Source organism: Megalobrama amblycephala, linkage group LG3 (genome assembly GCF_018812025.1).
Source record: "Megalobrama amblycephala isolate DHTTF-2021 linkage group LG3, ASM1881202v1, whole genome shotgun sequence".
NCBI classification, from domain to species: Eukaryota; Metazoa; Chordata; class Actinopteri; order Cypriniformes; family Xenocyprididae; genus Megalobrama; species Megalobrama amblycephala.
In genome coordinates this window covers 18739689-18883867 of record NC_063046.1, presented here as the reverse complement: position 1 = coordinate 18883867, position 144179 = coordinate 18739689, and the positions used below count along the sequence as shown (strand labels likewise).

Below are 144179 nucleotides of genomic sequence, written 5' to 3'. Positions count from 1 at the left end.
TACTTGAGCCAGTATGAATGGTGCCTTCAGTCCTAGGCGGGAACCAGGACCTGACCTCTCCTGCCTGCACCAGTACAACGAGTGGCTGGCTTGTAGGCATGAGTCCAGTCTCCTGCCCATGAAAGAAGATCTGGCCATCTGGCTAAATGGAATCCTTGGTAAGGAAATCAAACTATTCATATTTGAATAAGCATTAGTGATTACTGATTTTTGAAATGTTGAACTTTAAAGGATTAGTTCACCCAAAAATGTAAATTCTGTCATTAATTACTCACCCTCATGTCATTCCAAACCCGTAAGACCTTCATTCATCTTCGGAACACAAATTAAGATATTTTTAATGAAATCCGAGAGCTTTCTGATCCCCCATAGACATCAACGCAATTACCACTTTCAAGGCCCAGAAAGGTAGTAAAGACATCATTAAAATAGTCCATGTGACTACAATGGTTCAACCTTAATTTTATGAAGTGTCGAGAATACTTTTTGTGCGCAAACACAGAACAAAAATAACGACTTTATTCAACAATTTCTTCTGTTCCGTGTCAGTCTCCTAAACAGAAGCCTTCACTGTGTTTACTGCGTCAACTGAATAAGGATAATGTTTTTGTTATTCATTACACAAAATAAACAAGAAATCAATATATACAATTCACTGATGCTTCCTGTGATGATAACTTCAAATGTTCATCATCACAAATGCTTGTAACCAAACCTATTTGGTCACCATAGACTTCCAGTGTATGGAGAAAAAAAAAATATTGGGATATTTCTCAAAAAATAAACTGTCTGGGATTAATCTTTAGGGCAACATTGAGTCTTTAACTACAACTATAAATTGCCTTTGGCAGTTCAACACATGGAAACTAGAGCTCAAGTGTGTCAAGGAAAGTTGTGATTTTAAAAATTATAGCCATCTCTTGACACCAATTGGCCCACTTATTTTATTATCAGTCACGACTCCAGGAGAAGATGGTGCCTTGTGCTTCCTGTGCTTCAATTTTCAGTATGTTTTGCATTTCAGCTTTACTGCAGTGTCAGTAATTTAAGTTGGTTTTCTGTTAAATCTTCTGACTAACAAGGACTCAAGGTTACTCTTTTTCACATTCCCATTGCTTGGCGTCAATATAAAACCTTATTTACACAATTGGATAAAATCTTGATTAAATCCTGCACAAGCTAACAGATATGGATTATTCTGTGTCTGCCCATCACATCAGCAATATCATGGTGTTTACAGACTTTAAATAGAATACCTTAAATTCCTCTGCATCTTGGATCAATGGGACATGCCCTGATGGGACCTTAAAAGAGGAATTGCCTTTCTTAAACAGACCAGGATATGTGCGTCTTGTACAGGTCCCTGCGTGTCTTGACCTTTGTTGTCAGAACCTCTTAAGACAACTGTGGGCTAAAGAGCTTGATAAAAACAAAACACAACATGTAAAGAGATCAAAAAACACAAACCCTTAAGCCAACAGGCTGGCAGTACTTAAATATACAGTAAAGACACAACAACCTGAGAAATGAGATTAGAATGGAGACAACATCAGAGTTGTTGTTGTTTCCACTGAAGAAGCTGATGAGGGATTTCTCTGATTAACACACACTTCTCTTCCTCAACTCTTCCTGTTGCTGTTGAGCTCAGGGCAGCATTATGGCTCTGTGGTTGACGGACAGCAGGAGATCTCTTTGTTTTCCTACACACTTTTCTCTCGCTCTGAGCTAATGATCATCCCCAGTCATATTCTGCAGGATTTCTGTTTTTGTTGTGGTTTCCCTCCACCGTCACCTCCTGTATTCCCCCTCCCCAGGCCCCCCACTCCCCCTTCACCGTGATGGTTAAGCTCCGGTACCACTGCTGTGTCTGAATCTGTATGTACTTAACACCCAGGCCTCAGGAATGTGTCTGCACAGCCGTGAGAATCTCAGAGCGAGTGTACTTAGAGGATTTTTTGGGCATCTTCAAGTTGCCTATAGCTACTGAAAACTGATAAATAAAAGATGGAGGAGATGATATGTAAGGAAGGTAAAACTTGTAACTGTACTGTGTGGATGCCTAAGTGTCACTATGCTTTTTACAGCTACCAGTTCATCCACTACAATTTAATCAGTGCCTTTATAACCTCACTCTTTAGTACTATAAGCCTATTGATCATCTTTATCTCTCTCTCTTAAAGGTGCCATCGAACGTTTTTTTACAAGATGTAATATAAGTCTAAGGTGTCCCCTGAATGTGTCTGTGAAGTTTCAGCTCAAAATACCCCATAGATTTTTTTAAATTAATTTTTTTAACTGCCTATTTTGGGGCATCATTAACTATGCACCGATTCAGGGCTGCTGGCCCTTTAAATGCTCACGCTCCCCACCCACGGTGCTCGCGCTTGCCTTGAACAGCATAAACAAAGTTTACACAGCTAATATAACCCTCAAAATGGATCTTTACAAAGTGTTCGTCATGCAGCATGTCTAATCGCGTAAGTACAGTGTTTATTTGGATGTTTACATTTGATTCTGAAAGAGTTTGAGGCTATGCTCTGTGGCTAATGGCTAATGCTACACTGTTGGAGAGATTTATAAAGAATGAAGTTGTGTTTATGAATTATACAGACTGCAAGTGTTTAAAAATGAAAATAGCGACAGCTCTTGTCTCCGTGAGTACAGTAAGTAACGATGGTAACTTTAACCACATTTAACAGTACATTAGCAACATGCTAACGAAACATTTAGAAAGACAATTTACAAATATCACTAAAAATATCATGATATCATGGATCATGTCAGTTATTATTGCTCCATCTGCCATTTTTCGCTATTGTCCTTGCTTGCTTATCTAGTCTGACGATTCAGCTGTGCACATCCAGACGTTAATACTGGCTGCCCTTGTGTAATGCATTGAACATGGGCTGGCATATGCAAATATTGGGGGCGTACACCCCGACTGTTACGTAACAGTCGGTGTTATGTTGAGATTCGCCTGTTTTTCGGAGGTCTTTTAAACAAATGAGATTTATATAAGAAGGAGGAAATAATGGAGTTTGAGACTCACTGTATGTCATTTCCATGTACTGAACTCTTGTTATTTAACTATGCCGAGGAAAATTCAATTTTTAATTCTAGGGCACCTTTAATGTTCATTTGTCTCTCTGAATGCTTCTTTTACAGGTTTGGATATAACAGTGGATAACTTCATGGACAGACTAGACACTGGTGTTGTCCTGTGTCAGCTTGCAGAAACGCTACAGGAGAAAATGATTCTGTCAAGCAATGGCAAGGTGCTCATATTATGGGTAGTTTGATCCTAAGCTTATTATTGAAGGGTTAGTTCACCCAAAAATGAAAATTCTGTCATTAATTACTCACCCTAATGTCGTTCCAAACCTGTAAGACTTTAGTTTCATCTTCAGAACACAAATGAAGATCTTTTTGATGAAATCCGAAAGCTTTCTTTTCCTCTATTTACAGCTATGCAACTACCATTTTGATGCTTCAAAAAATATTCTGAAGAGACTCGATCGCTTTATATGATGAACAGATTGAATATAGGCTTTTATTCACATAAACATCGATCAGCAAACATGAACAGAAGCTCAACTGAACCTGCTTGACGCGTGAGATCAAACCTCTTCCAGAAGCTCAAACGTGCTGCATAGCACATGGGAACAAATCTCATTGGTTCTTGTACTGTCAAGCAAACATGCTTGAGCTTCTGTTTACTACAACTGATGTGTGAGTTGATGAATGTTTATATGTCAACAAAAGATTAAATTAAATCTGTTTGTTCATCATATAAAGTTGACTGTTAAATTTGAAAGTTAAATTTGGACTAAACCACTCAATTCATATGGATTCGTTTTACAATCTCTTTATGAACTTTTTGAAGAGTCAAAGTGGTTGTTGTGTAGCTATCTATGGAGGGACAGAACGCTCTCAGATTTCATCAAAAAGATCTTCATTTGTGTTCCGAAGATTCCGAAGTCTTACGGATTTGGAACGACATGAGGGTGAGTAAATGATAACAGAATTTTCATTTCTGGGTGAACTATCCCTTCAAGATGTGCCCTAAAATTACTAGCATTGGCATGAGAATGCAAATTTTAGGACACATGAACAATGTATGTTATTTGACAATAGTGTCGCCTAATAGAGGGACTATTATCTTTTGAGCTATTTTTATACTGTAAATATTCAAATGAGCACATAATAAGCTAACCAGAGTTACATTTCAGTTGGTTTCTTCTGTGTTTATAGCCCTTTATTCGGCGTGTGATTCGCTGGCGGCCTGATGCAGCCTCTGGATCATTCTTTGCTAGGGACAACGCTGCTAACTTTCTGTACTGGTGCCGTAAAATTGGCATAGAGCCATCACATCTGTTTGAGTCTGAAGATCTTGGTGAGTATTCCAAAGCACCAGTTTTCTCTTATCATATCAAGTTCTTTTGTTTGTTTATGTTTAAGATATTAGCTTGTGAATATACTATCTTTGTGATTAAACTGTACAAGTGGTATGTGCTTGTACGTCTGAGATGATTCACCAAAAATCCTGAGAAATCTGACCATGGACACATTTTCAGCACAGAAAGATCTGTGTTTTCCTTGCCCACTTTTACACTCATAATATCATTAAAGGGTTAGTTCACCCAAAAATGAAAATTCTGTCATTAATTACTACCCTAATGTCTTTCCAAACCCGTAAGACTTTCGTTCATCTTCAGAACACAAATTAAGATATTGTAATAAAATCAGAGAACATTTTGTCCCTTCATTGGCAGTCCACACAACTACCACTTTAACGCTTCAAAAAGTTGAATCCATTTATGAATTGAGTAGTTTAGTCCAAATTTTGTGAAGAGACATGATCCCTTTTATGATGAACAGATTTGATTTAAGCTTTTATTCACATATAAAAATTCATCAATGCACACATCAGTTATGGTAAATGGAAGCTCAAGCATGCTATAAGGCAGTTTTTTTTTTTTTTTTTTTTTTTTTAATTTTGGGTGAACTAACCTTTTAAGTGAGATGTCTGGTTAGAATGAGCCTTACTTCCTCTGTGTCTGTGTCTATGCAGGCTGTTGTCCTGTGGGGCTGTGGCCCTAAAGAACTGCTGAATAGCAAGCAGTATCAATATCTGTGTCACTCTACTGTTCACTGCGTCACACCCTTGGCCCCTGCTGTCCATCACTGTGTGATGAATAATGGAGAGAAAGAGAAGGAAATAGAAATGAAAGGACAGTAGGTCGGGGTAAAATGGGGAATGAAAACATAGGGTCAAAGATAGAGAATACAATACAATAATAGTGAAAATGAAAAAGAGTGCACATTGAAAGGTTTTGAGAGGATAGATAAAATAATGCAGTGTGAGCTAGTGTTCAATAACTGCTATAAAAGCAACAAAACCCTTTTCTCAGTCTTTTAGTTCTGGTAATTTTACAGGTTTATAGGTCATATTACATGAAGAGAGGGCTAAAATACCATAGTCTTAAAACCTGAGGGACATTTGCAGTGACAGAGCCAGTGTGTTGATCTAACGTTTGTATGTGCACATGCCTGTCAGTTTAAATGCATTTAACTCTATGACATAAATTAATGTACATTTTCCAAATTGAGAAAGATAAAATTCTGTTTATTTTAAACCTCAAATCAGTGTACATTGATACCCAAAATTATTAGGACTTTAAATCAAGCCAACATTTATCATAGCTTTCAAAATGAGGCTATTTTGGATTTAGCTGTTGTTTCTTTGTTTTCATAAGGATTCACACCTTGTCAGAATGTAAAGGAGACAGATTTCAGTTTTTGTTCTTGTTGATACAAGTTTCAACACCCTTTTCCAACAAAATTAGCGTCTATTTTTTTTCCACTTTTCCACTGCACAACAAATATATCACTAATGTCAGCGCAAACACTACAAAGTTTGTTTTGTGTCTGCATTGCAAAGGCTCAAAAATGGGTTGGGAAGCTCATGCAAACATCTTTAATGACTTAGTTAGAGGATGAAAATGCTCTTATTTTGGCTATTGTCTCATTAAGACAGGCCATAGCCTTTTTACTGTTTTCCAGTAAAAATATCTAAGCATCCTTAAAGGATTAGTCCACTTTTAAATAAACCTTTCCTGATAATTTACTCACCCCCATGTCATCCAAGATGTCCATGTCTTTCTTTCTTCAGTCGAAAAGAAATTAAATTTTTTGATGAAAACATTCCAGGATTATTCTCCTTATAGTAGACTTGAATGGGCACCAAACAGTTGAAGGTCAAAATTAGTTTCACTGCAGCTTCAAATTGTTCAACACGATCCCAGATGAGAAATAAGGGTCTTATCTAGTGAAACCATCACTCATTTTCTGAAAAGAATTTAAAATTATTTAAGTTTTAACCTTAAATGCTCATCTTGAACTAGCTCTCTTCTTCTTCTTCTCTATTTGAATTCCAGCAGTGTAGACACTGCTAAGTGTATTACTGCCCTCCACAGGTCAAAGTTTGAACTAATTGTTATATACTATTGAACTAGCATATTGCATATAAAAATTAGTTCAAACTTTGGCCTGTGGAGGGCAGTAATACACTTAGCAGTGTCTACACTGCCGGAATTCAAATAGAGAAGAAGAAGAAGAAGAAGAGAGCTAGTTCAAGATGAGCATTTGTGGTTAAAACTTATATAATTTTCATTTTTTTTCAGAAAATGAGCAATGGTTTCACTAGATAAGACCCTTATCTCTCATCTGGGATCGTTTTGAACAATTTGAAGCTGCAGTGAAACTAATTTTGACCCTCAATCGTTTGGTGCCCATTCAAGTCTACTATAAGGAGAAAAATCCTGGAATGTTTTCATCAAAAACTTTAATTTCTTTTCGACTGAAGAAAGAAAAACATGGACATCTTGGATGACATGGAGGTGAGTAAATTATCAAGAAAAGTTTATTTAAAAGTTAACTAATCCTTTAAAACAAAATAGACTAATTTTTCTGAAGAAACTCGATCACTTTATATGATGAACAGACTGAATTTAGGCTTTTATTCACATCAGCGAACATAAACAGAAGCTCAACCGAACTGCTTGACACGCGAGAATGAAGCTCATTGGTTCTTGCACGTCAAGCGAACATGCTTGAGCTTCCGTTTACCATAACTGATGTGTGAGTTGATGAATGTTTATGTGAATAAAAGGCTAAATTAAATCTGTTCATCATCTAAAGTGATTGAGTCTCTACAGAAGATCCACACTAAACCGCTCAACTCATATGGACTCATTTTTAAGATCTCTTTACTAACTTTTTGAAGTTGGTAGTTGCATGGACTGTCAACGGAGAGACAGAAATCTCTCAGATTTCATTGAAAATCTCTTAGTTTTTCTTCTGATATGAACGAAAGTCTTAAGGCAGGAACACACCAAGCCAACAGTTGGCCTTAGGGCAGCTTTTGTTCATCGACTGACTAAGTTTTCTCAGTGTGTTCCGCACTGTCGGCTGAAGTTTTTCCTCCTCTGCTTTTTTTCGGCCGATTCGACATGTTGAATCAGAGCTCGTCAGGCCATCTGATCATTCTGATTGGCTGTTCAGCTACTGCCACCTGCTGGTACGGAAAGGCATTTCATCTTACGCAGGCGCAGAACGGACGTGCTACTTGGCCGTCAGCTGTCGAGCGTCGGTTTGGTGTGTCAGGGCAACTTTGGACCCAGACGATGCCGATGTGAACTAACCCCACAGTCTGCTTTCGTCACCACTAGTTCGTCTGCGTCGGCTTGGTGTGTTCCTTCCTTTACGAAGATGTGTAAATGATGACACAATTTTCATTTTTGTGTGAACTATCCCTTTAAATCTTTTTTCAGAGAAATCAAACTCAAAATTAGTGAGATGAAGAGAAGGGGGTAAGAAATAATAATTTACAACAAAATAAGAAATAATAAAATAATTTTTAAAAAATATTAAAATAATTTTATGATTTTTCTTATATAATTGGAAAATATTTGTTCTTGCTTTAAACATAAACCTCATTATTTGTTATTATTTTAGATTTTATGAAATGTGATACTCAAATAAATGTATCTTGTTTTTAGGGTGGATATTTTTAAATAAAAACTGAGTAAGATATCTTTTTGTTACTCAAAAAAAAAAAAAATGTTCTCAGTGAGATTCTAGATACAAACTGAGGCTTCTTTCAGTCACCGTCATTCTCTTTGCGGGGTTATGATAATGTTATTTGAGAGGGTATAATGTTATTTAGCTGAATAGACATATCAAATGTCTTTTTGCTTTGGGAATCTTTGTATGAGACCATCAAAGCTCGGTCTTGTCCATTGTTACGTCCAGGGTACAGTATATGTTTGTTTTAAACATGCTGACATCATAGGTCTCTGAGGATTTTGTTTTTGTGCATGTATGACAATGTATGTGTTTCACCAGTTCTTCAGAAGCATCCTAGGGATGTATGCTTGTGTCTCATGCAACTTGGGAGAATTGCTTCAAGGTGAGGTCCTTTGATCCATTACAGTCATTTACTATCACATGTCATTATCGTATTTTCATCTCTCAGTCAGAGTTGAAGAAATGTTCTCCCTCAGGTATGGCATTGAGCCCCCTGCGCTGGTCAAGCTTGAGAGAGAGATTGAGAAAGAGGAAAATGCGTCTCTGTCACCATCCATGTTCTTTGCCTCACCGCTGCCATCTCCCTCCACCCCACCTGTTTTTTTCCCTCCTGATCCAGAGCCCCCTGTAATCTCAACCCCCTCACCCATCTCTCCTCCATCCCCTCCTCCAGACCCCTATCCCTCTACTCCACTGACCCCTACCCCTCCCCCAGAGTCCACGTCCATCTCCTCTGACTCAAACACCCCGTCAGAACCTCAGCAAACTTCACCAACTCCACCATCACCCATCAGGACACCCGTCAAATCAATGCCACCCTCTCCGACAAACAGCTTTGGAAAGACTAATGGGAAAAAGAGCCGTGGGAACCTGCTGGATGAGATTGTGAGTACTTTCAGGTCATATACTGTATGTGGTTTCCCAATCCTTGACCGTACTGGTGCATGATTTTATGCTCATTATCAAAAGCATGTTTTCTTTGTTGCTTTTTTTCAGGTAAGGCAAATATCAGAGGATCCACCATGCAAATGTCCAGTCAAATTCTGCATTGAGAAGCAGCCAAAAGGCCATTATCGTGTCGGAGACAAAGTTCTCTATGTCAGGGTATGTACTGCTCTTTCCACCACAGACTGCATTTTTTACTCCATTTAGCTGATTGAAAATGTTATTCAATATTTATTATTGCAGTTTGTCTGGTTTCCATTGACTTCTGTGGAAGGATATGAAGCGATATGAAAACTCATGTCTCATTGTTTGTTATAAGCATCGATATGTCAACAAGCTCTGCTGTGCTTTCACTGTATCTTTAGAAGCACAAATATTAGTTTTGAACCTGAGAGAACAGTACTCAGTCAAGGCAAAGTCGCATGGGAGCTGGTGTTGCCTGGCAACATGAAGAAAAGGTTCACACCTTTGAATAGAGAAAAAGGAGGTTCAGACTAACAAATGTCTAGGATTAGGGCTGGAAAGTCGAGTCACATATACCAGAAAATAACACAAATACTTCATAAGAAACAAAAATAAAACACTCAGTCATACTGAAAATACACAGAATTTAGATTATATTAAAACTCAAAGTGCCAAAATGGTCATGTATGCTATTTTATCACTTTTTTTTTTAGTCTTTAAAAGAGAAAATGCATCTAAACCCTACAGGGAATAGTTGAACTCTTAACAGAATTGTCACTGTGTCTCATTTGGGACCTGTACAAACTCATTACATGCTTAATTAAACATATCAGTTTACACTTACTGTATGTAACACATACTATTTGTGTTCACTGTCACAATAGCCATCAATACATCTAGCTGTTTGTTAATGTTAATGAGAACTTTCTTTGCTTTTGATATTTATCTAGCAATACAAAGTTCTGTCATGAAACTCTAGATAGTGCAGGCTAATAGGCCCTTAACTCAATCTGCTTGCAATCACATCATTCTCTATAGAGCACAATTGATTGGTTCCTTCCTGCTGTATCAGTAGCCAATCAGTCGCTGCTCAACCTTCAAGTACTTGGTCAGCTTTTGCTGTAGATGTTGCAGCACGCTTTCAGAAACCCTCCACCTTCCCCAGCTCCACCTGTATATATCTGCTATGAGTAATTCATGTATGCTTTTGTAAAGCAGCAGCATGTTTTACTTGCTCACAGCAGTGTGTTGTTTATGTATTGGCAGTAGCAAGTCCTGTACTTGTTTTGCAGCAGCAGCAATAACCAACATCAGCAGCTAGATCTGCACTTTTTTATTGCAAAAGTATAATTCATCTATATGTAGGTTACTGATCTAGTGATTAGTAGTGTGATTGTGGAGCTTTTGTTGGCTCCACCACTCCCTTTTATGATTTTTCAATCAGACAAATCCTTCAGGGCAACAGAATGTGTGGCAGAGGAAGAAAAGCAGCTGCTTTCTGTCAGAGATCCAATTAGAGAGTGAGGCTTACTGTAGCACTCAAAGAGAAAGAGAAGGGGAGCTTTTAATATCATTTCTCACCATTCTTTTCAGTGGAAGGGAGTGGGACTTTTTTTTTTTTTTTTTTTTTTTTTTTTAAACTTTTGTTGTGACATCCTGGGCTAAAATGAAAGAGAAGGAAGATCCATAGATCATCACAATGGCTGAGCTGTGTAGCGGAAGGGGTGAAGAATCAGTGAATCACTAAGAAATACGATTCATGTCATGTCTGTCATTAACAGGGATGTTAATGGGTCCATGAATACTTCTCTCTTTAGAGCTGACTGGAAAGCATAATGCCATTTTAACAAAGACTGTTGAAAGCTGTTTACCTTTATCTGATAAAACTCTCCTTTCATGGACACCCCATTTATAAATGAATATGGCTAACACAAGCTTCACCACCTTTAGCACTTTTTATACATTGTGTATTTTTGATAGGTTCCACTAAGTTTATCTTGCTTCTTGGTCTGTTCAGTAATTAAGGACATATTCATTATTCATTCTTGTTACACAAAAGGCAGATTAAGGGTCAGATATGGATCTCATCCAGGTGCGTTGAAAATGGAGGCAGACAGTAAAACAAACCAGGGCCTGGTAGTGTTGTTTTTGTCTCTATAGCAGCTTAATGTGCTTTAAAGAGCTTTTCCTGTGTGTATACATTACAGCTAATCTTTTTTAAGGTGGGTTACTACTGTTTGCCATCTCAGCCATTTCCTCTACCATACATGCTGTATTTCACTAATATAAAGGTGTGTATAATATCCAGCCCCTTTTTAGAACATACAGGTGCTGGTCATATAATTAGAATATCATCAAAAAGTTGATTTATTTCACTAATTCCATTCAAAAAGTGAAACTTGTATATTATATTCATTCATTACACACAGACTGATATATTTCAAATGTTTATTTCTTTTAATTTTGATGATTATAACTGAAAACTAAGGAAAATCCCAAATTCACTATCTCAGAAAATTAGAATATTGTGAAAAGGTTCAATATTGAAGACACCTGGTGCCACACTCTAATCAGCTAATTGACTCAAAACACCTGCAAAGGCCTTTAAATGGTCTCTCAGTCTAGTTCTGTAGGCTACACAATCATGGGGAAGACTGCTGACTTGACAGTTGTCCAAAAGATGACCATTGACACCTTGCACAAGGAGGGCAAGACACAAAAGGTCATTGCAAAAGAGGCTGGCTGTTCATAGAGCTCTGTGTCAAAGCACATTAATAGAGAGGCGAAGGGAAGGAAAAGATGTGGTAGAAAAAAAGTGTACAAGCAATAGGGATAACTGCACCATGGAGAGGATTGTAAAACAAAACCCATTCAAAAATGTGGGGGAGATTCACAAAGAGTGGACTGCAGCTGGAGTCAGTGCTTCAAGAACCACTACGCACAGACGTATGCAAGACATGGGTTTCAGCTGTCGCATTCCTTGTGTCAAGCCACTCTTGAACAACAGACAGCGTCAGAAGCGTCTCGCCTGGGATAAAGACAAAAAGGACTGGACTGCTGCTGAGTGGTCCAAAGTTATGTTCTCTGATGAAAGAAAATTTTGCATTTTCTTTGGAAATCAGGGTCCCAGAGTCTGGAGGAAGAGAGGAGAGGCACATAATCCACGTTGCTTGAGGTCCAGTGTAAAGTTTCCACAGTCAGTGATGGTTTGGGGTGCCATGTCATCTGCTGGTGTTGGTCCACTGTGTTTTCTGAGGTCCAAGGTCAACGCAGCCGTATACCAGGAAGTTTTAGAGCACTTCATGCTTCCTGCTGCTGACCAACTTTATGGAGATGCAGATTTCATTTTCCAACAGGACTTGGCACCTGCACACAGTGCCAAAGCTACCAGTACCTGGTTTAAGGACCATTGTATCCCTGTTCTTAATTGGCCAGCAAACTCGCCTGACCTTAACCCCATAGAAAATCTATGGGGTATTGTGAAGAGGAAGATGCGATATGCCAGACCCAACAATGCAGAAGAGCTGAAGGCCACTATCAGAGGAACCTGGGCTCTCATAACACCTGAGCAGTGCCACAGACTGATTGACTCCATGCCACGCCGCATTGCTGCAGTAATTCAAGCAAAAGGAGCCCCAACTAAGTATTGAGTGCTGTACATGCTCATACTTTTCATGTTCATACTTTTCAGTTGGCCAAGATTTCTAAAAATCCTTTCTTTGTATTGGTCTTAAATAATATTCTAATTTTCTGAGATACTGAATTTGGGATTTTCCTTAGTTGTCAGTTATAATCATCAAAATTAAAAGAAATAAACATTTGAAATATATCAGTCTGTGCGTAATGAATGAATATAATATACAAGTTTCACTTTTTGAATGGAATTAGTGAAATAAATCAACTTTTTGATGATATTCTAATTATATGACCAGCACCTGTATACTAGTTATTTGAACTCTATCTAGACTTCAAGAATACGTGTACTCAGTCAGGTCCTGTTCAAACAAGGAAATAAAAGCTACAATCTGCCATCTAGTGGTTAGTGTGTTAACAACAGCACGCTCGCTCTCGTCCCTTTCCCATTAAATTTTCAGTGGAGGAAAAAGACGAACAAAAAGACTAAAATCAATTTCGTTGACATTATATAATAGAGAATGAGATAAAAGACTAAAGAGTGTTGTAAATGGGAATAATGTGGTACGATGTTGGATTTTGACTACACAGGTTTTTCAGAACGGACTAACATCCTGCACTGTTTTTATTTACGTACAGGTCAGAAGCGCTAAAGGTTTGACTGACGCGGGCTTTTCTTAAACAGACTCCCCCTCCCTCGCGGCTTTCTGTGTATTTGTTAATTCTCGCTCGCCCTCACCTCTTCTGTCAGCCCTGACATTTTAATCTGCTTGGAAACAGCTGAGACTGATCAAACCGCATGGTAATTAGAATTACCCTGCTTGGCAAACGTGCGCACGCATGAATAGGCTGTATCCCTCTATTAGGATGCATCAAGCTAAAAGGGTTTGGAGGGGTGGGAGGTGCAAAACACATAAATCTGGTTGTATTACCAGCAGCTTAACAGCTTTCTAATGAGGGGGTCAAGACTGATAAGGTGGAGGGGAGGAAGAAATAGATGACTGTCGGTGCCTCAGGGGACAGAGACACATTTCTCAGGAGACGTGACCCTTCCTGTGCTCTCGTTCTCAGTTTCGGTGCATTTCTATTTCGTGTGTCTTGTTCATGCTCTGAAGCGGTTGCCGTGGCAGCGAGTGAGCTTCATGCCACGCGCCATAGGTGTATGTCTGAAAAGCCCGTGTGTGTGGATTTGTCCTGCGCTGGTGCTCAGCTGGTGCCGTGAGGTGGTGTTTCATTAGGCTTAATGAGATTTTAACAGCACAGCCCCCCCTCACTCACACACACACACACACACACACACACACACACACACACACACACACACACACACACACACACACACACACACACACTGACTCACTCTCGCAGCCTTTCTGACTTGATCATTTGCCTTTCATCGGATCTGTTGCATATTAGATGTAGCCTACACTTTGAATATTTTATGAAGGAGGAGGAGGTATTGGGGAGATCATTTAAAAAAAAAAAAAAAAATTATATATATATATATATAATTTTTTTTAAATGTATATATATATATATATATATATATATATATATATATATATACAGTATCTCACAGACGTGAGTACACCCGTCACATTTTTGTAAATATTTTATTATATCTTTTCATGTGACAACACTGAAGAAATGACACTTTGCTACAATGTAAAGTAGTGAGTGTACAGCTTGTATAACAGTGTAAATTTGCTGTCCCCTCAAAATAACTCAACACACAGCCATTAATGTCTAAACCACTGGCCACAGAAGTGAGTACACCCCTAAGTGAAAATGTCCAAATTGGGCCCAAATAGCCATTTTCTCTCCTCTGTGTCATGTGACTCATTAGTGTTACAAGGTCTCAGGTGTGAATGGGGAGCAGATGTGTTAAATTTGGTGTTATCACTCTCACTCTCTCATATTGGTCACTGGAAGTTCAACATGGCACCTCATGGCAAAGAACTCTCTGAGGATCTGAAAAAAGAATCGTTGCTCTACATAAAGATGGTGTAGGCTATAAGAAGATTGTCAAGACCCTGAAACTGAGCTGCAGCACGGTGGCCAAGACCATACAGCGGTTTAACAGGACAGGTTCCAGGTTCCAGAACAGGCCTTGCCACAGTCGACCAAAGAAGTTGAGTGCACATGCTCAGCGTCATATCCACAGGTTGTGTTTGGGAAATAGACGTATAAGTGCTGCCAGCATTGCTGCAGAGGTTGAAGTGGTGGGGGGTCAGCCTGTCAGTGCTCAGACCATACGCCACACACTGCATCAAATTGGTCTGAATGGCTGTCATACCAGAAGGAAGCCTCTTCTAAAGATGATGCACAAGAAAGCCTGCAAACAGTTTGCTGAAGACAAGCAGACTAAGGACATGGATTACTGGAACCATGTCCTGTGGTCTGATGAGACCAAGATAAACTTATTTGGTTCAGATGGTGTCAAGCGTGTGTGGCGGCAACCAGGTGAGGAGTACAAAGACAAGTGTGTCTTGCCTACAGTCAAGCATGGTGGTGGGAGTGTCATGGTCTGGGGCTGCATGAATGCTGCCAGCACTGGGGAGCTACAGTTCATTAAGGAAACCATGAATGAGCAGAGCATGATCCCCTCTCTTCCGAGACTGGGCCGCAGGACAGTATTCCAACATGATAACGACCCCAAACACACCTCCAAGATGACCACTGCCTTGCTAAAGAAGCTGAGGGTACCTAAACCCTATTGAGAATCTGTGGGGCATCCTCAAACGGAAGGTGGAGGAGTGCAAGGTGTCTAACATCTGCCAGCTCTGTGATGTCGTCATGGTGGAGTGGAAGAGGACTCTTAGGGGTGTACTCACTTTTGTGGCCAGCAGTTTAGACATTAATGGCTGTGTGTTGAGTTATTTTGAGAGGACAGCAAATTTACACTGTTATTCAAGCTGTACAATCACTACTTTACATTGTAGCAAAGTGTAATTTCTTCAGTGTTGTCACATGAAAAGATATAATAAAATATTTACAAAAATGTGAGGGGTGTACTCACTTCTGTGAGATATGGTATATATAGCCTATATACACTAAACAAAATTATAAACGCAACACTTTTGTTTTTGCCCCCATTTTTCATGAGCTGAACTCAAAGATCTAAGACTTTTTCTATGAACACAAAAGGCCTATTTCTCTCAAATATTGTTCACAAATCTGTCTAAATCTGTGTTAGTGAGCACTTCTCCTTTGCCGAGATAATCCATCCACCTCACAGGTGTGGAATATCAAGATGCTGATTAGACAGCATGATTATTGCACAGGTGTGCCTTAGGCTGGCCACAATAAAAGGCCACTCTAAAATGTGCAGTTTTATCACACAGCACAATGCCACAGATGTCGCAAGTTTTGAGGGAGCGTGCAACTGGCATGCTGACTGCAGGAATGTCCACCAGAGCTGTTGCCCGTGAATTGAATGTTCATTTCTCTACCATAAGCCATCTCCAAAGGTGTTTCAGAGAATTTGGCAGTACATCCAACCGGCCTCACAACCGCAGACCACGTGTAACCACACCAGCCCAGGACCTCCACGTCCAGCATCTTCACCTCCAAGATTGTTTGAGACCAGCCACCCGGACAGCTGCTGCAACAATCGGTTTGCATAACCAAAGAATTTCTGCACAAACTGTCAGAAACCGTCTCAGGGAAGCTCACTTGTATGCTCGTCATCCTCATCGGGGTCTCGACCTGACTGCAGTTCGTCGTCGTAACCGACTTGAGTGGGCAAATGCTCACATTCGATGGCGAGGTGTTCTCTTCACGGATAAATCCCAATTTTTACTGTACAGGGCAGATGGCAGACAGCGTGTATGGCATCGTGTGGGTGAGCGGCTTGCTGATGTCAACGTTGTGGATCGAGTGGCCCGTGGTGGCGTTGGGGTTATGGTATGGGTAGGCGTATGTTATGGACAATGAACACAGGTGCATTTTATTGATGGCATTTTGAATGCACAGAGATACCGTGATGAGATCCTGAGGCCCATTGTTGTGCCATTCATCCACGACCATCACCTCATGTTGCAGCATGATAATGCACGGCCCCATGTTGCAAGGATCTGTACGCAATTCCTGGAAGCTGAAAACATCCCAGTTCTTGCATTGTCAGCATACTCACCGGACATGTCACCCATTGAGCATGTTTGGGATACTCTGGATTGACGTATACGACAGCGTGTTCCAGTTCCTGCCAATATCCAGCAACTTCGCACAGCCATTGAAGAGGAGTGGACCAACATTCCACAGGCCACAATCAACAACCTGATCAACTCTATGCGAAGGAGATGTGTTGCACTGCGTGAGGCAAATGGTGGTCACACCAGATACTGACTGGTTTTCGGACCTTCCTTTCTGTTTACAGACATGACGGAAATCCACCATGTCGCTCTTATTATAAAACATTATTACAAGCTTACCGTTGTGAATCAAGCTAAGATAATGAGAGTTTTGAACTCTGGCTGGTTATGTACTTGCTCAAAAATAGATTTTGGATAATTTTTAACCAAAAAAAAGTTACGGACTGCAGCTTTAAACTATAAAAATTCATCATAAAATATGAAATATTACATAATATAAAAAAATATATTTTATGCTGAATTTTCATAGTCATGTTTAAAAAGATAATCTAAACACATCAGAAACCATTTCAGTAGTTGTTTTGTGGAATGATTTGTATAAATTCAATAGGCTTCATAAAATATTACCATCCCACAGCTGTGGCATCATTGGAGCATGTGTCATTGCGAATCATTTTTAAGATAAATGCTAGCAATAAACTTAGAATGACAATAGAAACATTTTATTTAAAAAAAAACAAAAACAAAATTCCATGGTAGTAATGCTAAACAAAACACATGATTTGAGATGTGTTGGAAAAACTGTATATCTACTCTTTAGGACATTGTTAGATAAGAGTTTTAAGAGATTTTATTTTCAAAAAATAGTTGAAGTAGAAGAAATACCCTTTAACATCTGTGAAATTTCTTTTGTTGAACAAATATTTAATCAAGAATTTCTTGTGTATTCTCTATCTCATGCTTTCTCACTTTTACAGATGTTGAATGATAAACATGCCATGGTGCGTGTTGGTGGTGGATGGGAGACCTTTGCTACTTACTTATTAAAGCATGACCCGTGCAGGATGACCATGATCGCCCGGCCTGGAACCAAAGCCTGCAAGCCTAATGGCAGGTCCCCAGTCAAGAGAGAGCTGTCCAGGGACAGTTATATGGTCATGGGTACTCACTCCCGCTTTAAGAAGTGATGTGACTCAGTAACTGCTAGCTCTGTTAAATCAACAGCAGGCTGATTTAGTTTTTCTAGGAGGGAAGCAGCCCAGGTGGCTTGGTCTTTGAATTTTGTAATTCATCTTTCTTTAGGGCAGTGGTCCTGAAACTTTTTGGGTCATCATGACTCACAAATGTGTCACAGGTATATTCTGATAGGGTTGCAGACAGCTTAAGAGGATGAAAATGCTTTTGAAAAAAATAAAAAAAAGACAACAAAACTATACATGTTAAAGGTGCCATCGAATTGAAAATTGAATTTACCTCGGCATAGTTAAATAACAAGAGTTCAGTACATGGAAATGACATACAGTGAGTCTCAAACTCCATTGTTTCCTCCTTATATAAATCTCATTTGTTTAAAAGACCTCCGAAGAACAGGCGAATCTCAACATAACACCGACTGTTACGTAACAGTCGGGGTGTACGCCCCCAATATTTGCATATGCCAGCCCACATTTCCAACATTATAAAAGGCATTAGACAAGGGCAGCCAGTATTATCGTCTTGATCTGTCACAGCTGAATCATCAGACTAGGTAAGCAAGCAAGGACAATAGCAAAAAATGGCAGATGGAGCGATAATAACAGAGAGCAATTAAAGGGCCAGCAGCATGAATCAGTGCATAGTTAATGATGCCCCAAAATAGGCAGTTAAAAAAATTATTTAAAAAAATCTATGGGGTATTTTGAGCTGAAACTTCACAGACACATTCAGGGGACACCTTAGACTTATATTACATCTTGTAAAAAACGTTTGATGGCACCTTTAAAAGAAAATGTAACAAAGACTACTTTAAATATGGGTTCACTGGCAAAAAGAATATTCATAAAACCATCCTAGATTATAAAACCATTTAAATTTAAAAGTGACATTTACTATTGAACACTTAAGGTGTAAATCACACTTATGCTGATGTTTATGCATTTATAAAATTGCTTTTGTATTAAGCCCAAGGTATCCTAATGTTGCTTATTGATGAATCTACAGTTGATTATATATATGAATTTCAGAGTTTTTAAAACATTCTGTATACTTTTGTATGATACACAATTTTGATACTGTGCTGGGTCATCATTTGATGTCCAATGTAAAATCTGACCTGACGCAAAAAAATATTGACCCATTTGTTCATTTTGTTCACAGATATTAAGAATTTTTAAGACTTTTTTATGATGTTCACAATTTTAAAAGCATAAAGGGCAGAATCTCTAATATTAAATCATTTACTGGGAAGCCAATATTGTAACTTTTTATTTTGATCTGATTTATGGATGTTATGCTGTATTCTTTACAAAGAGTTTACAAAGACACTTCTGTAATGTCTTTTGAGTCAGGGTTTAAAATGAACTTGTTCCACAAAGAACCTCTAGGTGGTGCCCTATATCAAGTTTTGAGCTGTATTTCAGTACTATAGCATTACTGCAGCATTACCTTCTTGTGTAGAAAATTGTCTAGAGGACTAAACATATAACTATGCAGTATATAATGTATGGTAACACTTTACAATAAAGCCCCATTAGTTAACATTAGTATATTAACTAATGAGCAATACATTTGTAACAGTATTTATAAATCTTTGTTAATGTTAGTTAACAAAAAATACAACTGTTCATTGTTAGTTCATGTTAGCTCAGGTCAATTAAGTAACATTAAGGTACAAAGTGTTACCGAAAATATATTAAACATGATCCACCGGCCCCATATGCTTCCCTTCATGTACTCAGGATTATTATTAATTGTCTTACACAAGCATGCAATCTTGTATATGTACTCATATAGAAGCCAATGGGGACTTTCACATTCAAAAACATTTTAATTAAAAAAATTATGAAATATAAATGAAAAGCACCTTGTGATGAAATGCTACTAACATTTTATTTCATAAAATAAGTCATTTTAAAAAAATTGACACAATCTAAATACACTGAAGTGAATCAATATGACTGCATGCGAGACAATGACACCTGTTTTCTCCTTATGAAATGAACCAGTAAAAACAGTTCATACCCAAAATAAATAAAAAAGTGGTGCTACTTCAGCTGCCAAAGAAAATGGCAGCATTTGTACAAATGTCTCTCATATCTCCCCAAAAGTGACAAAACACCTGAAACTGCATTTATTTATTTTTTTTACACATTTGTGCTCTTTTTTAATGCTCTCCAAAACATTCTCATTTTCATCTTTTCTAAATGGCGTTTATTACTTCTTTGCCAATATGTTTTCAGTCAATACCTGATCTGCAGTTCATCAGAAAGTTCACACTCAATACAACTCTTTCCTATCTACCTAAAGGGATTTGTTCTTTTGGCTTTGTTCATTTTATGTCTATGACATAAATGTTTGTGCCAATCAGCTGTATACAATTAAAGCACAAAACAAGCTTTTCCATAAAAACGACTGGACTCCCCAGTTTCCCCTCAAATGTAATTTACAAACACTTTCCTATTTCCCAAAATACCCCCTCGGAATACTTCCACAGTATTTGCAGTCCTTATAACGTCTTACGTTAAAGGTGATAAAGAGGATCTTTTCATCGACTGAGAAACCAAAGACTGTTACTGAGTTTTTGAAATGAGCGCATGCGTAAGAACAAACCCCCTCCTTTCGAGGGAACGCCTCCCAAAACTCGTGCACGAGTATTGGAACACGAGTGTTTACCACCGGCATTCGCTGTGTCGTGTTAGTGGATTCATTATGTCGGACTCACCGCAGGTAACTCATAACCTGCAGTTGTTACTCCTGTCTCCTGACAAAAACATTGCATGCGGCGCCTGTGGAGTGTGGAAAGTTACTGGAGCGCGCAGCCGCGCTCGTCTCTCACAAGGAACGTCACGGCAGTGATTGACAAGCCAGAGGGCCAATCGTTTATGCTGATGTTTTTAAGGCCCTACCTCATGCACAGATTATGTATATTAATATTATTCCTTTCAGTGCACCTAATAAATAGTCTTTTATCAGTTAGTAAAGACAGTTTCAAGTAATATTGCAAAAATGTATAAAACAAAACATCCTCTTTAGCACCTTTAACTATTGCATTTCCACATCCCCGCCGTGAATATCAACATCAGTACGTTGTGCTCAAGACTTGATCTGGAGTATGTGGAGGTCTGAGACTATGAATATACATTTGGCAAAGACATGTGAGGCGTTGTTAAATGATTTATGGTAACTGTGCTTTTCACAGTAGCATCCTCAATAAATAATATCCATTGGTGAGAAGAATCAACATGAATTATTCATGACAACGTGGAGACATACTCACTGTTAAAAAAGACATTACTAGATTATTACTAGATTAAAGCCTCCAGGCTTGTCAGGGTAGTTTAAAATATTGTTTGGTTGGAGTTAATAATGTAATGTAAACATTATAGCTTGTTGCGTCATGTATTGTAGCCCACTCCAGCAATCAATTTAAATTCTCTATACATTACGCTTTCTGTAGACCTCATTTCTCTTTTTGTGACTAAATATAACACTTGCATGTGCATCCAGAGCTTTAATTGTATCTCGACTATTCAACAACATTCAGTCATGGTTGGAAGGTGCTGAGCTCTCGTATAACTCTGATTCTAAGCGTGTTGTGCTCATAACAGCAATAAGGCTTCATGAGAAATGACGTTCAGAAATAACCCCTGCAAACATTTTCAAAAACAAATTAGGTTCACATGCCATTTTGTAATAAATTTGGTCAGATTCCTCAAAACACAGTCCAAGCCAGGTCATCGATCGTTACAATCATAACAAAGAGTGAAAAGGATCCATTTGTATCCTAAGCATAATTTCATACAAATGTAGACCTGAAATCTAGACAAAATGAAGTATTTTTTACAAGTACAGACTCTTTGAGGCCTTGGGAAATGTGCTTCTCAAAGCTTGAATGACAGAAATACTTTTATCTCTCCTTTCTGTTGCTCCCCACTTCATTCTGAGCTTAAACTCCTCCACACCATCAGTCAGCTATAAGAAAACCTGTGGATTTATTTGTTCTCTTGCTGTCTTTGAAAAGATTTCTGTGCAGTTGTGAAATTTTGAAAAGAGAGCACCATTTTATTATGAATCCTCTTGGAGAGATGACAGTTGCCTCCAGCTCACTTCTCTGTCGGGAGTTTTTTTTTTTTTTTTTTTTGTGCCAGAGTGAGACATGTGAGAGGGTGGAAGATGCTCTGTGATCCGTGCATGTGTCTCCATCTTGACTCTCAGCTGTGTCCAGACCATGTACAGATACCTTTTATTCAAACAGATGGTGTACACAAGTTGCGTTGACAGCGGTGATCAACAAGAGCCCGAAAGCCCCTTGAGTCATATGAAAATGGATAGAGGGATGATCCAGTCAATTTACCGCATGATGATGAATAGGCCAGATGTTTTGTCCTTACGTAGACGCTGTATACATGTTGTGGAAATGCCTCTGCAACATTGCTCCAAGTCTCTGCTCACACAGTTCCATTTTCGTGCCTGGACTTGTGGACTGTGGTGCGGGCCAAGGGGCTGCTTAAAGAAGGGGCCAGCGTACATAAGAAACCGGCCAGCAGGGTGAGACCCAGTCCGCCCCAGGCACAGAACATGGACCAGCCGTACCCATGACTGATGTCCTCTGGAAGGCCGTAAAGGTAACGTGGGTAACGGGACAGCTCAAAGTTAATGCCCGCCACACACGTACAAAGGGAGATAATACAGCAGGTTCCTGTCAGAGAGGAAATTACTCAAGATGTATCATCAAACATTCATGAAACACACCTTCCTTTTAGATCACAAATGTAGGATACAAAGAGTTCATGCTTTTGATCTATTTTCAAAGCACCTTTGAGTATTTACATAATGTTGTATGAGAAAGCAACCACTAGATGGCGACAAAATTGAGCAGTCAGGTTACATTCCGTCACTTTCTCTCTCTCTCTTTCTCTCTCACGCACACAAACACACTTACCGCCCATGAGGAAGAGTAGTCCAGCTACATACTGCATGAGATCATGTTGTTGACAGCATCCAAGAACTCCGATGATCCAGCCAAAAAGGATGATAGAGACAGCCATGCCCACAAAACCTGCTGTCATCCTCCGCAGATCTGCAGCACAAACCACCAACATCAAGCCAATTTTGTTGCTATTCAGGGCTTGTAAGCATCTAGTGATGACTTATATATATTGCATGCTAAATATTTACTTTTGCATTCACAACTTTTTTATTCATTAAGGAGTTAGGTAAATTATTGATTTGAAATAAGGGAAAATAATAATCCATAATAAAAGATCCATCTTCTGTGCTTATTATTTCATATTATTATACCTTATCAAACTCTTTTGTCTATTCACTCATGTAAAAATAGCATTTCTTATTAATATCACAATTGAAAACAGTTGTGAAAACATTTTATTCAGTATTCTTTGATGAAGTGGAGGTTCAAAATAACAGAATTTGTTTGAAATTGAAATCTTTTTTTAACATTTAACATTGTCACTTTATTTGATCTTTGTTGAATAAAAGTATTTCGGTAACACTTTACAATAAGGTTCATTTGTTAACATTAGTTAATGTAACTAACCATGAGCAATACAATTTTGTTACTGTATTTGTTCATCTTTGTTAACGTTAGTTAATAAAAATACAGCAGTTCATTGTTTGTTCATGTTAGTTTACAGTGCATTAACTAATGTTAACAAATACAACTTTTGATTTTAGAAATGTATTAGTACATTTTGAAATTAACATTAACAAAGATTAATGCTGTAGAAGTACAGTTCATTATTAGTTCATGTTAGCTAATGTAGTTAACTAATGAACCTTATTGTAAAGTGTTTCCAGTATTTCTATAAAAAAAGAGATAGAGAAGTTATTAAATCTAAATAAGAGGGAAATATTAATTTCAGTGAGCATTCTGCATATTTGTCAGTAGGCTGACAGACAGTATAAAATGGTTGACCTTTTGGTGAAATAATGAATCTTCTTAAGTGCAAGATCTCTAATCCAGTGACTGAAAGTGTGCTTTCATTTAAACAATATAAGAAGTCTAGCTAGGAGCGTTACAAAGGATCATCCATCCATTCATTCTCCATTAATTCTCTATAAGGTCACAGGAAAAGTAATATTGCTATCACTGGGGATTGGAGATGGATCAGTTACAATCTCTTTATAAGTAAAAAGTGTGTATACACATAGTTTCACAAATATTGTCTTTAAACATGCACATCATAGACACAATTGTTTATGCATTAATGAACTGATTAACCCTCAAGGCATGAATTTTGTAAATCTGACACAAGTGAAAAAGTGGCTGTCAGACTCACGCAGGGCATGCCATTCATCTTGTCGGATGGTCTTAGTGATATTGATGGGAAGATTTCGAGGCAGGATTGAAGAGGTGTAATGATACGTCACAGGGGTGCATCTCTGAATCAACCCTATTTGAACAAAACAGTGAATCAAGAATTGTACAAAAGTATTTGCTTTTATGACATTTATAGCGACTGTTTAGGAAAAGCAAATCAGTCCGAGGCTTTAATCTCCTGAGGAACAGCAGGTCTGTTGTGATCATAAAATGCAACAAAGCGGCCCATGGTTGTATTCACTTTAATTAAAGGATTTCCTGGAGAGCAATTAGGCACACATAATCAAATTCACAGGGTCATAAATGTCATAGTTACATTTCAAATTGATTTTACTTTCATGTAAAATTAGAGAACGAGGCTTTCAAAACAAGCCTTCATTTAAACATTTAATAGTATCTGTAAACCTTTCAGTATTTAAGAATACCTGAACTGCAGAAACACCAATCACTAATGTCACTGAAACACAGAATCACGCTTAGGAAGAAAGATTCTATTTAGAACCGGTAGGCTGATTTAATTTTAAAGAACCTTTATGGCCAAATGTTTCTATGTAAGGAGAAATGTCTTAAATGATTGCATAATACTTTGATGTTTAACGTTTTTTTTTTTTCCCCCTAGAGATAAAGTATGTAATGAGCTGTTTAATTCCTAAAATGTAATTAAAATTAAAAATGAATTAAAACAAAATGAATTAACTAAAACTAAATCCATAAAATGATGATCCATGGTGGGAACCCCTAAAAGGCTCTATATATGAAGCACCTGACAGACCCCTTCAAGGTTTTCTTCTAAGAGTGTGACTGCAAAACTACTACTTTGTTATCCAAAAAAAAAAAAAAAAAAAATCCTAAACAGTAGCATGTATACCATATTATTTTTATTAAAAAAAAAAAACTCTGAGATAGAGACAAGCACTTGGTTGGCACAGTAAGGTTTTGCGTCATCTTGAATGACGTAAGTGTGTTGTGTGTCAGAAGTCGTGTGTATCCCTGATGAGAATCTTATGAATTCTAAATAGGCAAGTGTGAACCTTTGCACTTTATGAAGCTTAAACAGTCATTTTCATTCATACGTTTTCCTTATTCTGGACATAAAACAGGCTTAATCTTGTAGTAATTCAAATCGTTACCAGAGAAACCTCAAATATAAATCAGATAGCATGAAATGTTGTGACTTTCACTGTTTGCTGTATTATACGAATACATTTCAATCCCCACAGGCTATGCAGGGTTTTTCAAGGTACAGTTTTGTTCTTTTCACCCACATCAGCATTATTTTTAGCTTTCCTCCAGCTAATGATTTGGTCTGGGATTGATTTGCATAAATCAGAGCAGGCATTCATGTTCTATTCATAAGTGTTGCAACATGCATGGTTTGACACTCTTCCAGTTGTTAAGGTGATGGTGATGAAAAATATGGGGCCTCATTTCTAAAACGTGTAGAATCCGTCTTACATTTGATCTTAAAATCATTTCACAAATGTACGTATACATGATTCAGAGAACGTGCATACGCCTCTCTTCCAGATGTGAAATTTATATTTTGCAAATTATCTTGAAAATTGTGCATGGCTGATTGGTTTCAGATCTCTGCCTAATAAAATCATTAACATACAGGTGCATCTCAATAAATTAGAATATCCTGAAAATTGTTTTTTTTCTGTAATTTAATCCAAAAAGTAAAGACAAAGTAAAATATTTCCAGACTTTTTTCATCAAAATGAAACTTTTTTGTTTTCATTTTTATGATTACAGCTTGCTGCTGATCAAAATAAAAAAAATCAGTATCTCAGATTATTAGAATATTTAATTTCATGTTCTATTAAATTACCATTCTCAGGGTATAAATACTGGTTTAGGTCAGTAATCCCAACAGCAGTCATGGGAAAGTCTCCTGACTTGACAGTTGTCCAGAGGACGATCATCAAGACAATGAGGGTAAGCCACAGAGGGTCACTGCTGAAAGAGCTGGCTGTTCGCAGAGTGCTGTGCCAAAGCATATTCATGGAAAGTTGACTGAGATTCTCTATAGGGTATTGTCAAGAGGAAGATGAGAGACACCAGACCCAACAATGCAGATGACCTGAAGGCCGCTATCAAAGCAACCTGGGCTTCCATTACACCTGAGCAGTGCCACAGGCTGATCGCCTCCATGCCACACCGCATTGATGCAGTAATTCATGCAAAAGGAGGCCCAACCAAGTATTGAGTGCATAGAAATGAACATACTTTTCAGATGCCTGACATTTCTGTTTAAAATATCCTTTTTTTTTTTTTAATATAATTTTTTGAGATAGTGAATTGGTGGGTTTTTGTAAAATGTGAGCCAAAATCATCACAATTAAAAGAACCAAAGACTTAAAGTACTTCAGTCTGTGTGCACTGAATTTATTTAATACACGAGTTCCACAATTTAAGTTGAATTACTGAAATAAATGAACTTTTCCATGACATTCTAATTTATTGAGATGCACCTGTATATATGTTCACAATATGTATTTGTATATTTGTATATATATATATATATATATATATATATATATATATTAGTGCTGAGCATAAATGAGTACACCCCCTTTGAAAAGTAACATTTTAAACAATATCTCAATGAACACAAAAACAATTTCCAAAATGTTGACAAGACTAAGTTTTATATAGCATCTGTTTAACTTATAACATGAAAGTAAGGTTAATAATATAACTTAGAGAACAAAATTTTCAGTTGTACTCAAATTAGGGTGATGTAAAACTGAGTACACCCCACTGAAAGTCTCTGGAGCAAAGCTAAATTTTAGACTTCAACTGTCTAATTTAACAAGAATGACCACAACTGAGTCTAATATTCATTACACAGGTGTCCAGCAGACAGCTGACTATAAAAGGGTGTTAAAACCCCTTCCTATTTCATGCTGTCAGCAATGGCACCACATGGAAGAGAAATGTCACAAGACCTGAGAAAGAAAATCATTTCTTTACACCAGAAAGGTGAAGGCTACAAGAAGATCAGCAAAGTTAACAAGTTAACACCTCGACAGGAGCGTCTTCTGATGAGAAGAGTTGAAGAAAATCTGCATGCAAGTTCACTGCAGTTATCTTAAGAAGTAGAAAGCCAAACTGGGGTGACTATTTCCCATGACACAATACGGTGTACACTGCAGAGGAACGGCATGCATGGGTGCCGTCCACGAAAGAAGCCTCTCCTAAAGCCTATGCACCAAAAAGCCTGCCTAGAGTTTGCTAGGGCCCATGCTGACAAAGATGAAGACTACTGGGTCTTTATACTCTGGAGTGATGAGACCAAGATAAATGTTTTTGGAACTGATGGCTTCAAAACTGTATGGCGTCACAAAGATAAGGAAAACAAAGAAAAATGCATGGTGCCTACAGTGAAACATGGTGGTTGCCGTGTCCTTATGTGGGGCTCTATGAGTGCTGCTGGTGTCGGGGAGCTGCATTTCATTGATGGCATTATGAATTCACAGATGTACTTCTCTATACTGAAAGAGAAGATGCTACCATCACTCCGTGCCCTTGGTTGTCGTGCACTCTTCCAACATGACAATGATCCTAAACACACATCTAAGGCCACTGTTGGATTTCTGAAGAAGAACAGAGTGAAAGTGATTCAGTGGCTCCTGATCTGAACCCAGTCGAACACCTATAGTGAATTCTGAAGAGACAAGTTGAACATCACTCTCTATCCAGCATCCAGTCTCTAAAAGAGGTCATTCTTGAAGAATGGAAAAAGATCGATGTTGCAAAATGTCGCCAACTTGTTCATTCCATACCTAGAAGACTTGGTGCTGTCATTAAAAATCAAGGAGGCCATACTACTACTAGATGTAGTAGTTTTTGTTGTGGGGTGTACTCATTTTTGTATCACCCTAATTTAAGTAAAACTGAAAAATGTGTAATTTAAGTTATATTATTAACCTTACTTTCATGTTATAAGTTAAACAGATGTTATATTAAACTTAGTCTTGTCAACATTTTGGAAATTGTTTTTATGTTCATTGAGATATTGTTTAAAATGTTACTTTTCAAAGGGGGTGTACTCATTTACGTTGAGCACTGTATATATCTATAAAACATACTTGAGAATGGCGAGCAGCAAGAATTGCTTAGATTTCCAAATACCTGCAGTGCTCTGACTCTCTGCCACAAGGAAAAGTGCATACATCTTCTTAGACCCTGATGTGGCGCTAAGCAATTTTCCACATCAAAGACTGCTTTTATAAAAATGAAGGATTTTAGCATACGCACACTCTAATATTTTGATATTATGAAGAATGTCGGTAACCAAACAGTTTTGCAGCACCACTGACTTCCACAGTATTTTTTCCCCATACTATGGAAGTCAATGCGGCCCATCAACTGTTTGGTTACCGACATTCTTCAAAATATCATCTTTTTTGTTCAGCAGAAGAAAGAACTTAATACTGATTTGCAACAACTTGAGGGTGAGTAAATGATGACAAAATTTTCATTTTTGGGGTGAAATATCCCTTTAAGTAAGATTAAGGGCACAGAAAAATGTGTTAACTATACATATATTTTAGGTGTGTAGCGGTACATGTATTCGCCCTGAACTGTACGGTATGGACGCCACTGTTCCGTGCATGTAATCAGAGGACGAATACAGTCGAATACGATCCTCAACTGGATGGAACTGAAATAAATACTTTGATTGTTGCGATCCTATCAGACTTATGATAGAACTGGCCCCCCGACTAAGCCTGGTTTCTCCCAAGGTTTTTTTCTCCATTTTAACACCTATTTGCCACTTGTTTGCCACTTGATGTCACCTGATGGAGTTTGGGTTCCTTGCTGCTGTCGCCTTTGGCTTGCTTAGTTGGGGACACTTGACATTTGACTTGACATTTGATATTCAGCAGTATTCTTGACATTTATTCAACAGTGCTTCTGATCTGCCTGCATTGACACTATTCTTTAAGAGCTGCTGTGCAGCCAAAATGTATGAACCAGTTATCAATGTAAAGCTGCTTTGACACAATCTGCATTGTAAAAAGTGCTATATAAATAAAGGTGACTTGACAGTCATAAGCGATCCATGCTCCAATCCAGTAGGGGGCGTGCACGGTAATACAACACTGTTTGCTAACTGCCACAACAGGAAATACAGCATAAGAAGAACAGTGCATATGCAAATGACTTGAGCGCTTGAAAACAAAGTCCACTAGAATGCAACTAGAATTTGTTTTTTATCAGACCTGCAAAAAAATATGACCTATAAGAGTGCATTCTGTTTACTGCTTAGTGCTTAATACAGAAGGCTGTACTGTACCAACTGGGGACTAAATGCCACTAGGTGGAACAAACTGTGATTTGCAAACCTAGCATTGTGGATTTGTTCCTTTGTCCGGCAAAACTTTAGGGTCCAATTCTCACTATTAACTAGTTACTTATTAGCAAGTATATTACTAGGATGTTGGTTGTTTATTAATACTTATAAAGCAGATATTAATGCCTTATTCTACATCCCATAATCCTACCCAATACCTAAACTTAACAACTACCTTACTAACTATTAATAAGCAGTAATTAGGGGATCACTGAGGCAAAAGTCATGGTTAATAGTTAGCTAATAGTGAGAATTTGACTCTAATCTAAATTGTGACAATTTTTCCTATTGTTCCGAACCGTGACCCCAAAACCAAGGTACTTACCGAACCGTTACTTCAGTGTACCGTTACACCCCTAATATATTTCCAAGTCAACAGTACCAGAAAATGTAAAATGAATGTCAGCAAAGTTCACCGAAGAAATAATGACATTTCTCAAAACTTAAATGAATATTAAAATATGCAAGTTTCTCTTGATGACAGATACAAAGGTTATTTGTGTCAAAGTGAGACTAGAGTTTTCTAACTGATCATTTTGAACTGCTCCTCTTAAAACAGAAGCAAAAGCTTAATTGAATAGAATATGAAAATGTTTTGTAAACAAACTTTTAAATCCAAATGGTTAAATTATACAGAATTAAAATGAAACAAGGGTAAATATATGAATACAGCCTTTAATATGCCAAAAATAGACTGAGACCATGTGGTTTTTGTCTGAGACCATAAGCCAAGACCCAGATTCAGACCAGACACTAAGTAACGAGACCCAGGCCAAGAGGTCTCCAGACCTACATATACAGCATATATGTACAACCTGAAAAATATTGAGAAACTGCTGTTGAAAGCTAATCCACAATGATATGAATCACCTCTTAACATTTCACGGACAGCAGCTGATATATTATTCTGAGAGATTTCATGATGCAGACACTGGCTTTCATCAACATCACTCAATTGAATTACTAAAACACACACACCACAAAGTGGTTCTCATAACCCATCGAAATATGACCACGTCCTGCTGCATCAAAAAGCCTAGTTTAGATGTTCTTTTTCTATCACAATGTGATTTTAATCTGTCATATACAACAAAATAAAACGCAAATGCTGCACTTGAGTGTGAAAAACTGGTTCACTGGATTCTCTGTTGTCAGGAACATGTTGACATACTGTGATAAACATATTGTGGATTAGACAAAATAAGAGATGAGAGGAGGGAGAAGATGTGCTGCCATTTATAAATTACAATCTTTACAGAAATTACTGTTAAATTCATTCAGCAAAGTGTTTTCTAAGGTACAAAAACACATTGAGTTTGCTGCTATACAGATCTGTGATGAAATGTTGAGTACAGACCCAGTGTGAGCTGAGCAGAAAGCACATTGTGTCATGTTTATCATATCTATGTGTCAAATATATTGTGACAGCTTGTTCTTATCACAATCACAAACAGACACATCAAAGAGCAGGAATCTCTCACAAAGGCACTCTGCACATTCAACTGTTCATTCTCTGCTGAAGAAAATGCGTATTCTTGTACTCTTATTTGTGTAAACAAGGAAAACTGTCTGTGATATCTGATGGAAACTCTACATTGGTGAACCAAAGTTACAACAAAAGAAACAAAAATCAATACCCTGCAGATAAGATTTTTAGGATACAACTCAAATGTGCATATCACATTTTAATAGCTTTATATATGTATTCTTTCTGAGAATTACTCTCCAAAGAAGCATGACATTTGTCTTATTCAATTTATTTAAAATATTTTACATTTGGAGGACACATGGTCTACTACAATAATTAGATTCAGTCTGAACTGTTCCAGTTCTGTTTGTTTTGGTAAATTAACAGTGCTATATTTTTACCCATCAGGACAAGTGAACCAGATAGAACCAAATATGTTAATTTTGCTCAGGAGAGTATCACCGACAACAAGGAACAATGTTTTGCTTGCTTGATCTGAACACAAAGATTACTGAGTTGACAAGGATTGGTGAATAAACTGCACTATAAATCTGGAAAAAAAATGTTTTCCTGGGTGTTGGCTCACAGTCTAACTGGAATGGTTGCACACCATCACTACTTCATCATTCATGACATCTACAGAGCCACTTAGGGTGACCTGGGAAAATCAATGAACAAATTATTGATGAAGATATGGTCAAGTGAGCAGCGTTCCTTCTCTTTGCAACCCAGCAAGAGAAATGGCTGCTGTAATAGCTCACACTTAAGGCCTGAACATAACATGGAATGAGATCTTTATCAAAGAAGAGGAGGGTGCTGTAAGCCTCTTATTTATTAGATATTCATATGACGAGGGAAGTAAAACATAATAACTTAACCCTTTAAGTTGAATCATCTTATGGATATTGTTATCTGATAAACTATACAGTCTAGGCATTCTTTAACATAGTATTAAGTTTTACAAAACAAATACTTATATTCACTAATACTACATTATAGGCCACACCTGAACAGTGCATTTCCTTGTCCTTCCTCCTGTAAATATTTCTAATTTTGTTTTGTTTATTAAGCCAACCCTGAGCATTTAGATCACATAAGATTTAGAATAAATAAAGTTCATAACATACACCTCAACCCATTTTGTCAGAGGATGCTCTGCTGCTGCTTTGGTTTTGTGTACAAGATGCAGCATCAGAAGCAGAGCAGCCTTGAACTTTGCTATTGTCATCACAGAATATATGAAAGGAAAGAAAAGAGTAAATTCTTGAAAAAAAGAAAATGTGCTTTAGGTTGTTTGGCATAATCCCTTCTATATACTTTTAAACAGTTTTGCTATTAAATAAGTGTCCGTCAAATCAGTGTGGTGTAACAAACATGCAGGTTTTTCATAGAAAAATTCTAGATTTTCATAGAAATTCTCCTTTATTTCATCTCTTATTTGTCACTGATCCACAATTTATTTTTAATTTCATATTTACATAAATCATTTCGTATTTTTCTAAATGTAAAAATTTAAAAATGACAATATTGCTATATAAAAACCGTGCAGCATTAAATAGTCTATGTAAATGCACCTTTTCGTGGTATATAAGCAGCTTCTGTGCCGCCTTTCCAGATGACACAGGTAGGCTGAATTCAGCACCTCGGATAGCGACAGGGATCAGATTCAGGCCTTCCACATTTCCCCTTTACTGTCGACATCGCTTTACAACTAAACTTAATAACGTAATTTAATAAAGGAGGTGCCACTTAACGGAGGCTAATGCCACGTAGGTACGGTGACAACGAGAAGAACGAGCATATCCGAATGGCATTGATAATAGTCAGGCAAAATATTCGCGTGAGATTTACCGCTGATAACGTCCACATCCGTTCACTTCTAAACAAAACGGCTTGGACCGAGGCTCTGGTTGTCAAAGCACCTCAACACATAAAGCAACTCACCTTTGTAAATGAGATCCTCGGTCTCCAGGTCAAAACCCTCGCGGTGACACTTTCTCCACAGACCGGAGATGGTGGAGTTGAACTGGCGGCTGCAGTGAGACTCCATGGCCGTCGCCGAAGCCGGAGCGTGGCGCTTCACGCGCGCTTCCGTCGCTTTCCTCTCATAGCCCTTTGGAGGCATCTGGAGAGGCAAGTTGTGATTTGAGATGTAAATGTATCCGGGATCGTTCCGCTTGTTTGCGTAGTTCTTACAGCGTTCGCGGTGCCGCCGGGCATCCGTCTCGTACCAATAATCGGTGCAGATGGCCATAACCAACAAGACCAGAGCGGAAAACGCCAAGAAAAGCCCCGCGCTGGTTAAAATCTTAATGGCGGCCATCTTCTCCGCTCGTTGGAGAGCCCAGACAGACGCGCGGTCCTCCCTCGGCAGCCGTTGTGAAAGGCAAAGCAAGAAAACACGCCGAATCTCTAGCAGCTCTCGGACGCTGACATGACCAGGCTCGACTCCAGCTCGATGCGATCTATTGTTGCAGAGCGCCCGGACAGATGTGCTGCTTTTCCACCATCTATTCTGCTTTTGAGTTAAGGAGAGGGGGAGAGATGGGAAGAGAAGAGAAGAGGAGAGGAGAGGCGATGCAAGGACCAGTACTGACTCTGAGTGTGTGGTGCTTGGTGCGAGTGTAATGCTCTCTCTTTCCTCTTGGGCCTCAGCGAACTGAGAAGAGACCAATCAGGTCCATCAGGAACATGAGGAATAGCGACAAACATGAGAGGGTCATTTATTGGTTACAAACTCCAGCACAGCATCACAGATGTGAACAGCTGTTCAAATATTTCTTCGAGACGATACTGTATCCTTGGAAGTAAATTGTTATTATTATTATTATTATTATTTTGCAAGTAGGCTATAAAAAGTGAATACTCACTTAAATCCATTAGTTGTTTAGGCTACTGTAAAAATGATTGAAAAAAATAATTGCATCAGCATTGAGATAATCACCAGCAAATCTATTAAAATATAAGGTAAATTGAAATTAGAGCAAGCAAACACTTATGTGAGGAAGTCATAACGGTACAACAAAAAAAGTAAAATAAATAAATAATAAAAATTGTGTGTATATATAGATAGGCCTATATATAAGAAATGTCTCTCTTTTTCAGGATACTTTATTTTAAAGATAATAAGCTTTATTAAAAAAGTGGTTAATGCTACAAACAATTATTGCTCATGTACCTGTGCAACAGTTCTAAAGACATAACAGTTTACAGCAGTAGACAATTAAGTCATACAATAACTAGGGACACTAAAGAGACCTTTCTACTGACTCTGCAAATCACCAGAAGAAAGTAAATATTCTAAAATCATTATCCACGTCGGCACAAATGATGTTCGACTTCGCCAGTCGGAGATCACTAAAATTAACATTAAAGAGGTGTGTGAACTCGCAAATTCAATGTCAGCAGAAGTAATTTGTTCTGGCCCTCTTCCTGTTCGTCGGAGTGATGAGATAGTTAGCAGGTTATCATCACTCAATGGCTGGCTGTCTAAGTGGTGTCCGCAGAATAATATAGGTTTCATAGACAATTGGAAAAGCTTTTGGGGCAGACCTGATCTGTTGAAAAGAGATGGTATTCATCCCTCCCGGGATGGTGCTGCTCTTCTCTCTGGTGCTGCTCTTCTCAAATAGTCTAGAAATTTGGCTGAAAATAGTCTTAAGGGCCCTCAGGACGCAGCAAATGACAAACCTAAAGGGCCCACCGTCAGGACGCAGACAAACTGCTAAACCGACCGTCTGCTAGCCGCCTCACGTCACAGAACTCAAATAATTCACAGCACATAGAAACTCTTTCACCTAGATATTATCACATAGAGACTGTGTCTGTACCTCGAACTAGTAAATACAAAAACTTCCGAAACCTTTTAAGGGTAAAAATTTAATTGATGTTCAAAAAATGAAAATCACAGATAAATCAGATAAACAAATGATAAAGCTTGGGTTACTGAATATTAGATCTATTTCTTCAAAAGCACTTATTGTAAATGAAATTATCACAGACAATAAACTAGACTTGCTGTGTTTGACAGAAACCTGGCTAAAACCAGACGATTACATTACTTTAAATGAATCTAGTCCTCAAGGTTATGATTATCGACACAATCCTCGACAGAAAGGCAAAGGGGGAGGTGTTGCTGTAATTTATAGTAATATATTCAGAATCATTCAAAAGAATTTCAAATATAACTCCTTTGAAGTGATGGTGCTTTATGTATCATTATGTAAGTTGACATTTGTGCTGGCTACTGTATACAGGCCACCAGGGCACCATAATGACTTTATCAAAGAATTTGCTGATTTTCTATCAGAGTTAGTACTGGCTGCGGATAAAGTCCTTGTTGTTGGTGATTTTAATATCCATGTAGATAATAATAAAGACGCATTTGGATTGGCATTTGCAGACATTTTAAACTCTATTGGAGTTAGACAACACGTGTCAGGACCCACTCATTGTCATAATCATACCTTAGATCTTTAATACTGTCGCATGGAATTGATATTGATGCTGTTGAAATTCTACAGCAGAGCGATGATATATCAGATCATTATTTAGTGTCGTGTATAATACAATTAGCCAAGGCTACAAAACCACCACCCAGCCATAAATATTGTAGAACCATCACGTCTACCACTAAAGATTGCTTTATAAATAATCTCCCTGAGCAGTTTCATCGCCTTAGTATACCTGACAACTTAGAAGAACTCGATGCTGCAACAGAAACTATTGGCTCTCTCTTTTCCAGCACATTAGATGCAGTCGCTCCTTTACGTCTAAAGAAGATTAAGGAAACTAATCCAACGCCGTGGTATGATGAGCACACTCGGGCTCTAAAACGAGCAGTTAGAAAAACTGAACGTAGTTGGAAGAAAACAAAACTAGAAGTTTTTCGCCTTTCGTGGAAAGAAAAAATGATTGAGTACAGAACGGCTATAAGAAATGCTAGATCTACTTATTTTTCAAATCTCTTAATAGAAAACAAACATAATCCTAGGTATTTATTTGACACAGTGGCTAAATTAACTAGAAACAGAGATTCAACTGCTGACGTTTCCATAGAGCACAGCAGTAATGACTTTATGAACTTCTTTACTTGCAAGATTGATAATATTAGAGAGAAAATTAAAAACATGCAACCGTCCACAGTTTCGCTTCAGACAGTGCACTGTAGTGTCCCTGAGGTAAAACTAGAATCATTCGCCGCTATAGGAGAGGAAGAATTATCTAAACTTATCAAATCATCAAAATCAACGACATGTATGTTAGACCCAATGCCGACTAAACTACTGAAAGAAATGCTTCCAGAGGTCGTAGGTCCACTTCTTGATATAATTAATTCATCCTTAACACTAGGATACGTGCCAAAAACCTTTAAGCAGGCTATTATTAAACCTCTTATTAAAAAACCTCAACTAGATCCGAGAGATTTAGTAAATTACAGGCCAATCTCGAATCTACCTTTTCTGTCAAAGATACTAGAAAAGGCAGTTTCAACACAACTGTGCTCCTTTTTAGAAAGAAATGGAATCTGTGAGGATTTCCAGTCAGGATTTAGACCATACCATAGTACTGAGACTGCTCTCGTTAGAGTTACAAATGATCTACTCTTATCATCCGATCGTGGCTGTATTTCTCTATTAGTGTTATTAGATCTCAGTGCTGCTTTTGACACTATCGATCACAACATTCTTTTAAAAAGACTTGAAAACTATATTGGCATTAGTGGAATTGCTTTGGCATGGTTCAAATCGTACTTATCTGACCGTTATCAGTCTGTAGTAGTTAATGAAGAGATGTCGTATCGCTCACAAGTTCTATTTGGAGTACCACAAGGCTCAGTACTAGGAACGTTGCTTTTCACTCTGTACACATGCTGCCCTTAGGAGAGATAATTAGGAAGCATGGTGTTAGTTTTCACTGCTACGCTGATGATACTCAGCTCTATATTTCCTCGCGCCCTGACGAAACCTACAAATTCACAAAACTAACAGAATGCATAGCTGACATTAAAAACTGGATGACAAGAAATTTCTTATTATTAAATTCAGAAAAAACTGATATCCTAATCTTTGGACCAAAAACTTCCTCACGAAAAAACCTTGAATACTCCCTAACGCTTGACGGGTGCTCCATTAAACCTTCGTCCTCAGTTAGGAACCTGGGTGTGCTCTTCGATACCAATCTTTCATTTGAAAGTCATGTTTCTAGTATCTGTAAAACCGCCTTCTTCCATCTAAAAAATATATCTAAATTACGACATATGTTCTCAATGACAAATGCGGAACAGTTGGTTAATCATTCAGACCTCAAGACTAGATATTGTAATGCTCTACTGGGTGGTTGTTCTGCTCGGCTTTTAAACAGACTACAGTTGGTCCAAAATGCGGCAGCTAGAGTTCTTACTAGAACCAGAAAGTGACCATATTAGTCCAGTTCTGCACATTACATTGGCTCCCTATTAAACTGTTGATTCGTATAGATTTTAAAATCTTGCTACTTACTTATAAAGCTCTAAATGGTTTAGCTCCCCAGTACCTAAGTGAGCTCTTAATGCATTATAGTCCTTCACGTTTATTGCGATCTCAGAATTCAGGCCAGTTGATAATACCCAGAATATCAAAATCAACTGAAGGCGGCAGATCCTTTTCCTATTTAGCACCTAAACTCTGGAACAATCTTCCTAGCATTGTTCGGGAAGCAGACACACTCTGTCAGTTTAAATCTAGACTAAAAACACATCTCTTTGCTCTTGCATACACATAACACATTATCAATACATTAACATTTTTCAAATCCGTTAAAGGATTGTTACGCTGCAATAATTAGGTCGGCCGGAACCGAGAACATTTCCTATAACACTAGATATACCTGTACATCAGAATAACTGGCATCTACGCTAATATCTGTCTCTCTGCTTATCCTGAGGTTTGCCGGGTGCTGGATCCAGGCCGTATCCAGATCAGATGGAGAACCTGTGTCTGGACCTGACTACAACGTAGCCCAGGAGACAATGGGCCTACAGATCCAGTTCTGGCTGCATCTATAATTCAGATTTTTAATCCCCGTATCCGCTTACATATAGATCTCTTAATTGCACAGTACTGTATATTTATATATATTATATATATATATATATATATATATATATATATATATATATATACGCTGGGTTATATATATAGGGGGTTATATCCACCCCTGGGAGTACAGTCCAAAATTGGCTTAATGGAGCACCATCTAAGTATTTTTACATATTTTTAAAAGAAGTTTCGTACTGCTCACCAAGGCTTACATTTATTCTAATTAAAAATACAGTAAAAAACAGTAATATTGTGAAATATTATTACCAATTGTAAAATAACTGTGTACTAAATTTAAACTTATGATTTGACAAAGTAATTTATTCCTGTGATGCAAAGCTGAATTTTCAGCATCGTTACTCCAGTCTTCAGTGTCACATGATCCTTCAGAAATCATTCTAATTATGCTGATTTGCTGCTCAATAAACATTTATGATTATTTTCAATGTTGAAAACAGTTGTGTACTTTTTTTTTCAGGATTCCTTGATAAATAGAAAGTTCAAAAGAACAGCATTTATCTGAAATACAAAGCTTCTGTAGCATTATACACTACCGTTCAAAAGTTTGGGGTCAGTAAGAATTTTTATTTTTATTTTTTTGAAAAGAAATTAAAGAAATGAATACTTTTATTCAGCAAGGATGCATTAAATCAATCAAAAGTGGCAGTAAAGACATTTATAATGTTACAAAAGATTAGATTTCAGATAAACACTGTTCTTTTGAACTTTCTATTCATCAAATAATCCTGAAAAAAATATTGTACACAAATATTTTGTATATTGTACACATTAAATGTTTCTTGAGCAGCAGATCAGCATATTAGAATGATTTCTGAAGGATCATGTGACACTGAAGACTGGAGTAATGATGCTGAAAATTCAGCTTTGCCATCACAGGAATAAATTACTTTGTGAAATATATTCAAATAGAAAACAGTTATTTTAAATTGTAATAATATTTCACAATATTACTGTTTTTACTGTATTTTTAATTAAATAAATGTAGCCTTGGTGAGCAGACGAAACTTCTTTTAAAAACATTAAAAATCTTAGTGGTTCCAAACTTTTGGACTGTACTATATATATATATATATATATATATATATATACACACAAACCCGATTCCAAAAAAGTTGGGACACTGTACAAATTGTGAATAAAAAAGGAATGCAATAATTTACAAATCTCATAAACTTATATTTTATTCACAACAGAATATAGATAACATATCAAATGTTGAAAGTGAGACATTTTGAAATGTCATGCCAAATATTGGCTCATTTTGGATTTCATAAGAGCTACACATTCCAAAAAAGTTGGGACAGGTAGCAATAAGAGGCCGGAAATGGGCAGAGGATCACCAATTCCCCCAATGCTGCGGCGAAAAATAGTGGAGCAATATCGGAAAGGAGTTTCTCAGAGAAAAATTGCAAAGAGTTTGAAGTTATCATCATCATCTACAGTGCATAATTTCATCCAAAGATTCAGATAATCTGGAACAATCTCTGTGTGTAAGGGTCAAGGCCGGAAAACCATACTGGATGCCTGTGATCTTTGGGTCCTTAGACAGCACTGCGTCACATACAGGAATGCTACTGTAATGGAAATCACAACATGGGCTCAGGAACACTTCCAGAAAACATTGTCGGTGAACACAATCCACCGTGCCATTCGCCGTTGCCGGCTAAAACTCTATAGGTCAAAAAAGAAGCCATATCTAAACATGATCCAGAAGCGCAGGCGTTTTCTCTGGGCCAAGGCTAATTTAAAATGGACTGTGGCAAAGTGGAAAACTGTTCTGTGGTCAGACGAATCAAAATTTGAAGTTCTTTTTGGAAAACTGGGACGCCATGTCATCCGGACTAAAGAGGACAAGGACAACCCAAGTTGTTATCAGCGCTCAGTTCAGAAGCCTGCATCTCTGATGGTATGGGGCTGCATGAGTGCGTGTGGCATGGGCAGCTTACACATCTGGAAAGGCACCATCAATGCTGAAAGGTATATCCAAGTTAAAGGTATAGAACAACATATGCTCCCATCCAGACGTCGTCTCTTTCAGGGAAGACCTTGAATTTTCCAACATGACAATGCCAGACCACATACTGCATCAATTACAACATCATGGCTGCGTAGAAGAAGGATCCGGGTACTGAAATGGCCAGCCTGCAGTCCAGATCTTTCACCCATTGAAAACATTTGGCGCATCATAAAGAGGAAGATGCGACAAAGAAGACCTAAGACAGTTGAGCAACTAGAAGCCTGTATTAGACAAGAATGAGACAACATTCCTATTCCTAAACTTGAGCAACTTGTCTCCTCAGTCCCCAGACATTTGCAGACTGTTATAAAAAGAAGAGGGGATGCCACACAGTGGTAAACATGGCCTTGTCCCAACTTTTTTTGAGTTGGGACAACTCAAAAATCAACTTATTTTTAAAATCAACTTATTTTTCCCTTAAAATTATACATTTTCTTGGTTTAAACATTTGATATGTCATCTGTGTTGTATTCTGAATAAAATATTGAAATTTGAAACTTCCACATTATTGCATTCTGTTTTTATTCACAATTTGTACAGTGTCCCAACTTTTTTGGAATCGGGTTTGTATATATATATATATATATATATATATATATATATATATATATATATAAAACTAATGCCTATAATAAAACAGTAAAAGCTGCTGTTAACATTTTATTTATTTATTTATTTACAGATTAGCACAATTTCCCTTCTCTTAAATATTGCCAAACAGTGAGCAGAAAATCATTGTCATTTGGGTTTGCTGGAATAAGTTGAAATATTAGCACATTGAGAAAGTAAACAAACCTGAACAGAAAACTGCTCAAGGGAAACTCTCAGAATGAAGTAGTGTCCTGCCCACGTACAGTAGACTTTGTCTTCTGAAACAGTCCCAACAGCAGTAAATACAACAGTACAAATCTTAACCCATTTGAGAACTAAGAAAGTATTTGTGTTACTGTACTATATTAAAACATTTATTTAGACTGAAATACCAAATTTGATATACATTTGGCCTTCCACATCACATACAAATGTTGAAATGTTGTCTAACTTTTGCATCTGTCCTTTCAAGACCTAGTTTCTCCCCCCACTCTTGTTATTTCAGCATTATTTTACTTCACTGCTCCTCTCCGTCTCTCTGTCTTCATTTGCAACATGATCAGGTGTACTCTTTTATTAATATACTTGGTGTGAACTGTACCAGCACTAACTTGCCACCTGCCATGGAGGTGGCCCACAGAGAGGAGTTTCAGAAGCGTGGGTGGTTCAGGTCCAGATACAGGAGAATAAATCATGTTAGTACAAGCAGCCACGCTTTAGGTGCCTATCAGAAGCTGCTTTGAAGGACAAGGCATAAAGGCTTTCGAATAAAAAAAAGAAAAAAAAAAGCGGCACCTCATTGTCTAAAGTTCCAGGCTGTTTCCCACAACTACACTGGACTCTGTCAGGGCAGATGACAAAGGAAGACAACCCACAGGCTAGTCGTTATGGCAACGGTCTCTTGCCAAACAGACTGTGTTGAAATAGGACAAGTGTGAACACAAAATCAATACCACCCCCTGATTCCCATATGACATTTCAGACCCAGACTGTGCAGAAAAATGTGCTTGTGGCACGCATCTTGGCATAGCTGACACCGTTGCAGAACTACTACTTTGAACATACACGACTTGGAGTGGCAGACAATAAAAGCCATTTGTGAGTATGACATCTCGCACTTAAATGCAAAGACCTTGCAGACACAAAATAGACGCCAAAGATGTGCAAATAAACTCCACATGGTTGTCAAGCCAAACCGAACAGTAGTGAAAAGTCAAAGTTCATGGACAAACATAGCTTGCTAATGGTTAAACATGGTAGGGGATCTATAATGGTAAGGGCAGCCATCTCATAAGAGTCATTAGGCATAATGGTTCCTTCGCATGGGTATGTAACAGCCAAGGAATAGGAGGTAATTTAGCAGGTCATGAGCAACTTATGTGCCCTCATTCAGGAAGGTATTGCATATGCCTGAAAAGACATTCTGACATGTAAACCAGAACTGCTAAATGTCATTTAGAGTACATTAACTGTAATTCAATAGAAAAGACCTGTTTCGATGCAGGAAAGACACTCTCACTCAACACGCATCAATTCAACGTGTGGATATTTCCCACAGTACAGGAAGCAATCTAAGGAATTGTTCTGCATCTAAAACATAAGAATTAAAAGAAAAATAATCACAAACATGGGTTAGCAATTTAGTAAACCTTAAATAGAAAGCTATTAATGGTTACATGTCGATTAAAACTTGGTCTTAAAATGTACTGAAGCAGGTCATTTAAGTTTTAAAATTAAAAATTGTCTTTTTTTTTGGACAACTGAAGTCAATGCAGTTTGGTTACAAACATTCTTCAACATAGCTTTTTGATTTAATTTTTTTTTTTTTTTTTTTTTTTTGGGTGACCTATCCCTTTAATTGACACAATAACATGCATTTTTACTATTTCTATATTTATTTGCATTGAATAAGAGTGATTGGAAATTTAAAATCATCCATTAAATTAGCAGTAAACAGCATAAACATTTGTTTAGAAGGTTAGCAAATGATTGAGATTTAAACTGTCGGCTGAACTAACAAATATTTCTAAAAATAATTTCTATAGGTTTGGATAGCAGTGGTGATCCCACAAGTGAAAGCTGCAATTCAAACGTAAAAAAAAAAAAAAAAAAAAAAAGACATAACAGGTTTAAATCAAACAGTAACATTTCTTTATTTCAACTATACAATGGGAGGACTCAAGTATTAAAATGTATACATTTTTCTTTCAACATGAATGTTAATAGAATAAATATATATAATCTCTTTTCAAATATTTACATTTTGGCAAAGACCGTTCTGACCTACCAAGTGATGTGTTCAGAACATTGTTTCAGTAACATTCCATGTACAAAACTGGAAAAACAGGCAATCCATTAATCAACTATTTTATCATCTTCTTTAAAATTTGATCGAAATGTATGAAACGGCACCAATTCAGTCGAGTAAAAGAACTGTCTGCTTATGAATCCGTCAATCCTCTAGACTAAATCACTCTAGATTCTGAATTGCAACACCAGGACCACAATGAACTGTACAGAAAATCAGTAAAATGCAGTAGTGTAGTGGCTATCAGGACACAATCAATAACAAGACTAAATACTGTAAGAAAATAAAAGAAAATAAGGCCTGTTGAGTATTTTCAAATGTGTTTGAGTGTGTTCGGTGATGTATGTGCAAGAGGAATAAGTATTCATGCAAAGCGTGGTATGTCTTAACTTAAGCAAATGAAGTGTGAAATGAGCTTGTATAGACTTCCACAGAATCATTTATAAAAGCGAAGCAGCTTTATAGAAAAGCAATGATGATGACAATCAAAAATCAGATTATGTAAGTGTATGTGCCTGTATACTGTCTCTTAATAAAGAATGTGTTGACCTGTTGTAAAACTGCATTTGCAGTATGCTATGACTTACAATTAAAGCAAATCACAGTGATGTAACCTATACTGACAACGGGAAAGAACATACTGAGCATAAGTCAATAAGACCAGACAAGAACATGAATATGAACAAGAATGAAAAACAGGAGCAAATTTGATGGCGTATTTCAGCCAAAACAACTACTGTTATTTCAGAGCACCATTTGAATAAACCTGTGTATCCCTTCAGTTTTATCTGGAGCCTATAAGGCATCAGGAGTTCAGTCTAAATTTAATCTGGACACAGACCGTTTGAGGTGTTTGAAGGATAAGGCTAAAAAAAAAAAAAAAAAAAAAAAAAAAAAAAAAAAAAAAAAAATCACACGCACGGACAAAGATTCAAAAACCTGATTGTCAAGGCTGTTTCTTTCATTGGTCTTTCCTCACATGGTCTTTGGGGTGACAAAAATGTCTAAATTATTTAAAGCTGAAACAGTGGAGTGAATTGTCCATAAGCCCATGCTCCGTGGCACTCTAAACGTCCCTTGATAAAAGCAGTGCTCGCTAGTCCATCACGACTGAGAGAAGAGCCATGACTGCTATCCCACAAAACAGCAGCAGAACCTGCAATAAAGAGTTCCTGTGGGAACAGGGGACATTGTCATGGACATTCTGTAATTTGATATGTGAAGAACGAGAGGTATTTCACACGTGAGAGATATATTTAAAAAAAAAAAGAAAAAAAAAGGAAGTGGACCTTACCTAGGGTTGGTCTCCTCTAGCAGATCAGGTACCACATTGACCAAGGCAATGTAGATAAAGCCACCTGAGGTGAAGGGCAGAATCCAGGCAGTGGCATTCTCTATAGAGACACATGAGCAGAACCAACACTGAAGAATATGTTTGATAAGGAGCCACATTTATAGTCCAGAATTATTAATGTTTAATGTGGTATTCCTACATTAAAGGGTTAGTTCACCTCAAAATGAAAATTCTGTCATCAATTACTCACCCTCATGTCGCTCCAAACCCATAAGATGTGCTGAGTAACCAATGAGCTTCGTTCTTGTGTGTTAAGCAGAACGTTTGAGCTTCTGGAAGAGGTTTGTCATCACGCGTCATTCAAGTTCAGTTGAGCTTTTGTTTATGTTCGCTGCTCAAGGTTTATATTCGAGCAAAAGCCTAAATTAAATCTGTTCATCATAAAAAGCGATCGAGTCTCTTTTAACTAAACTAGTTAATTCATATGGATTAGTTTTCTGATCACTTTATGAACATTATGAACAAGTGTCAAAGTTCTAGTTGCAGTTAATGGATGGACAGAAATCTCTCAGATTTCATTAAAAAGACCTTCATTTGTTTTCTGAATATGAACAAAAGTCTTATGGGTTTGGAAAGACATGAGGGTGAGTAATTAATAACAGAATTTTAATTTCAGGGTGAACTAACCCTTTAAGTCATAAATAAGCAGAACAACATTGGAAACAATAACACTAACATCTGGAGAAAGATGGAAAAGATCAAAGATACACTACCATTCAAAAGTTTGGGGTTGGTAAGTTTTCAGTAATATGTTACTTAAAGAAATCTATCCTTGCTGAAGAAGAGTATTCATTTCTTTAAAAAAAAAAAAAAAGAGAAAAGAAAAGAAAAAAGAATTCTATTGACCCTATTGAAGCTTTTGAATGGTATATAGTCTGAGGCTATGAGATGTCTCACCTGCCCCATGCTGTGATTGGGAGCAAAGAGCAAAAGACGCCCCCAGGACTCCCCCTAATGCTGTAGAGAGCTGCATACGGGTGGCTTTCCAACGGTCGAAGCCTGCTCGCAGCAAAATGGCAAAATCGCCCACCTTTCAATAAAGACAGAAATGCATGTACAGCAAAAGAAACTAGTAAGTACAGTAAATCTCAGAATGAGCAAAGAGTCATTCAAGTCTGTAATAATTTATTATCGATCAGCTAAAAATGAAATGCATTGCTTCTTTATAATAATTACTTGGCTGAAACTCAAGAGACCGAGAAAAAGAGAAAGATATTGAGATACGTACCTCATGAGGGATCTCATGAAGCAAAATAGCAAACGTGGTTAAGAAACCAACCTGTTAGGACAGGTAAAGTAAGATATTGTAAAGTTCACTGAATAAACAAATGATTTAGTATGCCCTATGTTTTCTAACTGAACCGTGGTAGGGCAGTGAAGCCATATTATGTTTCATAATCCAGACAATGTTATTCGGCACATATGTTTAACTGAATGTCAACAGAAGCTATGGGGGAGGTAGAGATAACAGTAAAATGGCACAGCTCTCCATCAGTACTCTGCCTTGCATTTCTGCAGCCAAATATGTATGTCCAGGCCAGTGAGCAAATGTGTAAAAGTGTGTTTTTATAGGCAAGTGTGGTGGTTTATGTTGCACCAAGTCCATTTCCTCTGAAACTCCCTCCCCACGCATGCTGGGAGCCTTATGCTTCTCCACCTGGACTTCAACTTCACAAAAGCCATATAAATACTGCTACACTATAAATATTACCACACATCACATAAACATCTCTATCTCACGGTTTGCAATGATCCAAAAGAATCATGGGAAAACTTCTTAAATGCTTTAAAATGCTTAAAAGTTGCCAAATCATACTATAAACAGTAACTGAATCTATTTATATAACACAGTCATCCTTACTGGACATCCAACTGCTCTACACTGAGCAAAAAAATGAACTAGTTTGTTCAACTAGTGATTTACAAGTAGATGTGCTAGTAGCAATCTGATTTACTTTAGTAAGGTCTCTAGTAGTACTGCTCAACTTTTATATGGAATTGGTCTCTGTTTGCTCTTACCTTTCGGCTTACTAAGAAGCTTCCTGCCACTGCAAGCCCATGAGTGAAGTTATCGATGCAGTTAGCAAGAAGGTTTAGATAACCACTTGTCTGAAGAAATAAGGAAACATTGCATAGACAGTAAATGAAAGAGACAAGATAACAGACACTTTTTTTAGATGTACTTGTCTTTAATAATCTAATAACCACTTAGACCTTTCATTGTGTACAAGGCATGATTTATGTGTGCATCTTACCTTTATTTTCTCTGGCTCTGTGTAAGGGCTGATGTCAGTCTTTGGCTTGGAGTCGGAGTTGTTGTTTGAGCAGATGCCATTTGTTTTGGGGGACACAGAGACCTCGCTGCTCATTTCTGTTGTAGAGGACTAGTATGGAGAGAGAGAACACCACAGTAAGCCATTCTAACAAATCTGGGTTCATTTCAGAGCATTCAAGAGCAAACTGACAATTTCCCCACCTTCAGATAAAACCTAGAATTAAATTGGATACCAAGTGACTAGGTACACTACTATTCAAAAGAAATTAACACTTTCATTCAGCATGGATGTATTAAATTGAAGTGTCAGTAAAATTGATCACAAACATATTAAGCAGCACAACTGTTTTCAACATTAATAAGAAATGTTACCTGAGCAGCAAATCAGCATATTAGAATGATTTCTGAAGGATCATGTGACACTGAAGACTGGAGTAATGATGCTGAAAATTCAGCTTTGCCATCATAAATTACATTTTAAAATATTACACTTATTGTAAATTGTACTATTTCACAATAGTTCTGTTTTTACTGTATTTTTGTTCAAGATGTGTAACAAAAACTTTTTTTTTAACAATTCTATTCCCAGTTCTGCCTGTTTGTCCGCTCCATTACAAGTACACTGCTATAAACATTTTTCATTTTTATAAACTGAGGAAAATGTCAAATTTGTCTGTGGGAATGCACAGCACACAACTGCTCTGTACATAACTATAACTAATCTTTTAATTCTCAAATTAAACAAACTAACCCCTCAGCAGACTAATAACACTCAGTTTAGCTCCACATTAGCTCACATTCAAAGCCTAAAATCTAACAATTTCAGTTATGTCGTCAGTAAAATCTTAATATATTTCTGCCTCTAAACTCAAGAGTCTTTCCACATCAGATTTTTGAGACAGAAATAGCTGGCAAAAGCGGACTGTGAGAAAAGAATCATTCTCTACTGCAACGAGCATTTCAGAATGTAATAACAGAACTAGAAGCTTCCTCCCTGTTCTAGCCCACAGTCTGCAAGGACTCTCAACTGTGGTTTCTGTGCACCGTGACTGACTTCTGTGGCCTGTCTGTCTGCTGATGGAACGCTGGTGGCAGCTGCTTCCTGCTAGACGCTATTTATAGCTACCTAAACAGAGCACGGACTATCAATCAAACTTCCAGGTCTCTCGTAAGAAAGGCAGAAGACTCAGACGTAGGCATTTACAAACAGCTAAAAGTCATAATCCAAGTCAAATTAAAAGTCATAATTAGAAGGGCAGGCAGAGGGTGGGAAAAAAGTGGATATCCACATCACAGGCACTGCAAGCTCCTCTATTTTGTGTGATTTGAGTGTCCAAGGCACCCAAGACTCACTCCAAAAAAAAAAAAAAAAAAAAAAAAAAGTGACAGAGTTGATCCATCCAAGCACATTTCTTTTGTTGCACAGTGCACAAAGCTTCAATGGTGCAGCCTATTATTCTGCCCTGACACCAAACTAAAATCCACAAAACGAGAAAAAGAGACCAGACAAAAAGAACCAAACATGAATGTGAAAATATGGACACGCCAAGTGTGATCCTTATTTTATTTATAAATGGGTTTATATGTAAATTTATATGTTGACACAAAGCAAGCCATGTCATGTCTACACTTGAAAGTAAGTGGAACAAAATGGTTGTTCATTTGTCTTATGAAGCATCTGAGCAAATATTTTAAGGCCTTAAGTGGTTATATTCCTTGGGGTGGAGCCCGGAAAATGAAAAGGTGTGTGTGTCTGTGTGTGTGTGTAACTGGCACTGATGCAATATGCTGAAATGAGCCCAGAGTAAAGGGTTTTGGATTCTTTTTAAATGCCAGGAATGGTCCTGTGGGTATTTGAATGGGACCTGACTTGGGATTTTGAATATCCGTCTGATATGAACAGCGATTCATGATTCGAGACTCCACAACATTCCTATAACATCAATTATTCAGTCAGGATTGTTCCCTCCCTGTGTGTGCACACTCACCCAAAAAATTGTTAGATGTTAAATTAAATTAACATGTTTAAACAATAATAATATATATATAAAACACACACACACACAGTGCTGCTTGAAAGTTTGTGAACCCCTTGCAGAATCAATGAAAATATGAATAACCTTTAACAAAATAAGAGGGATTATACAATATGCATGTTATTTTTTTTATTTAGTACTGTCCTGAATAAGATATTTCACAATAAATAAATAAATAAAAAATGTTTGCATATGGTCCACAACACACAAAAAAAATAAAATAATAATAATTCTCAAAAGTTTATAAACCCTTGATTCTTAATATTTTGTGTGGTTACCTGGATGATCTATGACGTTTTTTTTGTTTTGTGATGGTTATTCATGAGTCTCTTGTTTGTCCTGAGCAGTTAAACTGCCCAAAATTCTTCAGAAAAATTCTCCAGGTCCCAAAAATTCTTCAGTTTTCCAGCATCTTTTGCATATTTGAACCCTTTCTAGCAGTGACTGTATGATTCTCAGATCCATCTTTTTACACCGAGGACAACTGAGGGACTCACAAACATAAATATTCAAACATTCAAACAAAGGTTCAAACATTCACTGATGCTCCAGAAGGAAACACGATGCATTAAGAGCCGGGGGTTGAAAACTTTTGAACAGGATTTTTCTCATTTTGTTTAAATATTTTTATATAAAAACTGGAGCCCTCTTATTTTGTTAAAATTATATAAATTTTCACAGATTCTGCATGCAAGTGGTTCACAAACTTTCAAGCAGCACTATATTTTATTTATTTACATATATATATATATATATATATATAATATACATGCATTTTACAATGCATCGTGTTTCCTTCTGGAGCATCAGTGAATGTTTGAACCTTTGTTTGAATGTTTGAATATTTATGTTTGTGAGTCCCTCAGTTGTCCTCGGTGTAATACATCATATATATATATATATATATATATATATATATATATATATATATATATATATATATATATATATATATATATATATATATATATATATATATATATATATATATATACATATATATATATATATATATATATAACAATAAAAACTTGTAAAAGCTAGTGGCGGTTGGCATTAAGAGCTGAAATGAACCAGACCAAACCTGAGCTCAGACTCAAGCCCAAACATTCAAAGCCTATAGAGCTTTTTCCAGAGACACAAAGACGAATCCACTATGTTCTACAAATATTTATAACACTTGGGACATTGTTTAAGAAGCAGGAAGAAAGCAGAGCCAAAGGTCCTGTGAAACCACAAACTATTACTCCTTTAGCCAGTGCTCAAAAAGGAAAATGTGCCAGTAAAACATTTTTTCAATAGTTGTACTTGTGACTTTTGTAGTTAAATAAGGGGAAATTTTCAGAACTAAAAAAATAAATAAACTGAGAATTATAAATATTCTGACTGTTCTGATTGTATACTACAGGATGCTTGGTGGAGCTTGAGTGGATGTATAATGAATGTCTGTGAGTCTGTAGTGTGCATAACTCCATCATCATCCTTTGGCTCCCCCATGAGGATCAGAAATGCAGTGTTACACTTTATACATCAACTGAACTGATTCAAAGTGCTGGAATACGTAGAGTATAAGCTATATCAATATAACATTCATGGAACTACATTGTAGGCTATGAAAGTTGCTAAATAGTTAAAAATGCAGGGTCAAGAAATGAAGTGAGAGAGGGCAAAAGCACATGTAACTTACTTTGGCTTTTTGGCAGGCAGTTCTGCTCTCTGGGACACCGTCTTCATCAGGGAACATCTTCTCCAAGATCAGAAAGGACAGCAGACCTCCTATCACCCACAAACCCTGCATACGATAGTATCTGTGGGACCCATCTATCCAGCATATACAAACACAAAAAGAGTGAGAAAGAAAAAAAAAAAGAAAAAAAAAAAAAAAAAAAAAAAAAAAAAAAAAAAAAAAAAAAAAAAACTTAAAATTAAACTTCACTAAGCTCCATCTAGTGTTATTGTTAACTAAAACTAGAAAAAAGCATTTATGTAATTGAAAAGATTAAATAAAACATTAGATGAAAAACTTAAAAGAATCTGCCTCAAATACAAACTAACTGAAATACAATAAATATTAATATTACTAAAACAAAATGAAATAAAATATTTTTAATAAATAAAATATATATATAAAAAAACAATAAAATGTATATAAAATATAAACTGAAAATATAAAAGTAAATAATTCAAAACTTTAATTCTATAAATATATACTTTAAATACAAAAGAAAGGCTCCACCTTAAAAACTGTACTGTATAGTGACCAATCCTCCCTTTATTAAAATATTTGACAAGCTTTTGGTCTTATCTTTTAGAAGTTTACTGAAGTTCTGTGTGTTTTTATTTTTTAATGATAATGCAAGCTATGAATTACATTGTGTTACACTAGAAAATGAAGTGTTATCCCAAAATTGAAGACATAAGATCAATAAGGGCACTAACATTAGCTTCAAAGTAAATGTTACTTAGTGCCATTTTTCCATATTGATTCCAGTACCATAGTGAATATGAGAGACTGCGCCAGAGTTACCAAGGGGACGGGGTGTAGTGAAGGGTCCATTACTGGGCTAGTTAAAATGTTAAAAAGGCATAGTTTTCTAAGGGATTCCCATTTCAAAGACTGAGAAAGAGCACACAGATGATGATTAATGCATGAACAACAGCAAATGTGAGAATTCTCACCAGGACTGGAAGTGTAAGCCCAGGCTTCAGGAAGGAGGTGGAGAAACACGTCTCCTAGGAGACCACCAATGGCAAAACTCAGCAGCTTCTTCAGCTTCTGACACCCAGCTGCAATCAGTGTGAAAGCGTCAACGTTATCTCCATAAACATACCAGAAATGCTTGATATGCATCTTGCTGTATTAAACAAATCCTTCACATAAAGGACATGGCAGACAGAGAAATGCATCTTTAAGAATTATTTTGTTCAGCTTAGGTTCTGAAGCTGCAAAGCTGTAATAAGCTAGTTTGCAACCTTAAAGTGTTTGCAATGAGTTTGTGGGATTATATTCCCACAAACTCATTGCAAACACTTTAAGGTTGCAAGCCTAAAATATCTAACGCCATTATTCACCATTGCTTTCAAAATCATGTGGTGAGTCTCTGTGGTACAGGACACACCTAAAATTGCTTATAATTCCATCTAACCCTCTACTCTCCTGCCCACTGCACTCTACACTGGTAGGTCAGTACAGACCTTCTCTTAAGCCTGTCTACTTCCTGACTGGGATCCACTGCCAGACTCTGATCTATTTCTGCATGACTGATATCATCACAGACAAAAGTTTCACTGAGCAGCATTGCCCTCTGCAAAGGTCTTTACAGACCAACCTGTTCACTGTATTATGTTACTGTGCACTGCAGCACACTTTTTTTGCATTTATGGTATTATGATTCTGTTAGTTCTTCTCTTGAACGTCCACTACATCAAGAATTATTTGAACAAGCCTTGACAGGTGTAGCAGAAGATGTGATTGCTCAACAAATTCTTTTGAAGGTCAAGCATGCTCACACAACATTATTCTCAGTGACGGTTGGATATTCGCTCTGCAAGATCATTTATATCATATGAATTGAATACAGTGGAAAATGTTTTTGTTTATATTTATTCATCATTCCAACGATACGGTTTTCATTGCGTATTAGGAATCTACAAGAGAAATATTCATTCAGGTCTGCTCATGGATTTAAAATGTACTGCTGCACTTTCTGTGTCCTATCAAAAACAAAACTCTTCATCAACAGCAATGTCTTTCTGACCATTATTTTTAAGTAGTAAATGAGTAAGCTATGAAATATTGTGGCTTTGCTTACACATCGTCAGCTACCTAATAGTGTGAACTGCAATATAACCACACTGCAAACCCTAACGCTCAAAATAATTGTTCTGAGTAGGACAAACTTAAATTAAACCAATTAGTTCAGTCAAATTAACTTTTATAAGTATTAAGCACTTTTTTTCTTTCAAGTTCACAGAACTAAAAGTTTTAAACTGTTAAATTGTTAAGCAAATTGAACCGTTTCATTGTTGAGTTTTATGAACTTTTCTTTTAATTTAGAAGAACTTAATTTTAACTGAAACTGAACTGAACTAATTTCTATTTCCCAGCATGCTTTGCCCATGACACTCAAAAAAAGAGAGTAAATGTTAAAATTAAGTGTTATGTGTTTATATAATGTTTTTTTTGTGTGCAAGATTAATGTTAAGAGGGAGATTTAGAAGCGAATGATTAATGTTTTGTTATGCTAATTTAGAAGTGGGTTTTTTGAGAGTCACCATCATGGTGACAAGTGGTGCATGCGCAGGTATGTTAAATGCTTTAGAGCAGGTATGTTAAATGCTTTAGATTTCTGCACTCATTAGCTTGTTTTAGCTAGCTAAGTTTACACTAATAAAAATGTCCACATTGAAGGTGCATGAAAATTTTAAGTTAAATTCACGAATTAGTGTACTAAAAACATTTCAAGTTAAGAGCAATTAAAATTTATGAGTACAAAATAAAAAACTGCCAGTTCTGCTTACTTAAACTTTGAATTTCTTAACTTAAAAATTTAAACAACTGATTGCCTCAATTTTTTTGAGTTTTGCCAACTTATTCGGGCTTACAGTGCAGAAGTATTATTTCAAATAAAATGAAAAAAAAAAAAAAAATGAAATTTACAGATAAATTTTAGGACTGAACTTGATGCCACACATACTATTATATATATATATATATATATATATATATTATATTATATTATATTATATATAGTGTGTGTGTTTATTTTGTGGATGGGAAATTACCTTAACATGGTACGAAAAAAAAAAAAAAAAAAAAACCACTGCGGAACTAGGCAAAAGCAGCAAAGGGAAAAATCCCACGGAGAACATGATCTTGAATTAAAAGGAGGAAGTGCCACAAAAGCCCTGCCTTAAATCTACAAGCCGTTTCTCTCTTGCTTGTATTAATAACAAACACATGTCTGTTTGTCACACTAGGCCTGATGTGTGAACAGAATATTTTAACAATCATCTAATTTTTCCCATTCTGCTCACAAATTATAGATGACCTGCACAGGGCCAGAAAAGAAAACCTTTTCCACCCGAAGGAATAAACAAAGAAAAGACACAAAAATACACATCCCTGTCCATTAGTCAGCACTGGGACACTGCTGCGAATATCTGGACCAATGAACCTGACCTGGTTAGCATGTAACCTGATCCTAGATTAGCTGTTACAATGAGCTGGTTACATACAAAGGCCTAGATCACAAACAGCTTGCAAGCATATAAGTGTGACCTACCCTCAGTTTTCAAAGTTGTTCCAGCTTCAATGGGTATCACTAAAAGTGGAAAGATACCACTGAGTCCGATGGCAATCGATCCCAAGAGGGAGCAGAACCAAACGTCTAGATTATCTACAGAGAGCAGCTCATCCAGGTACTGGAGGTCTAGAAGGTCCTTAATGCACCACGGTCCTGGTCCTGCAGGTGCAGTCTTTGCCTGGGCCACAGCAGTCTGAGCCATCATCTTCCCACCAAAGGATGACGCCAGTAGGGCAGCGACAAGGAGCAGCACAGCAAATGCCCAAACGGGCTTATCAGGTCCTGCGCTCATCAGCCCAGACCTCCGCAAAACACTTGGAAGAAACATGTGGGGTGCTGTAAGGTAGAGAGGAGCCTTCAAACAAAATTTCATGAAGTGGAAAGATTAGTTTTAATAATGTTCAGGGTTTCTTAGTTCCGGATGAAATAAACATTGTACAATCCAGTTAGTTTACCATATCAGTGGCATCAAATATGACACATTTTCAGTGTTGTGTTTGAGCCGCTTTGAAATTTAACAAGAGCATCACAAGCAGGAATATATTATATTCTGTAAACACTACAGTTCAAAAGTTTGGGGTCAGTAAGATTAAGATTAAAGTAATACTATTATTCAGCAAGGACACTTTCATTTGATCAAATGTGACAGCAACACTATTAATTGCTGTTCATCTGAAATATAAAAAGAAAAAAAACATTAAGCAGCACAAACACAACTGTTCAACATGGATAATAAGAAATGCACAAAATCAGAATATTAGAATAGTTTCTGAAAGAAAATGAATAAATTGCATTTTAAAATATAATAAAATAGAAATTAGTTACGGTGTATGGTTAGCATAAGAGACCGCTTTTTAAAAAATCGACCCTAAAACTTTTGAATGGTTCAGTTATATCTGTGAAATTATTACTGTTGGATGGACAGAACTTCTGATTACTATTTAGATTACTCTTTAAAACCATTATTTAAGAAAAAAAAAAAAATATCCTCATGTCAACTATCAGAAGGATACGAATACCTTTACAAAGGTGATATCTGCTGTAGTTCTTATATAGCAACTTGTTAACCACAGCTTCAAAATTCAAGTATGACTGTGAGAAATTTATGTCTATTCATAATTCTAAAACCCCATTTTGAACAGGGAAACCATTGAGAATTAGCACTCTGGCTTGACCTACAAATTGAATGGTCTGGATAAGGTGACTAACTGCCTCCACTTCTATCCACATCCCCAAAAAACACAGTATAAACAGAATACACCACATAAAAAAGGCAGACGTTCAAAAAGACCAAGGCTATGAGTCACAGCCCACACAAAACACCACACCTTTTAGGTAGTTACTGCCAACACGAGGATATAATGTATAAAGAAATTAAACATTTAAAACATGATATCAGATAATGCAATATAGCCAGGCCTAACACAATCTCTTCAGACGGTTTATAACTATCGCCCAATAATAATGAGGCTAAATGCATTCAGCGGTCTCCGTCTTTAAACAACACTGAAACTTGATATAAGAGTTTAAATTGCCTTTATTGTATGTGCATTTATGAATTTAAGATTCAACCGTCGTGAATGTCACTAATAATGCCCGTTTTGCGTGGACAAAAATGCTGTACAATCAGTAACATTCACATACTGTACGCTTGGACGGTCTTTGGAGTGGACGTGCACGAGTTCAGGAAGCGGTGAAATTCCCGAGAAATTCCAGACCGTTTTCCGACAGTTTTCAAAGAGTTTGCCACGTTACAGCGTTTCGCTGCAAAACTAATCAAAACTGAAAATCGAAGGCCCGAATGCAAAACCGGTAGTGTTTATGTGATACTTATGGGCAATGCACAGAAATTCACAAAACGCAACGTTGCTACAATTATGTTTCCGATAAAAGCAACTGTGTTTGCAAACTACCTCGATACAAAGTTGCGTGCCTTCAAAAAGAATCACTGTCGACCAGATTTGCAGCGATAAATAAAAACCGTTTTATCTTACCCTGCTGATATTCCTACAGTTTTCACTCCGGTTTGACCCTGCCATCCAGGCACTGCTGTCTAGAACAGCTGGAGCACTGCAGCAGACAGACTCCCGATTTCTCTGCTGAAATATTTTCCACTGTCAGCCACGTCACAACGACCGGAAGTACATTTCCAGACTGAGCCCAAGTACAGGTCTCTGCAGGACAGCGATGATCAGTGGGAGAGGCCATAAGCAGGGGGGCGTTCTTGAGAGCGTTACCGGATTTGCCCACATCAGAGTGTGGGTAGGGTTTAGGGGTGGGGTCGGGTGAAGGGGATCATTTTCATTGCATGATATATAGACACCCACTAGTTTGAAAACACCCACAAATACAGAAACGCCCGCGAACTAAGCGCGCGCTGGACTCCGCCGGTCTCCGGAGGAGGAGACTACAGAACGTGCTAGAAAAAGATGATTGTTTAACCCTCAGTAATAATGGCAAAAGGAGGTAATCATTATAAAAAGTAGCCTAAGTCCATTCTGAGGTTCGAGCATGGATTCCTTTTACAAAATACATTTCCCTTATAGGCCTATAATGTAATGAGTTTAAAGTCCCCATGATCTCAATTTTTTTTAGGTTTTAGTATGGATATGTTAGCCTTAAGGTTATCCATAAGCTAGTGTGCTTCAAAATAATGACAAAATTCGCATTTAGAAGATGCAAGCATTCCACTTCCGCTAATATGGACGAACGATTTTGATTACATCATTCTGCACTTCAGCTTCTCATCAGATTTTCTGTCCAATAGCTAAATGTCACATACACAAATGTACATTTTCTAAATGCAAACCTCATTTTTAAAATTTTAAACTTGAAATGAAAATGTATTTTGAATCTATTGAGTTCTTAAAGGGTTAGTTTACCCAAAAATCCTGTCATTAATTACTCACCCTCATGTTGTTCCAAACCCATAAGACCTTTGTTTATCTTCGGAACACAGACTAAGATATTTTTGATGAAATCCGTGAGCTATCTGGCCTCCAATAGACTGCAACATTATTACCACTGTCAAGGCCCAGAAAGTAAAGACATGGTTAAAATAGTGCATGTGACTACAGTGGTTCAACCTTAATGTTATGAAGTGATGAGAATACTTTTTGTGTGCAAAAAACAAACAAAAATAACAACTTTATTCAACAATTTCTTCTCTTTAGTCAGTATCCTACACTGTTGACATAGTAAACAGTGCAGTGTTTCCTGGTTCTATGTCAGAATGCCAGCTCAGTATTGGCTGACGCTGTTCACGTGAGCAGCTCGACGCATGCGTGTGATGCTGACGCAGGAGGCGGCCAATAATGAGCCGGCATTCTGATATAGAACCTGGAAGCGCTGCACTGTTTACTGTGTGGCCGACGCTGGATTGTATTGTGTTTAATGTGTTTATATTTTGTGTCCTGCATGGCTTTTTTATGCTTTCTTTTATATGTTCAGTTCATTGTTTAACTGTACAGCACTTTGGTGCAACTGTTGCTTTTAAAGGTGCCCTACAATCAAAAATTGAATTTACCTCAGCATAGTTGAATAACACGAGTTCAGTACATGGAAAAGACATACGTTGAGTTTCAAACTCCATTGCTTCCTCCTTCTTATATAAATGTCATTTGTTTAAAAGACCTCCGGAAAACAGGCGAATCTCAACATAACACAGACTTTGATCATTAATATGTATGACCCCAATATTTGCATATGCCAGCCCATGTTCAAGGCATTACACAAGGGCAGCCAGTATTAACGTCTGGATGTGCACAGCAGAATCATCAGACTAGGTAAGCAAGCAAGGACAATAGCGAAAAATGGCAGATGGAGCAATAATAACTGACATGATTACATGATATTTTTAGTGATATTTGTAAATTGTCTTTCTAAATGTTTTGTTAGCATGTTGCTAATGTACAGTTAAATGTGGTTAAAGTTACCATCGTTTATTACTGTATTCGCGGAGACAAGACCCGTCGCTATTTTCATTTTTAAACACTTGCAGTCTGTATAATTCATAAACACAACTTCATTCTTTGTAAATCTCTCCAACAGAGTAGCGTTAACCATTAGCCACAGAGCATATAGCCTCAAACTCATTCAGAATCAAATGTAAACATCCAAATAAATACTATACTCACAGGAATCAATGCATGCATGCAGCATGAATGACGAACATCTTGTAAAGATCCATTTGAGGGTTATATTAGCTGTGTGAACTTTGTTTATGCATTGTATAACTGCACTTATAGTCGAGAGCTCGGGAGGGTAGGGAGCGAGAGATTTAAAGGGGCCGCGCAGCCTGAATCTGTGCATAGTTAATGATGCCCCAAAATAGGCAGCTAAAAAAATTAATTAAAAAAAATCTATGGGGCATTTTGAGCTGAAACTTCACAGACACATTCAGGGGACACCTTGGACTTATATTACATCTTTTGAAAAGACGTTCTATGGCACCTTTAACTGTGCTATAGAAATAAATTTTGACTTGACTTGACTACTGTGTGAACAGCATAGGAGACTGACATGGAAGAGAAGAAATTGTTGAATAAAGTTGTTATTTTTGTTTGTTTTTTGCACTCAAAAAGTATTTTCGTCGCTTCATAACATTAAGGTTGAACCACTGTAGTCACATGGACTATTTGAATGATGTCTTTACTACTTTACTCGGCCTTGAAAGTGGTAATAACTTTGCAGTCTATTGGAGGCCGGATAGCTCATGGATTTCATCAAAAAATATCTTAATTTGTGTTTCGAAGCTGAACAAAGGTCTTACAGGTTTGGAACGACATCAGGGTGAGTAATTAATGACAGGATTTTCATTTTTGGGTGAACTAACTCTTTAAAAGCTATGAGAACATTGGCTGTGTTTAAGGACTTGGACAGACAGTGTAAATATTCATAATATTCAAAATATCAAATATTCAGACAGTGTAAATATTAGGGGTGTGACGAGATCTCGTGGCATGAGATCTCGCGAGACTAATACGTGACGAGATTGTTAACATTAGTTAATGCACTGTGAACTATCATCAACTAACAATGAATGACTATTTTTATTAACTAACATAAACAAAGATTAATAAATACTGTAGCAAAGTTATTGCTCATTGTTAGTTGATGTTGGTTAATACATTAATGTTAATAAATGAGACCTTATTGTAAAGTGTTACCATTTTTATTTATACTGTTTTTATTTCTATGATCAGTTTGTGGAAAGGAGTTCAGTTAGGAGGTCAAAAGTTGTAGAAGTTTATAAATCATGTTCAGTAAGGCCTGAAGGGACTGAAATCATACAAGAGAGAAGTCAGTCAGTTGAGTTTGTGGCAAAACCTTTTACAGTACTTCAGTATTGTTGTCTTTTACTGCATATGATAATTCATACTAAGAAAGTAGAACTGAAATGACATTCATTACGAGATGATTAGTTAAAACATTTCAAATACACCTGCAGAATATTTCTAGTCATGTATTTCGCCATTGAGGATTTCTTAAAAATAGCGTGTAAAAATCTTGTCTCGTCTCGTGAACTCAATCTCGAGTCTCGTCTCGTCTCGTGAGATACCCGTCTCGTCACACCCCTAGTAAATATGCTTTCTATTTGATGGATCCGAAATGGTCAATATTCATATTCATACATTTTTATTAATATTTATTTTTAATCATTTATGGCTTATGATTTATCAGTTTTACTTTTGCTTTCATATATTTATGTACTCATACTTTATAGATTAATTCTTATCATATTTTCAAGTATTTACTTGTTGTTGTACCCTTATGGTTATTTTATATTTAAGAGTATGCTTGTTATGTTCAATTGTTCTTCAAGTGTTCCAGTGTGACAGGTCATGCTGACACGTTTGTGGTTAGACATTGGACGCCTGCCAAGTACTGCAGAAGTGGTGTTTTTCAGAATTATTGCTTATTTGAATCTGATCAAAATATGTCTGCTGACATTTGCAAAATCCCCTATAGGGGATAAAACAACTATTTTTGACACTGGACCAGTAGATGACGTAATGGGTGAAATTAACCTTTTCTTTTAGAACAAAAACATCAATTTGAGTGGGATGTAAATTTCCCTATATGCTCATGGTATAAAGCTGACCGGGTCTTTAATAATTCAGCTTTTTCTCTCCTTTGCTCTCCTTGGCTTCTACTTGTCTCTTATCTGCAAATGTCTTAATTATTGCTCTCTTTGATCTTCATCTATTAGATACAATACTCTAAATTTTATTATTAACTATTGATTAATACTTTATGATGGTTATTTTACCTTTTGGTTTTATTAGGTATTTTCATTATCAATTAAAGTTTGCGTGTGAGGCTAAATTTAATTGTAATGAATAAATAATTTTTCATCAACTTTATCATCTGCCTGGATCTCATTTTCCCAAGTTTCTGCATCACTATTGAATGAAGTCTGGTTTTGGTGTCTCACGAACCGTGGCAGCGTGCACACAGTCCGCTCCAGTCCAGAGATATGATAGAACAGTGCGGATCATGCTTGAGTTGGTGCAGACAACAAAACGTTTAAGACCCATTTGAATTCTGCACAGAATGTTATATTTTAAAGCGATGGAGGAAATTAGGAGGAGAAATAGTTAGACAGACTCTGCATTAGAAACAGAACTATCTATCTATCTATCTATCTATCTATCTATCTATCTATCTATCTATCTATATACAGTGCACAGCATAAATGAGTACACCCCCTCTGAAACGTCTTAAAGTCAGGAATTACTCAATTACTTAGAAAACATGTTAGGGTTCTTTAGAGATATAATGCTGCAGCAAGTCTGCTTAATCAATTACCAAAGAAGCATGTCTAAATTATTCAGGAAAATAAGATTATCTTATCAAGGTGATAAAATGTTGTGTAGCAAAAATGAGTACACCCTCCTAAAAGTTACTAAATAAAACAAAATAAAAATTTTCTGGTGTAAGTTTAAGGCGATGTTTGATCAACAGGCAAGTATGTTGAACCAAAACATTTAAAAAGAAGTAATTTCTTGACAATTAAAAGTGTTATATTTCCCACTGAATCATTCTCAGACTTAATGCTGACAACAATGGAAGCACTTGGGAGAGAACTGTCAGGACACTTATTTCTTAGCACAAAAAAGGACAGTGGTACGAGAGGATTACCAAATCATTGCATTAAGTGTGAAAACATAGCAAAAGTAACACAGAAATTTAAAAACAATGGACTTGTGATAAGGCCCCTGAAATAATCAGGCCTTAATTTTAAGCTTTCATTTAGTGATGAGGGATTTTTTGCTTGACAAAGAGCAGGAGAAATACCAAGCGAGTGTCTCAGAGCCAGGAAAAGCTATGAAAAGAGTGCCTGTTTATCTCACAGAGTAAGATGCAGCCTGCAGAAATTACATGCATGGTTGTTGTTCTCACTAGAACTACCTACTGTAGCCAAAGCACAATAAAGTCAGTTAGCCATTTCCAAAGCCCATATTTACAAAATATAGATTCTGGGAATCAATACTCTGGTCTCATGAGACCAAATCAATCATTTTGGATTGATTTCTAACAGCATCCAAAATGTTATGGTGTTGCTAGAGGAGGAGTACAATGAGATGTGCCTGGTTCCCTTAGTGAAGTTTAGTGGCTCTTATATAAGGACATATGAGTGCTGAAGGAATGAGGGAGTTGTGTTTTATCAATGCTGTCATGAATTCCCACACCACTGTCTAATTTAATAGACAAACGTGAAACAGAAGATGCTACCCATTCCACATTCCCTGCATTGTTGGGCATTTTTTCAACATGACAATGAGGATATGCATTCTCCCAAGGTGAAAAACCTTCTGTGGACATGTATTGCACTCAATCTTAACCCTCTTGAGCACCTGTAGGGGATTCTGTAGAGACGAGTTGAGCAACACTCCCCATTAATGATCAGGGCATTTAAGGAGCTCATCATCCAGGGGATAAACAGGACAGATGTGACAATTTGTCATGAACTTGTACACTCCGTGCCAAGAAGGGTCAGAGCAGTATATTCAAAATTATGGAGGGCATACTAAGTACTAGAATATTATACATTTGTTGAATTAAATCTAGGGTGTACTCATTTCTGCAATCCTTAATTTAAACAAAATTGGCTAATTTACTTATTTTATGGCTATTAATGACATATATTTCTCAGTTTTATTATGTATATGTTTAATACATTTTATTTTTGCCACCTTTTCATTAATTGTATTAGTGATCATAAAGAAAATACATCTTTTGTATTTGTTCAGAGGAGGAGTACTCATTTATGCTGTGCACTGTATCTATCTATTTATCTACTCGTATAACAACTTGTCACATACAATATCCAAGCAACCACATATGCATTAGCAAACACCTTTCAATTTGAAGTGCTTTTTAATGTGGTATAAACTTTTAAACAAGGCCTTTCCAAAGTCTTGATAAACTTTTCTTTACTAGGTCATCTTGTTATTGTTCTGTGTTATAAGGAGTATGTATGGAATGATTGTAACATATTTTGTTTAATGACAAATCAATCACTTTTGGAGTTTTCAGCTATATGGACATCTCACCCCTTACGAAAATTAACCATGTTTTTATTTTAGTAAAAGTGTAGTAACCATGTTTTTGGCAGATTGATTACCATTTGTATGACCAGAGTTTTACTACAAATACTATGGTTAAACAATCATTAGTGTAGCAAAACCATGGTTAATTTGTGGTTACCATTGTTTAACTACAATAACCATGTTTTTTGTTTGTTTTATTTGTAGTAAAACCATGGTTAATTTTCATATGGGATATATGCCATTATTAAAGGGTCTCTCAAGATGGCTATCTAAACTTGTAGTTATAATGCAGACTGCTAAGTAATCACTGTAATTTGTAACAATAATAGGAAAGCACAAATGAAGTGCATATTATATGTTTTTTATAGTTTGGAGCATCCTTAATGTACAGACATGAAGATCATCGTGAGATTATGTGTTATTATTTGGCAACTAAAACAAGTTAAGGTTGGAGCGGTGCAATGGATTTTAAAAATTATGGATGGAAAGTGAAGATCATTTTCTAGCTCTATAGTTGAAGATTGTATGATTAAAGGGATATTTCACCGAAAAAATGAAAATTCTATCATTTATTCATTTTGTTCCGAACCTGTACAGTTTGAGTTTCATTCTTCTGCAGAACACAAAAGAATAAATAATGAATGACAGAACAGAATTTTATTTTTGGGTGAACAATCCCTTTAACTTTGGTCACTTATACCACTCCTGACCACAAGATGGCGCAGTTGATTGAGGTGTATTCTCTGGAACAAAGATAGAACAAACGTTTACAAGGACATATCCCTGTTTTATTTTTAAAAGCATGTAAAATTAACTAGACCTTTACATTTTATGGAGAAAGTGCCTGTTCTAATTCCCACCCTAAAACATCTAAACTAATACATCTAATACATCAATTTCAGATGTGCAAATAAGATTTAAATGGCTTCCATTAAAGCTTGTCAAATAATCAATCATTGCTGATAATCACATAACATAACACATATATTCATAAAACATTTACAATATCATTAACCCTTTCAAAACAACAAACAAAATGTTTATGTGGACATATGATGATGGACCTTTTCTAGTCATGCAGACAAGTCACTTTAGAGCAATTTATATATTGGCCCCGCAAAAATGTCTGTGCTCTTTATATAGAGACAGGAAATATCTACCATATACTGACTCACAGCAAAATTCACTGTGGTTAATCATTCAGAGTATCCCTCACTGAAACATTGCTATATAAGTACTTTTTTCCATGAGTGACATTATTGGCTATGGCTAAGAGCGGGTTAAGACTCCATGCTCCAGATGATGGTGTCTGAGTCATCCTGGCTTGACTTGAGCAATACATTTAGAAAGAGGAACAGTTCTGGAGCCATGGGGCCCACAAAACTAAAATGACAGGAACAGTTGTTTGTGTCTGCATCTATAAGTTTTTACAATATTATTGCCCATTCATTCTTTCACAGAACAAAAACACACTCTTGCATTGCAGAAACTATAAGATAATTAAGTCTGCACTATTATCTAGGTCAAAAATGGACAAACCCAACTGTTGGGTTACATTTTTAAACCCAATGAATGGGTTATCCATATTCGACCCAAACATTTAGTATAGAGTATAGAGTGCCATGAGACTCTTAGTCATCCACATGCAAATGTGTCTCAGCTTCAGTTGTAGTCACTCTGATCATTATTCATGCAGACAGGCAGATTGCAACTGTTCACTTCAAGTAAACAGAGAAAATGTCAGGAAATCTTAGTGCTATGTGAGGATGTAGCACATGATGAACTTGTGTACAGGCAGCCCCATAAATGCACAAGACCCCATCATAATACTGTATCATATGATAAGGTATATGACTTAATCTCAGTAAATAAAACAATAACAGTTCTTTATGATATTGTGTTAAATATATTTTCCCTCGAGAAACTTGACTTAATCACAGGAACTATGTTAAATGGCACATATGAGGACACTAGTCTCTGTTACATCCTGATACACTGTTAGCACCAGTGTATAAAGTCAGCACAAACAATGCAGCAATATACAAAGCATTTTCTTTTTCCTAAGTAGACACTTCTTATTTAATATAGTGTTTGTATGAGTGAATTTGAGTTCTCCTTACTGCTTGTTAATTTATAACATGATGCAAATAAATCTTCAAATTGTTGCTTTATTCTTGTTTGATTTCCATGAGACATTTCCAACAGTGTTACTCCAGCTGTAGAGTTATGATTTGAAGTTTGCAACAAAGGGTTTCTTTCCAGTGCTCTCCTTAGATCAACGTAGTTATAGTTGGATGTCCTGTTGAGTCAACATGAAATGGCATTCGCAGCCATTTTACTTGTGTAATGTCTTATTTTCTCAAGTAAACTATTCAAAGAGAACAACAAATGTAGGTAAGAATTTTATGCACTGAATTGATTGGATAGTGAAAACTTGAAATGATGGAATTTGGAAAGGAAGCAATGAGGGATAGATATCTGTATGTGACAGAGGTGCAGTCGGCTCCATCTCCAGCTGGCTTTGCTCAAGTGGAAGACCATGTAGATCATCTGGTTGTCTGTAGATTGTTTTCATTTTTCAACGTTTTCAAATTTGATGAATTTTTGGCTAATTCGTTTGAATTTGTATGTTTTCGAACAATCTGCTTACACCCCAGTGGCGGTTATGTTTAGGGGTTGTGTTAGGGGGTGGACCTACATGCTTAACTTTTTTCTAAAAACCATGATTCATTCTAAAAAAACATGATTCAATGAGCCACCTCATTTTCCTGTGAGAATGAGTTGGAATAGAACAGCTGTAATGTGTACAACTTTAGGATTAGTTTTATAGCCTGGACTGTTGAAGCCCTTTTGTTTTTGAAGAAGAACCAGCTTTGTCATCTCTGGTACTATTCGTTCACTGCCGTGCAATGTCCGGGTTACCTACAAAATTGCTGTTGTTAGCAGGGCATGACTGGTCATTTTTAAGATGAATAGCAGAGCCAAAACTGTAGCCCTGCTGCTATCTCATTTCCTATCAGAATGTTTTTCATGTATTTGGGCAAACCACTTTTTAACATATGCTTGCGCCATCATTTTGTCATGATTTTAAATCAGCAACTGGTCATGGGTAATTGCTTGTAAGAAGAGTATTCAGGGTTTTTCTACAGTTCGTTCCCGTCCCATTTCTTTCTTCAGGTAGCACTACCATATAGTAAACATGGACTTACCAACAGCTTCCTGCCCACTTCCATAAACTGTACTGTTCTACGGCATCAACATCAATCAACTGAACATTTTTCTCTGCTAATTTCATACCAAACTATGTTCCGACCTCTATAGGTGTGTATCTAGCAATGAACAAAAATAGTACTTCTGTTTTGTACAGTATGTCTACTGCATGCAACGTCAACTGGCGGCCCGCGGGCCAAATCCGGCCCGCCAGAGATTTCCATCCGGCCCCCGGAATAATACTGAATTCAGGAATAGCCTTGTAAGAGGAAAAAAGTTTAGGGCTGGTCCGAATACCATTTTTTGAGCTTCGAAGCTTCGGTAGTAATGAACATCGACTCTTCGGAGAGAGGGGCTGAACATATTTTTCTCTCTAATAAAGGCAGGAATCTGTGTCTGTATGTCCGTTTGCATTTTTATTATTTCGAGAACCGTTCATCCAATCGACTTCACAAGGCAGTGCAGTGTCGCATTTGGTGCAAGATGGACACGCGAGACGCGACACATTCAGAATTAATAAACTTTTAGTAAACTACAGTCAGAACAGCGCGAGCGGGAAGCGGCGCACCTCACGCGGGCAGGGCTTATGCTCCGAGAACGGACACTGCACTAGTGATATAAAACGCACACACACAGGTCTGTTAAATTAAGCAATACTTTTAAGGTAGTCTAATATTTTTCTGACTAACAAATTGGCACAGTAAGGGTAGATTTAAATAAAGAAAAACGAAATTTAAATAAAGAAAAAACGAAATTTAAATAAAGAAAAAACGAAATTTATATAAACAAAAACGAAATTTAAATAAAGAAAAAACGAAATTTAAATAAAGAAAAATGAAATTTAAGTAAAGAAAAACGAAATTAAGTTAAATTAAAAACGAGATTAATTTAGATTGATAATAACGGGTAAAAATGCTAATACATTTTGTTTCTATTATTGTATTTTCCACAGTGTCAAAGCAACAAAACACAAGCTCAGACATGCACTTCGGTCCATACAAACTCCGCTGTTCTGAACACTCCCGTTGCTGGAACACGCGTCGGTTCTATTTCTAGCATGCACGCGTTTTCCGCGTGGCTCGAGCGCGCCTGAGACGCGTGTCTCAGTGTGCAAACTCCAACCTGTTAAATATGGGAGCCGAAATAAAAACGGACACGCCACGCAGCTGAGACGCTCACGCAGCCAGTGTGTCGCCGGCCTTATTCAAGGGGGAATGAGAATCGTTTCGCGGGGGATCCCAGGTGTGCAAAAAATAAAAATAAAAAAATATTCGAATGTCAAATTTTCAAATCGAATACCAACCCACCGAACGAATATTTGAATATTCGGGTCCGTTCCATATTTGTTTATTTTTAAATCTAACGGGAAAAAAACCCTTCTGAAAAGTAGCTTGTGCCATAGCCTGCCTTCAGTCAAGAATGACGATAAACGCGTTCTCTCATTGAACATCTTTTATTGTTTCACGTGCTCATTTTTTCACAAATGTCAAAATTTTCCTTGCCTGGGATTAGCGCACAATTGCGTGACAGTGATGGACAGCTTGACAGCCTCACAAATATGAAGCCTAAAATATCGCTATCGCCCCCTGGTGGCTTGCTGCAGTACAGGTAATATGTAAAAAATAAAACACATTTGGAATTAGAATTAGTATATCAAATAATAACATATTAGGATACAATTCGAATTTTATTTTATATTATGAGTATCTGGCCCTTACAGTGTCTGCAGAGAAAAATTCTGGCCCTTGGACAAATATAGTTGATGACCCCTGGTCTACTGCATGTCTACAGTGTATTGTGGTGATTTTTTTTATCACAGCCTACAGTGACCATTGGTTGGTGTGTGGGTCTAGGTGTCTGTTAGTGCAGGTGTGACCACTGGGGCTGGACCCTGGGAGGAAGTATTGAACCTTACAGGAAGTCTGCTTTGTTAAGATAAAAACAGCCTCAGGTCAACCGCCCCCTCCACAACAAGTGCATGCACTCACACAAATTCAAACACACCTTACTGTTTGATGTGGCTAATTTTGCACACCAAAACCACAGAGATAAAGATCAGAGAATTTTATATCCACAGTGTTTGAAACCCTCTGCTGCGAGCGCAGGTAGTGTTTATTCATTTTTAACCTGTTGACCTTTCCAAAGATGTATTTTAGAATGGGAGGGAAAAATGAATGGAGGTTCCATTTAAGAATATATCTCAAATATAGGAGGTATTTTTATATTTGATTTATAATATCTTATTCATGAATGTGCTTTTCTTTTCTGATGGGCAGATGGGCTTGTTTTTGCATGATAAAATTTGCTACAAAAGTTGCTCCAAAATCACACTTACCATAAAATTTCTTCTCTTATAGTATGTAGACCGGTTTTATTATTATGAACTCATGCACTGAAGCAGAGCTATACAGTATACTACAATAGGTTGACTGTGTGTGTGTGTGTGTGTGTGTGTGTGTGTGTATGCACGCATGTTTTTGTGACATATCAGGACACAAATTTGTATAATGACATGGGTATGACATAGGTATTACAAGGAGAGGGTGACTTATGAGGACATTATACCATGTCTCCATTTTTCAAAAGGCTTATAAATCAGATACAGAATGAGTTTTTTTGTTTTGTTTTGTTTTTTGAGAAAGTAAAAATGTGCAGTTTTTTGTGATGGTTAGGTTTAGCGGTAGGGGTAGTGTGGGGGGGATAGAAAATCCGGTTTGTACAGTATAAAAACCATTACGCCTATGGAATGTCCCCACAATTCACCATAACAAACGTGTGTGTGTGTGTGTGTGTGTGTGTGTGTAACTTTATGCACCCATTAATGTGTGATAAAACATCTATATATAGTTATTTGACCATAATCTGCTGGTGGATTGTTCGTTCTGCAGTTAAAGTTTACAGGAAAATGAGGAATTGGGAATAAGAAGTGAGAGGGTTGGATGTTCCCCTGCTGGCTGGTTCCAAGGCCTGGTTTGTGTCATTGTGAAAGACAAGGAGGCCACCAAAACCTCCTCCTACTTGCAGACAGGAAATAAAGGCTACTCTGTGGCAGGTCCACTGCATGGTGTTAGAAATCTCTCACATTCCCAACAGGTGCTCCCTTTTCGAGAAAGTTTTTAGAGATCTGAGATTTGTGTGTTCCTAGGCATCCGTACCCACAACTCACATATATATCTGACCCTGTATGGCACAGGCGGTTTGATACGTCTTCTTTCAGTTCTGTGATTTCAGTGAGGTTGGGTCCAAAGAAACAAATAGTTTTAGAAATTATAAGCTCATTTTGTGGCAGTAAATAAAAAAATAAATAAAACAAAGAATACGGTTGAGAAAAATCTGGAGAAGAACCTCAAAGTGCTAGACTGCATGCAGAATTAGGGAAGTTTCAAGTTCCCCAAAGAATTCTGTGATTTAAAAGACTTTCCTTAAAAAATCTATGCAATCAGACCTAAATAAATAATGAAGTAATAGCCAAAAACATGTTGTGACGTTTTGAGTGTTTTTATAAGAGTCCTTACCTACGGGCCAGCAGCACTTTTTTCCAGTATACTCTGCCAACCCTGTTTTGTCTGAGGCTTTGTTTCTGTTTCTATTTTTTCTTTATACTTCTCTCTCAACAGTCAGGTAGTCAGGTAACAGTTATTCTCTTTGATATTTATCAATTCTCAGGATTGTTTAGATTTTTCATATTTTAATGTTTTAACACAACACACTATATGTGTTTAATAAGAAATTTAAGTTTCAAAAACTGGAAGTAATATTTCTCCCACATTTTAATAATTCTCCAAATACAGCTTCATTCATTTAGGCAGTAAAAAAGGTGCTGGACAATACAACAGATTAATAATATTAATGAACTTGAATTAACAAGTTGTGAAGTTTAGTTTTAGGTGGTGATCTCATAACGGATTTTGATACAGATCCTTGATGTCAACATGAGCATGTGGACATCAGTCTGGTGAAACTTCTGCCAAGGCAGGTCATTATTTAACAACATGCCCTTTTGCAATCCACCACATGGCTTCCTGTTTTTCTTAATATACTGTGTTGTCATAAGAACAGATCAGGCTGAACTGGTCTGCCTTGCTAAAGAGAACAAAGTATCTGGGGTCATCCTAGTCTATGCAGCCTTTTATTTTTCATGTTGCAACATTTTCAACACTCAGGTGTTCTGTTATATGATGTTAGGAGTCATTTGTGAACCAAATTAGAAACAGACCACAATCTTGGAGTCATTTGACCATTTCTTGTGTTTCAGTTAATCATACAGTCTACACATGTTATTCCACACATCTAATTTAATGATGTTTTATTAACAAAGTTCGGGAGGAGCATGTTCATATATTCTACCCAATCAGCTCGAGATATATATTCTATATTGAGCTGACAGTTTTTTTTCAGCATCCCTCCTCCACTCCAACTCCTTACTCTCAATTATATCAGGGATGTGGTCTGGATTTGGACCAAATTCTGAGCTCGGAGCCCTGTCCTCAGACAGCACGCCAAAGTAAGTGTGAATTCGTGAAACTAAATAAGTGCTATAGCACAGCACTCACAATACTTGCACAGCTAGGGAAAACATTATCCAGGAACCTCAGTAGTGATGATTCTTTGACCGACATTTTAACCTGTGGATTTACATTAGAAGCTGCAATATTAGCACTGAACATATTATAAAGTATTGTATTTGATTATTGTTGTGGACTGTCACAATGGCCTGGTCTGTTGCAGCATATTTTTATGTTAGTCAATCAACTGAAAAACTGGTAAAAAAGTTGACTGTCAAAACTCCTTGTGCTTACTAAATGTTCATACGGTTCGCTGCTAACATTAAAGAACATATGACACAAGCATAAATGTACAGAATACAGACAGCGGACAGATGTGTGAATAATGTGTCATTAACACCCATGGTGCAGTACTGGCCACAGTGCACTGCAAACATGAAATGGCAACAGGGTTTCCTGCGCTTCTTTGCAACTGTCTTATATTCAGAAATAACTAGTTCTGGTTCTTTTTGCTTGGCAAAATCTGTATTTTATTATGCCTTTAAAGTAATATTTACACAAGCTTTTGTTTATTTATATTCTAAGCCTCATTTAAGTTACATTTCTATATTACACTGCACTATACTGTATTCTCCTCCCTATAATAATAAAATGACAATGAAGTAGCTATTCAACGTATACACCATTTTCTGGCTCTCAGGTAATTAATATTTGTGTGGATTTCCAAAATGATCATGATTCATACGGCTGCACTGTGAATCCGGCCGACCAAGCATGCGACTTATTGGCAGAGCCGCTTGAAATCTGTGGGTACAGAGATCATGCACTGCACATTGCGCATATGCAAATAATGTAACTTGTTAAGGCAGCTACATTTCTCCCCAGACGTCTGCTTCGCTCAGTGACTTTGTTGAGGCCTCACTCTCAGCTAAAGATCAGCATCGAGCCATTCACTTGCACTTTACAGGAACTGAATCTGACAGAATCCTCCTACTTCTCCTTTTTTCTCTGAGACCCAGAGTGGGTTGCTTTATTTGTGTGGGACTGTGTGAGGGTGTTGTTTTAAAACAACAGGTTTGCTTGAAGTCAGACATGCAAGACCTTTATAGACCAACAAGGGACCTGAAGAAATGGTGAGATTATCACCAATATGAAGGGACTGATAATCTACCACTGATAACACTGCGCTCTTTTTGCTGTCTCAGAAACCGTTTGCAGTTCTCCATTCTTTGATAAGGTTCATTGTTGTATTTAAAATGAAGTGCCTTACATTTCCAGGGATATTTCTGTAACAGTTGATACGACATGATACGTCTAGCAGTAAATACACAAATATATCGTTACGCATTTATAGGTCATAATCTACATCCACGGCTGAGAGAGGCACAAAAATGTCTTTATTCAGATCACTGAAATTGAGAAGTGAAATTTGTCTCACTTTCTGCCTGCTTTTTTCAGTCAGGAATATAATAGAGCCTTACATAAGTATGTTTCCTGCAGACACTGTAACTGTAACACTGCAAATGCATTTTGTGAGATTTTAATAGTTCCCGCAAACATAACATTTACTCACCTTCAAATTGTTCCAAACATGTGCATGACTTTCCACTGTGGAACACAAAGAAGATGTTTTGAAAAATGTTTCAGTTGTTTTTGCTCATACAATGAAAGTTATTGGGGTCCAAAACAACATTGGACCCCATTGATCTTTTTTCAAAATACTTCTTTTACAATCAACAGAAGAAATAAAGTCATACAGGTTTGGAACAATGTGAAGGTAAGTAAATGATGACAGATTTTTCATTTTTGGGCAAACTATCTTTTTAACAACAGTGCTGATGTGTTTTCATTGGAATACCCAAATACTACACAAACTGCACTTGTCAAGTTATCCCTCAAGTTATCATTTTTAAACGAGAAACACACTTTTAAGCAGTCGGTGCTGTGTAATGGGAAAAGTGTACAGCTTTAAGCAACACATTCACAGTTTTCCCGCAGTTGCGCCATTCTAAGACTGGCAGGGAGAATGAAGCAAGAGCTAAAGGAGCTGACGTTGAGTGGATGAGGAAAGGCAGTGTGGGTGGAATGAAGCACTAGAGCTAAACATAGTCAAATGCCTCAAACACTAATGAAGAGCCAGCAGCAAATTGGACAATGAACCAGATTATTTAAATTCCAGCTACATGTAAACAAAGAGTCTATTTAGAAATATTGGTCAAAAGTGCAAAGCTAGTCACAGTATAAATTACTTCACAATAAAACTCTAAATATAAAATGGGAAAAGATTTCAAAGTTTTCATCAGAATAATATAAGAAGAGAAATTGTGTTTTCTCAAATGCATTTAAACATTTGCGTTCATCTCTTGAAATAGCATTGGAGAAAATAGACTGCTGAAGTAGCTGCGACACATGCGGTGTGTATTAATATATAAAGAAAACAGCGAAAGTCATCAGTTTTAGCCGGGTGTGCAGGCAGCTGTGTGTCGCACCAGGGCCACAGTAAGCTCTGTGGTTTGGACAGCTTGAATCGTGGTGAAACGAAGCAAATACAATAGCAGTTTTAAAAACATCAATACTTTATTTAGAAATGTACTAATTCATTGAATGCAAGATTTCCAAAAGTCTTTAGTGCATGCCAAGCAGATGAAAGAAAGGATTAGCGATTAGTTGTATCTAAAGCAACAATGACTGTTTAACTGTACAAAAAGTAGCTCTTATAATATTCTAAAATAAATATATAAATAAAAAGTAAAACTGCTTTGTAGGAACAATATGAAAGTAATGCTACATCCAAAATGGAAGTCCTGTAATCTCCATTCCAAACCAGTATGACTTTTTGGTAACACTTTAGGAAAACATATAAACTATTAACTATGACTTTTCCCTCAATAAACTCCTAATTTACTGCTTATTAATAGTTAGTAAGGTAGCTGCTAAGTTTAGGTATTGGGTACGATTAAGAATATAGAATAAGGTAATGCAGAATAAGGCATTAAAGGTAATATTCTAGTAATATGCATGCTAATAAGCTACTAGTTAAAAGACCTTAAAATAAAGTGCTACAGACTTTTTCATCCATCAAACAGGATAAGGGATTATGATTGTTTAAAGTGAGTCAGTCTATTATATTTTGAGGATAATTTGTGCATTTTGTTTGTGTATTCTTTTTCATGTAAAAAGTCAGTTAGTGTCGGCATGCATACGTGCTTGTGCCAACCATTTCAAAACAACAATCTATTGAGATTCAGCAACTCGGATGTACATTTAAACATCTGATGTTTTTATTAGTGTATAGTGGATCAATTAGAGACCATTTGAATGTTAATGAATAAATGTCTTTAATTATAGCTAATGTGTAGAGGTATGTTTATTGTAACAAGCTATGATTAACATCGGTGCAATGAAAAAATAAACTGTTCTTCAAAATGTATAATAATCATAATTTCTATGTAGAAAGTAGAAAGTATTATGCATTCAGATCTTGTCCTCCCAACTCCGGTCTGGCATGTATGTGAGAACGACTTTGTGTTTCTACATAATCGCAGTGCAGTGAACACTCTAAACTCCATATAAGGAGAAGGTGGAAAAGAAGTGATTGCACACAATTTCTCTGACATACAGCATTGATACAAATGAATTTTAATTTTTTTTTTTAAAGTGAGAGAGTCACTGCATTAAAAACAGCTAAAGTTTTCTTTGGAAAACATTTACTTCATTACATTTCAAAGCATAATGTTGTACTTTTTACTGCACTACATTTCATATATATATACTGTATATATATTTTTATCCTTTAATACTTAAGTACATTAAAAATGTTGTACTTTCTTATTTGTACTCAAGTAAAACTTTGATTTTTACTAGATTTCTAATGTAATTAAGTATTAAATGAAATTCATTATGAAATGTAATGGAGTAAAAAGTACATTTTTATGCTTTGGAATGTTGTGAAGTAAACGTTTTCCAAAGAAAAATGCTCTGATAAAATACAGACACTTGAAAAATGTACTTAAGCAGAGTAAAAAGACTTCACTACTGTCTGCCTCTGATTAAAAATAAATTATTAAGCTGAAGTTACATGTTTCATGGATATGCAGCATTAGATAATTCATTAGGTATCATGAACTAACAATGAAAAAATGTATATATATATGTATATATATATATATATAGGCCTATATATTTGCAGAACTTAACGTTAACCAACATTACAAAATGCTGTTAGTGCTGTTCATGGTTTTTCATGTTTGCTATTGCATGACTAATGTTATCATACAGAATCTTATTTTAAAGTGTTACCACTCAATTATATGCAATATGTAACATGGGTTACCTCTCTATCCAAGTGACAAAGGATAAACCTGAGCAAAGACAACAAAGAAACCACTCCTTTTTTGATATTATATTCTTAAGCAGTGCAGATATTCAGAGGCAAAATATATGTTCAGGTATTTTCACACAAGTGTCCTTGTGATAACAACCGATTGGTATAGTCATCTTAAGTTGACAAGATGATCATGTTTGCAAATAGTAGATTGGTAGCAATGTCTCACTTCTCTTAAAAAAAAAAAGACAATTAAGTACAGATACCCTTTAAATTTAGAGTTATGGCAAAAACTGAGAAAAAATAATATATAATTGCACAATTCATAACATAAATCGATCAATCGGTTTGTTATGGGTTGTGCAGTTATATATTTTTTCTACAATCTAATAAATGTAAATAAAACAATAATAAATAATTTGACCACCTTGAAACAGTAGGAATCTTTCAGAGTATTTGCGTTTTATTTTGTTTTTTGATGACAGCGTTAGCTAATGCATGCTTACATGATCATCCTGCGTTACATTAACATAATGCAGACATAATATTCTACATAAACCGGATCACTAAGGGTTTTTATCCTGTGATATGCCTGACTCTCTTATGTGTACTTTTTATTCTTAAAGGGGCCATAATCTTTTGCAATGAAAAAGGTATCCCTTATATAGAATAAAGAAGTGTGCACACAAACACTCACAGAGATAAATGCAAAAAGTACAATCTTTTGTTATATATATAAATTTTTATCTTTATCTTCCTCTTGCAGCTTAGCTTTGTGATAAGTTAGACATGTGGTATAGTAGATGAGGACAGTAAATGACATCGTACAATGTATTCAGGTCACTGAACACTTAGTTTTGATGTTTTCAAAGCATTCACTGTAGACTAGGTAAACTGTCTATGTATGCAAATGTATGCAACTTTATCCTCTGTAAATGATTTTTATGATATTGTTAATTACATGCCCAAAAGAAAGGCAGACAGAAGGTTAGAGACTGGTGGAAAGTTTGATAAAGACAGAAGATTCTTTCATCATTGTCATTCAGGATGCTGTATCTCCTCTCCCAGCATGTACTGATGCAGATAGAGATGCAACACGATCAGCCATCTTATCTGTTTCTCTGTCTGCAGTCGTGATGAGGCGGAAGCCCAGTTTTCCGAGTTTATTTATGGATCAATCATTTGTTTAATTTAATTTATCTAAATACAGATAGACCTTTTTTTTTATTTTTTATTGTGATATATTTGTCCTCAGATTTATTTTATTCATTTTTGGTTTAATCAATGTAATTACCAGACAAAAATCCATTCTCTCTCTATATATATATTTAAACAACAGCAACAACAACAAAAAACTCTGAAAATGGCACCAATTTTCTGTGTATTTTCATCCAGCATTAAGGACTTTCTATAGAATGACAAGCACCATGGAGGTGGACAGGAAAAACAGTGGTCAGCTGAGCTGTCTCTGATTGGCCATTGGGGGAGGTGACACTTTACGCCTATTCTAACTGCAAAGATAAAATCCCCACCTGCCATTACCCTAAAATCAGGAACCTCCAGCGGATACGCACACACACTTACCCACACACCCCAAAAATAAAGAAGTAACAAACAGAAACTCTGTCCCTTTTTGACGGCCACTGTCAGGGTAGGTTGCCCTTTGCAGTGTGTCTCTGGTTGGCTTCTTTTTTGGGCCTTTGCCGATCTCTGAGGCCCCCTGCGTGATAAGGTGCATGAGCTAGATCATTGGTTTCATTTGGTAAGAGGAAATTTAGCAGAGTTGAGCAATGGTACGGGGACAGTTTTGAAAGCCCTTGAGAAAGCATCAGAGTTGCAGATCGAGTGTCAGGCGGCGAGGAATCCATGCTGCATCCGTACAGAATGGAGGGGTACATCATCCCACCCGTGAGTATTTTTTATTCTCTAAATGGTCCTATTATGATGCTGCTGCTGCTAGTAGATGCGTAAAAATTCACTGTTTGTTGTAGTGCTGCCAGCGTGTCAAAAGACATTATGAAGATTCGTCATTGTGGACGTACTAGTAGCTGACTGAACAGCTGGATCTTTTTTTGTAAAATTAGTGTTTGACATCCGTCAGTCTATTATATTTTGAGGATAATTTGTACATTTTGTTTGTGTATTCTTTTTCATGTAAAAAGTCAGAGTTAGTGTCGGCATGCATACGTGCTTGTGCCAACCACTTCAAAACAGCAATCTATTGAGATTCAGCTAATCGGATGTACATTTAAACATCTGATGTTTTTATTAGTGTACAGTGGATCAATTATTTGAATGTTAATGAATAAATGTCTTAATTATAGCTAACGTGTAGAGGTATGTTCATTGTAACAAGCTATGATTAACATGGGTGCAATGAAAAAATAAACTGTTCTCCAAAATGTATAATAATCATAATTTCTATGTAGAAAGAAGAGGGTAGAGAGAGAGTAACCTGGACTGGCTGGATGTCACAGACACCGTCTGTACAAAAAGATTACTGGGCAGTTATAACCAAAGATGTGAGGCTTTTCCTATATGGTCCAGTGTATTATTATTTTGCTATTGGCTCCAGTTATTCAAACTGGTCACCCTTTGTTTCTTATCTATTTGCTTAGCAGCAAACAGAGGAAATGTTTGAATCAGAGATGTATCGACCACCAATGGAGTATCAGTATATCATTGATGACGGTCAGAACGGTGAGTTTGTATTCCTTGTTATCTAAAATTATAAGCTATCTACACGATAAGAAGGTTTGGGTTTTTTTATTCATAAAATCTAAAAACAGTCCACAAACAACTGCTAAACTGATGCTAAAATAATGCAACTGAATGATCCAAAGTTTAAAAAATACAATAATGTCCACTCGAATGAGTGGTTAATAGCCTCCACTCCACTTTTCCCCTTTCAGCTCAAGTTAAGCAATGTTCTTTGACGAAATGGTCTTCTTACATATATCTGTTTTATTAGATATTACTGACTTAACCCCCTGCTAACAAAACACTTAAGTGTCATAACACCTAGAGAGGCCCATGTAAACAGCTTCTTGTTATATTGAGTTAACGGATCAAAATCACACCCAGGGCAGCTGGGCCTGAACTGTAAGGGGGACGTTAGGAGAGCGAGCGAGTGGAACCGGGCGAGTGACCTAGCACAAAGCAGGAAACAGATGCCTCGTTCTGACAGGCAAGAAAACTACAGACGTAGAACGACAAATATCCCCAAGGGTTTCTGTCCAAAATGAGACAATATAGCAATATAGCTACGTAGGCGTCTAAAACTGGGTGCTAAACAGTAGCATCAGTTTCTGTCTCTGAGGTTGAGGATGGAGATTGCATTTTGTTAATTCTGTATATAGGACTGCGAGAGTATTTTGTGATACAGTTCATGGTGACCTTTAGTTAGACCTTTGCCTTATTTATTCAGCCCTGGCGTCAGACAGCGATGTGCTGATTTTTCGAAGAAGTTAAATGACAGAAACTGAAAACAGTTTTGAGTTTCATTATACGGCAGTGAAGAAATGCAGAGTACTTTTTTTTTTTTTTACTTTTTTCCCCCACAAACAATTTATGTAACAGCTATTTCTGTTCAGTGGATGAATGTACACTCATGTTTCTCCAGAGAATGTAATAAATGGTTCTTTTATGAACACTCCCACTTTACTTGAAGTTTAGTCAAATTATATTATGCTGTAGATTATTTCTCTATGTGATAAAACATAGAACAGAATATTAAAAAATCAGATAAATTTGATCAAATATTTTGAAATGTTCCATTTAGAGATTGACCGTTAAATACAACAGCATTAAAAAAAAAAAAAAACAACATGCTTGAGGCTATTCAAAAACTGCAAAGGAAATGGTGGTGTGAACAGGAAACAGGGTGACACTCAAAGTCCCAGTGTAGTGAGAAAGTAAATGTAATTTCTTGCATGCGATTGAATTGACAGACAGAATAACCTGACATGGTTGATTTATCAGTTGCTTGTACCAGCTTACACAAAAAGCATGTGACGTATTGTCATATTTCTTTCGGCTGTTAAAAGATGCTTTCTGCTGACCCTCTGTTTCAACTTAATTGTCCATGTCTAGATCATGCATGGGATTACAATACACATCATGTCCATCCAGTGGATTTCGAGAACTTGCCAGATAGCCACTTCACAGAGCTCCAGAGTGTGCAGCCACTACATGCATCGAATGTGCATCGCTTTTCAGATGTCGAGTCTGGTCATTTTATCGACCCAGGCCTGACCGGGCATCACCTCACCCTGCCCCCTCCACAGGTGAGATTTGCATTCTCTATAAAACACCTGCTATTTAATACCATTCACTTTCATTTTATGTGTGAGAGCTCTTTCTTTGTACATGATATGTTTTGATGTCCTGTCCTCACATGAGTTCTTTTTGAGCTTTGGTCACATTATTGTTGACGAGAAGTAACCATTTTGTTTAATACAGTGTAGGAGACATTTAGGAACAGAGAAATGTTTCGGAGAGATACTGTCTGTGTCTCTAAAAACGGGTTTAATAAGTTTTGGTTACATTTCTCCTGTGCTTCGTGACACAAGTGGTTGTTGATGCTGGTTAAGAGGTTGTAGAAAGCATCTGTGCCCAAGCTATTGCTCAACTAAGCCTTATCCTGACCAAAACTCAACACTGTCACTGTAACTGCAGTCTGCACACTCATCAACTGCCATTACACAGAACATCCCCACTTACACAAACAAAACCGCTCTATATTGTGACACAAGCGCACAAATGTCAGAGCTTAAAAAACCCCAGAATACTTTATATAAAAAAAAAAAAAAAAAAAACATGCATATGATGTTAGCATTTATACAGGAAACATATTGCAGTTCTTTTTTAGTTTATTAGCCTCCTTTGGGCAGTCTAGTAGAAAATAAGTACATTCTAGAGACTTTCTACATTGGCTTGGATTAAAAAAAAAGTTTGCCTGACCATTTGGAGATATTTCGATAAGAAGAGGATATACACCTTGCATATCCATCAATGACTGCTCTGTGGGTGGAAAATCAAAGATCACTTCTTGAAAGAGATCATTTAATCTAAAAAAGAATAATGCAGTGATTGATTTCCTTTCCTTTGGTTGGACCTCACCTCGAAGGCAAACTCTAACCATAAAGCCTGTCGCAAAAGAGAGCTTTTCCTTTCTAGACGTCCTTGTAGGAGGAAGCAGAGATCCGTCTACCACGGACTGATATGCTGCCTGTCGTACGAGCTCAGTCTCTCTGGAAGGTGCATGATGCTTGGAGAAAAAAAGCTAATTTTTCAGCTAATTTTATAATAACTTTACATTTTTTTGATCATGTAAACTATACAGTTCGAAAGTTTGGGGTCAGTAAGATTTTTTTAATATTTTTATCTTATGCTTACCAAGGCTGCATTTATTTGATCAAAAACACAGTACAAAACAACAATACTCAAATATTAGTACAATTTAAATAACGGTATATAAGGTAAAGCTGGATTTTCATCAGCCATTACTCCAGTCTTCAGTGTCACATGATCCTTAAGAAATCATTCTAATATGCTGCTTTGGTGCTCAAGAAAAATTTCTTATTATTATCAATGTTGAAAACAGTTTTTACTTGTCTCATATAGCCATAAATATTATAAATCTTGACTGCATTTTACCCTTTACAATAATTTACCATGATAAGTATCTGCCATGATAAAATGAGTTATTGTCATTACTAAAACCATAAAGTTGATGATACACTGGGCAACTTTTTGAGTCGTTTGGGCACTTTCCCATTGAGAATGGGCGACAAATTTCAATCTAAAGTATCCAGATAGAAATTTGTTGCCCAGTCTCAATGGAAAAGTGTACAAGCAACATTGCTCAAAAGGTATCATTACCTTAATAATCTCCTTTAAACAGTGTAAAAATCTTTAATGCAATTTAATGCTGAGCCAAAACAATAACTGAAGTAACTGATATTTTGGTGAATATAGTGTGCTTGCCATGGTAATTTTAAAGGAGCTATTCTATGAATTCAGTATCAGTTAATCAGTAGATTAGTTATTTACACCTCAACCATAAGCAATGACTTTTTTTGCATTTAAGCCTTGCATATATAAAATGAAGTCTTTGAGAAAAGCAATGCTTCTTTCTTGTCCAAGAAGACAAGTATCACTGCTGAAAGGGCAGAAATGTAAGAAATATTCACTGTTCTAAAAAGTCAAGTCTTTAAGGGATGTAAAACAACCAAAACAAAAAAGGTATAACAAATGCACAAAGAAGCAGTACAATGTTTCCTTATGAAAATACTGGAAATTTATAAATACGGTATGACTGTCATGTGTTTCTGAGGGCACTCTCCTCAAGTCATCAGACTCTGCAACTATCATGTCACAAGAAACTGCTACCCCAGCACTGTGTGTGCAATCGCATGAGACCGCTATGATCCTTGACACTTTGGGTTTTTGTAAGGGCTTCTTAGAGTGAAGCGGTTTAACTGAAAATAGGGTAACCTTTCAGATCTTTCATAACATTTTCTTTCTTTCATAGCATTTTCTTTCTTTAATATATATTCCATTCTGTACATCCATACTGTTTTATACACGTCCTTACTGTAAAGAAACTATGGAAGCCCGTTTCCGCCACTAAATAAAAAAATAAAAACAGTAATTGCGACTTTTTATCTTGCAAATGCGAGTTTATATCTGACAATTTGGACTTGTGTTATAAAGTCACAATTCTGAGATATAAACTCGCAATTGCGTGATATAAAAGGCACAATTCTGAGATATAAAGTCAGAATTGAGAGAAAAAAGTCAGAATTGCGAGAAAAAAAGTCAGAATTGTGACTTTATATCAATTGTGAGTTTATATCTCAGAATTCTGACTTTTTTTCTCACAAATGCAAGTTATAAAGTCAGAATTGTGAGAAAAAAAGTCTGAATTCTGAGAAAAAAAGTTCCAATTACTGTTTTTATTTTTTTATTTAGTGGTGGAAACGGGCTTCCATAAGAAACAGACAAAATATTCTGTGGGCTTTGTTCAATTGCATCATATTCTGCAGCTTGAAGTTTCACTGCACTTTTAAATCGGCAATATATAAAAACATAAAGTTCCTCTTTCTTAATGTTGAACCAGGCTGAAATCTCCAAATGACACATTTCAGACCACCTGATTGCACAAACGTGGCTCCCACATGTATTGTATAGCTCATAGGCTATTATTTGTGCCTGAACGTGAATTTAGCAAGAATTCCATCACCTTTATAATAAATATTCAAAAATGACTCGCTGTGGTGAGTTAATTATGTGTTAACTATGTAGTGTTGGGGAGTAACTAGTTACATGTAACGGAATTACGAAATTTAATTACAAAATAAATGTAACTGTAATCTGTTAAATCTGTATTTAACCTCACAAACATATCGAAGTAAAAAGAGGTGTTAACGTCTGATTTTGTGGTGGCTGCGCTTTAAAATTAAATTATTATAATCTTAATTCAACTGATAAAGGATTTTGAGAAGTCTGACAGTAATCAATGTTGAGTACTTTGAGTATAACCCTGTCTGGTTTAAATGTTTAAAAATGATTAACAGTTGAAAACATTCATTAGAAATTTAGAAAAGTAATCAAATGTAATCAGTTACATTAATAAAGTAATTGAAATAGTTACACTATGTGACATTTTAAATGGGGTAACTTAGTAACCTTCCATAGTAACCTTCCCAAAACACGGACTATGTACTTCTGGCACCAGTATGTTTTCTTACTAACTAGTTGATTCTAACTAGAATCTTTATTTTTCTGTGCGCTCTTTGAAAATCATGTACTTTATATCTTCACAGATGACATATTTGCCACGGCCATCGGTCTGTTACCCTCACAGCGTACAGCCCTCTCCTCTTCAGCGCAGCTCGGATGACGATGACCCCGTCAGTCGCAGTCCTCCGTTAGAGGTGTCTGATGAGGAGTGTATGAGAGACCACATAACTTCAACAACAGGAGGAGAACATGGTAAGGACAAAGACAAAGACCAATTTCAGCTTACTGACACGAACACAACGATAATGATATGGAATGTGGATAAGCGAGGCAAACCCAACCCAGCTGTTACTGAAACCACATTGTCAGTAACTGTTGAGAAAAAAAAGGTTTCAAAATGGGATTTTTGTAGTGATGCCGTAAAAGAACTGTTTTTTTTTTTCTTAGCATAAAAAACTTTTTGTGCAATGGAATGGTTCTATGAATGTTAAAAGTTCTTCATGGAATCATTGATGCCAGTAAAGAGCTTTTATTTCTAAGAGTGTAGGTGCTGATTTCCTTTGTTTTTCAAGGTAACAAGAAGAAAATTCGCTTGTATCAGTTCCTGCTTGACCTTCTGCGAAATGGTGACATGAAGGACAGCATCTGGTGGGTGGATCGAGAAAAAGGAACATTCCAGTTCTCTTCCAAGCACAAAGAGGCTTTAGCAAACCGCTGGGGCGTACAGAAGGGAAATCGCAAGAAGATGACCTACCAGAAGATGGCAAGGGCTCTGAGAAACTATGGCAAGACGGGAGAAGTCAAGAAGATCAAGAAAAAGCTCACCTACCAGTTCAGTGGAGAGGTACTTGGGAAGTGCCACACAGAAAGGAAGCTTTACATGTAAACACATGCGCAAAAAGGCGAGAAAAAGACTTGGAGAGCGCAAGAGATAACCTTTTTCTTTTGTGAAAACAGAAAATGACTGGACCTGAACTTTTACCATAGTTATGACCCTACGGTTTATAACTCAACTATTTTGATTTTCATTCCTTATTCCTTCACCTTTGCATTAATTAAGTAAACCTTAAGTCATTTTTAAATGTCGATAGTTTTCGTGCTGCAGGACCAACATTTACACATGTCTGTACAGTGTATTTATATATATATGGGGCGAGCACACATTTAAAGGGTTAGTTCACCCAAAAATGAAAATTCTGTCGTTAATTACTTACCCTTTAAGGGTACTTTCATTAATCTTCGGAACACAAACGAAGATCTTTTTGATGAAATCTGAGAGATGTCTGTCCCTCCATTGACTGCCTTTGCAACTACCACTTTGACTCTTAAAAAAGTTCATTAAGAGATCGTAAAACTAATCCATAGGAATTGAGTGGTTAGACCAAATTTTCTGAAGAGACTCGATCGCTTTATATGCTAAACAGATTTAATTTAGGCTTTTATTTACATATGAACATTCATCAACTCACACATCAGCTGTGGTAAACGGAAGCTCAAGCATGTTTGTTTGACGTGTAAGAGAACCATTGGGCTTCGTTCTTCTATGTTACGCAGCACGTTTGAGCTTCCGGAAGAGGTTTGTAATCGCATGTCAAGCAGGTTCAGTTGAACTTCTGTTTATGTTCTCTGATCAATATGTGAATAAAACCCTAAATTCAATCTGTTCATCATATAAAGACTGATAGTCTCTTCAGGAAATTTGGACTAAACCATTCTATTCATATGGATTAGTTGTACAATCTCTTTATGAACTTTTTGAAGCGTCAAAGTGGTAGTTGTGTAGCTGTCTATGGAGGGACAGAAATCTCTCAGATTTCATCAAAAAGATCTTCATTTGTGTTCTGAAGATGAACAAAATTTTATGGCAGAATTTTTATTATTGGGTGAAAAAACCCTTTAAAAGAGCAGATACAGTGACCAAAGTGAGTCGAATTTAAAAAATTGGTAAGGACAGTTGTAAACTTTACCACCACACATGACGGAAAAAAAAAATCACAAAAATATAAAAAGCAGAAGTGAAAACCAATGACAAAGGCTCACGCAGCACGGAAAACTCTGTCACGTCTGGGTAACAAGCACATAGACATTCTCTGCTCATGTTTGTACTGTCTTTTTCTCAACATCACATTCGATCTGAAAAAAAAAAAAATCTTTATAGAAATTAGATAAATAAACATTAATTCTCGTTACAAAGTGAACAGCGTATTTGCTGTGAACCATTTATTCATAAATCTGCATCATATTTCAGGGTAATTTCTTAGCAGTGTAATGACTCATTGCAATTGTTTAAATATAACCTAAGAACAGTGGGAAAATTTGAGAGATCACCAAACAGACCTAATGCCTAAAAATTGCTTCAAATTACTTTTTACAAAGACTTAATTCTGTGCTAAGAACATATCTATCTACACAGATAAACCTGTGGTCACATTGAGTGACAATTAATTATCCATTTGAGACAGAACCCTTAGGCCTGGTTTCACAGACAGGGCTTAGATTAAGCCAGGTTTAGGCCTTAGCTCAATTAGGACATTTGAGTAGCTTTTATAAATGTGCCTTAGAAAAAACATTACTGGTGTGCATCTTGAGACATTACAATAGAACTGACACATTTTAACATATGTCAGGGCAAGTTACTTTCAGTTAAAAAAGTCTATGAAACTCAGCATTAATGACTTTGATTCAATTTAAGTCGGCATACTGTTGTTCCCAAAGGAATTTTTACCAAAAAAAAATTAATTTCAAGCCACATGCCTTTATCAACAGTATGCTGACTTTGTTTTAAACTTAATCCAAGTTATTAAGAGTTATGTTTTGATTGTTTATATATATATATATATATATATATATATATATATATATATATATATATCTTGTGCTATTTCAGTTGTTTTTGAATGTTCATGCTTTTCAGCATTTAGATTAAGTTATTAATTGATGATATAAAATTATTAAATTATGATAAAAGTGTAATACCTTAAAAATATATTAAACTAAATATGAGAACCTGCTCAGAACCATCAGTTACATACAGTTTCTCAGCAGTGTAAACCACACCCCTTACACCAAAAACCTCAGCTGAAAGCAAAACATCACAGCGCCCCCTGTCAGCAAGACCGCTGAACTGCTAAAAACAATATTTAAATAGGTTTATTTATTTATTAATGTATTTAAATGAAATCCATAAAATTCAAGTTCATTGATTAAATTTAATTTCTTACGCAAGAATTAAAGAAACCTATAAATAGTGGTTACTATGGAAAAATTAATCCACATATTTCTGGATTCACAGATCCATTCTGTGATTTCTTTACCCACCCTTAGGGTGCATCTGAATCATGCAAGCACACTCGCCATTCAGAGTCCCCTTTTTTCAGGATGCAAAGCAGCTTTTTATTCTGAATAAAAATAAGTCCACTCAGGAGGTCTTCTGTAAGATGGAGGGCTTGACAAGAGGAACATACCACTGTAGGTAAAGAGGGTGATCATTACAAAAACTTTCATAATATAAAACATCATCAAAGATTATTATTTGTTTTAAGTTACGTGGTAAAAGGAGAGGGCTGTTTTTTTTTTTTTTTTAAATTCAACAATGGTACGTTTACCTCTTCTGTCATTCCTGCTGTCTTCCTTCCTTCTGTATTGAATGGAGGCTTCAAAAACCCTTTGAAATGCAACTTCACCAATTCATGGAATGTTTTCAAGGAATCCTGAAATATGAAAAAGCAGCTCTCAAGCTAGGATAAAGACACAAGGTGCGTCCCAATTTGTGTACTTGTGCACTATTCAATGCCGTTTTGTAGTACAGTGTAAGTAGTGTGTTCACACTGAAAATTCCAAATAGGAGGAGTACACTTTAAATACCCGGATGATGCATTCAATTAACTGAAAAAATGAAGTGTGGAATGTTGGACACTTTATGCATTTAACTATTGTAGCTTTAATTACGTAGTGGAGAGGGAAGGGCTATCAGACTCTGATGCTGAATGACCTTATAAAATTCATACACTACATGGTTGAGTACATGGTGCATTAGTACATAAAGCATACAAAGTACAAGTACATACATATTTCTCTCATTTGGAAGCAGACACAGACTTTGCTCAAACAAATGAATAGTTCAGCCATGAAACTCTATTATGTTTCCAGCCCATCTATTTTACGTATCCATTACTATTTCCCTACGTAACCACGACGCATCAAAACGAATGCACTATCTCTGTGTGCTATGCAACTTCCCATTGTAGCCCTCCGCCTCCCCAGCACCACCTGCCTAGATCTGCTACGCGGGGTCTCCCTCTCTCTAGCAGCAGCATGTTCCCTTTAATTTTATATTCCAAGCATTTAGCAGAAGCAAGTCTTACTTGTTTTGTAGCAGCTGCATAGCAGATCTAGTCCACCAAGATCAAACCTATGTACATTCTATTTACATTAATAAAATATTTTACAAACTATGCTGAGAGCTGTCATAACTGAAGTGCTGTATACAAGTATCTCGAAAGCCTATCTGCATCAGTAAGGGTGTTTTAAAAAATAAAATATTTACAGGCAAATTTCACCAACCATTTTAATTATACTGTTACATGGTTAAAAAAAGAAATCTGAGCTGATAGATCTCTTACCCGTCCTTCTTGTGAGCAGATGTATGTGAACCATCTCAACCCTGCAGCCACATGTGTGATCTCATCAGCATAAATCACCTCCAACACCTTCACTGAGCTTGTGTCTCCCTGAGAGGCGAAGCGGGACAGAGTCTGAGGGTGCACATCTAAACCTCTGTGCAAAAACAATGCAGATGTATAACTAAATAGATATTTTCAGACACGTGTGAAAATAACAAACGCTAACAGACATGAGATGCGTTTTACCTGGCCTCATGGACCATGTGCACTATAGCTAGCCTTGCCAGAAGGTCATGAGACGTATCTGTTGCTGACTGCCATAAACCTTTTTGAAAAGAAAAGAGAAAGATATTGAACCACTACCATCACCTACGCTAAGTGAAAAAAGTCAAAAAGACAAACACATGAAAACACTGACCGTTGTGTACTGGTAAAGCACCAAAGAAGCTGCCAAGTTCCGTAATCCTTTGCTCTAGTAACTGATAATGCTGCAGGAGAAGGTTACGTCAGATTAATGTGGATTACTTAGCATTTTGCCTAAATAAATTAAAGACGTCAACATTCAAACCTTGGCTTCATCTCCTGCTACTTTGACAAAGTCATCAAAGAACTGGCGAGGTAATGGCTCTCCAGTGCTCAACCTAAAAGAGGAGAATCTTGCTATCACATCCCAGGACAGGTCTATTGCCCACTGCTCTATGTTAGCAAGTGAGTGCAATAAGGCAATCCTACTCGCCTGATGGAACACAAAACAATTTTTACTTTTACATTATTATTATTAACTTTCTGTTGAAGAAAAAATAGCATCTAAAAGGAACAACGTTTACCAGTGTGCCGCCTTTGCCCCGTTTGATTTTTCCAGGCTCCACAACAGTCAGATTGTCTTTTCTTTTTGGATGTGCAGGAGGGATGGTCTCTCCAGTTTCTGTTATTTTCCCACCGTTCCAGTTCTCTTGCACCATCTTGGTCAATGAAACCTACACGTCACAGAAAAACAAAGCAGAAGTCTGATGATGATTTATTTTGCGCAATCAGATGAAATAGCACTGTGATGAATGATATGGATTAGTCAATTACTATTTGTTAAAGGACATTTCCAAACCTTTTCCTGTGGATCTGGGGTGTTAAGGATTTTAGTGGCCCATGTGCAAAGTGTGTTTTCAGAGGAGCTTATTTCAATGGGTAAACTGTCTGCAAGGAATACAGCACAAGCATGTCTTGTGTACTACAACATATCATATTCACAATTAATATTTACAAGTTCTGCCATTCCTCACCTTGGTGGGTTATCTTTGTCACTGGGATGGGACAGAGGGACAGTGTGCTTTGAGTATTTATATACACTTTTCCATCCAGTATTCGGACATCATACACTTGGTTCTGGTGACAATATGAACATCAAGAATGTTGGCAGGTTGATCACTTTACATTAAAGGGTTAGTTCACCCAAAAATGAAAATTCTGTCATGATTTACTCACCCTGATATCATCCCAAACCTGTAAGCCTTTCTTTCCTCTGCAGAACACAAAAGAAGATATTTTTAGAATGTTGCTAACCTTTTTTTTAGTGACAGCTGACCAAAAAAATGAAATAAAAAATATAAGAAATATCTTGTTTTATGTTTCACAGAAGAAAGTCATACAGGTTTGAAGTAAATCATGACAGAACTTTCATTTTTGAGTGAAATATCCCTTTAACATGGTCCATCATAACAACTTGCCTGTAGTCCAGAGGAAGAGGAACCAGTTTCAAGGCAGAAATCAAAGGAATGCCATGGGCAAATCAAAGCCAGTTTCCCATTGCCCAGATCCTCAATATCACCTTGCTCAAGTGGGCCCCCTGTTGAGCAATAGATCATGATATTCAGATCCTAAAACAATTCTCTCGTTACATTATTACAGATCTCTATGATATTTTCACAGGGATTCATAATTAATTTGTAACATTTTTATGTCAGAAAATATTTTTAATCTTACATATAAAAGTACTTATAAAAGTATGTAAGTTTAAAAACAAATATACAACAATATCCGAGCAGATGGGCTTGTGTGGGCACTAATGGTTCAACTAAGAAGTGGTTCAACCATCTAGAAAAAGTTCTCTCTCAAAACTCTCTGTGCAAACAAGGCCTTTGAGGGAAGCCACAAGGAGGTCAAGAGGGTGAGAATGGAATAAAGGGACACCAGTCAAAAATCAAGTTTTGCATATAACATAGTTTTGTATGTGAGGGCACAAAACAAAATGCCATTCAAAAAGAACTATATAATCATATGGAATTTGTCAAAAACATAAAAGTAGTTGCAATTGACAAATGACACCAAACTGAATTTAAAACCAAAACCAGTCCATCTATACAAAGAAAAGACACTTGTCTTGACCAACGCACAATGCACTGGAATTTTCTATCTCAGTCTAGAGTTACAACTAACCTTCATGTGGGCAAGATGAATCCATAGCCCAGAATTTATCATCCTCTGTATGCACCAGGACTATATGCTCTCCATCATCTGAGTAAAACCTTAAAAATATATTTTTTTACATTAAAAAAAAAGTGTAAATAATAAATATTATACTGACTGTTCTTTTCTCAGGGAGGATATAAACAGCTACGTATTTTAATTAATTAATACATGCAAGTGGTCTCAGACTTTTGGACACCACTGCCTTTGACTAATTTAAGACACTTTTTGCTCATGTAAATTATATTTTCACTATAACATCCATTCATAACAGAAGCATTTGTCACATTCCACATATATAGATATTATTTTTTACATAGATTTACTTTTTCAAAACGCTATGTGTTTTACAGAATGCCCTTTTATGACAGTTCACGAAATCATATATTTGAGTGTGAGCATTTATACAATGGCATGCGCTTACTTCGTGCATGGTGACTTAAATTTAGATTTGTCTCCCACACACTGCCAGTTTCCAGCCTTGACAATGTCTTTAAGCGCATCAACTAAATCCTTCTCGAAGTGATCCATTGAGAACCTTTTTATACCTTCCACTACTGTACAGGAGGATACATGTGGTAACTAAAAACACTGAGGAAAATGTTTGTTAAACTTCCGGTTGCTTCTTATTTCAAAATAAAAGTTTACAAGTTATAAGTTTACTTTTTTTGTCTTTAAATTTGTTTATTTTTGGCAAGTGTTCCTAGGAAAAAACCTTTGTGCTTTGTGATTATCAAACATAAAATATTGGAGCGATAGCATATCTTCGCACTTGCAAAATACTGAATGATCTTCATAGAAACTAAACGGATCTCAATGTGGCCGCCCAGTGGCTGCTAAACAAATAACAGCGCATGCGTATGAGGAAAGTGTGTGTTTTGCCGCTCTCACGGTACTCCCTGTGAAAAATGATTTTGGTTCGTTTGGAACCATAACAGATTTCTTCTACATTTTTAAATCATAAATAGAGAATCATGCCGATCTCCTGTTCAGCTATTGATTGCTCAAACCGGTTTGTCAAAGGGTCAGAAATCCGGTTCTACAGGTAAGCATGTTGCTTTATTGACACACTTGAGCTTTGTGTTAGGCTTTAGTGTTTACATGTGCACGAGTTGCTATATACGCATCTAAATAAGAGACTTCCTAGTTCATATGCAACTTGTCGTAAATGCAATACACCTAAAATAGTATTTTCTGTTTTGTAAACAAGAGGCAACACAGTATTTCCCCCTCTTAATTATCATGGTGCCTTGTTCTCCTATTTTTTTTTATATACAATTGAAAGCTTGTGTTGCTCAAAAGCTAAACAGAATTTAGCTTTGAGCAACTTATATGATTGGTCAGAGTTTGCAATAGTGAGTCAGCTTCTTTTAAATCTAAGTGATTTGCACAGGTAACTGGCTTCAGAATACAGACATGTGTGGATAAAACGCTCTTAAAAGTAACAATAAGTAATGGAGCCGCCTTTGCTGTCTTTCTGTTCAGGTTTCCAATCAGCAAGCCTCAGCTGGCCGAGCAATGGGTACGAAGCCTCGGGAGAAAGAATTTTGTTCCCACTCAAAACTCCTGTTTGTGCTCGGAGCATTTTCAGCCTGACTGCTTCCGTGACTATAATGGAAAACTGTTTCTCAGAGAGGATGCAGTGCCAACTATTTTCACAAACTCTGGAGGAGATGGTACAAAGGTGTGTATCCTAGCACTCGGTAAAGTTATTCTTGTTGTCCAACTTAAATGTATATCTATCTGCTTTTGAAATGCAATCCCTCTCTCATTGTTTTATTTATTGCTTACAGATTGAGTTACGGAAAAACAGGGGAGGGTTAGTGGGAAAGGATGTAAATGATTCCAGTCGGTTTAATTCACTTTCTGATAAAGACAGAGCCAAACAATTCACAAAAGACAGAAGGCAACCCATAAGAGACTCCAGCCTGAAGGTAACTCATACACTGCTGAATATGCAATTGCTATAACTTACTTTAGTCTGTTTTTAGCTTCTCTGTAGGCCATTAACACGTCTCACACTTTTCTTTTCTTTTTTTTCCATGTTTAATCTCATGGAGAAAAATCTCATTTTCAGATTTCCTCTATGTGAATAGAGCAAATCTGAAAGGTCCTTGGCCACAAGGTGTGTCAAAGATACAAATCGGTGTAGATATGTTGATATTCACAGCATTGATTCCTGGAAAAAGTGCGATTTGAAAGGGAACAGCTACAGTTCAGCTGCATATTTTTTCCCTTTATAATGTCATTCAGATTTTTCTTTTTTGTTTTATTACAGGGCAGAGGTATAAATGATCGGAGACGTGCAGGGATGAAGCTCTCATCAGGTGACAGGTACCTGCCTTCCTATTACGGCTGCCCCCTAATAGTCAAATAAACCGAGAAGAGGATCAGACAACCAAATTTTAATTAGTTGGGTAGTTGCAGAAAAAAAGCTCTCTCTAAGGTTTACCTAGATAAATGTGTGCTATTATTAGGCACCTATATGAATGTTCATACGGAGTGTGAAAGCTGAATTACTACCGCGCTTACTGCATGACATGTTATGAAATGATTTAACATGCATTTCTCTCTGTAAACACATCACTATAGACCTATTTTGTTTTTGCAAACAGCAATGGTGTTTTTTGTGGGCAGAGCCTACCTGGTGGCAGAAAATGACAGTTCTGCAGTAGCAGTTTGTGGAAGCCACGGAGTAAAACTATAAAAAAAAAATAATTTTGAGTTTACATCTCACAATTCTGAATTTTTTCTTGCAAATCTGAGTTTAAATCTCACACAACAGAAAAACAGAATTGTGAAATATACTCATTAGTCTTTTTTCCCTCTCAGAATTATGATATAAACTCAAAATTGTGAGTTATAAAGTCCGAACTGGTAGATATAAACACGCAAATGCAAGAAAAAAGTCAGAATTGTGAAATAAAATTGTTATTGGCTATGTTTAAAAGTTATCTATGTAAAATGTTATAGGTTTAAATATTATTTCATGCTGTAACTTCTATGTATGTATGTCCCCTGAACATGCATATGAACTGCATATGTGAATATTATGTAGACTTACTGTTTACATCAAATTCATGCTTTAATAGTAGACTAATCATTCCAGTCCAGTCTGTGACTTGCAACATAAATGTCTCCATTTAGTTTCAAATGCATCTTCAACAACGGTATTCTATAAAAATGAAGACTATATTTCTTGCTTTCTGATTCTATCCAAAGGCACAACAAAACATTTTTCTCTTATTCTTTGGATTTTGCCCATTTCCCTCCACTTCTTACCACTTTTTTTCTGCCACCACTATGCTCATGCAGCTGCAAGTGACATAACTGTGACCTCTGCTCCAAATTGGTCTATACTGCGAAGATAAGTCAAGGTCGTCAACTTAATCTTTGCAGCTGACATTGAAAACATTAGTTTATTAATTCATTATTAAAAAGTTCACGAATTCTCCTTTCTGTTCTTTCTGACACATTCATAATCATTGCTTTTGCCAGTTCACTGCGGCAAGCTTTATGTATGCATTAAGTGCTTAATTTATATATTAAAGGCAGTGGCCTCAATTCACCAAAAAACAAGGTATGGCAGACTCTGATGACATGACATCATCTGTAAAAAATGTAAAACTAAAAAGTTTTGTGAATCTAAAACTAAAAAGGCATTAAATTACCACTATAGCCAGCAGAATAGTGAGCAGCAATCACTATTACAAATCGTGAATGAAATTAGACCGCAAGTAACGAGCGCTTCCTTTATAATCACTGAAGCTTTCAGTCAGTTCAGCACAAAACTCCCATATTAATCAATGAATCTGTCAAAACTCCATATTGAATCTTTTATTTACATTGTGTCTCTGCTTTGTTTGTTATGAGAGGATGTGTGCGCCTGCAGAACTTGCGCTAAATATAAGCTCATTCAGCATTTTGAGAAATACTGAGTGGATTCTCACTACCAGTAACTTAAACACCTCTGACTGGTCATTATTTTCAACAAAATTCCTGTGATTGGCTACAATTCTCAACGCTGCAACATTAGGTTGTAAATAGACACTTTGGCTGTGCTGTTGAACTCGCATGCCAAGAAAATATGCAGATTGCTTCAAATTACTTTTTCGTTTTATTTAACAATACAAATTATATGTCACACGTAGTAAAATAACTGTTAATCCTGCAATAAAAATATATTACTTGCATTGACCTGACCAGGAAGCCAAGATATGGCAGCCGCAAAAGCTGTCACTGTGGCAGTACCTGTTCAAGTGGTACTAATATGTACCTTTTAGGGGTTAATAAGGTATAAAGGTGTAATTTTTTTTTTTTTTTAAAAAGGTACTACTAACACATGCTCACATCTTTCTTGTCCCTACAGACAGTCCCTGTCTCTCAAGAGTAAAGTATATGACAACAAAGGCTTGCTGATCTCATGTGGGAGGGATCTGTGTGACTGTCTGGATGTAGATTGCATGGGTTGCTTCTACCCATGTCCCGAGTGTGGCTCGCGGAAGTGCGGTGTGGAGTGCCGCTGTGACCGGAAATGGTTGTACGAGCAGGTGGAGGTAGAGGGGGGGAGAGATTATTCGTAACAAGTTTGCCAATTAGATAACCTGTTGGAAGACAGAAGACGACACCAACTTCTGCCTCTGAGCGTAAAGGGACTGGCACTGGCTTTTTATATGGACATTGCAGAAGTACTTGGTCAATTCAGTGTATTGTTTATTGTTTTTAAATGTAAAAGTTTAATATAGAATGTTATCTTATGTTTTTGCTTTTTTTCCCCCATACTATTACAGCTGTGTTCATTTTTTTTAATCTTTCCAGGATTATCAGTTCTTTGGTTATGCTGTAATGTAGCTGTTTTTTCCACCTGAAATTTGCCTTTACATTTACAAAAATAAAAGCTGAATTTAAGCAGAGTGCTTATGGTTTTGTTAGTGCAAGGTTTTAAAATGATGATCTTTTAACCTCTTTTCAAATTATCTGAATTTTTGAAAATATGTATCTACTGCAAATTTTGTCTGAATCACTATAACTGTAAAATACCAAGCATAAAAAGCTGTTTACTGGTTTTATTTTATTATAAATTTATTATAATATACATCTTTAGCTCTATGATTTTCTCTGTAAACCAACTATGATGACATGAAAAAAGCTGTTGTTTTACTTGGGGAACTTTAGTATTTGTTTGGTGATATCATCTATTAGATATTATCTAAGATGTTTTTCTAATTGGACCATTTGTCTCAGTGTGCACATTCAGGGCACTCCACCTCATGTTGCAGTGCTAGAAGCCAGGAATGTCAAGATGAAGAACAATCTGTCATAGGCCCAGTTTGCCCTGTAGCTCCACAACAATAACATGTACAAACAGCAAGAAAGTTGACTTGAAGCAGGGATAATGTATTGCAAAAGAATTCGATTGAGGCAGATTTGATGGTTTTCAAAACGTTCATATCTAGACAGGCAGTTTGTCTAAAACTAATCCTGCGTGAAGCTTTTTACAAGTGCAAATAACTGCCATTGCAATTTTAAAGGTGAAGCTGCACAGCATTGGTACAGCTTTTTTAAATGATTACAATTCTTGCAATGTAAGGCTTTTCTTGTCATTACTTAATGCCATGAGTTAGAAGATGTTTTTTTTTTTTTTGTCTGTTTTAAATCTATATATATATATCTATCAGGCATAACATTATGACCACCTTCCTAATATTGTGTTGGTCCCACTTTTGCTGCCAAAACAGCCCTGACCTGTCGAGGCATGGACTCCACAAGACCCCTGAAGGTGTGCTGTGGTATCTGGTACCAAGATGTTAGCAGCAGATCCTTTAAGTCCTGTAAGTTGTGAGGTGGGGCCTCCATGGATCGGACTTGTTTGTTCAGCACATCCCACAGATGCGCCACAGATGAGATCTGGGGAATTTGGAGGCCAAGTCAACACCTCAAACTCGTTGTGCTCCTCAAACCATTCCTGAACCATTTATGCTTTGTAGCAGGGCATATTATCCTGCTGAAGGAGGCCACAGCCACCAGGGAATACTGTTTACATTTACATTTACATTTATGCATTTGGCAGACGCTTTTATCCAAAGCGACTTACATTGCATTATACTATACGTTTGTATCTGAGTATGTGCAATCCCTGGGATTGAACCCATGACCTTGGCATTGCTAGTGCCATGCTCTAACCACTGAGCTACAGGAAAGCTGTTTCCATGAAAGGATGTACATGCACAACACAGTTATCATTTTCAGGTCCAGCGCCACGTTTTTTAAATAGCAAATGCACCTGCGCCCATCTGTTCGCCCATGGGCGTGCTGGTCTGAAAATTAGGTGTGTTCAGGTGCATTATTGCCATGTTGCTATTTTGAGGCAACTGAAAATGACTGCACCACTGACCAACAAAAACTTGGTCTAAAGTCAATGGTGCAGTATTTTTATTTTTTTTTTTTTGTTATTTAAAGGACGCGTTAGTGATATGCACCTATTAGGCGGGTGCACAACAGTGGCACACTAACATTTTTAAATATTAAAAATAAAAGGATTCCTCTCTGGAGAAGTGTTCAGTCTTTCCGCTTGCAAATTCCGCCATGTAAATAGCGAATCCACCATGGTGCAAGCGCAACTGGCTTTTAAAGGGAATGGGAGATGAGACTCTGATTGGTTTATTGCTCGTTACACCCAAAACACACCCATGATTCATAAAGAGACTAGGTACAACCCTTTTGGACCATGCGTCTGGCACACCAACCATTTTTTCCGTCATTAAACTAGCAAAAGTGGATACAGACACGCCCTAAGTGTACCTGCACTATGCGCTTCAGACCATTAACTTTGAGGACAAAATGTTTAGTTGCTGCCTAATATATCCCACCGACTAACAGGTGCCGTGATGAAGAGATAGTCAGTATTATTCACTTCACCTGTCAGTGGTCATAATGTAATGCCTGATCGGGGTGTGTGTGTGTGTGTGTGTGTGTGTGTGTGTGTGTATATATATATATATATATATATATATATATATATAAAAGGCATAATGAGATATGTTAGCCTTTTTTAAGATTTACTCCTATAAGCAACTGTAAGTTATGCATGTCTTCATTTGTAGATGACACCTTAAAGTGCATCTGTTATTATGTAATGGCTCTTGTTTCTATCATCTGTTCCTTTTATTAGCCTATCACACATGAGTATTAAGGTGCTCTGTGATGTGCCATAACTAATTTCTCTTTTTATATGTAAGAGATTGACCCTTTTCTGAAAACCCTTTGATATTTATATTGATTCATTACTAATTTGATTATGTAAATTGAGTATGGTTTCAGTGAGTTTGCTCAGCGTATCAGAGAGAGCATCCTCATAGAGAGAAATTTTTACAGTTAGTCTCTAAAGGATAATTATAAACTCTGGTAAAAATGCACCAATTTCACAAGCAAAATTAATGTATCTGTGTGCACTTGGGAACAGATGGTTTATCACAGGAAATGAGATCTGTTTTTGCTATGTGTGAGCTGTTTTAATGGTGCAGTTTGTGCCTGGCTGAGATTATTGACACCAGAGCCTACAGAAGATTCCAGAAAAACAACAGGATGAATCAACATAGATGACCTGTTGGGAGCCAAAGTATTTTTTTATATTGTTTTTATATTTTTTATTGTTATATTTATTGATACTGACAAATTTCCATAATGCAATTTACATTTAATTAAGAAAAACTAAATATTCAAAATTGTACGACAGGCTTTCAAATGGTTTGGTTTCCTTGTCTAATGTACAGTGCAGCTGGATGTCTGCTGGCTGAGAGCTCCACAGTCTGCGATGTCAGAGTTACACTTGCTGCACTCACAGCTGAGGGCCACAGGGTACGTGAAAACCGAGTCAATCCCGGGAGGGCAGCGTTTAAACTCATACGTGTTGTAGGTCCATTCTATGATGTTACAGGTGTTCTGGTAGTTCTGCATCATGGGGCTACGGTAAACTCTGTCCTGTCAAAATGGAAAATATTTTAGTTCCCTTTTATCTGATACTAATGTATTATATATATATATATATATAAAACATATATATAAAACATATATGTATATATATTTAAATTAGTGTTGTAACAATGTGTTGACATGGATGGGAAAGTTCAATTTAATGCTTTCTATAACATTTATTTCACATTTTAGGACGAATAATTATTTTCTTGTTCAAGTTAAGCACAAAAGTCAGCACTAAATATTTTGTCTAGTGCCGATGCTCATTTTAGGTAGAAATATGGGTAATTAAGCACATTATTGCAGGAACCATTTCTCTTGGTTTAGACAGAAAGCAGCTACTGTAATACCAGGACTTTATTCCACAAAGTGGGACAGGTAAAATGGCTTTCTCTGTAGAGATCAATATTGATTGAAAAGTTAGCCAGAAAGTTAAAAGGTTTTAAGATTTTTTAGTTTTTAAGGTTTTAGTTTTAGGTTTTAGTTTAGTAGATTTAATAGATAGATAGATAGATAGATAGATAGATAGATAGATAGATAGATAGATAGATAGATAGATAGATAGATAGATAGATAGATAGATAGATAGATAGATAGATAGATAGATCTGTGAGTCTATATGGGTCGATTGGTCCTTTCGTGAGCATTTGAAGTGCTGACTGGCTCACAGATAGAAACCTTATAGAACCAAGTTAGAGTTTGAACTTTGAATTTGTAGATGGAGCCTTTTTGTTATTGCTAAATAAAGGCACATCACATAATGTAAATAAGTTGTCACAGAATATTCATAACATTTATAATGTTACAAAAGTTTTCTATTTTAAATAAATGCTGTTCTTTTGAACTTTCTATTCATCTAAGAAATGAGAAAAATAATTTATCACGTTTCCACAAATATATTATGCAGCACTGTTTTTAACATTGATAATAATAAGAACCATTATATATAATTGATCACCAGTAACAACACTATAAATTAATAATAATTATTGAGCTAACTAATAATTATTGAATCAGATTTCTGAAGGATCATGTGATACTGAAGACTGGAGTAATGATGCATCAATAAATTTGAGGTTATAAAAAATGTTTAAACTATCACAGACATATAAGTCAAATGTGTATACATACATCTCAATGTAAAGGTTACAAGAAAATTTCTTCATCCTACCTGTGTTGTGCAAAACCCGGCACAGGCTGTGGTGTCAATTGTGATGCAGCTGCCACATTCCTCACTTTCCATGGTAATGGAGATATTGGTAAGGCGACAGCTGGACCTGCATTCTGATCCTGCCCTCATCAGCGCTGGCAACAGCATCACCATAACAACGAAGCGCATCCTCATCTGTGAATCAATGCGAAAGTGTGTGGCTAATCAAATACAGGTACTGCAGTGGATAAAGTAATAGCGCTGCATGTTGTGTCCATCTTGGGGTTATAGTGATTTACTGCTTAATAAATAAAAAAATAAAAAAGAAAATCACCATTAAAAGTGTAAGCTAACCCAGAGCACAGGAAAACATGAACAAAAAGTTGAAACGTGAAAAACTAGAATGAATAAACTTGTCTATATAGATTTGGTTTGGGCAAAGCAACTAACAAACACATTCAAACAGAAGTCAAACTACACTACAATATAAAGTCCATATCAGTCTTACCTGCTGGAGTTTTGCTGAGACAAAATCACTTCACCTCCACTCACATGGACATTTATACCCTCCTGCCAGATGTGACACCCACGTTTAGTTGAGAGCAGCCATGTCTTATCATACTACAGCATTTGCTTTTGTGGAGGTGGCACAAATCCCTAAAAGCCCTGTGGCCATGGCATTCAGTCTGCAAGAGGCTTAGACAGAACAAGATCCATGTAAAGGCCACCACTGATGTTCTGCTTTTCAAGGTCAGTGTTCTACAGCACAATTGTTGGATTGAAAACCACTGGAACAACAGCTTGTCTTCTCAGAATGATCCACACATGACTGCTTTAACAGTCTGTTAGAGGAGATTTCACAAACAAATCTGCCAAACAGGATATATTTAAGATTTTTTAATAACCTAAAATCAATCAGTTTTTACCAATTTGAAATGTCAGATGTTCCACCAAGAAAAATAACAGGCATCAGGCCATATCATAATTTGTAGCACATGTTAGTATTATAGTGAGAAAAAAAAAAAAAAAAAAAAAAAAAAATATATATATATATACCAAATATGTCTATATAATACATGCCTATACCAAAATGTATTTAAAATACATTTATTTCATATTTAGTATAGTACATATCCATTAACATATACTGACATATCGCTTGAGACTTACTGGTATAATTATTAATTAAACTTCTTTACTTCTTTATTGCACAATGCACATTTCTTAATATTAAGCCTATAATGTGTTTTAATATCACTATTAGTAGTATGATCACTTTATAATATTGGTCTTTAAATGCAAGATATTTAAAGTGTACCAAAAGTATACTTGCAATAGTTCAATTTTAGCACAATCAAATATACTTAGCCTAAGTATATCTTTAGTTGGACCTCAGCACTATTTCCGAATAACTAAGTGCATTAAGTAGAAAATTAGTTGTTCCAATTTAGCAGACTATGTAGTTAGTAGATAGTGTATCAATTTAGTAGGCTATACCAAAAGTATAGGTGCATGGTATTTATATTAAGTACATAAATATGTAAATGCATACTTAGCATAAAATAAATGTATTTCAAATACATTTTTGGTATTCACATTAAGATGGTCTAATAATAGCTACATAGCCTATTTACCACCAGATCTATCTATATTTGTTTGAAAATTATATTGAGATGCTCACAGGCTTTACATTGTGTAATCGGTGATTTAATGCATGAAACTGGTGAAAGATGCATTAAAATGATCAAAAGTGACAGTAAAAACTTTTAGATTTTTGGATTTATAATATAATATTTAATTTACGGGATTTTCAAATAAATTCTGTTCTTTTAAATGTTGTAATATTTAAAGAATCCTGGACAACATTTATTTTAAATTGTAAAATTTCACAATATTAGTGTTTTTTACTGTATAACAACAGCAGAAGATACTTTGATTAAAATTAAAATTCTTGCTGACCCCTATATCGTCAGATATTTATGTGTTTCATTGTGTTTTGTTTTTGTTTTCCCTGTTTCCGTTTTGCCTGTGTATCTGGTCATTGTTAGTTTCCGTGTTGTTAATTTAGTTACACACCTGTTCCCTGTTCTGTTGATTATCCTCCCTTGTGTATTTAAGCCCTCAGTTCTCCCAGTTCTTTGTTTGGTTTCATTGTTGTGCTATGTTATTATTATCTCCTGCATGTTCCTTAGATTTTTAAAGACTGTTTTTCTTTATATTTCTCATCATTGTGCGATTATTGCAACCACGCCTGATAAATTTACTATACTGTGTGTGTGTGTGTGTGTGTGTGTGTGTGTGTGTGTGTGTGAGCGTATATATATATATATATATATATATATATATATATATATATATATATATATATATATAAATTAGTCTTTGAAAATGTCTTTGTAAAAGAACTAGTATTCATTCCATATAGCTGCAGGCCAAACCATTATTGCCTTGACCAACATCTGGTTAAAAGTTTATACAGTGTTCTGGATTTTCAGTTTGATTCTGTTCATTTTATTTTACAGATCTCAGTCTGTCTCTTTGTCTTTTCACCTCCAGCTCAACCTTGACAAAACAAAGTTCTTTTTTTCTTTCAGCCGGGTTCGCCCCCCGGTCTCTTTTCATCGCTTTTGAAGGTTGTACAGTCATTGACTCCTGATTTGTACAAATCTTGGAAATTGTCCAAGATGACCCAATGACCTTCATTTATCATTCTGCGACATGTGCACCATCCGAATAAGGTTTTTTAATGTAGAAACAATCTGCCTTTTCACTCCTATATCAGTGCATCCAAAATGCTGCTGCCTAGCTCAGTAATTCTCACATTTACTCAGGTCTCAATGTACTATTACTGGCGCCACAGTCATATTCAAGGCCCCATTTCTGGCCTACAATGCATTCAGCACCATTACTCTAATAACTATAAGCCATTATCTAATCATACACCCACAACCTTTACCCTAAAGTCAGAATCTTTACTCTCTACACATAAAAAGCAGCCATGCTGTGTACTTGCCCATGAATAGTGCAATGACAAAATGCTGTCTTGTGAAATACTGCCCCCCTTTATTCTCTATAGTGCCAGCTGCAGGTTCTAGAATTGACAAGCATAGACAAAAACATAAGCTAAGGCCAAAACAAGCTACTACATTTCTTTAGTGAGGTAGGGTATTTGAATAATAAAACAGCAAGATGTCAATGCACAGTTGTCAAGCTAGTAAAGGTTGGTCAATGGAAACTGTTTTAACAAGAGCAAACACAATGCCTGCTGCATTACTAATGAGCTGGATCCCACAGCTCAATCATTCTGGTAGCACATACACATTTCCCACTCTACAACAGACCTGGGTATTGAGGTTTTCTGTGGCTTGCAAGGTAAAAGATTTGCTTTCCGTGATACGTATAAAGCATCCATGGCTTAAACACGGTGCTGCTGATGATACTGGTTTTTCTAAAGCTCTCTGTTATAACAGAGTGCCGGGAAAAACAGGCAGGTGGCATAGTGGGAGTAATCATTTGCATTTTGCTTTCATACAAACATCATGAAAAGCACAAAACATTTTTTTTATAGTTTTACAGTGCCATCAGCCTGCATGACTGAGTGCTAAACCAGGTGTTTTCAAACTTTTTAATGTCAAGGACCCCACATATGAGCATATATATGATTATATCATATTATAGACCACATGTTGTTTTCAGAATTAAATTATTGGCCATTATATTACCATTGTACTAAAGCCAAAACATATTGATATAAATATTATCTGGAAAATATACTTTCCAATCTTTTACTCACTTAAGACATGTTAGATATAAACCTTAAGAAATATATTTTCCATCCAATTTAAAATATGCAGATTTAGATCTTATTATAAAACAAAGCAAAACAAAAAACCCTGTGATTAATCTCATGCAACTGGTGTTTAGTAAGAACAGTAATCATTTCAAAATCTGATAAATGTGTTTAAAAACTACCACGTTAAACATATTTAATTCATATCTTGAGTCAACATTTCAACTGTGACAACTCTAAAACAAAACGATGTAAAATCTTTTTTTCTCCTCAAGTTTTAGTGGATCCTGTAGCACCCCCTTTCCGTCCCTTTGGGGTCCCCAAACCTCATTTTGAACCCCCCCCCCCACTGTTGTGCTAAACTAAAGGAGGTGAATTTTTTATTTATGCTCGTTATATAAACTCCTGCTTGTTTAATAGACTGTGGAGGAGTGAACTGCAAAGCCCTCACGCCACAATCACATTAGTCTTTTTATGTTATGTTTACATTCTTATCTTTTTTTCCAAACGATGGCTATACACAAACAGGCCGTGACAGAAAGTGTATGTGGCTTTTTGACAGAGCCACACACACACACAGGCTGCTTAGTGTGTGCAGCTCGTGCTCTGCAGCAGTCCCTCGGGTAAGCAGTCGCGATGAACTGGATGTCAACAGATGCATAAGGGGCTGTCGAAGTTTGAGAACTGCAGCACACCGGTGCGCGCGCAGTGGCCTGCCGCAGCCACTGGGGGGCGATCGAGCTCTTTGCGCGCTGCGCAAACGTGCCTCTCGCGGAGGAGCTCAGCTCCTCAATAACACGAGCACAATGGTCAACGGGCGAGACGGAGCGGCAGACAGATGCGCGCTGCGCATACTTACCTAAGGATATTTCACATGGCATCCTAAAACTTTGATACATCTCGATTCTGACGCCGCTCGTGTGATTTATCGAGCCACACAGCATGCTCTCGGTAGCAGCACCTGCTTTTTGGTGAGTGCGAGTCCAGGCTTAATGCAGCGGTGCATGTTTTTTGGGGAGGGGGGAGATGGGCAGGTGATGAGAGATCCTGTTGAATAAAGACCCAACGGCGAGCCGTGGCCAAAACTGACATCCCTCGAATGCGATCACACCTGACTGGTAAGGTGTCATGTTCTGCATTTGGCTACGCCGAGGAATATCTGGATTCCCTGAGCAAGAGGGAAATTTGGACAAATCTGGGATTTACATCCTCAGCCATCTCTAGCTTGTTATATTAAGGGTGGAAGCTGTGAAGACGTCCTCAAATCATTTCCTACGTAAGTATCGCGAATAATGGAAGGTGGAGTGCATGAGAGGGCTGATAAATTGCATACGACGACTGTTTATAATTAATTGTCAAGGGATTTTGATTCAGTAATATCAAGCGCTGTTTCCTGTTTCCTTGCCTGGCTGGCCTGTTAATAAGGGTGTGCCATATTATTATTAATATTATTATAATAATTATTATCATGTAGCACAAGAATGTTGACTTAAGCCTTTGTTCCTGATTACTTTTTAAAATTGTTTAGCTCATAAGCATATCCATCACAGTCTGCCTCGGCTACATTATGATGTGCAGTTTGCATCCAGACTAACATGTTTTTCTTTTCTTTGCAGCTGTTGCTGATGTCAAGCTGATTCAGTGATTCATTCATAGCCACTGAAGGGGCAGAGGACGGAACAAACCTACACCCCACCCCTGCCTCACACAGCAGCGAAGATGGGAACCAGTGATTTCATAGGCGAATAAAGTCTCTAAGGTGACCGAGCACCTCAGATAACGGAAAGGAGCCGCTCTCTCCTCCCGCATCCACTTTCCTTTTGGATAACACACGCGCGCTCTACGCACATGGATTCTAGAACTGTTGGACACATATTTCTCATGATGATGATGATGATGTCACCAGAAGCACGTCGCTTCGCTACAATTGTAAAGTCCAATTACAATAAGTAAAAGTGCATTAGAAGACCTAAAAGCACGTGTGAAGGTAGCGGACCTGCAGTGCCAGTCAAGTGCATTTATGAACTTGCTGAGCCCGTCTTTTGCTCAGCTTCGCTCCTCAGCCTGTGTTCCATCATTCTGAACGCTTCGTAGTTTGAGAAGATGGAATTTGCTATGGTGGGCGCGGACAGCGGGGGCTGCAACACCCACCTGCCCTATGGATATGCCCAGGCTCGCGCACGGGAGAGAGAGCGCGAGAGGGAGAGACAGTCTCGCGCAGCGGCGGCCGCAGCGGCAGCTGAAACCGGAACGGTCGGAGAAGGAGGTGGGTCGAGTGGCCATCCCCAGAACCACCCGCATCAGAGTCGCACCGCCTCTTCAACGAATGCCAACAACAGTAGCGCCGGGACCGCCTCGCGCCCCTCCTCCTCCTCCTCCTCCTCCTCGCAACAGCCGCAACAGCAGCAGCAGCAACAGCAGCAACACCACCACGAGCCACAACAGCAAGTTATCAGAGAGAGAAAAAAGCAAAGAGGCGTCGCGCGCTGGAGACGGAACCGCGCGGCACTCGGCGGGGATCTACGCCAGTCAGAGTTGGCGCTCCTAGGATCCGAGGAGGACGTCATGATCGAGGAGGACGAGGCGGAGGGCGAGGAGGAAGAGGAGGACAGGGGAAGCAAGAGGTCGAGTTTTGTCTATAACATGGATGATGAAGAGGAGACGGTTTCGCTAACGGACAGACGTCCTCAGTCAGGGTATGAAAATGTTTACAACGAGTACGGCTGCTGCGAGAGAGTTGTCATCAACGTGTCGGGCTTGAAGTTTGAAACTCAGCTGAAGACTCTCGCGCAGTTCCCGGACACTCTCCTGGGGGACCCTGAGAAAAGAATCAGGTACTTCGACCCTCTGCGTAACGAATACTTCTTTGACAGGAATCGACCGAGCTTCGACGCCATTCTATACTTCTATCAGTCAGGGGGCCGTTTAAAGAGACCAGCCAATGTGCCGTTTGACATCTTTTCCGAGGAGGTCAAGTTCTATGAACTCGGGGAAGAGGCAATGCTCAAGTTTCGCGAGGATGAGGGCTTCGTGAAGGAGGAAGAGAAGCCGCTGCCCGAGGACGAGTTCAAACGTCAGATCTGGCTGCTGTTCGAGTACCCCGAGAGTTCAAGCCCAGCCAGGGGGATCGCGGTCGTGTCAGTGTTGGTCATCGTCATATCCATAGTCATTTTCTGTTTGGAAACATTGCCAGAATTCAGGGACGACAAAGAATTCCTCAGCCCAGGTAAAAACTCCACACAGGCAGACAATGGATTTACGCCATTCAACGACCCCTTTTTCATCGTTGAGACGGTGTGCATCATTTGGTTCTCGTTTGAGATAATTGTGCGCTTCTTTGCGAGCCCCAGTAAAGCTGATTTCTTTAAAAACGTCATGAACTCCATAGACATCGTCTCTATTTTGCCTTATTTCATAACTCTCGGCACAGACCTAGCTCAGCAGCAAGGCAACGGGCAACAGGCAATGAGTTTCGCCATCCTGAGAATAATACGACTCGTCCGCGTGTTCAGGATCTTCAAACTGTCTCGACACTCCAAAGGTCTCCAGATCCTCGGGCACACTTTGCGCGCGAGCATGCGAGAACTGGCGCTGCTCATCTTCTTCCTCGTCATCGGTGTCATCCTGTTCTCCAGCGCGGTGTACTTCGCAGAGGCGGACGAGCCCTCGTCACAGTTCACCAGCATCCCAGACGCGTTCTGGTGGGCTGTAGTGACCATGACCACGGTGGGCTACGGGGACATGAAGCCCATCACGGTCGGGGGGAAAATCGTGGGCTCGTTGTGCGCCATTGCCGGTGTCCTGACCATTGCGCTTCCAGTCCCTGTCATCGTGTCCAACTTTAACTACTTCTACCACCGGGAGACTGATAACGAGGACCAGGCGCCCGTTGTGGAACAACCCCCGCCGGGCTGCCCGTATTTCCCGGATTTCCTCAGAAAATTCAAAGGGTCCCCATCGGGGTCGTCTTTGGGTGACAAGGCGGCTGAGTATATGGAGATGGAGGAGGGCGTGACAGAATCTCTGTGTGGGGGTGACACGCAGAGCCCCAGCAGAGGGAACGGTACTGACATAGGCGGAAAAAACAGTTCACATTCACGAACCCTACAGACAGATGTATGATTATGGAAGAACGATAACCTCCTCGGGAGGTTTTCATGAGGATGACTGCACAAATGAATCAGTTAACAGCACACATGCACAACTTGAAGACATATAGCCTACAGTACGCGCGTGCGCTAACACACACAAAACACACTCGTTAAGTTCTGGACCTGAGCTGAAACATTTTTTGCAATGTGGCTACTTTTGTAGAGAAACATACCCTGCAATCACGTGACAGGCAACGCGAAAATCACCAGCTTTACGTGACGTGGAGAGGTGTCTCTATCTGCCCACCTGTTCGGTTCAGTTGACGGAACTGAACGACTCCCGGTTCATTAATGAAGGCAACAAAAAGGAACTTGCATAGGCACTTTATGAGTTACATTTGTCAGTAATTGTAGGGAAAAAAGTCGAGTTCTTATCTAATGCTATTATGCAATAACGTTTAAATCGTTTGCACTATCATCAGTTGTGTTATAGTCTCCCAGTTTATTGCAGAGGAAAGAAACACTGAGGTAGAGAGGGAGGACATCGAAAAACAACTCAATAACAATCATAATATGAACGCCATTATTAATTAATTCGAAATAATAGCAAACATACGCTGCAATCTTCACTGTCGAGAACCAATTCAGCTAATAGTAATGAATTATTTTAACATAGCCTATTTGAATTATACATAATTGGAGAGCAGCATGTTGCGTAACTTAAAGCAATGTTATCTTAAATCCCATTATGGCAAACTTGTGTCCGCATGGCAGTATTCAGTACTACACTCTGGTAAAAACCCCTTTTAGCACAACCCTCTGTAGTTATTTGTGCATTGTCCACGGTGACTGAAGAGTCATTATAGTCAGTCCCTTTTGTGAGTATTGAAAAACAAATCAATCATGTTAGTTTTTGTCCATTAGCACAATATTTGAAACATCATCACGAAATCGAAGATTATTATTTTATTTTTTTCCTTCTAAGCATCAAAGTCACATTTTGGCTTACCGAGGCCAAAATAACCGTTTCACAATGTCTCACAAAGCAAACAACACCTTGTAAAACAGAGTCAGCGACACCATGGCTTGAAGGATCAGTTTGGCCACTGTTTTCAAGTTACTGTCATGGGAGTATATTTCAAGGGAATGCTTCATGCAACTATTTGTCTTCATCCCTTTACCAAATGACAATGCATCCCTTTATAAAAAATGCTGACGGAAATGTACAGCACCGAAGGGAACATGAACTTGGTGGACTTCATGCACAGCGAATTCTCATCCTATTGGAGTGCACGATTACCACTGAGCATGCGCAGTGCATTGCGGAACCCAGGTAAGCTTTTTCTGTGTTAAGAAATTGTTTAGTCACACAGCAATCATGTTGTCATTATTCACGCTCACTTCTTCCAGATGTTTACGCGTCTGCGTGGACCTATAGTTGTCTGTTAGGGCTAGGAACAGGTGTTCCACATGATCTCAGCATGCATGCGTCTTCAGATCTCATGTTTTCTCGCTTCATAATAATAAATCAACAATGCCTTAAATTGCTTAGCAACAAGGGGCTTATTGTCAGAGACGACTAACCGTGCTGTGTTCCCTCGGAATCCAAAAATCCTCAATGCTCATTAAGTCTTCCGAGCTTCATTTTCTGATGTCATAATAGCTGTTACTGTTTTTGTAGACAAGATAATTGCCATTTAATCTCCAGTAAACCGATATTTTGTCATTAATAAGACATACTCTTAGCACACACTACAGGGAGATAACTATGGCCTCCCTCGGCCTGCACATCTCTCACAACAACACGATTACTTGGCCAACGTGTACGTGTGTCACATATGCACACTTGATATTAGATTCTCATAAGTGCCTTACTTTTCTGCATGTTAATCTAGTGACTTGTTACAAGAAACCGTAAGAAGAAAACGGCATTTATCCGCTGTTAATGCTGTCACCTCTATAAACTATGGACACAATGTGCAGTGTCCCTTTTCAGCAGTGATCCTCTTACAGCTTAGTAGATAACAAGTTGTATAATAATGACATTAAATTACAGGCATTGTGCTCTGTCTTTAAGTAAAATATATGTTTTAAGCGTACTATTGCTGTCTATATGACTTCATGCATATAGTTTATAGTTATGCAAATCTTTTAACTCTGAACTTTCTTAATACTTTTCCATACTTTCTTATTTACTGCTACATTCCTGCGTTTATGAATGATTCATTGGTGCTTGGTAAAAAAAAAAAATCTTTGAAGCCTTCATAATCTTTAATCAAAAGTCAATAACGTTACTTAGCTCTTGCTGTGAAATGACTTTCCTTTTTTACATCACTTATTTTGCACGGACTATCAGATCATTTTAACAGTCTAATATTTTAATAGTCTAATAGTCATACTTGGGTATTGTTTTAACAAGCTCATATTCGTTAAACCCAACATGACTTAAATACATCATATTATGGATGTAAAATGGGTTGTGACCAGTAATTCACTTGACTTTAATATTTAGTATTTAAACACTCAATATAAAAGGTGACGTGCCTTACATTTGGGTTGTGTTAGTCCACCTTTGCTATCTATCTATCTATCTATCTATCTATCTATCTATCTATCTATCTATCTATCTATCTATCTATCTATCTATCTATCTATCTATCTATCTATCTATCTATCTACGAGAAAGAGAATAGACTGGTGTATATGACATACTTTTTTTTTCATGCCCTTTGATTTTGTGTGTTATTGTTTTCACTGTTATGGGAGTGTATTGACTGTCCCATTGCACTAAATAAAAAGTGGTAATTAGTACTCTTTGTACTAAATCTTTAGGTTTACTGTTGAAATCTGATATGATATTTAGTAAATGAAGATATATTGATAGTCCTTAAACATTATGGGATTCTGCTTGCTGAGTCATGCAGTACTTTTGCACATATCCACACAGGCACTCATATTCATGATAACCCAGGCTAATAAGCACTCGTTTACAGGTTAATGTTGCATAGCCTGTGGAGAGGTGGTATGCTAGCTCTGTATCTTCATTTTCTGCTGGTGTAATTCATATTGGATTGCACGAGTACTTCACAGCGCTAGTTATTTGCAGTGCTGAACATTTTTGGGCTGTGAAGTAATGACTGTTGCCCATCTTGAGCAGTTTCTCTGGGCCTAAATGTTGTTGTTAATGATTCGTTGAGTCCAAAAGCTGAATCTGCTTAACTTCTGAGGATATTTTTGAAAACAGTCTGTTGTGCTGTAGTCCAGGTCTTGCATTTGTAAAATGTCTGTCAAACTAAAAGTTGGCTTCTTTTTCGCACTTTATTATTTGGCATCTTCTCTCAATCTATCTTCCTCTTTTCTGTCTCTGTTTCTTCCATTTGCCTCCTCTTATCCTTCTTTCACAGTCATTGTAAAATAAGTACCACAGGGTGGAAAAGCATATCCCTCCATTTGTGGCAGCCTCCCTCAGAGACGAAAAAAAACCCCAGAATGTAATTCATGCGAGATCAATGGACTATACAGTTCACAATGCATGTTATTTGTTTAAAATGTAGGTCCGTATGTGAGCGCTTGCTTGTCTGCGAGAGCGTAATAAATCAATAAAACCCTTCACCCACATCACCTTCATAAATATCAGGCTCAATGCCACAGTAAATGGATATTAAAATAGATTTCCTAATATCAATCACCCATGACTATGAAAGACAGTTTGCCACATTGATAGATCAGTGTAGCAGCACTCATTCCCAAAACACTGACTCTCTGTAAATATCAAGACTGGCATTTGAGCAGTGTAGAGGGCCAGAATAATGTGGCATTAGTCCAACCGAAAGCAATCAGCATCACTCCACTCAGGGCATTAATTAGCTGCCGTGCATGATGTGTGTAGTATGACACAGAAGTGTAGCTGTATTTGGCTTGATCACCATACCCACACATACACTGGGGCTTAGCGGATGATGGGAAAATAAACAGCACTATAGATTAGAAACTGGGTTGTCATGGCAGATTTTTCACTCTGTAATCCTCTCATCTTCTCCCTGTACATCTGGGCAGTATACACAACAGCACTGCAGGTGTTAAAATCATTTGGGCAGAAAAACACAAGCTATAGTTACCCTTATGTAACCTTTTAAATTAGCGATTTTATTTCTGCTGTTAAGTGTTGTCCTCTGAACCGTTGTTAGTGTCAAGTGCATTGTGTGGCCCCAAGCACAGGTGGTGTGATGCAGCTGACAAATTAGCATTACTTCTTGTTCTGTGTAGAGCAATGTTTAACATCTTAATGACAGAGGTACATGTTCATGCCCAGAGGGGTACAGACTGGGTTTTTAAGATCACAGGGCTTGATAGTGCCAGTGTACAGGGAGTTTGGTTTAATTCAGAGTCCTGCAGCTAAGACAAGAGGGTCAGTGAAGTTAAGGATTGACCATGATCAAGAAAAGGAATAATCTTATAAAAAACTCTTTGTATTCATGTTGGTTTCATATTGTTTTGGTAATCAGTTATAGAAAAATTGCAGGAATAAAATGATTTGAATTCCCAGAAAAACGCTATATAAATGTAACAAATTATTTACGCATTTAACACACCCGCCCCGCCCCAGACCTACGTAAGTCATTTTACATTTCATACAGTTGATTGGTGACGAACATGATGTAGCCTTTAGAATGCAGTTAGAATGCCTCTAAAATTAAAGATATCAAGATACCCAACAAATATACCCCCATTTGTGGGGAACTATTGGCTTCCATAGTATGGAAAAATACTATGGAAGTCAGTGGTGCCCCACAACTCTTTGGTTACAAGCATTCTTCAAAATATCTTTCTTTGTGCTCAGCAGAACAAAGAAATGTATTCAGATTTGGAACAAGTTGTGGTTAAGTAAATGATAGAATTAAATTTTTTGGGTGAAATATCCCTTTATATTATCTTTTGGTGTAATTTGTCAGCCAAATTTGATGTGTGATTAATTTGTGATTAATTAGATTAATTAATCGCCACATCATGCAATTAATTAGATTAAACACTTTAATCACTTATATATATATAATCATTATGTTTTTGTGTAGTTACATCACATGACATTTTATAACTAGAACTAACCTTGCCTTGTCATGCAAAGGACAAATCATGTGATATTTTAAGATACTTATTGGCCTTGACGCACAGTCATGAGGGTCTGCAGGGGTCCTCTCTATTATATCATTTCCTGTTTTATGTCCCCCCCCTCCCCTCCAGCGTGTTTCTGCAAAGTTGCGCCACGTGACTTTGATTTGAACAATATGCATTTTTTTTTTCAATTACAGTTGCAATCAAAATTATTCAACCCCCTTAAAGGGTTAGTTCACCCAAAAATGAAAATTTTGTCATTAATGACTCACCCTCATGTCGTTCCAAACCCGTAAGACCTCCGTTCATCTTCGGAACACAGTTTAAGATATTTTAGATTTAGTCCGAGAGCTTTCTGTCCCTCCATTGAAAATGTATGTACGGTATACTGTCCATGTCCAGAAAGGTAATAAAAACATCATCAAAGTAGTCCATGTGACATCAACCACAAGCCTTTAACACTTTAACCTGCAAGACATTAAGAGAACATAATTTTATGAAAACAATTCATCAAAGGCTTCAGTAAACTATTATACAAAGTTTATTAATACACATTTGAATGATTACGAAAATGTAAAGTTGATAAAAAAAAATCAAACTGGCTCTAAACATACGTGTACAAAATTATTCAACCCCCAAAAGTCAAATTTTGTGCAGAATCTTTTATTCTTTATAACCTCCAATAAACGCTGCCTGTAAGTGCTTAGAAGCTTCTATCACCTCCCTAATGCAATCTTGGCCCATTCATTGCTTGAAAAAAACTTCCAGATCACTGAACACTGAGCATCTCCATGGTAAAACACGGAGGTGGTCCAGTCTTGTTAAGGGGCTGTTGCAGGAAGTAGAAATCTTGACTGTATGAAGGACATCATGAATTCTTTAAAGTATCAAGCCGTTTTGGCAAAGATGGTGATGCCTTCAGTGCAAAGACTGAAGCTTGATGATCAATGGACTTTCCTGCAGGACAGCCGTCCCAAAGTATAAATCTACTTAAAATTGTAAATATTTGGTGGAATTTGTAGAAACCAAAGACTATCAGTGATCGGGAAGCTTTTTCAAGCAAGGAATGGGCCAAGATTGCAGTAGAGAGAAGACAGAAGCTTCTAAGCACTTACACTTTTATTGGAGGTTATAAAAAATAAAAGATTCTTCACAGAATTTGACTTTTGGGGGTTGAATAATCTTGTACACTTATGTTTAGAGACAGTTTTTTTTTCTCCAATTTTACATTCTCTGAATCACTCAAATGCATATTAATAAAATGCCTTTGATGAATTGTTTTCATAAAAAGTTGTTCTCATCAGCAAAATGTCCCCCTTAACTTGCAGGTTAAGGGGGTTGAATAATTTTTATTGCAACTGTAAATAAAAATCAAATATTTTATTGTCAAGAATTTCTTTTAATTAGGCTTTTTTTTTCTTCAATATGATATCAGGAAAGTTTTATTTTGTTTTCAAAAGGGTCGTTGTAATCCAGAAATAAAAACATGCCTATCAAAGAATAGATGTATTCAATCATTGTACAGTTGCAAGAAAAAGTATGTGAACCACTTGCATAATCTGTGAAAATGTGAATAATTTTAATAAAATAAGAGGGATCATACAAAATGCATGTTATTTTTTATTTAGTACTGTCCTGAGTAAGATATTTTACTTAAAAGATGTTTACATTTAGTTCACAAGACAAAACAATAGCTGAATTTATTAAAACAACCCCATTCATCAGTATGTGAACCATTGGTTCTTAATACTGTGTGTGGTTACCTGATGATCCACGATGTGATGGTTGTTCATGAGTCTCTTGTTTGTCCTGAGCAGTTAAACTGAGCTCTGTTCTTCAGAAAAATCCTCCAGGTCCTGCAGATTCTTCAGTTTTCAAGCATTTTTTGCATATTTGCACCCTTTCCAGCAGTGACTGTATGATTTTGAGATCCGTCTTTTTACACTGAGGACAATTGAGGGACTCAAACACAACTATTAAAAAAGTTCAAATATTCGCTGATGCTCCAGAAGGAAACGCGATGCATTAAGAGTCGGGGGGTGAAAACTTTTGAACAGGATGAAGATGTCTCAATTTTTCTTATTTTGTTTAAATATCATTGTTTTTCATTTAGTACTGCCCTTCAGAAGCAACAGAAGATAGTTGCATGTTTCCCGGAAGAAAAATTAAGTACAATTTACCTTGATATTTGAATTCAAAAGTTTTCACCCCCTGGCTCTTAATGCATCGTGTTTCCTTCTGGAGCATCAGTGAATGTTTGAACATTTTTTAATATTTATGTTTGAGTCCCTCAGTTGTCCTCAGTGTGAAAAGACGGCTCTCAAAATCATACAGTCACTTCTGTAAAGGGTTCAAATATGAAAAAAAAAAATGCTTGAAAACTGATGAATCTGCAGGACCTGGAGGATTTTTCTGAAGAACAGAACTCAGTTTAACTGCTCAGGACAAACAAGGGACTCATGAACAACCATCACAAAACATAAAAACAGTTGTGGATCATCAGGTAACCACACACAGTATTAAGAACCAATGGTTCACATATGAATGGGGTTATTTTAATAAATTCAGCTATTGTTTTGTCTTGTAAACTAACTGAAACATCTTTTATGTAAAATATCTTACTCAGGGCAGTACTCAATAAAAAATAACATGCATTTTGTATGATCCCTCTTATTTTGTTAAAATTATTCACATTTTCAAAAATTATGCAAGTGGTTCACATACGTTTTCTTGCAACTGTATGTGTGATTTTGTCCTTTTAATGTATTTTGGAATAAATTAACAGATAGGACAGAAAATAAGTGTCACGTCATTGCTCCAAGAGTTGATTCAGGGAAGATTTAGTGCTTCTAACAGAAGGGTCTTTCACCCTTAAGTCATGCCTGCTGAGTTTAAATAGTCATATTTTCCTGGATTACAGACAGAGTGACTCTGCACCTAAATGTGTGGAAGAATAGACTTGTTGAACAAATATTCCTTTTCTCCCGGTTGTATTCCATGAGGAAGTTTAAAGCTCAGCTCTATTGTTGTCAGCATATCCCTCCTTGACATGTTTGTTTGTGTGGTTGACTTGTCACGAGCACGCACAAACACACACACATAGACAAAAACACTTCCCTTCGGGGTTTAATAACACTCCCATTGGGCAGGGCACGGGAGGTCAGGATGTGTGTGTTGCTGAGCAATTCTGTCTTGTTGGGTTGTGTTTCTCTTATCTGACGGCTTATGCCCGGAGGGTCAGGGTGCATTGTCTGTACTAATAGGACTGACCCCTCTGATGAGAGACCCAAGATGGGACACACGCAATGGGACGCTCTAACAAACTTCATGACCTTAGCAGAGGCCAGCATATCATGTCTGCTTTCTGCATTCACATCCAGCAAGAAGAAGAGCTAGTGATTGAAAAAGTAATCAAATACAATGCCAAAAGCTCCCGAAGCTATTTTGAAAATGATTGGTAGTACGTCTGTGTCATATGACAACCTAGTTCATTGCTGTAGTGTGATAACATGCAATTAATGATAACATTTCAATTGGAAATGAAATAGATGTTCCCTCCAGCTGACCTGCCATTTTGTGTCAAATTATATTTTGACTCTATACGTATGTATTTCCTTAGTATACTGCAAGTAATATCTGCTTGAGTTGTCTTTCATTTGACCGACATATGCTTGCGAACACACTTCAGAATGGCAATAATGCTGAAGGAATAGGATACGCAATGCAATTGAATTCTGCTCAGAGTAAATCCTGTTCTCAAGATATTGTGGAAAAAATGACTGATGCTTCAGGATTGCTCAATATGATAAACAGTAAAATGTGAATATCACTAGATGCCAGATCTGTAGTAAAAATGACTAAAGTTGTTGTCAGTTTTGAACAAGAATAAACTGTAATTTAAATAAGAAGAGTGAAGATCGAAGGCAGTCCCAGTCAGACATTTCCAGCATAAATAACATCATTATATCATCATCACAATTGAACTTGGCATGTGCTAGAACATTTCTGGAAATGGAGAGATTTCAGAATCTTATTCTCAATACCTCAATTTTAAAGGATCTAATCATTTATATATATGTACGTATATAAATGTAGTTATTAGAGTTGACAGCAATTCGATCTGAATTACGATATTTTTATATGATTCCCTAATGTATCTTAGCCAAGACAGAGAAGAAGGACTATTTCAGACTATTTATTGCACCAAAAGTAACTTAAAAGGAAAAGCATTATATACCTAGCAATATAGGCTACTTGGAACGCAACAAATAATTCAAAACAAACATCATGGCCTGAGATAGAGAAAATACCAATCTATATACAAGATAATCTAAATAATATGATTGTAATGTAAATGTGAAATAATCAGCTTTTAAAGCCACATTGCATACAGATAATGATGAAGAAGTTTAAAGACTCAATTTTGTGCTCAATTATTTCTGAATTAAAAAGTTATACACAAAGAAATGAATAGTACATTTGAAAAATGTATGTTCATTGTTAAATTCATGTACATTCACATGATACAGTATATAGCTCTAATAAAAGATGAGCTATTTAACATACCCATACCTTCATTGGGGCAGACATATTAATATCACATGACTACCCTGCTGTTATTGGACACTTGTGGAATAAATTTTATGTCACTGACTTACGAATAGTGCATTTCTACAATGGAAGTTAGTGTGATCCTGCATCCACTCTGTTAGAGGTCAGCATAAAGTCCATGGTGACCATTGGCATCAATAAATTACTTAGTGCACATTAAATTAATTTGTTTATGGAAGCTTGTTTCCGCCACAGAATAAACAAAAAAAAAGATAATTGTGACTTTTTGTCTCACAATTCTGACTTTTTTTCTCACAATTGCGAGTTTATATCTTGTAGTTCTGACTTTTTTTCCCCTCAGAATTATGGGATATAAACTCACAGTTGCAATAAAAAAAGTCAGAATTGTGAAATATAAATGTGCAATTCTGACTTTTTTCTTGCAATTGCGAGTTTACATCTCACAAATTTGACTTCTTTTCTCAGAATTGTGATATAGCTAAACTCACAATTGCGCAATTATGTGGAAAGAAAGACCAACTTTATTTCTCAGAATTGCAAACATATCTCGCAATTCTGACTTTATAACATGCAATTGTGAGTTCTATCACGATTCTGAGAAAAAAGTCAGAATTGTGAGATAAAAGTCGAATTTTTTTTTTTTTTTTATATTCTGTGGTGGAAACAAACTTCCATATTTGTTTCTCTAGTGGCCATTGCACTGAGTTGGATTACCAACTGAATCAATGGTCTGAACACACCTGTACTTGTTATTGGTGGTTTATTGGCAAAACAAATGAAGTGTTACACCCCTAGTTATTAGTTGCATCACAGCAAAGACACATCTCCCAAATGCATAAGATCGAATTGTATAACAATTCAGTTTCTTGTCCTTCCTTGTCAAGTTATTCAACCATCCATTCCCTCTAAATGACTCCATCTTTCAAGATGTGACATTGTAGTGTCCTGGGGAGGTACGTGGCCTTGCTCTGCATTATAGACCATCTCCAATCCAGAGCACACATACACACTCATCAGGAGAAAGGAATTACAAACGGGACTGACTATGCCCTGATGTAATTCCTGCTCTGTTTGCTGGTTATAGGCAGACAGCGAAGCCAAGCGGGAGTCAGTGACCTTCTGACATTCATGCATTTGGAAATACAGCATGGAAACTGCTGAGCTGTAAATGCAGTATGCTGCTGCACAAGCAGGCCCATAATTTCCTGCATGTTGTCTATGGATCTTATGATATAGCAGCTGAAATAGCCTATCAGCTTCTAGCACTGGACAGCCATTTATGTTTCCCCTCTTGCTGAGCAAGGAAGTCTTCATTGTTGTGATAATTCTGGTCTGAATGTTTATCTTGGTGGGTTTCCTGTGCTTTAATTGGCTTGTCATGCTGCCCCCAGAGAGCAGGCTGAGAAACTGCAGTCTAGGCCTCTGGAATTAGCCATCGCTTCCTGTCTCTCTGTGGGACAGACACACTGATGTTAGTATAAACGGAGACTAATGTGTTTTTTGTTATTATTATTTATAGTACTGCTGTGGTGGGTACAAGAGCATCTATGGCTTTTCTCAGGAGAGTTTCTTTTATTTGCCTCATTTAGTTGTTCTGCTAACCAAACATTCAAAGCAGATTTGCTTGTGGAAGACCATCACAGGGACCTACTGTAAATCTTTTTATAGCAACAAAATGTTTTCTTGTAACACTTGAAAAAATACTATAAAAATATATTTGTTGTTTTGGTAATGTTGTCTTCAAAGAAAAACGCATTTTACTTTACAAGATACTTTACAAGATATAAATTCATGGTTGAGGTGACATTAATGTATGATCATTTTAATGTATGATAATTTTATGAAAGTCCCATCCAGATTTACACTGTGAATGTAATGAGGTGACGTGATAACCGATCACCTGCCATGAGTTTTTTATTGAAATTGTTTTTGATTCTTACTGTTGTAAGTGCCAGATGTGTTTACAATAATTTAAACTAAACAAGAACCAAGTAATAACTCTAGATTACAATACATTCATTCTAATACATCAATGATTTAATTTAGTGCATTTCTACTTTGTGGGTTGAAACTTGAAATGCACTAAATTAAATCATTGATGTATTAGAATGAATGTATTGCATTTTATCTTGATTGCTTGTATGCAGTCTCTGCCAAAATGTATCTGCAAACTTTACATATTTATTCAAATAAGACTCTTTCCTTCCCCTCTCTAGAGTTACAGACAGATAGACAGATGAGGCCTAGCAAGATGATTGACTTCCCCCTTGTTGTTCTGTCTGCAGGAATGGAGGGAGAGTTTTTTTCTTCCCTTTCCATTCTCCCACCCTCTACCAGCCTCTGTATAGCTATAAAGCTGTCTTAGTTTGGGGGGCGGAAATGTTAATGTTGCCATGGAAACCTTAGCTAAAATCTATTTTATGGTACTACCTCCAGAGTTATGTGTGCGTTTGAGGGAGAATGAGAGAGGAAGCAGAACTTGTTTGTTGCTTTATTTATTTGTTAAGTTTTGCTCAATAACTAGATGATATAGATGATAACAGGCAGAGTTTTTTCACGTGTTTCACGCAAGGGTTTTTTCACTGAAGGAGGTAGTGAATGTTTATTTTGAAGGCAGTGAATTAAAAAAAGACTTTTTGATGTGACTCTACTCTGTTAAATAGTATGTTAATATAAACATGAGAATATTATAGTCTTGTTTTCTTGTTTCGTGCAATGTTGATAAAATCTCAAATGGAAATTAAGTATGAATTTACATTAGAAAAAAGAGTGTCACTATTATATTGGCTGGTCTCTGTGTGAAATTCTCTCTCTCATAATAATTATATACCCGTGTTGGTGGCTTAAAGGATTAGTTCACCCAAAAATGAAAATCCTGTCATTAATTACTCACCCTGATGTCGTTCCAAATCCGTAAGACCTTTGTTCATCTTCGGAACATAAATTAAGATATTTTTGATGAAACCCGTCACCCTTCTGGCCGGTAGACCTCAACGTCATTACCAATTTCAAAGCCCAGAAAGGTAGTAGAGACATTGCTAAAATAGTGCATGTGACTACAGTGGTTCAACCTTAATGTTATAAAGCGACGAGAACGCAGCGCTTCCAGGTTCTACATTAGAACGCCAACTCATTATTGGCCGGCTCCTGCGTCAGCATCGCATGCGTCATGCTGCTCACATGAACAGCGTTGGCCAATACTGATGTAGAACCAGGAAGCGCTGAATGTAAACAATGTAGGAGAATGACACAGAAGAGAAGATATTGTTGAAAAAAGTATTTATTTTTGTTTTGTTTTTGTGCACAAAAAGGGGAACGACATGAGGGTGAGTAATAAATGACAGAGTTTTCATTTTTGGGTGAACTAACCCTTTAATGCAACTAATGTCACAAATGTGTCACGGCATGTAGTTCTATAAAAAAAGCTTAGTTGTTAGAAGAAGTGCAGGACTCGACAGTCACTTTATGAGCTCATCTCTTTATGAGCAAACAGAACGTCTTGTCCAGAGAGATCAGAGTTGGAGAACTGTGTGTATATAAACACACACCAATCATTATTATACAGTCACTTTAGTAGAGTGCTTGTATGTCTTACATCTGATTAACTCATGTCACTTATGTCAAGTACAAAAAACAGTGAGAAAACTATCATTATTGGCACTGAAAGAGTGCATTACTTTACAGCTCCTAATAAAGCTAACAGTCAAATGTGAGTCAGATTTTCTTTAATTTGACATTTGGCAAGTGTTAATTTTGAACTCTGGGCACATATATGAGAAAGGTATGTTTACACAGAACTTTTTAATGAGCTGAAGGGACATGAATATATTTGCAGAGTAATCACAATTGCAGGAAACAGTGTATCATAGGCAGAATTGTTGTCAAGAAAAATATAGAGAAAAAAACACTGGTTGTCATGGAAACAGTCAAGTTTAAGGCACAGAATGAAAAGGGTAGATTTCTAAACCATTCTACCCACAACGGTCATTCATTTTCTTCATTTTATTCACCAGCTCATTCCACAACAGTAAAACATTTTCAGCACTGGCCACTCGAGGAGTCGTGTCCCCGCCCCGGCACTTCTTAAACCTGCCTATATGATATTTTTTCCCCCTCCATCACTCACACTCCGTCTCGCTCGCTGTGTTCTCCCGCTCAGTTATCTGTATTGTTTATACTGATTCCATATTCATTGCAGTGTGGCGGTAAACGCCACGACTCGGCTCATGATATCGCTGCCGCTCCCTCAGGCTTTGCTGCATGCAACATGTGGAGCACTTAAGTGCTTTCCTTCTCCTTACTGTCTGAGAGAAGGCTGGATCCCCAAGCACAGCTCATCATGGCAGCTGCTGCCCTCTTTCCACATGGATTTTGACAAGTTTCTCCCTGTCGCTTAAATAATGCAAACTCTCTTGCCTCAGCTTAGCACAGTTAACCACAATGACACTGTGTGTTTGTTCTGTATGTTTCTGTAAGAATTACACAATTGGCTGATTTGTGTACTGACGATAATTGTACACTTTTAATTCTAATATTACCAGTAAACAAGAGGATTATAAGTAAATCATAGAGATGTGTTGAAATGTCCAATTTTAGGTCTTTCCTTACAGTTCAGTCATGGCCATAGCCAGCTACGAGGTTACCGAGGTCCGGACCTCTGTATTTTTTCCGAGGTGTATATAATAAATATAAATGTTGTGAAATAATTGCATAATACATTAACTCTGCATTAGTGCTGCAAGAATATTGCACAGCACCAAGATAAGATGCAAGTTGCTAAACGAAACATTTCATATTTGATAGCTGTTTTAGAATATAAAAATGTTAAACGATCGACAAAAATAATCAGGGATGCAAACAATTTTTTTTTTTTTATCTAATTTCGTCATTTTGAATTGAAAATAGGCCAATATAATTTATGTGATTATGTAATGTAATTATTAGTAACTAATGTGAGGGGACAAGAAACATTAACAAAGCCATTTTCATCATATTAGGCATAAGATTAATAATGAATGTGCACATATTGTGAATAAATTTAGTGAACTTGGTTACCTAGCTTTCCTGGTAGCCTTCAGTAAATTAACTTGTCTAAGAAGATGATTTGTAAAACATAAATATCTGTTGACCCTATATTTACTTCACTGACACAAATGAAAATGAAAAGACAATCAGTCTAAGCTCAGCTTTAGGAGGGGAAGAGACAGGGCAAGATAAGGAGACTAAGAGAAAAAGAAAAGAGTGTAGTACAAAACCATTAACATATTTACTGACATATATCTTGAGACTTACTGATATAAATAGTATAATTTAACTTACTTGGAGTACTTCTTTATTGCACAATGCACATTTCTTAATATTAAGCCTAAAATGTGTTTTAATATCACTATTAGTACGGATAGTAGGATCACTGTATAATATCATTCTTTAAATGCAAGATATTTGAAGTATACATGAAATAGTTCCACTTTAGCACAATCAAATATACTTAAATATATCTTTAGTTGGACCTCAGCACTATTTCCGAATAACTAAAGGGCATTAAGTACAAAATTAGTTGCTATAATTTAGCAGACTTTAAGTATACCAATTTAGTATACCAAAAGTACAATTGCAGGGTACTTACATTTAGAAACATAAATAGGTAAATGCATTTGTAGTACACTTATAAAATAAATGTATTAATACATTTTGGTATATATATATATATATATATATATATATATATATATATATATATATATATATATATATATATATATATATATATATGCCCCCAAGCCCCTGTAACAAGATCAAATTTGGGACCTCTGTGATAATAAAACCCTGCTTATGGCATTGGGTTCAGTAATGTGTTCATTTGAGTTTTCCAAAGGAGCAGTTTCAAGACGCTTGCAACCTATTTCTCTTCTGTAATCAGAAACGGAATACTCAACAAAAAATAATATAGGATGAGACTTGATTTTGTTCTCCAGGAATTGATTGGATCATTAAAAGGGGTGTTACAAATCAGAATGAAGCCAGGTGGTTGGAGTTAGAGGGATTTGTGATATCAGCCTAAAGTGAAAGTCATTTCAGAGGTGGAGAATCTGAAGATAAAAGGTTATGAATTATTTTAAATATCTAAAGTATTATTCATGTTATTCTACCTCTGTGCAATGGAATATATATTTTGCTAAGCCTTTAAGGAAAACAATTATTTTTTTTTTATTAAATGATTCTTCTTAAAGGGTTAGTTCACCCTTTATTCATCTTCGGAACACAAATTAAGATATTTTGATTAAATCCGATGTCTTAGTGTGAGGTCTCTATTGACAGCAATGCCACTGAAAATCTCAAGATCCATAAAGGTACTCAAAACATATTTAAAACAGTTCATGTGACTACAGTGGTTCTACCTTAATATTATAAAGCGTCGAGAATACTTTTTGTGCGCCAAAAAACCCCCCAAAATAACGACTTTTCAACAATATCTCGCAATGGCAGATTTCAAAACACTGCTTTGGAGCTTTACGAATCGAATCAGTGGTTCGGAGCGCCAAAGTCACGTGATTTCAGCAGTTTAGCCATTTGATAGGAGATCCGAATCACTGATTCTTAAAAGCTCCATAGCAGTGTTTTGAAATTGACCATCACGAGATATTGTTGAAAAATCGTTATTTATTTATTTATTTTTGGCTCACAAAAGTATTCTCGTCGCTTTATAATATTAAAGTAGAACCACTGAACTCACATGAACTGTTTTAAATTTGTTTTTAGTACCTTTATGGACCTTGAGAGTTTCAGTGGCTTTGCTCTCAGTAGAGGTCTCACTGAGCCAACGGATTTAATCAAAATATCTTAATTTGTGTTCCGAAAATGGACAAAGGTCTTACGGGTGTAGAACGACATGAGGGTGAGTAATAAATTACATTATTTTCATTTTTTGGTGAACTAACCCTTTAAGGTGAATGTGTAATAAGCTTATACTGTAATTGACAAGAACAATACAACAACGTAATTCCTTTTTTATAAGAATTTCTACCTTTTATAATGTTAAGCACACACTTTTAGATACAGCTAGATTGTTTTTTCCTCAAATCTTTCCAGTATATACTTGTTTAGGTCTTGTCACACAACATTCGTTCTCTCTTTGGTGACATTGCACTTTACATCTTTCTTGTATCTCCCACCACCTAGCTGCCCTGATTTCATTTATATGAAGTTTGAAAAATGGCAGTAGACTCTAGTGCACATTGTGAGCTTGTGAGGGAGATTTGTCTCACTCTAGAAATACTCTTCAAATACCCGTGTAGATGAAGCAGGCTTATATAAAGTGGATTGTCCAGACAGTAAAGCGAATGCTTGAGACTTTGAAGCAAGACATTTCATAAAATTGTGTTGACATACTGTAAAAGTGACATTTCTGCTAGATAATAAGTTAAAAGGCAGTCTACATCTATATTGGTTTTGTTTTAGAGTAGCAGATTCTCTTTAATTCCTCAAAGATGTTCATTCTTTTCTCATTGAAAATTCCTTTTATTTGTTTTCCATTCACTGTAGCCGCAATATATGCAGCTACATGTGATCCAACCACCGTCGCTTTATTCATTTTTGTTAGGCTGACTGCTAATGTAAATGGCATCTTGAGCCCTGAGAGTATTCATTCATCTGTCACAAATTGCAATAACCAAACACGAAATGCATAACGCTATGCCTCAGTGCATACGACAGAACTAAGTATTCCTGCAACAGATAATGTCAGGTAAAGCATTATTGATTCGTGCATACGTACGTGTGTTTATGTGTATGCTTATGTGTGAGTGTATGTATGTGAATTTGTGTTTGGAGGAGGCAGAGAAAGCATTTTAATCCAACGACTGTGCAGCTTAGACGCTGACAGCTGAATCATAGGCTGCTAGGGCAGAAGGAGAAAAATCAATGGCTTTTAAATTCACTTTGTGAGGTAATATCAAAGGCAGTGACTGTTGAATCGCAAATAAGTACATGGCTGCGTGCAGGTGTTATGCAGAGGTTGTTTTCAGCATGCACTGGGCAACAGCATGATGAAGATGCTTGACGCTGATAAAAACTCTCAAGACCTCCCACTCACCTTCACTCAATGCTGAAAAAATGTCTATCAGCTGCAACAGCTTGAAATCGCAATTTATTATTGCTTCTTTGGTTTGAATGCACCAACAATGGGTCCATCGACTGTACATCACCCATCAACTGAAACATATTAGGCAGATTTCATCAACCGAAATTGTAATAATTTTTAATTAAATATTATTTATTTATTATTTTATGGTATGCATTTGAGGTAGAACTACTGTGCATTTAAGGGGTGGACTGTTTAGGAAACCTGTTTCAGTACAGTCATTATTTTTCAGTTCTGTTAGGTGATGCTAGTGGTGCAGAAATTACACAGTTTCCTTTTAAAGGGATAGTTCACCCATAAATGAAAATTACCCCATGATTTACTCACCATCAAGCCATCCAAGGTGTATGACTTTCTTCTTTCTGACTCATACAATCAGAGTTATATTAAATAATGTCCTGGCTCTTCCAGCCTTTATAATGGCAGTGAATAGAGGATTTTGAAGCCCAAAAAAAGTGCAACCATCCATCATAAAAAAATATTCATATGGCTCCAGGGGTTAATAAAGTGATGTTATGCATTTGTGTAATAAAAATAACCATATTTAAAACTTAAAAACTAAAATAACATGCTTCCAACAGATGGCCGTGCGCACGTCGACTTACGCCAAAAGAGTAAGCCCTAATGTGATGTAGGAGTAGCGTAAGCTTAGACACCTCCCACTGTTCAAACATATAGGACTAGGCAACAAACTCAAGCTCCTCTTCTCTTATATCAAATCCTCCATCATTTCACTTTAGACTTCTAATTCACGACCGGTGTTTTGTTTTGCTCTATCCTCTGTGCTTCCGTGTTCGTCCCTATGTCATGCATCAGGTCAGAGTTCACTCTTTCCCTGTAAATCAGTGCATAGGGCCATCTGTCGAAACCTAGTTATTTATTTTAGTTTTCAATGCATCGCTTTGCTTTAGAAGGCCACTATTTTATTAATCCCTGGAGCCATGTGGATATGTTTTGTGATGGATGGTTGCACTTTTTTGGGCTTCTAAATCCCATTCTCTATTTAGTGCCATTATAAAGCTTGGGAGAGCCAGAACATTATTTAATATAACTCTGATCATATTCGTCTGAAAGAAGAAAGTCATATACACCTAGCATGGCTTAAGGGTGAGTAAATCATGGGGTAATTTTCATTTTTGGGTAAACTAACCCTTTAAAGGTCTGGTTTTGGACTGATTATGTATGGAAAGTCACAAAAAGTTGGGTATTGGAATTGTCTTTTCTGTTAGTGACATTCTGTTGTGTTCTGCGGTCTGTCTGCCATTTCACAAAACATTTCTAGCAGTTTGAGTTGGTCTATAGTTAAAGATGTGGCTTTGAAGTATTTAACCTTAAAATCAAACCCCACTTTCACGTTTCATTAGCTATAATCACTTTGCGCTTGAGCAAGGCACTTGGGACAGGGATAGTTCACCCAAAAACTATAATTGTGTCAGTGTCTTGAAACTGTATGACTTCTTTTCAGTGGAACACAAAAGTAGTTAATTATCAAAATGTCCAGGCTGTATTTTTTTTTTTTTTTTTTTTTAATAAATGGAGCTGTTATGCTCCAGAAATACAATACAAGTAACCCGCATGACTTGTGCACCATGTTTTCATTATTCCAAGTCTTTTGAATCAATACAATAGCTTTTTTTGTGAGCTACAGGCCCTAAATTAAGTTGTTATTCACCCAAAAGGCTCACATTTTGCAGCTTATGTGCATTGTATTTTAAATTGCTTTGGAAAGAAACCATGTACGAAATGATCATTAACATGTTTGTTAACAGGCACCCACTAACTTACCAGCATTGACTTTTTTTAGGGCAGCAGTAGTACAGGGCATATTCAATGTAGCGGTCTGTGACATTGTGATAGTCTTACATTGTACCACCCATTGCTGGAAGGCCAGACGGTGTTTCTCATGGCTGTACAGCGAGACATAATTGGCATTAGGCAGATCCCGTCTGAGGCATTAGATCTGTCTTCCTCTAATAGGGATGAAGGTCATTGGCAGCATAAATCTAGCACATGAAAAGAGATGAAAACGGGCACGGGATGACTGCTGATATAATTTCTGTTTCAGATAAGTCTGTGTGATTGATGAGGTTGAAACCAAACAATAAATCTCCTCTCAGGTGAAGAGAAGCAGAAAGGCACTGGCACACTTGTGTCCCTCCTTTTAGATCACTCACAATCCATTTATGCTCTGAATGATCAGACATATTGGCATTCGACTCTATCACAGGTAGAGAGAGGTGTGAATCAAAAGCAGACACTCTTGGCTTCATAATCTCTGTCACATTCTGCATGTTCATTGGTTAATGGATTGATTGGTAATGATTATAGTCTGTAAGAGACACTGTACATTGACACCAAAGTCTACGCACAGCAGCATCACCCATGTCGGCTCACAAAACTCTGACCTATCCTGGATGAAGATCAGTTACATGATCACATGCGTTATGTAGAAGTGTGTTTTATTCTTAGTCTTTAGGCAAGAGGAAATTAGACTAAAAGTAATATATAGACTGTACATACTACTGTTAAAAAGTTTGGGGTCAGTAAGTTTATTTTCAAGGACACATTACATTCATCATAAGTGACATTATTTTGAACTTTATATACATCAAATAATCCTGACAAAATGTATCACAGTTTCCACAAAAATATTAATCAGCAGAATCATTTTCAACATTGAAAATAAGAAATATTTTTTGAGTATCAAATCAGCATATTAGAATGATTTCTGAAGGATCATGTGACACTAAAGACTGGAATAATGATGCTGAAAATTCAGCTTTGCCATCAGAGGAATACATTATATTTTAAAACAATTCAATTTAAAAGAGTTATTTTTAGTACTGTCAAACAATTAATCGCATTTAAAATAAATGTTTGTGTTTACATAATATGTGTGTATGCTGTGTATATTTTATGTATATAAATACACAAGCATGTATATTTCACAAAATATATTTATATATAAAATATATAATATATTTATATAATAATAAATTATATGTAAATATAAAAATTTCTGAAATATTCACATGTATTTTTGTATATTTATATATACATAATAAATATACACAGTATACACACATATATATATATATATATATATATATATATATATATATATATATATATATATATATTGGATGTGATTAATCGCGATTAATCGTTTGACAGCACTAGTTATTTTAAATTGTAATAATATTTCACAATATTTCTGTTTTTGGTTCATACTGACCCTAATTTTTTTAAAATGTTTTTTTGTACATAAAATATATATAAATATTTCTGATATGGGTATTTACTTTTACATAAACTGAGGTGAATGCAAACCACATATCAGATTACAAGAATGTAGTAAATGAACACAGCTTAATTGTGTTTTTATGTTTCTTATTGGGGTATTTGAAGTCGAGACCGGTGCCAAGAGAGAATCCTGAATTAACTGAAGCTTGATAATTTAATTGAAACATCATTTTACAGAGGAATTAGTCAGACAGTGATGTCCCTATTTGGACATGTAACTCTCAAGTGTTTATGTAAATTTCATGCACACATCTGTTTGTACATTTTAACATTTTGTTGCTAGAGGGAGAGTGTACAATTAAATCTGTTAGACTTTATCCATTTTTACTATTCCCCTAATTTAAATCTATTAATAAACACTGCCTCAGAGCAACACCACTGACAAGCCTTTTTTAACGTCATTCTGAACATTGCCCTTTTTAGTCACCATGCTGCTACAAGAACGTGTTTGTTAACACTGCCAGAAGCATCCGCTAAAAATGGAGTTTAATAACCCTCTACAAGCTAAAACGTCCGTACACTGACGCAAAATTGGTTGCTCATCCACTTGGGGAATGCACTATTTTGTTTTCTTGAAATTAAGTGGCTGTTAGAAGGGTAAACCTGCAAATAACCTCTAATAACATATATTCACCTTGATTTATGCTTTAGTATGTGGAAGAGAATTAAAAGATATAACTGCGTTTGTGGTCCTGACTCTCATTAAACTTTTTACTAATTTATTTCCATTGTCTGAGTTTCTTTCTTTCTTTTAAAACTAAATTTTTTTAGATACATTTTTGTTATTTGCATTTTCAATATGAAGTAAGTAGGGTGTATGTTTAACATGACAAGTGTATGCGCTCCAGTCTCATTTTTACCCTGGAAAGTGCACACTAATATTCAAGGTCAAGCTTCACTGCGCAACTAAATTAGTGAAGGGTTTTTAAGAGCTTAATACAAAGTCTTGTGTCACATTACTGGTTATACAGTGTATATTCAGTGTACATGTGTCGGATTTTAGCTCTCCAATTATTAATCCACTTCATTCAATTTTATGGAATTAGAGATGTTTGTGATGGATGAATCAAGAAAACGATCTCTAATTGTAAATGCTTTGCTGTCAAACTCAAGGCTGTTTGTAGAGACAATGAAACTTCCTCTGATTAAAAATCAATAATCGCTCGACAGGGCATAGCACCTCACGTTGCCGTCTTCATTGTCTCACAGAGACCCCTGATGTAACTCTGACTTCGTCAACGATCGATTTTCATTCCTGTGTTGTTGATCAGAGGCATTCTGTGCTGAAGGAGGTATTCTGGGTAGATGCGTTTAGTCGTACGTGGCTGTGTTTGTGCCTTGTTTTGAGGGGGCGGAGGACGTCTTTGCTTTAATGATGTTCCATAGCCCCCGCCCCTGTGAGCGGGATGCCGCTAATTCGCACTGACGGTCTGTCATAGAGTCAGATGACTCAGAGGCACATCAGGCACATGTGCCTCCATTGTGCACCCCACCCCCACCCCCCCAAATCAGAATGCCGAGGGTTCCACTGCTACACTCTGTCACATACTTACTACATGCTCTGCCTGCTACAGGGACGGCAGCCAAGAGACAGGGAAAGAGGGATAAGAAGAGAGAGAGACAGAGAGAACGAGAGAAAAAACAACAGCAGCTATGTAGGCAATCAGGCAAGCCAAAGAGGATAGATCTGCAGTGATAAATGATGTGATTTTCTGCTATGGACATTTTGTTTTTGACTGAAAGTGTATGATGGTCTTGCTTTGAATATCAGGAGTGATTTTTTTATATAGAAAAATCTACAGGAATCTCTTGTGTTGTTTTTTTTGTTTGTTTTTTTATTGTTGCTATATGGCCAGATTTATATTTTAGGCTAAATAGGCTATGTCACACAAGCAAGATTGCTGTTGTTTCTGAGTATCATTACGGCTGTGTTGATATTGGCTGTGTTGACATTCAGCCCAACAATGCAGTTGCGAGTGTGATCTTGCTTTTATACAACGTTGTGATCTTGCTTTTTTACAACAGTTCAATAAACAAAAAATAATTTTGAGTAACTTAAGTTGTAGACAGAATATTATCAGTTACTTTGTATATTTTTGCTTTGCCCAAAAAAGTTCCAAACAAAGCTACAGTAAAATTAATCATGCAACGCAGTTATTGTGGCATTCCTGAATGAATCATTCACATCTGAAATCACATACTTGCATGAGTAGGTAGTTATTTGAATAATACTTACTTTACGAGCGCTAAAAAAGTATGTTCTGTATACTGTAGTATGAATGTAATCTGGATGTACTACATTCGCCATGTTGTCATTTCATGTGACCATCAGTTGCGTTGCTACTGCCATTCACAAATCCTCTCCCGTGGCCTCATGGGATAGTAAAGTGTCCATTGTGTGCACACTTCATAATCTTGCCAGAAGTAGTAGGTACATTCGGCCTACTCATTTATGAGTACTGTAAATTCGGACATACTTCTTTTGTTACATACTGTTTTTCGCCTACTATGTAGGCAGGGAGGTATGCGATTTCAGAAGCAGTCATTCTTGAATGAATCAGTGATTTTGAACAGATGGTCAATGAATGATTCTTCACTTGTCGCCACCTACTGGCATAACAATGAAATCTGCAGAAAGAAAAATAAAGAAAAAATAAACAGAACAAACTAAAGAATCAACATCACTTATACACAAGCTGAGTGATACAAACAATAAAAAGTCCTAACACTCATGGAACGCTGCTTATTCAATCAAATTGGCGGACAACTACTGTGTGTAAATAATTATTAAAGGTGCCCTAGAATTAAAAATTTAATTTACTGTGGCATAGTTAAATAACAAGAGTTCAGTACATGGAAATGACATACAGTGAGTCTCAAACTCCATTGTTTCCTCCTTATATAAATCTCATTTGTTTAAAAGATCTCCAAAGAACAGGCGAATCTCAACATAACACCGACTGTTACGTAACAGTCGGGATCATTAATATGCACGCCCCCAATATTTGCATATGCCAGCTCATGTTCAAAGGCATTACACAAGGGCAGCCAGTATTAACGTCTGGATCTGTGCACAGCTGAATCATCAGACTAGGTAAGCAAGCAAGAACAATAGTAAAAAATGATCCATGATAACATGATATTTTTAGTGATATTTGTAAATTGTCTTTCTAAATGTTTCATTAGCATGTTGCTAATGTACTGTTAAATGTGGTTAAAGTTACCATCGTTTCTTACTGTATTCACGGAGACAAGAGCCGTCGTTATTTTCATTATTAAACACTTGCAGTCTGTATAATTCATAAACACTACTTCATTCTTTCTGAATCTCTCCAACAGTGTAGCATTAGCCGTTAGCCATGGATCACAGCCTCAATGTATGCATGCAGTATGCATGACGAACACTTTGTAAAGATCCATTTTGAGGGTTATATTAGCTGTGTGAACTTTGTTTATGCAATGATAGAGTCGAGAGCTCGGGAGGGGGCGGAGAGCGCGAGCAATTAAAGGGGCCGCAGCCTGAATCAGCGCATTTCTAATGATGCCCCAAAATAGGCAGTTAAAAAAATTAATAAAAAAAAATCTATGTGGTATTTTGAGCTGAAACTTCACAGACACATTCAGGGGACACCTTAGACTTATATTACATCTTGTAAAAAAATGTTCGATGGCACCTTTAAATATATAATTATTTCATTTTGGGTACAAAAAAGATGAGTGACGTGTATATAAAATATCATTATTGTAAAAAATTACTCAATGTATGTGTTCTCTCTTACCTTCACTTTTATTAGTTGTGGATCCCAGCTGTACAGTAAATCTGAGCAGTGCTGCTTCAACCTCGCCTGAGTTCATGGGATTTGTGGTTGTTGTTGGATCCCTGTTCACAACACAAAAAAGACTGTGCAGGAGGGCTAAAATTAGCTACGGAATGAAATGTCTCAGAAAAAGGAAAATTGGACTCAATTACTGGAGAATTCCTTATTCAGTCATGTTTTTACCTCTCCTGTGCCAGGAAAATATGAACGTCGTTCAGTAGCAGAGAGAGGAAAAAGAGGAGAGCAGCAAAGAGAGAGTCAGAGGGAGAATGTGTTCGTCAGGGGCTCTGAGGGTACGCTTGTTTCCAGTGGCACGAATCAACTCAAAATATTATGGCTTGATTAGACCACATGCTTGGCTGTTTATACGTTTGACTTCTCAGGATAGAATCAGATCTCACACATTTGATGGCTTGCCAGCCCAACAGTGTGCCAGTGTTTATCAGTGTTTATTTATTACTTTAGTGTTTATTAAGAATTCAGATGTAAGAGAAGAATTAGAAAAACAAACAGGCATTTCAAATAGTTTAGACATGTTAGTTTGAAGTCCAAAATAAATAAAGCTGTCACATCCAAAATTACAGTATTTACAGTATTTAACTACTCAACTACACAACTGCACAAAACTATAATCATCTTCAGTTCTTTTATTTAAATTCTAGGGCTGGGTATTGACACAATTTTTTCACGATTCGATTCGATTTCTATTCACATGCTTTTGATTTGATTCAATTATGATTTCGATTCAGTATCGATTATTTTGGATGTAGTATATCAGTTACAGTACATGGCAAATTTTCTAGAGGAAAAAAATCTCTCAACTAATGCTGTAAACTATACATGGGAGTCAGTTGGTATACTTTACTAATGTTGAAGGTTAAAATTAACTTATATACAAACAAATTACACTCAATTATGTTTTTTTTAATAATAAATATTTATAAATAAAGTTTATAATTACATAATCATATTTCTACTCCAATTAGTTTTTTTTTTTTTTTTTTTTTAAAATATAAACATTTAAGTCGTGGCTGTCATAACAGATTTATTCAAACATGCATTAAATATTGAAGAACATTGCAATGAATATGTAACGGTGCATAGTTATATTTATCAGAATGCTGCTTTCTAGAGTTCACTTTTCTTGCTGACTAATGAGTTTATGGTCACTGAATATGATTTTCTGAGGTAAATGTGACGTTATGTAACATTGTTTACAAGCTGTTTTATTGACGTCTTTCGGTTGAAACACTGACGCTACAAACGCTACATGTTCTGTTCATTCATCAACTGAGAACAGACTAATTGATTCTTGGGATTTAAGAATTGATATCGGTTCGTAAAAAAATGAGAATCGATTAAAATCTTTTTTACCCAGCCCTATTAAATTCTATAGAGATTATTACAATTATTAAAATACTTTGTGTAAAAAGTCAAGTTTTTTTATTATCTTTTATTCTTTTATTAATTATACATTTTTTTAAATGTTTTTTTGAAAGAAGTCTCTTATGCTCACAAAGGCTTTATCTGATCAGAAAATACAGTAAAACAGAAATATTGTGAAATTTTATTATAATTTAAAATAACTGTTTTCTATTTTAATATATCTTAAAATGTAATTTATTCAAAATGCATTCAAACTCATGTCGTTCCATGTTATGAAGTGATGAAAATACTTTTTGTGTTCAAAAAACAAACAAAAATAACAACTTTATTCAACAATTTCTTCTCTTCCATGTCAGTCTCCTACGCAGTTGACGCAGTAAACACAGTGCAGCGCTTCCAGGTTCTACGTCAGAACAGCGACTCATTATTGGCCGATGCTGTTCACCTGAACACCACGATGCATGCATGTGATGATGACGTTGGCCAATACTGAGTATTATAAACATAAAATGTGAACTATCGTATTAGACAGCTGATATCAAATGTATCAAATATGTTTAGAGAACATTTTTCACATTTCCTATGAGCTTGATCAACTAAACTGTATTGGTATACACAATGAAGATTTCATTTAAGCTGTATTTAATAAAATACTTCACTGAAAAAGAAAAGTCAACATGTAAAAAAAAAAAGTAGAAATAACTGCAAACATTATCAATCTTGATTTTGCAGTCCTTTCAGTATCTTGCGTGACTGTCTATGTCACGGGTGCACAAGAACAAGATGTAACAGATCCAAGTGCAGCATAAGTATTTATTGGGGAGTCCAGAAACGTAATCCAAGGCAGGCAAGAGGTCAAAATCCAGGTAATCAGTCCACAAAACAACAAGCCAGAGATATAAACAGTGCACGTAACAAATACAACGAACCACAACCAGGGACAGACACAACTGAGATTAAATAGACAAACACTAATTAACAAACACAAAACAGCTGGGTGCAATGATGAATGGTAATTAGTCCAGGGAGTGTATATGGGAAATGTAGTTCATGAAATGAGTGAAACAATGAGTCCGGGAAGGAGTGCCCTCTAGAGGCTGAAGGCACTCTCACAGGTGATCGTGACATTACCCCCCCTCAAAGGAGCGGCTACCAGACGCTCCAGACAAAAAACAAAAACACAAAAAAAAAAAAAAAAAAAAAAAAAACTCAGGAGGGAGGTGGACAGGAGGAGGATCAGGGGGAGGGATGGTGGGCCAGATCCAGGGTCCCCAACTGATAGCCAGGGTGGTGCTGGAGGAACTGAGGCTGGTTCCAGCGGTTCTGAGTCCTGGCTGGGTGCCAAGGAAGTCTCTGGTGCCAGCGCCTCTGGAATCCTGGCTGAGTGCCAGGGCGGTGCTGGCGGAACTGACCAGGCGGGTTCCAACGGTTCCAACGGCCGGGGCAGTGGCAGCAGGGCAGGAAGCCTGGACGACGGTGGCAGGACAGACGGCTTGGTTGACGGCGGCAGGACAGAAGATCTGGGCGGTGGCGGCAGAGCAGAAGGCTTGGACGGCGGCAGGGCAGTAGGCCAAGGGTGCTTCATGGCCATATCAGAGAGAGCGGACAGCTCGGTGACGGCCTCCGTGGCCGTATCAGAGAGAGCGGACAGCTCGGTGACGGCCTCCGTGGCCGTATCAAGGGGAGCGGACAGCTCGGTAACGGTCTCCGTGGCCGTATCAGGGAGAGCGGAGGACTCAGGGACGGCAGCGGGCTCAGACTGGGGCTGCTCTGGGACGGCAGCGTGCCCAGGCTGGGGCTGCTCTGGGACGGCAGCGTGCTCTGTAGTAGACTCACTGGCTGGAGCGGGCTCTGTAGTAGACTCACTGGCTGGAGCGGGCTCTGTAGTAGACTCACTGGCTGGAGCGGGCTCTGTAGTAGACTCACTGGCTGGAGCGGGCTCTGGAGTGGACTCACTGGCTGGAGCGGGCTCTGTAGTGGACTCACTGGCTGGAGCGGGCTCAGTAGTAGAGCCACTGGCTGGAGCGGGCTCAGTAGTAGAGCCACTGGCTGGAGCGGGTCAGTAGTAGAGCCACTGGCTGGAGCGGACTCACTGGCTGGAGCGGACTCACTGGCTGGAGCGGACTCACTGGCTGGAGCGGACTCACTGGCTGGAGCGGACTCACTGGCTGGAGCGGGCTCTGGAGTGGACTCACTGACTGGAGCGGGCTCTGGAGTGGACTCACTGACTGGAGCGGGCTCTGGAGTGGACTCACTGACTGGAGCGGGCTCACTGGCTGGAGCGGGCTCTGGAGTGGACTCACTGGCTGGAGCGGACTCACTGACTGAAGCGGGCTCTGGAATGGACTCACTGACTGAAGCGGGACTCTGGACTGGCTGGAGTGGACTCACTGGCTGGAGTGGACTCACTGGCTGGAGTGGACTCACTGGCTGGAGTGGACTCACTGGCTGGAGTGGACTCACTGGCTGGAGTGGACTCACTGGCTGGAGTGGACTCACTGGCTGGAGTGGACTCACTGGCTGGAGTGGACTCACTGGCTGGAGTGGACTCACTGGCTGGAGTGGACTCACTGGCTGAAGCGGGCTCGGGCTGTTCTGAGTGCATCCTCCAGGCACGCAAGACAGCCAAAATATAAAAAGTGAAGACAGCCCTCCTGGCCATCACGGGACTGACAGGGAGAGCATGCTGGAGTGGACTCACTGGCTGGAGCGGGCTCTGGAGTGGACTCACTGGCTGGACGGGCTCTGGAACTCAGCTGGACTCAGTGGACTCACTGGCTGGAGCGGGCTCTGGAGTGGACTGGCTGGAGCGGGCTCTGGAGTGACTCACTGGCTGGAGCGGGCTCTGGAGTGGACTCACTGGCTGGAGCGGGCTCTGGAGTGGACTCACTGGCTGGAGCGGGCTCTGGAGTGGACTCACTGGCTGGAGCGGGCTCTGGAGTGGACTCACTGGCTGGAGCGGGCTCTGGAGTGGACTCACTGGCTGGAGCGGGCTCTGGAGTGGACTCACTGGCTGGAGCGGGCTCTGGAGTGAGCGGGCTCTGGTATGGACTCACTGGCTGGAGCGGACTCACTGGCTGGAGCGGACTCACTGGCTGGAGTGGACTCACTGGCTGGAGTGGACTCACTGGCTGGAGTGGACTCACTGGCTGGAGTGGACTCACTGGCTGGAGTGGACTCACTGGCTGGAGCGGGCTCTGGAAAAGGCCTCCGGGTTTTTTGGGGAATGGAAGCCTTCCTCCTCCTCTTCCTCCTTTTAGATGTGGGAAGCGGAGACTCAGTGCCAACCTCCTCTGAGGCCTCTGAAGCGGATTCACGGGCTGGGACGCACTCATGGACTGGAGCAGGCCTTGGAAAGGACACACGGGCTGGAGCGGGCACACGGGCTGGAGCGGGTGCTGGAGGTAGTCGAAGCGGCCCATTCCCACGCAGATGCAGGTAATTGGAGAAATTCCAAAAGTTTAACCCCCTTACCAGCTCCATCTCCCACTGCGGCAGAGGTCTATCCAGACAGTTATTAATAGTGTCTTTGAGGACCGTATCAGAGAGACCATACCCCTCCGCCCGTGACCAGAACTTCTGGACGAATGCCCGCACTCCCATTCTCCTCTGGCGGAGAGTCGCCAAAAGGGCCTGAGCCTCCTCAGCCCCCACTGATGACCGGAGTCTCCTGCTGCTGGATCCTTGCATAGTGGTGGTTCGTTCTGTCACGGGTGCACAAGAACAAGATGTAACAGATCCAAGTGCAGCATAAGTATTTATTGGGGAGTCCAGAAACGTAATCCAAGGCAGGCAAGAGGTCAAAATCCAGGTAATCAGTCCACAAAACAACAAGCCAGAGATATAAACAGTGCACGTAACAAATACAACGAACCACAACCAGGGACAGACACAACTGAGATTAAATAGACAAACACTAATTAACAAACACAAAACAGCTGGGTGCAATGATGAATGGTAATTAGTCCAGGGAGTGTATATGGGAAATGTAGTTCATGAAATGAGTGAAACAATGAGTCCGGGAAGGAGTGCCCTCTAGAGGCTGAAGGCACTCTCACAGGTGATCGTGACAGTCTATTGCAAGAGATCATACTTCGTGGGATATTTTCCCACAAATTTTGGCAGGCAAAAGGCTTTGCGTTTCTGAACTAGTGTGACATGTTGGTGCTGTTCTGGTATAATCACTCTATACTGGAGGTTGGATTGTTCATCTGTTCTGAAATCTTGTTAGTTAGACTTAGATGAGCAGCTCACGTAGTGTCTTGCTTCTTTGGTAAGTGAAATGCGCAACAGCACGTCATCCAGTGGCCCTCGCTCTTGTCACAGCTGGCATTTTAGGCATTATGGAATGCACTGAAAATGACTAGTTGTGGGCTTTCTTGCACTGACCTACAACTTATCTGGCATTGTTTTGAGCTCTATGGTTAAAGTACATGTAATTTGTTCTTTCATGTTATTGTCCACTTGTAAATTAAAGCTGTATTGTAAATGACCTAAAGGAATAGAATATTTCAACCAAAACTGAAAATTCTCACCTGCTCTCACTCGTTCCAAGCCTGAATGACTTTCTTTCTTCCACGGAGCTCAAAAGGAGATGTTAGGCAGACTGCTGTCTTTTTCCATAGCATATTTTTCCATACAATGAAAGTAAATGGTGACTGAGGCTGTCGTTCTGCCTAACGTCTCATTTATAGCTCCGTGAAAGAAAACAACATAGTTTTCAAAAGTGGTTTTCCATTAATAATGTGCTATAAGTATGCTTTTTTTCTGTTGAAGAGCAGAATATGCATGGTACTACCTAAGGTGAATATCAAACAGCATTTTTGTGTCCTTGAAGGGCACTGCGGGAAGGGGACATTACTGGAAGGGTTGTTCCAAACGAAAGTGAGCAACCAAATACAGAAGCCATTAGGGAACAGTACATGTGATCAGTCATTTTACCATTTATGATCATGTGATCCAGGGAGATGTATCATCCTGATTCATTTTTAATACTGAGGTATTTTACCTCAACTTGCCTGTGATTTGAACCAATTCTGTACACATTTGCACATTTTATGTTTGTTTGTACCAAATGGAAATAGTACAATTAAAGGTGCATAAAATATATATTTGACACAAAACTTTTGTTTTCTACAACAGTCTAATTAAAAATATATATATATTTTAAATTGTAATATTTCACAATATTACTGTTTTTATTGTATTTTTGATCATAAATTCCATCTTGATGAGCATAAAAGACTTCTTTCAAAAACTTTGAGCTGTAGTGTACGTCATTGTGCCACAAATGAGACAAAAATCCCTGCACCCTTCAGAGTGCTCACTTCAAGTGCTCTGCCCTGTGAGTAGGGTACTTTTTTTTTTTTTTTAATGAATTCACCTTTAATCTCATTAGCTTGTTGTTATTGTTGTTGTTGAGCAATGGTAAAGTACTGTATGTTCTTTACAGGTGAAGGTTGTCTGGGTTCATGTGCCAGACAGGACAATCTTCTGTGTGTCACCTGACACTGCTCTTCTTTGTCACTTTAAACACTGACGCTGTAATGACACTGAGGAAACTCTTACTTTAATTTGCTTCTATGCCAGGTGAAGGACATTGAGTAAAATGTGATAATTGTCAATTTAAATGGTAAAAGTCAGTAATCAAAAACTTTTGTTTACTTTCTGTTGCAGTGTTGTGAGTCTTGCCTATGAGAGACTTTTCCGTCAGCCTTTGGACTCCTACGGAGGGGGACGGCCATGACTGCCAGTCAACGGACGGCAAGTGAACGGGACGGACCCGTTGACGCAGGTGTCACTGAAGCCACTGCTGGACATCAGATTGACACTGCACATCAGACACTGCAGCATCTCCGACGTGCAGTAAGACAGGAAGTCCATCATCAAGCCAGGTGTCAAACTGTTTAAGACCCGCCCCAATAAATGCCTTAAAGACACAGTACACTACATCTCTATGTAGAGGAACCTGCAGCAGGAGACTTCTTAAAAAAAGCTTGACATGTTTTCATTTTTCTCTTTATGAGTGAATCAGTGTCTTGCAAGAACAGATGTGAATATTTTCTTATAATAGAGAAATATTTGTTTGGGTGTAATATTGCCACTTGTTTTTTTGTGGTAGGCCTGGTGAAAGCTGTTAAATATATAAGTGAAGGGAAAGTCTACTGTCTGTCTGTGGCAGCCTCTTCCATCTAGTTTTATCTCTTTTCATTTCCTAAACCAAAAGACTGCCAGCTGAAATGGAGAAATTCAGCGGCAGTGCTCAATGATGTCAGTCTGGACGGGTCACACATTTACAGTATGAATGCAGGGTCAAATCACATTCCCCTCAGCACCAGACTCATTGCTTTTGTTCAAATCTTCAATGATCAAGAACAGTCTGTTTTTTAGATTAGTGTGGCTGTGTCTGTGCTATCAAAACCCTAAATGTTTTTAAAGGGATAATTCGCCCCAAAATTTCTGAAAATTCTGTCATGATTTACTCACCCTCATCATGTTATTCCAAACCTGTATGACTTTCTATTTTCTGCAAAATACCTTAGTGTTTTTTTATCCATACAATGCAAGTCAATAGCAACGTTTACATGCACCCAAATAATCTATTTGCAAAACCTGATTTCACCAAGTACAACATGTTTCTGGATCAAAATCTTTGTTGTTCCTGGAACAACATTCCATTCAACCAATCAGATTTGAGGGATAAGTTCACAGTTTACGTCAAGTTTAGGCTTACAACCAGGGTGAGGTGATTCTGCATCATTGTTATTCACCTGTCATTCCCTCTGATTTAGGGATAAGTTATGGGTAGGGTTAGGTTTAGAGCTAGGGACGCGGTTATGATTAAATTTTCGGACGGGAGTGTTGTTCCAGGATCAACAAAATATGTTGAGCCAGGAATTTGTCTAACTCAGCAAAATCAGGACGTGCGATCTATTTATAGTCAACACTTTCATGCAAACATCTCAGTTGATTTAAATTTCGATCAGACTGAAAAGGATTGTGTAGACCTGAAATTACTTGGTAAACAGGAACAAAATGTGCATGTAAATGCTTGAATCCAACTATTTTCTCAATCGAATTCATAAATACCCATGCGCAGTGCTGTCAAACGTATGTTTACATTTTACATCTTTAATTGTCACGTCTTACGAACTGGACAGTGGAGGAGACTGTATATTTACTAAACGTTTGCTAAAAAAGCTCTTGTGACATACATGTCAGCTTTCTTTTTAGATAGATAATCATCAAGGCAAAAAAAAAACCTTTATAGTCGCGCAACTCCAGTGATGCTATTTTGGCACTTAAACCAATATATGAATCGGATTGCAATGTTTAAAAAAAAACAAAAAAACAATATATAAAAAAAATAAATAAATAAAAACATTCAGAATCTAAAAATGGTTTGGACTCATTTCGAATGACGAAAATTAGTGCATGTAAACATACCTAATGTGGTCCAGTGTTGTTTTGGACCCCACTAACTTTCATTGTATGAACAGAAACATTCTTTAAAATATCTTTTTTTGTGTTTTACAGAAGAAAGAAAGTCATACAGGTTTGGAACGACACGAGGGTGAGTAAATCGTTTTTGGGTGAACTGTCCCTTCCACACCCGGAGGAGTAAAACAGTAATCAGTTATAGTCATCTGAATAATAGACCTATATGTTTGGTGGCCTTCACGGTCTCCAAGGTGCAGATAAATGATGAAGGTTGAATTGTGGGTGCCATCAGGTTTGGTGGACAGCTGGTTATTCATTTGAGTTGGTGCATTACTGGACTGATGCCCAGCGCTCAGATGGTGAGCCGAGTCTGCTTCTCTCTGTCTGCATCCACTTTAAATATCAGTGGTGAACCATTACAGAGTTTGGTTAATAAATATTACCGACCAGTTTATCGCAATAGGAATAACAGTGTCTGCTGTTGTGGACTGGGAATTTTGGTATTGCAGTTCAATTCGCCTCTTTGCAATACCCACTATAAATAGTGCCCTCAAACAGAAGACTGCAAATTACAGTGCCACACACCGACAGCAAGACAATAAAGCCACATATAAACAGATCTGCAAGTCATATTCCAGGTTAGCTAACACTCTGTTGGGAGACACGGCAACAGAAAGAGACGATACTCTCTCTGCCCCACAATCCTCCCTGTCTCTGTCTCTCTTTTCATCTCCCACTCCTTTTTCGTTCTTTGTTTTTTTGCTTTCCTTCCCTGCCTATCTGACATGCAACCAAGCATGCAGACTTATGCACACAGTTGTCTTCTCTTTCTCTGTCCCTCTCTGTCTTTGTCTGTCTGTCTGTCTGTCTGTCTGTCTGTCTTTCCTGTTGGAACTACTCTGAATAGGCGACGTGTCAGAATTCTAGGATAAACGTGGTCTGATCGTATAGAATTGAAACTCAAACCATTTCTAGAATGAACCAGCTGCTTCGTTGTCATGGAAATACATTCAAGTAATCTGTATGCAAAGTTCTATGGAAGTGTACTATCTATTTTTTTAAACCTAGCCTTGAATATTATATAACCAAAGTCGAACCCTGAAAATCTATGTTTTATGTTTGGACCTCTTTTTATTTCTTGAAGAGATTTAGACCTAGTAAAAATAGATGCACATGAAACACGACGTATGTACATAAGCAGATGTCTATTTTATGGTGTCCTCAAGGTCACGCGTCATTTTAGGCAGATCTACTTTTTGACTGTTAGCCTTCTCGAGTCCCAGGCCCTGTTCTTTCTCGTTCTCTAAATCCTTAATGGTTTCGTGCACCTCGTGGAAGCCGATCCTGCCGGTTGCAGACTCTCTCTCCTCAGCTCTCTCTCTTTTTTTAGCGTGTGTGTTAGTTAGTTAGTTAGTTGACTGGACTCTCTAGCAGAGGACCACTTGCTGAGTGCGTTTCATAAACTGAAGCCGAGATCATCAGGTGGAGCAGCGCCATGAAGCAACTAAACATGGAGCGTTGCGTCACGTCACATGTTGTAGATCTGCATGTGACTTTAATATGTAAATATGTGTTAGTGCTATTATGATGTCACCGCGACATGTGCTCGATGCAGTGGATCGGAATGGTTTACACTTGAGAACAAAAGAATTCCTTAACATCCACGATGCGATGCGCATGGCTCTTTCTTTACACACTGAGTCAACAGCCAAGAATTACCAGCCAACCGTGAGGAGACTTTGTTACCATGGAGATGCTCTGCCAGTGCTGACTGGTCAGCTGGCTTTGGAGGAAAAGGAAGCTTTTCCCTGTGAAAAAGAAGGAGAATTACCTGCTAAACGAGATAGACCAGATCAGCACATCCTCTCATTGAGTTGATCGATTATTTTGTTCATATTCAACTCGCTGCGATTAAACTGATTTACACAGGAATGTGTAAGGCAATGGAGAGATATCTAAAAGCTCACTTATTTAATCCACACAAGACTATTGGGGTTGCACTGACAATTAAATTGTTAGTTTCATGTCATGGCTGATGGACAATAAATGGATGAGATTAAAATTCAATGCTATTTTGATTAAAATAAAACTCAAATAAATAAAAGACACAATTTAAGGTGGCGTTTAGGCTTTAGAACATTACGACGTAAACGATATTCATTTTGAGATTTGCTCAAGATGACACTGAACAGTGTTATCAAACTAATTATTTATTAAATCGGCAAAGATTATCTAAATGTAAAGGTGGAAATGATATCCACAATATATACAAATCTGTAATATTGACCATCACTATTTGATTCCCAACTACTATGTGAGAGATACTGAGTCAAAATGAAGAGACTCTTCAAAAAACATAGCAATCATAGAAAGAGAACCTGAGCACACCAATGTGATATTTGATGTAATGTATGAACAATAAAAATTCTGTTGTGGCTTTCATTACAGCATGAAATATATTGTACTTTGTGTACAAGTGAGTGTCTGCTCATTGTTAATGTATTTCAGTGAGCTTAGATAAATTCTTCAGAATCATGATTAAGCATTTTTTCACTTTTGTAAAGTGTCGTAATGGACAGAGTTACCAGTGTAACGCTTGGCTGCTCACACAGTAACGAAACCGCAAGAAAACACTGCTGACTGGAAAAGATCTCTTTCAATTACCAGATCACCTTACTTCTAGTGTCCATCATACAGCACTGTATACAGCTACAGGTCACTAACCAAACACAGGCAATCGCACGCCAGAAATATGAATCTAATATCGGATCATTTTGGTAATCACAGGTGGACCTCTGTGTATTTCCGCTTTTGATGAGAGGTGTGTTGGTGTGTGTTGGGTCAGCTTTTGTGCCTCCTAACAAGCATGCTGAGGGAGATGCGCTTGGTGAGTCTGTGTTCTTTCGATGAACAATCCGGACGGCAGGAAAGTGTATAGAATCACCCCCCTCAAAGAAGTAAATAAATAACCAGATGTTCCTCTATTCATGTGAGTTTTGGATGGGCTTGCCCTTTCTTTCTGCATGATGCTTTGGTTTTAAAAACTTGCATCCTGATTGACGATGTATTTGTGTTATTTATTTATTCCTTTTTTTTCTTTCTTTCTTTCTTTTTTTTTTTTTTTTGTATATTGGAGACCCTGTATCATTTCTTTATTTCTTTTCCTTTTTGGGGGGGTTAATTCATTAATCTTCTGGATTTTTCTACATGCATATCATTTTGTAGGCAGCAATATGAGATGTGATGGAAATGAAATTATGTGCAATGTTGAAAATTAAAAAACAAAACATAATATATTAAATAAAAACAAAGAAGGCCATTTTTATCTCTCTTCTGTGTGTGCATTTTTGAATTAATCTTCATTATATTAGCACTCATCCTGCTCCACTTCTGAGACTCAGATCTCTATTTGTGTGTGTATGTGACAGTCGATGTAGCAAGAGTCTTACAAGACCCTCGCCGTGTGTTCGTGCCGTCTCCTACTGAGGCCTGTGACCGAGGACAAAGAGTTTTGCCATTAAAGGACATTTTCTGATGCAAGGGCTCATGGACTTGTTTTTGACACCTGATCCTCCGGTCATTCATGTGCGGCAGCGTTTAAATATTTAACATGGAAGCTGCATGGAGTAATTACTAGACTCTTGGATTTGCTCCAGACGCAGTAGCTGAACTCCCACCGAAGACAATGTGCCTGAGCTCACACCCTGCAAACAAAATAGCACAGCACCACGCTCCATCTAGGGGTCACACGCATACGCTCAAATGCGCCGATGTAAACACAATAACACTTGAATGTTGATGTGGTCCTTCCCCTTTTACGCACATTCACTTGTCCACACCAGTGCACCAAAATAAACGAGGTGTTAATTAGTCCCAGTCTTATCTCCTGCCATTGTTTGACTT

General features: G+C 37.4%; 8 protein-coding genes across 18 annotated transcripts in view; 4 read left to right on the top strand and 4 right to left on the bottom strand.

The window, feature by feature from the left end:
- gas2b (growth arrest-specific 2b) overlaps nucleotides 1-18247 on the top strand; it is a 24603-nt gene extending 6356 nt beyond the window's left edge. For both annotated transcript variants that reach the window (XM_048184430.1, XM_048184431.1), the window contains exons 2-8: nucleotides 1-158; nucleotides 3166-3275; nucleotides 4252-4393; nucleotides 8407-8470; nucleotides 8565-8973; nucleotides 9085-9192; nucleotides 17702-18247. The exon at nucleotides 1-158 is cut by the window's left edge. In XM_048184430.1, coding sequence (XP_048040387.1) covers nucleotides 14-158; nucleotides 3166-3275; nucleotides 4252-4393; nucleotides 8407-8470; nucleotides 8565-8973; nucleotides 9085-9192; nucleotides 17702-17911 — 1188 coding nt within the window. In that variant the 5' untranslated portion in view covers nucleotides 1-13 and the 3' untranslated portion in view covers nucleotides 17912-18247. The remainder of the gene's footprint in view (nucleotides 159-3165; nucleotides 3276-4251; nucleotides 4394-8406; nucleotides 8471-8564; nucleotides 8974-9084; nucleotides 9193-17701) is intronic.
- A 2594-nt stretch (nucleotides 18248-20841) lies between these two features.
- Nucleotides 20842-34477, bottom strand: tmem276b (transmembrane protein 276b). The gene is made up of 4 exons (XM_048184429.1): nucleotides 33036-34477; nucleotides 24221-24334; nucleotides 22864-23001; nucleotides 20842-22620 (listed from the first exon to the last, which is right to left on the bottom strand). The coding sequence occupies exons 1-4, from the start codon at nucleotides 33412-33414 to the stop codon at nucleotides 22370-22372; spliced, it is 882 nt and encodes a 293-aa protein (XP_048040386.1). The 5' UTR covers nucleotides 33415-34477; the 3' UTR covers nucleotides 20842-22369.
- Nucleotides 34478-42927: 8450 nt separating this feature from the next.
- slc39a13 (solute carrier family 39 member 13) lies at nucleotides 42928-56230 on the bottom strand. Of its 2 annotated transcripts, none has more exons than XM_048184428.1 (10): nucleotides 56073-56230; nucleotides 54058-54414; nucleotides 51452-51559; nucleotides 50460-50593; nucleotides 46717-46845; nucleotides 46481-46570; nucleotides 45690-45740; nucleotides 45359-45491; nucleotides 44402-44501; nucleotides 42928-44279 (listed from the first exon to the last, which is right to left on the bottom strand). In XM_048184428.1, the coding sequence occupies exons 2-10, from the start codon at nucleotides 54404-54406 to the stop codon at nucleotides 44204-44206; spliced, it is 1170 nt and encodes a 389-aa protein (XP_048040385.1). In that variant the 5' UTR covers nucleotides 54407-54414; nucleotides 56073-56230; the 3' UTR covers nucleotides 42928-44203. The 2 variants fall into 2 exon arrangements, with proteins under 2 accessions (XP_048040385.1, XP_048040384.1); XM_048184427.1 differs by having other exon boundaries at nucleotides 54058-54433; nucleotides 56073-56226.
- Nucleotides 56231-76205: 19975 nt separating this feature from the next.
- spi1b (Spi-1 proto-oncogene b) lies at nucleotides 76206-83500 on the top strand. Of its 4 annotated transcripts, none has more exons than XM_048184423.1 (6): nucleotides 76206-76580; nucleotides 77102-77194; nucleotides 77294-77372; nucleotides 78765-78958; nucleotides 82502-82670; nucleotides 82991-83500. In XM_048184423.1, exons 1-6 carry the CDS (start codon nucleotides 76539-76541, stop codon nucleotides 83302-83304), a joined length of 891 nt encoding a protein of 296 aa, XP_048040380.1. In that variant the 5' UTR covers nucleotides 76206-76538; the 3' UTR covers nucleotides 83305-83500. The 4 variants fall into 4 exon arrangements, with proteins under 4 accessions (XP_048040380.1, XP_048040379.1, XP_048040382.1 ...); XM_048184422.1 differs by having other exon boundaries at nucleotides 77291-77372; XM_048184425.1 differs by lacking the exon at nucleotides 77102-77194.
- A 2063-nt stretch (nucleotides 83501-85563) lies between these two features.
- si:ch73-314g15.3 (uncharacterized protein LOC368688 homolog) lies at nucleotides 85564-90106 on the bottom strand. 2 transcript variants are annotated; one of them, XM_048184419.1, is made up of 12 exons: nucleotides 89925-90106; nucleotides 89471-89559; nucleotides 88762-88880; nucleotides 88318-88420; nucleotides 88143-88231; nucleotides 87868-88017; nucleotides 87609-87776; nucleotides 87459-87528; nucleotides 87287-87365; nucleotides 87041-87194; nucleotides 86024-86128; nucleotides 85564-85884 (listed from the first exon to the last, which is right to left on the bottom strand). In XM_048184419.1, the coding sequence occupies exons 1-12, from the start codon at nucleotides 90029-90031 to the stop codon at nucleotides 85837-85839; spliced, it is 1281 nt and encodes a 426-aa protein (XP_048040376.1). In that variant the 5' UTR covers nucleotides 90032-90106; the 3' UTR covers nucleotides 85564-85836. The 2 variants fall into 2 exon arrangements, with proteins under 2 accessions (XP_048040376.1, XP_048040375.1); XM_048184418.1 differs by having other exon boundaries at nucleotides 85564-86128.
- Nucleotides 90107-90326: 220 nt separating this feature from the next.
- Nucleotides 90327-94413, top strand: LOC125264755 (ADP-ribosylation factor-like 14 effector protein). The gene is given in 6 exon segments (XM_048184421.1): nucleotides 90327-90545; nucleotides 90986-91184; nucleotides 91294-91434; nucleotides 91779-91834; nucleotides 93870-94062; nucleotides 94064-94413. Coding segments are annotated over 6 exon segments (696 nt in total). The 5' UTR covers nucleotides 90327-90474; the 3' UTR covers nucleotides 94100-94413.
- A 2760-nt stretch (nucleotides 94414-97173) lies between these two features.
- On the bottom strand, nucleotides 97174-99588 carry fshb (follicle stimulating hormone subunit beta). 2 transcript variants are annotated; one of them, XM_048183352.1, is made up of 3 exons: nucleotides 99133-99588; nucleotides 98646-98819; nucleotides 97174-97480 (listed from the first exon to the last, which is right to left on the bottom strand). In XM_048183352.1, exons 2-3 carry the CDS (start codon nucleotides 98817-98819, stop codon nucleotides 97262-97264), a joined length of 393 nt encoding a protein of 130 aa, XP_048039309.1. In that variant the 5' UTR covers nucleotides 99133-99588; the 3' UTR covers nucleotides 97174-97261. The 2 variants fall into 2 exon arrangements, with proteins under 2 accessions (XP_048039309.1, XP_048039308.1); XM_048183351.1 differs by having other exon boundaries at nucleotides 98646-99588.
- Nucleotides 99589-102785: 3197 nt separating this feature from the next.
- kcna4 (potassium voltage-gated channel, shaker-related subfamily, member 4) lies at nucleotides 102786-143595 on the top strand. 4 transcript variants are annotated; one of them, XM_048184417.1, is made up of 4 exons: nucleotides 102786-103690; nucleotides 104031-107838; nucleotides 138513-138730; nucleotides 140373-143595. In XM_048184417.1, the coding sequence occupies exon 2, from the start codon at nucleotides 104518-104520 to the stop codon at nucleotides 106534-106536; it is 2019 nt and encodes a 672-aa protein (XP_048040374.1). In that variant the 5' UTR covers nucleotides 102786-103690; nucleotides 104031-104517; the 3' UTR covers nucleotides 106537-107838; nucleotides 138513-138730; nucleotides 140373-143595. The 4 variants fall into 4 exon arrangements, with proteins under 4 accessions (XP_048040374.1, XP_048040373.1, XP_048040371.1 ...); XM_048184416.1 differs by adding an exon at nucleotides 138289-138425 and having other exon boundaries at nucleotides 138513-143595; XM_048184414.1 differs by having other exon boundaries at nucleotides 102786-103385; nucleotides 138513-143595.
- The last annotated feature ends 584 nt before the right edge of the window (nucleotides 143596-144179 follow it).

What these genes read in the sequence shown, in the direction of transcription:
- kcna4 (XM_048184414.1), top strand. Translation starts at nt 104,518, where the DNA reads ATGGAATTTGCTATGGTGGGCGCGGACAGCGGGGGCTGCAACACCCAC.
- spi1b (XM_048184422.1), top strand. Translation starts at nt 76,539, where the DNA reads ATGCTGCATCCGTACAGAATGGAGGGGTACATCATCCCACCC. An exon ending in GGGCAGTTATAACCAAAGAT is followed by an intron (nt 77,195 to 77,290) that starts GTGAGGCTTTTC and finishes CTATTTGCTTAG; the next exon opens with CAGCAAACAGAGGAAATGTT. An exon ending in CATTGATGACGGTCAGAACG is followed by an intron (nt 77,373 to 78,764) that starts GTGAGTTTGTAT and finishes GTCCATGTCTAG; the next exon opens with ATCATGCATGGGATTACAAT.
- tmem276b (XM_048184429.1), bottom strand. Translation starts at nt 33,414, where the DNA reads ATGGCCGCCATTAAGATTTTAACCAGCGCGGGGCTTTTCTTGGCGTTT. An exon ending in AGATGAATGGCATGCCCTGC is followed by an intron (nt 23,002 to 24,220) that starts GTGAGTCTGACA and finishes TTTGTGCTGCAG; the next exon opens with ATCTGCGGAGGATGACAGCA. An exon ending in ACTACTCTTCCTCATGGGCG is followed by an intron (nt 22,621 to 22,863) that starts GTAAGTGTGTTT and finishes CCTCTCTGACAG; the next exon opens with GAACCTGCTGTATTATCTCC.
- slc39a13 (XM_048184427.1), bottom strand. Translation starts at nt 56,117, where the DNA reads ATGGCAGGGTCAAACCGGAGTGAAAACTGTAGGAATATCAGCAGG. An exon ending in AACAACTTTGAAAACTGAGG is followed by an intron (nt 51,560 to 54,057) that starts GTAGGTCACACT and finishes CACTGATTGCAG; the next exon opens with CTGGGTGTCAGAAGCTGAAG. An exon ending in CCAATCACAGCATGGGGCAG is followed by an intron (nt 44,502 to 45,358) that starts GTGAGACATCTC and finishes GTGTCTCTATAG; the next exon opens with AGAATGCCACTGCCTGGATT.
- fshb (XM_048183351.1), bottom strand. Translation starts at nt 98,819, where the DNA reads ATGAGGATGCGCTTCGTTGTTATGGTGATGCTGTTGCCAGCGCTGATG. An exon ending in CCGGGTTTTGCACAACACAG is followed by an intron (nt 97,481 to 98,645) that starts GTAGGATGAAGA and finishes CCATTTTGACAG; the next exon opens with GACAGAGTTTACCGTAGCCC.
- si:ch73-314g15.3 (XM_048184418.1), bottom strand. Translation starts at nt 90,031, where the DNA reads ATGGATCACTTCGAGAAGGATTTAGTTGATGCGCTTAAAGACATTGTC. An exon ending in TAGCAGGAGATGAAGCCAAG is followed by an intron (nt 87,529 to 87,608) that starts GTTTGAATGTTG and finishes CTTCTCCTGCAG; the next exon opens with CATTATCAGTTACTAGAGCA. An exon ending in TCTGCTCACAAGAAGGACGG is followed by an intron (nt 86,129 to 87,040) that starts GTAAGAGATCTA and finishes TTCATATTTCAG; the next exon opens with GATTCCTTGAAAACATTCCA.